This window comes from Xyrauchen texanus, chromosome 23, assembly GCF_025860055.1.
Source record: "Xyrauchen texanus isolate HMW12.3.18 chromosome 23, RBS_HiC_50CHRs, whole genome shotgun sequence".
In the NCBI taxonomy this organism is placed as follows: Eukaryota; Metazoa; Chordata; class Actinopteri; order Cypriniformes; family Catostomidae; genus Xyrauchen; species Xyrauchen texanus.
The window spans coordinates 9834093-9950169 of record NC_068298.1 but is presented as its reverse complement, the minus strand read 5'-3'; the positions used below and the strand labels follow the sequence as shown (position 1 = coordinate 9950169).

Genomic DNA, 116077 nt, shown 5'->3' with positions numbered 1-116077 from the left:
TTTATTTATTTTTTTTATGTATTTTTCTTCCTTCTGGGATAGTTTTTCTCATAGACTTATTTCTATACCACTCACTCGGATATCTCTAGTGATATTACGTAGGCTATCTAATAAAACATATTGTTTGGCTTTACACTCAAACAAATATTTTACCCTATTTTTAAGAATTACGCATTTCAATTTCATAACTCATATTGAGTTGTATTTAACTATATTAATTTAATTGAATATAGCATTAATATAAATATTAATTTAACTTAAAATATTTAGTTTTTATTGTTATTATTTTATTAAAGGTTACTCAATTCAACTTGATGGAATTTTTTTATGTAATTGAAATGCGTAAATCTTAAAATTATTTTCGGATGTAATGCTATTTGTATGATTTGTATGTTCTGGTGTTGCTGTTCATTTGTAAGCAATGTTTTTTTTATTGTAATAAATTACAAATCGTTCCGGAAAGGATGTTTGCGTAGTGTAGTTTGTGTGGTTTATCAGGTTTTCGTGTGTTATGTAATGTATTAAAAGCAGAAAACTTTTCTTTTTTCCTTTTTCTATTCAACCTTCTACTTTGTACATTTTGACTCCCAGTTTAGTCTTTTAAAGGTTTTACATTCTGTTAAAAGTATATTCTGTTTTCAGAGAGCATCCTTGAATCTTTTAATAATCAACCAATAATGTGTTTTCTGTGTTCATTTGTGTACGTTGATAGGGTTATAGTTCAATAAAAAAATCTTGCCAGTAATAGGCTGTCATGATGACCCGATTTTCACTCGACAGCTAACAAACTGCCCGTTAAAAGCAACAATCCGAACATTATTGGATCCCATATCATAATGAACGAAGAAGAGGCGTGAACGATTAAAAACCCTCCCTTTTGAGCGGCATCGCTTCGCTCCAATAAACGCCCATCTAATTTGAATTCCCGCTCACTCATTGGGTACTCCATTCAGGGGCGTGTCTAAGGAGTAGATCGTAGTGGTGTGTGTGTGTGTGTGTGTATCATGACAATCTGAAAATGGCGGATGAAAGCGGATTGATTTAACTTTATCGTACAAAAATAAGAATATCAAGTGAGGAGCGGCACCGTTGCAAAGGATGAATTTTCAGTTCAATAAGGATTTTTAAGTCTAATTCCTCACAGCGACGCGACCCTATCAGAAGAGAGCGAAAGTTTAAGCTTAGGTATTGTTTAAAGGTCTTTTTGTTTTGTTTCTAGCAGGCCAACGGGTTAGTGGTTGTCAATGGAAATGCTAATGTATTAGCAGGTTAGCCGCCACTGTCAGGGGCTTGTATTTTGTACTTTAAACCCCCTGAATTAGTTCTACTAAATGAAGAGTTCTTGTGGTGAATGTAAACCTAAATGTAAAATTAAATGCGTTAATTTGATTGGTTCACAGGCCCAAAGTAGCTCAGCGTTCACTCAGGCGAGCAGCATCAGACCATTGGAGCTTTAACTGCAGTAAATGTCACTTATCTGTCAGTTACGCACCCCTTCAGTGTTTATTTACTTAATCGGTAGTTAATTTTTATCAGGCAGAAATATGTTCGACTGTTTGGCATTTAAAATGTATATTTTGTTTCTGATTTATAGTCATAGGAATGGGATGAAATGAGCATTTAATCGGGCTCTGTTGTCTGATTTCATTCTACTAACGGTTGAAATTGATCGTGTTCCCAAACCACGTCAGCTGCCTTCATAGAAGGATTTTTTTTATTTTTCTATAACTCATTATACCCAGTGGGAAATGTAAACTTTATTAAGTTAAGATATTAATGGTTATCAAGTATTGGTGGTCCTTCAGTGGTCTCCCTTTCAAATAAAGCTGATTTCTGCTGTCTCATTAGTGCCGTTATCTCTCAACCTTATGTCAATAATAACAAGAATCTGCAAGAACCATTTATGTATTCCTTAATTTTTAGGGCATGGAAGAGGAGAGTTCCCGTTACAGCAAACGCCTGGTGAGTTTCTATTTTAAACAACAGGTATTTTAACCAAACTGGTGTGGAAGGATGATTTAATCGCCACAATGCCAACAGCTGGCGATCTAGGCATGACGTCACACCGCATCGGGTTGTTTGTTGACATTACAGCGAACACGGCTGTATGGGAAGAGGCTGTCTAAACTCAAAATCTTTTTCTCATGTATTTGTACATCGTTATCAGACTGGCTGTGCCACAGGAGCTGTAAAATAAGTTGACTTTTCATATTTACTTCAAAGGTGTTCTTTAACACCGCAATACTATAATTAATACTGTGGTTGTCTCTTTATATGGCGTGGAACCAGACATATAGTAGATTTAATACAGGTTGCCCATTTATATCAGTTAGGCTCTTCAAGCTCAAAAACAGTGCACATGGCATTTGTATTCTAAAGTATACTATTCTATGCCAATGTAGTTATTGTTCGTCTAGTTTCCCATTTGCTGAACCTGTCCTTTGCTTTCAGCGTACAGGCACAAGGCGACGTTACCAGGATGATGGCATTTCTGATGATGAGATCGAGGGAAAGAGGTCCTTTGACCTTGACGAGAAACTCCAAAGTGATCGATACAGTTCAGATCTGGTCAAAATTATGGATGGAAAAGGTTTGTGTGAAAACTGCTCTTCAGTTCCAACACTAACTTAATGGGATTTCTCATCATTTACTCACCCTCATGCCATCCCAGATGTGTATGACTTTCCTTCTTCTGCAGGACCCAAATTAAGATTTGTAGAAGAATATTTCAGCTCTGTTGGACCTCACAATGCTAGTGAATGGTGAACAAAGCTTTGAAGCTCCTAAAGGACATAAAGGCAGCATAAAAGTACTCTATTTTATTAGACCAATCATAAACCACCAGTGTTCTAATCCATGTCTTCAGAAGTGATATGATAGGTGTGGGTGAGAAAGAAATCAATATTTAAGTTAAATTCTCCTTGCCTAGTAGGTGGTGAAATGCTTGAAGAATGTGAAAATGGAGATTTACAATAAAAAAGGATGTTTTAGAAGACGGATTTAACCACTGGAGTCATATGGATTAGTTTTATGCTTCCTTTAAGTGCTTTTTGGAGCTTCAAAGTTCAGGCCTCCATTCACTTGCATTTTATTTAAGTTAATATTTGACATGGGCATTTATTTAAATGTGCCAGCCATAGGACTCCCATGCTGAGTTTTGGTTCCATCCAAGGTTTCTTCTTCATCCAAACTAAATATCTTGCAGAGTTTTTTTAGTTAGTGTCAGCCACTGTCACTTTAGCTTGCTTAATGTGGGTTACAACACAGTTTCTTTAAAACAATTTGCCTTGCAAAAAATAGTCCTGACTGATCTATTCAGAGATACAAGTTGACTGTGTATGGCATTATCTGCAGACTTTACCCTGGAGTACATTCAACGGGAGGGACTCCGGGACCCCATTATCTTTAAGAAAACAGATGGGCTTGGCATTAAGTATGGCTCCTTTCATTATGCCATTTCCTACTACTGTTTGTTCCCCTTTATCAGACTACATTTACCTTTACTAAAACCGTATCTTTGCATTATCTCTCTGTGTCTTTTAGAATGCCTGACCCAGACTTCAGTGTCAGTGATGTGAAATTGTTTGTGGGTAAGAAGATCAATTTCAGTTCCTCTGTCTCATTCTCACGCTTTCTACATTGCTGCCAATTCTCAGTTTCATGATCTGTGATGGCAACTAATATTCCTCTCTTTGACAGGCAGTCGCAGAATGATTGACGTGATGGATGTGAACACTCAAAAAGGGATCGAGATGTCAATGGGACAGTGGAGACGATACTACGAGACACCCGCATCGGAGAGGGAGAAGCTGTATAATGTCATTAGCCTTGAGTTCAGCCACACGAAACTAGAGCATCTAGTCAAGAGACCAGCCTCAGTACGTACAAACACATATAAGTATTTTTGTGTCTGAAAAGGAGAGATTATTTATGATTTGGTTTGCATTTGTGGTAGGTTGACATGATTGACTGGGTAGACAACATGTGGCCAAGGCATCTTAAAGAAAGACAGAGAGACTCCACCAATGCCATCATTGATATGAAGTACCCAAAAGTACAGAAGTGAGTTGCATTTCTTTTGTATGCATTTTTAAACTCATTTGCTTAAATGTACTTTTGTGATTTTTTTTTTTGTTTTTTTTTTGTTTTTGTTTGTGACAAATACTATGGCAATGTAAGCTTGGCCTATCAAGGTTGTTAAAACCAGTCATGTTTGTGTTTGTTTTTGTGTGTGTGTGTTCAGGTATTGTCTGATGAGTGTCGAGGGATGCTTCACAGATTTCCACATAGACTTTGGTGGCACATCGGTCTGGTATCACATCCTCAAGGGAGGAAAGGTGAGTGCTGTCTTAAAGATACAGAACTATGTAGCCTAGTGTGTGCTTACAATGTAGTTTGAGGCTTTGTTTGGAATGGAATACTAGTTTATTTCCTACTTAAAACTGTTAATAAAAATTGTAAATGAAACCGAATGCATTAGGCAGCAAAAACATTTCTAACGGCAGTAAGCTGTGAGCATAGCCAGAGATCTTTAAACTTCATATCAACATTCTCATTTTCATGATCTTTCACAAAACTGAACTGTAATTGCTGTAAGAGTGAGGTTTAGGATTAGCCACTCCCTCTCAAATCCTGTTGATATCTGTAATTGAGAGATTAATAGACGTTCTGAGCCTTTGTACTGATCTGTCCCTTTGGTATTTGATAATTACCTGTCTTTGTGCTGAATGTTCTAAGGTGTTCTGGCTGATCCCGCCCACTCCTCAGAACCTGGAGCTCTATGAGAACTGGGTGTTGTCAGGAAAACAGGGTGACATCTTTCTCGGTGATAAAGCCACCGCGTGCCAACGGATTGAATTGAAGGATGGCTACACATTCATGATCCCCTCAGGTATACATGTATTTGTCAGTAGTAATGATGCCATTTTTAGTGGTCAGCCAATATGGGTTTTGGTGCGGCGAAGACTGATATCTGGAGAGGAAGGTTATTTGTCATTATAATATGTTTATGCATCATACATAAATGCGGAATAAGACGTGCAGTACTGTGAATGTAGTCATAGTTAATGTCTGGTGTTAGTAATGATACGCAGCAAACAATTTAGCCATGACTGTACTCAATATAGCACAACCTCAAGTGCCTTATTGCTTCATAACTGAAACTACTTCAAAATATTAATACACAATTTTTTTTTTTAGTAAACTTTTTATTAAGTGGCATCCTTCTCCCAGAAAATATATTACCTGACATGTCAGTTAAGAATAATAGTTGGCCTGTTGGTTGGATGGTTGCTGGGCAGTCATGGTTATTGGCAGATAGGATGTTCCAAGCTTTTTGGAGAACTTGCCACTGTTCTTCTATCTTTTTAGGCTCATAGGCTTAATTGATTTCGTCTCTTCTTGAAATCCCAGACTGACTCAATGATGAGATCCTGTCTCTGTGTGGGGCCATACCATCTGTTGTAGGGCTCCTTGTTCTTCTATTCAATTCTATCTGCAAAGTGAATGTTGAAATATAAAATTTATATTTCCTACTGAGACACTTAAAGCAGAACATATTGGGTCTGTTCCAAAACCTAGTGAGCTTCCTCACTGTCTCCTCCCTACATAAGCAGCTGTCTTCTATGGCAGCATCCTTACTGAAATGATGCCTCATAAGAGAGCGATTTGGAATGCTGTATATAGGCGGCAGCTCCGTACATAATTAAAATAGCACTCCTCGTGCGCAGCACACAGGAGACTCGAGTCGCACCCGATTTCAATACAGGTGACGTGATAGGAAAGACGTGATATTCAGAGCATAAATACGCACGACACACACACATTTTGGTTAAAATAGCCAGTTTTGTATCATACTAACTTGTTATTTATCAATACTGTTCAGTATTGAATGGATTAGGTATATTTATCTTTTTTATGCTTGTTTTTTAAAATTAAATTAGTAATATACATTCCTAATGTAAAAACACTCCTTGCTAATGTAGACCGTATTAATACACAAAGCTGTAGAGTAAGAATTTGGTTGATTGTGTAGTGTTCTGGCATTAAAGAGCTGTGTGTGTGTGTAGGGTGGATCCATGCTGTGTACACACCACAGGATACTCTGGTGTTTGGAGGTAATTTTCTGCACAGCTTTAACATTCCCATGCAGCTCAACATTTACAACATTGAGGAGCGCACACGGGTGAGTTCACTTATACAAATACTGATTGTCCACTGCTGTCCATTTGTTACAAACGTTTTTTTCTCTCTGTGGTTTATCTGCAGGTCCCTGCGAAGTTCCGCTACCCTTTTTACTTTGAGATGTGCTGGTATGTTTTGGAGCGTTACCTGTACTGTCTGACCAACACTTCTCACCTCACACCGGAGTTCCAGAAGCACTCACTGGGCATCGGTCAGTGCACATGAACACTGTATTCACATATAACTGTGAATCTGTACGTGAACAATAACATCAATACATCCAAAATCACATCATCACTTCTGATTTGTTATTCACAGGGCTGAAGAAAGAGGATGTGATGAAACAAGAAGGATTCAATGGTAATGCAAGCAATGGAGAGGATGAAGAGGTGAAGGATGAGGCTGAGGAAGAGGCAGCACCCACCCCTCCTGCCCATCCAGGGGTGAAAGTTCACCTGACACCCTTTGAGCTGGAGGGACTTTGGGTATTAGTGTGGAAGTTGGAGGATCTGCCAGCTCACAAGAAATGTGTTCCTGCTGGAATCAGAAATGCTCCAGCTCTGCTCAGCGATATAAGGGTATACAAATTTAAATATGGTTATATAATTACATTATTTGGTTTGTGTGAGCTTATTGTATTACTTATATTTATGAAAAACTAATGATTTTAATTTTATTATGGAATGGGAATGTCATTTGCTAAATGTACCCATCATTGACATTAAAGGGATAATTCACCTAAAAATGAAAATTCTCATTTCTCAAAATGTTTATGACTTTCTTTTTTTCTGCAGAACACAAATTAAGATTTTTAGAAAAATATTTCAGCTCTGTAGGTCCTCACAATGCAAGTGAATGGGTGCCAAAATTTTGAAGCGCCAAAAGTCATTTTTATCATAAATTCTCCTACCTGCCTAGTAATGGCGATGTGCACTAAGAATGTGAATCACCAAAAACACAAGAACAACAATTAAAAAGTGACAGTGAAGTGGAGATTGACTGAGCAGGGAGGATCATTTATAGTAAAAAATGACTTTTTCTGGGATATTGATTTGTTTCTCATCCACACCTATCATATCGCTTCTGAAGACATGGATTTAACCACCAGTCGTCTGGAGTACTTTTATGTTGCCCTTGGTTGAATTTTGGAGCTTCAAAATGTTGGCACCCATTAACTTACATTGTATGGACCTACAAAGCTGAGAAAATCTTCTAAAAAAATCTTAATATGAGTTCAGAAGATGAAAGAAAGTCAAACACATCTTGGATGGCATGAGGGTGAGTAAGTGATGAGAGAGTTTTCATTTTTGGGTGAACTAACCCTTTAATGTCAATGCAAAATATTAGTGGTGCATGCTAAAAAAAAGCATCTCTTTTACTATTGCTTACACAAAGTGTAAAAAATGTCAGCGTGTAACTCTCTTTCAACACTTTGTGCTACAGACATGAATGAAACTTTACATTTTGAGGCTCGAGGACAGGATTGCTATTAAGTTTAATGATAGATCTTATGGTTTTCACCTGAAAAAAAAATCTAGGAAGTGCTCTTTTGACTTGCCAGTAAGCAAGCATCCAGAACACCATAGCAACCACAAAGCAACTTGTTAAATACACTTTGAACTCCATAGCAACATGGTGACCCGTTTGCACAGGCAAGCATAAATACAATTTTATTTGGACTTTTATTGCATTAGTGCAATGCTATATTTAGTGCATTTTGTTACAAGTAATCCTTAACTTGTAGTCAGTTGTAATGGAATAGAGAATGTTATTAGAAAATTTACCACCAGTCAATATTATGTAAGTGCTAATTTTCTCTTTCTTTCTCTGTGCCCCAATAGAATTTGCTAGAGGAACATGCCAACGATAACCCCAAATTGTCTTACACTGGAAAACCAATTGTCAAATGGCCTAAACGGGTATGCACACATGTTCTGTGACCTCCGTCCTTCCAGCTTTGATATTTAGCATGTAAACACACGTGCACTTCTCTCTGCAGCCCTCGTGGTATCAGCCACCACCTCCTTCCCCGTCCCTGCTGTACCGCCCCCGCAGTCCCAGCTCAACCCCCATTTTGCCGCTGGTCCCTCGGCCTGTGAAGCCTTCTTCCTCCATCTCAGCTCTGAGACGCAGGCGTGTGCGCTGCAAGCGCTGCGAGGCCTGTCTGCGTACTGAGTGTGGTGACTGCAACTACTGTAGGGACATGAGGAAGTTCGGAGGACCAGGCAGGCTCAAGAAGAGCTGTGTTCTCCGCCAGTGTCTTGCAGTAAGTGTCTTCAACTGTGTCTGTGCGCATTTACGTTTTTGTGCACAATGTATCTCAATCGCATATTCTGTCCCTAGCCGGCGCTACCTCTCACTGCAGTATGTGCCATATGCAAGGAAGGCTATCAGGAGTCCGAAGACTCTGAGACCATCCAAACGCTTATGGAGTGCTCTGAATGTGCTCAGATCACTCATCCAGAATGTATAAAGGTACATGTATGTGTCTAACTACCAATGGAATTAGCTGTTATTGTTCAGTTATTAATGCTATATGCTTATATTGTAGGTGCCAGGTGAAGGTGTTATCAATGAAGACCTTCCTAGTTGTTGGGAGTGTCCAAAATGTGTCCAGGGCAAGAAAAGCGAGGTATACACCCTTTTCACCCTACAACTGTCCATATAAAGACAACATGAAATCAGATGTGACCCTATTTTTTTTCTTAATGTGTTATTGTGCACCATTAATAAGTGCATTTATTCTTAAAAACTTTGTTTATAATTATTCATCAAAATGGGGACTTTCTGTGCCTATATTAAATGACCTATTTGTAGGTTTAACCAGTGCCTTGTGGCCAGGGTACAAATAATATTAGCCAATAATATTGTAGCCTACTTGTTAGCTAATGAAATTGAGTCTCGCCCTAAATTTTTTATAGCCGAGCGTTCAGTTTCACTTGAAAATGTCTCATTATGTATGTTAAATCCATTGTAAATAATTTGTAATGTTGTCTTTTAAAATCTATTACACTGTGTACCACTTGACGAGCCACCCTTCATCTTATTATTGGATCTGGTGATTAATAATTTGATGATTTTGTGCTTTTTCCTGAAGTCTTCCTGTAGTAGTGAGGAGGAGATAGAGAGCATCGTGTCCAACAGCAGTCTCTCTTCTGGCACTCCAGCTAAGCGCGTGCACAGAGAGGGGATTGGAGTAGGGGGCTTTCGTATACGGCGCAGAGGTCGGCCAGCACTTTCCCCCCGTTCCCCGCTTCTGACCCGCTCCAGACGCCAGCCACCTCCTTCCCAGAAACTCCTGCTGCAACACCAGCAGAACAGAAAGAGAGCAGGAGCACTGGAGTTACAGCTCAGGAAAAGGGTAAAGCATTTTAAAAGTTCCAATCTGATGAAGTCGAGGTTGGTAATAAAACGCTATTTATTGGCAAGGCTGATTGATCTGCTGAAATTTGGCCATTTTGAGATTAGCTGATAAACCGAAGTGGTCATTCTGCCATAGTGTCAGTTTCAAAATCTATTGACAGCCTTTGTCAGTTGATGACATATTTTTTGTTTTCAGGCATTAATGGTGTGATCTTCAAAAAAATTTGTAAAAGAAATGTTTGTTTAAATTTAGTAATTTTGTCTTCCTTTTATTCACCATCACTTTATCATACATATTGGCATTAAACATCTGCCACCCTGCATTGCTCATTAAATATTCCATATCAGTGATCCACTAATCAGGGTGCACATGTTAAACAGTTTGCCAGGAAACAAAATTGTTGTTCCTGGGCTCATTTGTTGCTGAACAAGTTTGAGAAGTTCAAATAATAAAAAAAAAAATATTCAAGAGCCTATAAAACTTGCATTGGAGAAGGTAAACTAATAGTTACTTGCTTTGTAGGCAGTAAACCAGATATTCTTTAGCACACCTGTATATTCTGCTTTGTTGTCGGATTCAGATGATTTCTTCCTGTCTTAAAGGAATAGTTCACCCAAAAATTTTAATTTCTCATCATTTATTCACCACCTTTCCACAGTTGTATGACTTTCTGCTTTGGAACACTAACAAAGAGTGATGTCGTGGGCCCAGTCGTGTGCTAATAGTATAGATTTGGGTTGAGATATTTTTTGGGGATACTTTTAAAATGTATAGCAGTCACCAAAAGGTTGATCGTAAACACTAGAAAACAAGAAAATGAAAATGCAAAAACGTTTTTTGCTTATTGATGTATTATGATTCCGGGATTGAGTACCTGGCAACTGCGTGCAGCATTAAAGCATTCCTTTCTTGAACAAAACAAAAAATTATTCAAAAAATCTCTTTCTTGGTCAGAATAAGCTGCAATGTGGAACAGACTTTATGCTGATAGTTTTGTTTCCAGATTGTTTTTTAATAATATAATGTTTCTTGCCAGGCTGATGTACTGTTATTTTCTGTTGCAGATAAAATTGGAGAGGAACAAAATCCTCCAGTCAGTGAGTGATTTCATATAACATCTGCTTCCTTGATCTCAGTGCTTTTGTAACCATGCTGTCATCATGCTCGCCTGTATTTTTGCTGCTGTCTATCTGTCTATTTCTGATTCTCAGACCTGTGCACCTGTCACTTTTTCTCCAAAGCTTCTGCGTTCTGGTCTGAAGAAGAGAGCAGAGCCCGACAGAAGCATCTTCCGTGGCAGAGGCACGTCCTCCTGTCGAGGAAGAGGAGTACGACTCCGAGGTGGTGGGAGAGGTGGAGGTCTAAGAGAAAGGATGGAGACTGAGGTAGAAAGGGGTGACTCCATGGAAGAAGAACAGGAGGAGAGGAAGGAGAACGGACAATGTGATGGCAAAGAGAACCGTCCACAGAGACGAGGGGGGAAAGCAGGGGAAGAAGAGAACAGTGATTGTCAGCAAAACGGGGAGAGTGAGGGCGGCAGTGAGTTTGGTGAGACGACTCCGTCGGAAAGTTCTGTGGTACTAAACAATGACATCAGAGGCCAGGGGTCATGCGTCACAGTGACTTTACAGCCATCGAGGGGTAGGCGCGACCCCAGTGCCATTGTACCTAAATTGGAAGCCAACTTGTCCTCTAGAACCCTTCCACAAACCCACAAATCCCTGCTCCGTCCCCCACTGCGAAACGGCGCCCCTCACACAGACAGTACTAATTCAAATGCAGAGAGATCACACTTGAACAAGTCACAGATACTGACAAGGAGTACTTCCAAACACTCAGACGTGGTTCAAACTCTGAGATCTAACTTAAAAGATTCCCCTCATCGCCTAACACAAGAGAGAATTGGGAAAAAGACTCGATCCGAGAGCAAGAAATCCTCAAACTCCTGCCCCAGTTCCACCTCACATACCTCAACTGAGCAGAATGGAGGGAACGAGCCAGGCTGGGAGAGAGAGGTGTGGGTGTCTGTTTTCCACTACTTGACTCGTTCAGAGCTATGCGTTTGCATGGCAGTTTGCAAGAGCTGGTACAAATGGTGAGTGTATGATAACCACACATTTGTTCCTTGGCTATGTCATACTGTGGCTCTGTTCTGAAATCTAGTGAGCTGTCTACTGCCTATGTAGGTGGCTGCCTTTTAAGGCAGCATCCTAACTGAAATGAAAGCTCATAAGCTATATAAAGGCAGCAACTCCCCACATAAATTTTGCTCCACACGTGAGCCTCGACTCATGGTTCCAAAGATTTTAGCATTGTACTCCAAGCATAAAGCTACATTGCACACACAATAATGGGCATAATAATTCATTTGAAATTGGTTTGAACTTTTCTTATCGCTTTCCTTTTAGTATTAAATGAATTATATGTATATCTAAATTACCATTTAGTATTGAATGATAGATAGATAGATAGATAGATAGATAGATAGATAGATAGATCAGCAAAAAATAAATGTCCTCTGACTTTCAACTGCTTTTATTTTCAGCAAACTTAATGTGAATATATTTGAATGAACATAAAAAGATTCAACAACTAAGACATAAACTGAACAAGTTTCACAGACTTGTGACTAACAGAAATTGAATAATGTGTCCCTGAACAAAGGGGGTTTCAAAAGTAACAGTCAGTATCTGGTGTGGCCACCAGCTGCATTAAGTACTGCAGTGCATCTCCTCCTCATGGACTGCAACAGATTTGCCAGTTCTTGCTGAGAGATGTTACCCCACACTTTCACCAAGGCACTTGCAATTTCCTGGACATTTCTGGGGGGAATGTCCCTAGTCCTCACCCTCCAATACAACAGGTCCCAGACGTGCTCAATGGGATTGAGATCCGGGCTCTTCACTGGCCATGGCAGAACACTGACATTTCCTGTCTTGTTGAAAATAATGCACAGAACAAGCAGTTTGGCTGGTGGCATTGTCATGCTGTAGGGTCATGTCAGGATGAGCCTGCAGGAAAGGGACCACATGAGGGAGGATGTCATCTTCCCTGTAACGCACAGCATTGAGATTGCCTGCGATGACAACAAGGTCAGTCCGATGATGCTGTGACAATGCCCCAGACCATGACTAACCCTCCACCTCCAAATCGATCCCACTCCAGAATACAGGCTTCAGTGTAATGCTCATTCCTTCTACGATAAACGCGAGTCTGACCATCACCCCTGGTGAGACAAAACTGTACCTCCTCAGTGGAGAGCACTTTTTGCCAGTTCTGTCTGGTCCAGCGAAGGTGGGTTTGTGCCCATAGGCGACGTTGTTGCCGGTGATGTCTGGTAAGGACCTGCCTTACAACAGGCCTACAAGCACTCAGTCCAGCCTATTGCGGACAGGAGCACTGATGGAGGGATTGTGCGTTCCTAGTGTAACTCGGGCAGTTGATGTTGCCATCTCCTTTTTCAGGTGTGATCATTCGGATGTACTGATCCTGTGCAGGCATTGTTACACGTGGTCTGCCACTGCGAGGACAATCAGCTGTTCTTTCTGTATTCCTGTAGCGCTGTCTCATAGTACGGCCATTGCAATTTATTGAGCTGGCCACATCTGCAGTCCTCATGTCTCCAGGGAGCATGCCTAAGAAACGTTCACACAGATGAGCAGGGACCCTGGGCATTTTTCTTTTGGTGATTTACAGAGTCAGTAGAAAGGTCTCTAAAGTCCTAAGTTTTTATAACTATGACCTTAATTGCCTACCGTCTGTAAGCTGTTCGTGTCTTAATGACCCTTCCACGGGTGCATGTTTATTAATTGTTTATGGTTCATTGAACAAGCATGGAAAACATTGTTTAAACCCTTTACAATAAAGATCTGTAAAGTTATTTGAATTTTTACAAAATTATCTTTAAAATACTGTGTCCTGAAAAAGGGACGTTCCTTTTTATTGCTGAGCTTATATGTATATATGTGTGTATATTACACTGTATAAATGTGATCTCAGGGATTTAAACTGTGGCATGATCGTTGGTGCCAGACGGGCTGGTTTGAGTATTTCTGTAACTGCTTATCTCCTGGGATTTTCCCACACAACAGTCTCTAGAGTAGCATGGTGCTAAAAACATCCAGTGAGCTGCAGTTCTGTGGATGGAAATTCTTTGTTCATGAGAGAGGTCAGATAATGAGAATGGCCAGACTGGTTCAAGCTGACAGAAAGGCTATGGGAGTTCAGATAAACCCTCTGTACAATTGTAGTGAGCAGAAAGAATAGCATCTCAGAATGCGAAATAGGTCGAACTTTGAGAAGAATGGGCTAGAACAGCAGAAGACCATGTTGAGTTCTGTCAGCTAAGAACAGAAAGCTGAGGCTACAGTGGGCACAGGCTCACCAAAACTGGACTTTTTTCATGAAAAATGTAGCCTGGTCTGATGAATTTTTATATCTACTGAGGCACACAGATGTCAGTATCAGAATTTGGCACCAACAGCATGAATCCATGGTCCAACCTGCCTTGTCAACAGTCCAGGCTGGTGGCGGTGGTGTAATGGTGTGGGGAATGTTTTCATGGCACACTTTGGGCCCGTTATTACCAATCAACCATCGCTTGAATGCCACAGCCTGTTTGAGGATTGTTGCTGACCATGTGCATCCCTTCATGGCCACAATTTACCCATCATCTAATAGGTACTTCCAACATGACAATGCACCATGTCACAAAGTACAAGTCATCTCAAACTGGTTTCATGAACATGATAATGAGTTTGCTTTTCTTCAGTGGCCTTCCCAGTCACCGGATCTGAATCTGATATAAACCCTTTTGGATGTGGTAGAATGGAAGATTTGCAGCATGAATGTGCAGCTGACAAATCTGCAGAAATTGCATGATGCAATCATGTCAACATGAACCAGAATCTCAAAGGAATGTGGCCAACATCTTAAAACAGCCTCAAATCTTTGTGACATGGATTCAAGTAGGAGTATAGTATTCCTAATAAAGTGCTCAGGGAGTGTATGTCACATCAATATATTATGGGATTGTCTTCACAAAGGATACATATGATATTTCCTCAGAATCATGCCTATGATGTTGTAAATTATGTCTATAGATATAGCACACTAGGTGTTGGAATGAAGAATGCGTGTTTATTGTAATTTGCTTGTGTTATAGGGGCTGCGACAAGCGTTTATGGACACGGATCTGTTTGAGCCGATGTCGTTCTATAAGTCCACAGGCCCTCACGGGCATCATCAAACGGCAGCCTGTCACATTGGACCTCTCCTGGGCCAAAATTTCTAAGAAACAGCTCAGCTGGCTCATCAACCGGCTACCAGGTGCGTCTTCTCACATTACCACTCTTTCTGTTTTTAATACAAAGTACAATACATGATATTACTTACTTTGGGTTCTCTGACAGGGCTTAAAGATCTGGTGCTATCAGGATGCAGTTGGTCATCAGTGTCAGCACTGAGCTCTCCCAGCTGTCCTTTACTGCGCTCTTTAGATCTGCGCTGGGCTGATGGCATCAAAGACTCACAAATCAGGGAGCTGCTGAATCCACCTGGTATTATGCACATCGTTGTGAACTGTGTCTTAAACTACTCTAAAGACTGATGTTAATCTGGTCTTTGATAGTAAATCTTTTCTCAGTATTATTTGTAACCATGTGTTTGTGTCTGTAGGCAGTGATAACCGTTCCCAGCTAAAGAACATGCAGTGTTTGTGGCTGTGTGGACTGGAGGTGACTGAAGCCACACTGAGGCTGATCATCAGACACATGCCTCTGCTAACACGTCTGGAGCTCTCGCATTGTCCCATCACTGATGGTGCTCTAAACCTCCTCAGTGCTGTGGGCTCCTCCACACGCAACACACTCACACACCTCAACTTGGCAGGTAAGCAAACGCAATCCTGGAAAGAAAATGTATGACTTGCTCCATCATTTAGAGTCACATTGACCCAGAATCACATTTTAAACTTCCATGAATTAGGTACAAATTATTGACAAAGTTATTCTCCTGTTCTATCCTACTCCTGTTTGGCTTCCGATATTCTAAATGTGATTGTAATAACTAGGCGTGTGTCCTGCTGAATGAATATAATCCTCGTTCAAATAAAACGTCCAAACAAATGCATGCAGTTACAGTCTCCATTTCCTTTTTTAAAATTTTTTATTATCAGCAGGTAATATTTTTAATATTTTTGGGGCAGGGAATTTTGGCTAGTGGCTAGTGACCTTGTAACACTACTTGCCACAGTGGCCGGTGAGCCAAAAAGTTAATTTCAAACCCTGCTTAAGACATAAATAAAAGATAAAAAATTATAATATTCTGAACATATTCTGTTCTGGTTTGGAACGGCCACTTTTCACAGTCCATTTAAATTCCCAATGGGTAAAAGCAAGTCCTGCCCTACTTTCTCATGTTGAAATGGCTTAATTTAGGATGTGAATGCTGTTTTGAAGTGACTTAAACACATACATATTCTCTTTTGTTCATGAATGTATTTTGTTCTTAAAAACGTTTTAAATACCCAATTCCTAAAATTGTTTACGTTTCATGTCTTCTTCAGGTTGCAGTCGCCTTTCAGACAAGTGTTTGGTGTATTTGCGGCGTTTGTCCTGTCTTTCCGTACTGGACCTCCGTGACTGCAAAGGGGTTTCGCGGCAGGCATGCGAAAGCTTTATCTCTGAGCTGTCTGTCAATGCCCTCTACTGCCTATCAGATGACAAGCTCATCCAGAGGATATCGTAAAACCCACCCTCCTCAGGGAGAGAAAGAGACTTTGTGAATATTATTGTGGCGTGTGTCCGAGAGAGAATGCAGAGTCCATATGTGTGTGATGGGTTCTGTCTGTAGTGAGATTCTTTGTTTGACTGAGAACCAAGTTTAATGTATAGAAGACTAGGAGGGAGGAGCTTAAAGCATACAGGTTGGGGCTTATGTATAAATAGGTCTGGGTGAGGAGTATCCTTTTTTTTTGTAGATAACCATTTCCCTTTTTTATGTACACCTAAATACACTGCAATTGGCAATCAGATCAGTTCTCAGGCTTGTAATGTCATTGTTTCTTCTTTTTTGAGATCAACGGGTGCTATTCCTCTACATTTGTTTTCTATTTTGGGGCAGCCTATTGTCTGCCTTTAAAAAAACCTTTACCCTCTCTGTGCTCCTACTCTTGTCCAATACTCTAATCCATTCTCCAAATCCTGACACAGATTAATTTATCTTCAGTATTTCAGATGTGTTGCATTGCATTTCATTCAAATTCACTCATCCCCTTCCCTAAAACATTGTTTAACAAGAGGAATACCTTTTTATTTTTGATTCCTCTCCCTCCTTAATATCTGAAGAATATAGATATATAAATATATAAACACCCTTGTGTAAAAGTATTCCTCTCCTGTAGTATGCCAGAAAAAAGATCTGTAGCATTATAATTATTTTCAGAACCTTTTTCACTTTTTATGTTGTTGTTTTTTTTCCAAGAAAATAAAAAAAATTATAACACAAATTTGAGCTTGAGATCGTTTTAATTGGGTTAGATTGTTTGTGAAGATGTTAAGATATGCAGTTGTTAAATTAGGGTCTCATCTATTAGATACAAATTCAGCACATGATACTCTCTGATCTCAGGTGAGTAGAAATTCAGCACATGCTGCTGTCTGATCTCAGGTGAGTTCATAAATTCAGCACATGATACTGTCTGATGTCAGGTGAGTTCATAAATTCAGCACATGATACTGTCTGATGTCAGGTGAGTTCATAAATGCAGCACATGATACTGTCTGATATCAGGTGAGTTCATAAATTCAGCACATGATACTGTCTGATCTCAGGTGAGTATAAATTCAGCACATGATACTCTCTGATCTCAGGTGAGTTCATAAATTCAGCACATGATTCTGTCTGATCTCAGGTGAGTATAAATTCAGCACATGATACTCTCTGATCTCAGGTGAGTTCATAAATTCAGCACATGATTCTGTCTGATCTCAGGTGAGTTCATAAATTCAGCACATGATTCTGTCTGATCTCAGGTGAGTTCATAAATTCAGCACATGATTCTGTCTGATCTCAGGTGAGTATAAATTCAGCACATGATACTGTCTGATCTCAGGTGAGTATAAATTCAGCACATGATACTGTCTGATCTCAGGTGAGTTCATAAATTCAGCACATGATTCTGTCTGATCTCAGGTGAGTATAAATTCAGCACATGATTCTGTCTGATCTCAGGTGAGTTCATAAATTCAGCACATGATTCTGTCTGATCTCAGGTGAGTATAAATTCAGCACATGATACTGTCTGATCTCAGGTGAGTATAAATTCAGCACATGATACTGTCTGATCTCAGATGAGTTCATAAAAACAGCACATGATACTGTCTGATCTCAGATGAGTTCATAAATTCAGCACATGATTCTGTCTGATCTCAGGTGAGTTCATAAATGCAGCACATGATACTGTCTGATCTCAGATGAGTTCATAAATTCAGCACATGATTCTGTCTGATCTCAGGTGAGTTCATAAATTCAACACATGATTCTGTCTGATCTCAGGTGAGTTCATAAATTCAGCACATGATTCTGTCTGATCTCAGGTCAGTTCATAAATTCAGCACATGATTCTGTCTGATCTCAGATGAGTTCATAAATTCAGCACATGATACTGTCTGATCTCAGATGAGTTCATAAATTCAGCACATGATTCTGTCTGATCTCAGGTGAGTTCATAAATTCAACACATGATTCTGTCTGATCTCAGGTGAGTTCATAAATTCAGCACATGATTCTGTCTGATCTCAGGTCAGTTCATAAATTCAGCACATGATTCTGTCTGATCTCAGATGAGTTCATAAATTCAGCACATGATACTGTCTGATCTCAGATGAGTTCATAAATTCAGCACATGATTCTGTCTGATCTCAGGTGAGTTCATAAATTCAACACATGATTCTGTCTGATCTCAGGTGAGTTCATAAATTCAGCACATGATTCTGTCTGATCTCAGGTCAGTTCATAAATTTAGCACATGATTCTGTCTGATCTCAGGTGAGTTCATAAATTCAGCACATGATTCTGTCTGATCTCAGGTGAGTTCATAAATTCAGCACATGATTCTGTCTGATCTCAGGTGAGTTCATAAATTCAACACATGATTCTGTCTGATCTCAGGTGAGTTCATAAATTAAGCACATTATACTCTGATCTCAGGTGAGTTCATAAATGCAGCACATGATACTCTCTGATCTCAGGTGAGTTCATAAATGCAGCACATGATACTGTCTGATCTCAGGTGAGTTCATAAATGCAGCACATGATTCTGTCTGATCTCAGGTGAGTTCATAAATGCAGCACATGACTCTGTCTGATCTCAGGCGAGTTCATAAATTCAACACATCATTCTGTCTGATCTCAGATGAGTTCATAAATTCAACACATGATTCTGTCTGATCTCAGGTGAGTTAATAATTTCAGCACATGACTCTCTGATCTCAGGTGAGTTCATATTTTCAACACATGATACTGTCTGATCTCAGGTGAGTTCATAAATTCAGCACTTGATACTGTCTGATCTCAGGCGAGTTAATAAATTCAGCACATGATACTCTCTGATCTCAGGTGAGTTAATAAATTCAGCACATGATATTGTCTGATCTCAGATGAGTTCATAAATTCAGCACATGATATTGTCTGATCTCAGGTGAGTTCATAAATTCAGCACATGATTCTGTCTGATCTCAGGTGAGTTCATTAATTCAGCACGATTCTGTCTGATGTCAGGTGAGTTAATTAATTCAGCACATGATTCTGTCTGATCTCAGGCGAGTTAATTAATTCAGCACATGATTCTGTCTGATCTCAGGTAAGTTCATAAATTCAGCACATGACTCTGTCTGATCTCAGATGAGTTTAGAAATTCAGCCACCATCAGGCGCATGTGGAGGGCAGCAGCACAGCCTGCATCCAATGCATTTTTCACATGGACATGGATGGGAATTAGGCCCCTGCTTGCTTTCTACGCTTGGTTGGTGTGCATTATCCCTTCTGATCATTACAGTCCGATTCAAATATGATGACAAGAAGTCATTTTCTATATCAGAGGCTTATTTTTGTTATTACATCATCTGCGGGCTCCTCCACCAGCAGCAGTAGCCTGATGATGAGTCTGATGGGATGGAAGCTATCTGCTAACTCAAAGATGCTTTGCAGTAAATAATTCTCTAAATCCTCCATGCTCTCGATTTTACATCATTTAACGGAACGCCGTTACAGTTTTACCGATCGATCTGCAATCGTTTCAGATTTAAATAAGGATATATATATACGCCTGGCAGATATATGAACCTAGCTTTGCTAGCTAAGCAGCTGTTGACAGCATATATTCAGCAAACAGAGTCAGGGCGGTAAAGAGTGTACATGAGACATCTGGAGTCCCGAGGGAATGATTTCACTGAGCAGATTAAACGACACCTCTCGACCGCTTTATTGAATCAAATGCTCTGTTCATAAATAAACTGTTCGTAAATAAACGCTCGTGCATCCGATTGTTTAGATGCAAAGTGACCACTGCTCAACAGACTTCTCCTTAAAAAAAAAAAATATCCAATGACCAAAAATACCCCTTAACCGCATAAAGCAAAAATAAAACAACAACTAAACACTTAAATCCAACATCATTGCAATGGCCGAAGAGGCGTTTCCCTTACATTATCTGGTGTGGAACAATCAGTTTCTAGAACTGGACCGAGAGCTTCTTAAAAAGCAGGTACATTGAGTATTTTAGTGTGTTTATGAATCTTAATTGGCGCGCTTTTCCTATATAAAGCTGAGTTTGTATGTCTTAATGTGTGTATTATAGCATGACATGGAGCGACTGGATCCGCGTGGGCGGACGCCGCTCGAGCTGTCCGTGTGTCTCGGGCACTTGGAGTCCACGGGCGTCTTGCTCAGACACAACGCAAATCCTACACACTGCAACACACAGGGATGGACAGGTACATTCCATCACTTAATATGTTAAATTATGACGAAAATACTGTCATCATTTACTCATCCCTATGTCGTTCCAAGCCAGTTTGTCTTTATTCCGTAGAGCACAAAATGAGAGAATTCACTACACTTTTCCATACAATAACATTAAATGGGCACGAAGCTCTGGAGCTCCAAAAATGACAAAAAAGCAGGACTTATTCCAAGTCTGCATCCATACAATAGCATTATTACATATACATTGTACATCAATGGTTCTAATGACTGAGAACGTTCCAATGTTCAGAAACGAATGGATTTTTTTGCAGAACGTAACCGAAAATGGTGTTTCGGAATGAAAACGTTATTTATAATTGTTGTTAACCATTTTATAATAGGTTTGTTTAGTTCAGATAATTTTATTTCATGGAACCAATGTCTAAATGGTTTATCATGGACCATTTTTGTAATTACAGTAACCACTTGCTGTTGCTCATATAATGGAGGCTTCTCTCTAGGGATGGGCGGATCGACACTAAAGTATTGATACTTCCGATACTGATGTGGTATCAAGAATATCTATCCTCGCATAAAAATATAGATTCTGAAGGTTTTTAAAAAACACTAGTGATCTTATTATTTAGATAACAACATGATATGAATGCATCTCATAAGCGTAGAAGTGGAAAATAATAATTATATGAGTGAATTGATGCATGACATCGGAACAATTTTTTCTTCCACTTATCATGACGTGCAGAAATGCTAAAATACACCAGCAGTCAGACAGCGCTCATCCTTTCAATAATAGTGCTTGTTCAAAGAGGGAGCAGTGCTTTCCTGAGGTAATGACAGAGAAAACAGCATCTGGAGTTATTCACACACGTCACATGTATTATAATGGACTTGTGTGACCATTTTTACTGGTTTATTTAAATTGAGGTGTTAAAACATTGATAATGATCTTTAATCCTCGTTAATAAATGATATCCTTATGAAATCTACCCATGCATTTACTGTAGTAATATTTTGTTAACCATGACTGTAGTGACCATGTTTTCTTTCTTTTTGGCTGTAACCAGGTTTTTTATATTATTAACCATGGTTTTACTATCGCACATCCCTACTTCTCTCTTTTTAGTTGAACATAAGCATGTGCTTTGATTCTAAAGGAAGCTGTTGCATCACACATTTCTTTGCCTTCATGCACATTGTGAATGAAGCCTTCTGTGACATGCTGAAGTCCTTTAAGACAACTATGTACATATAATAACTACGTATACATGCAGGTTAATCGAAATACAAGAAACATTTTGAGGTAAAAAGTAATTTCCTCAGTTGTTTCCAAGATTTCACTGAATTATTATTATTAGATACAGTTTGATGCATTTATACAGATTTGATTCTGCCGGGTTTTGACCGAGAAGCAGATTTGTAATGAATACAAATAATATATTTTTTTAATAATGATTAAATGTTTAAAATAAAATCATCTGGCCTGCATTAGATAACGTTTAGTCCAAACATGCACAAGTAGTATGTACATGCATGCAGGTGAGAGAGATTAATGGCTATTTTTTATATTTTATTATTTTGGGGTATATAATTAATGTTAAAGGTGCAGTATGTAACAATTTTTATTGGCTAATGTGTGAACAGCTTGTGATGCAACTTAAAAAACGTGCCCTTCCCGGACTTCCTAGGTTGCATATTAAAGCCTGTAGACTGATTTTCAGGCGAAGGGAGCAGGTCCATTTTGCCGGGAAAATCCAAAGGATGTGAAGTTTATGCGCGCTACCAAGAGCCTTGCCTCAGGCAGTAGCTTATCTTCCGCTATTCAACAGTGACAACAAACAGTTTGCAACACTAGGTAATGTTATCTTAGAATCCAGCAAATGTCCAGCTCCCAGCACAACACCGACTCCTACTCAAACTCAGAGTAAGCCAAAAAAATAATAATTATCTACTGAATCCCGTCTGGCTAAGTGCGAACGTGATTATGGTCGAGCGAAAACTAGAGTGAACATCGGCAGGGCATTTGATTCCTGGACGGACTTTCATTCGTTTTTGGGGATCAAAACCGACCCTGAATTGGCGTTCTTCTTATTGGACAGCTAAACTTGCATAACAGCAAAGCATGTGAAATATAGTGCCATAAGGATTGATCTGAAATTTTATCTAAACTACAACAACACATGAAATGCATGCTAGACAATGTTCAAGATAATGCAAAAAGACACATTCATTAGTGTAACATAACTTGGTTAAAATATATACATTCTATTATTATATAACAATAGCGCATCGATATCAAAATGACAGTTGTGATGGAATAGCATTAATACTGATTTGTCAACATATTTATAATATAGTCTATTTTATAAACAGCTACTGTCATCATCCACCAAATTTAGCTAACAGCTATTGATAAAGGTGGCTAGCTAAAGCCGACATGGCATTTAATTATGCTACCTCATCTGTCAGCATGATGGCGGTGAATCACATTCAGTCTCTTTGTACGTTACATTATTGTTTTGGTCGATGCTCGATCGCGTCCCTATGGAGTGCGTGCACGAGCATGAGCAACAGGTAGCTGGCTGCAGTTCACTTAATGGCCCTAGGTGTCATTAATAATGATTAAAAGGGTTTCTGAATCTTACTGTACATTTAAGAAAACAAAGACATTATTGTATATAGGCTACTATATACTTTCTTGTTATACTTATGTGGATTATTCCCCCACATTGGAAGAAAATTAAATAGCTTATTTACCCTTATTTTGGTTAATGCAAGTCCCTTATTTTGCACACACAGAGTACTGTCATTATTAATCGTTCTTTGATTTTGTTCTAACTGGTTACCAATTGGAAAGTAGGTGGCGGAAAGCTGGAAATGGAATGACTAAATACTGTTTCTGCTCATAACAAACCAAAATGAAAACAATACATTTTTTTAGTCCCTGCTCATGTGTCTCGTGACCAGTAATCATTTATGTTAAACCAGGCACTTTGTTTTTGTTTCACTTCATGTTTTTTGAGGCCAGGCTTGAATGCGCACAAGCACCGATACGATTTGAGAGCTGCGACAGAAGGCAAAATTTTAAGTGGCTTAAATTTCTGTCTTTTCCGTACCTAAAGCTATTGTATGGTTTGAGAAGACATGGAATATAGCAAACAAGTTGTATTGACTACATTTATGAAAATGTTATGATGCTTTTTTGGAGCTTGCAGCCCCAGTCCTCCTTTCACCTTCATTAAATGGAAAAAAAGCTGCCAGGACATTCTGCCAAATATCTGCTTTTATGTTCCACAGAAGGTAGAAAATCATACAAGTTTGGAACGACATGATGGTGAGTAGATGATGACAGAATATACATATTTGGGTGAACTTAAATTCTTTAACGTGAAGTTCATTCAGCGTGTGCATCTTCAGTATGCCATTTGGGTGCATGCAGGTGATGATGGCAGTGTTGAATTATGTGTGCAGTTTTGCAGGAGGCAGTGAGCACTGGAGACCCCGAGTTGGTGCAGCTGATCCTTCAATACAGAGACTTTAGAAGAGCCACAGAGAGATTGGCTGGTATTCCTGAGCTACTGAGCAAACTAAGACAGGTGATACAGATAAACACATTGCTTGACAGTATGCACTTGTATGAAGTCATCTTTGATCCATATGGCAGCAAAGGAGGCATTTTATATCCATTGGGTACATCGAAGGAGTTCTAATATCTCTAGAGAGAGAGAGAGAGAGAGAGAGAGATCTATTAGCATTCCCATTCATCTCAATGGCAATTGCTCAGCTGCCACATGCAGCCTTAGAAGTGTTAGATCTTGATGTTGCCATCTTTACTTCATGGGTAGTCAGAGGCACAAACATTTATTTAACCAATCACCTGAGCCATAAATGCCATGTGACTGATCACTCTATATTAAAACTTTTTGCCACAGACAGGGAAAAAAGTCTATTTCATGCTGTTATGAGGCCTCCAAAAATTTTAGATAAGTCCAAGTTAAGCTTAATCGATAGCATTTGTGGCATAATGTTGATTACTATAAAAAATTATTTGAACTCGTCCCTCCTTTTCATTAAAAAAGCAAAAACCGAGGTTACAGTGAGGCACTTACAATGGAAAAGAATGGGGCCAAGTGATTTCATCACACTAAAATCACACATTGTTTACATTGTGTGGCTGTACTTTTGAAACTTTTTGAAAGTATTTTAACATTTACGGATTGGCCCTATTCACTAAATACCTCACTTTAACCTCGATTTTCTTTTTTTATTAAAGAAAAAGAGGGATGAGTCAAAATTATGCCACAACATTATGCCAAAAATCCTGTCGATTGAGCTTAACTTGTATTGAACAAGTTTTTTTTTTTTTTTTTGTGATTTTTATGTTTGTTGCAAAAAACATGCTTGTCAGTATACCCAGCTTTTTTTGAATGGCCGTCAATAGAGAAACATGCTTTTTGCCTGCAAAATGTTGTCATTACGGTTTCTACCAGCAGGGGCTCGCTGTAGCAGCTATTCAGCCAAATTTTGGATAGATCCAAAAACCTCTCATGAACTTACAAGGGAGAACATTATTTAAAGCATTATTTAAGAAAATAATTCATCATCTTCCCTCCAAACACACTATTTAGTTTAGGCATTTATTCTGAAAGCATATTCATTTGTTGTCTGGCTTTGCAGGCACGTGATTTCTACGTTGAGATGAAATGGGAATTTACAAGCTGGGGTAAGTTTTGGACCACAAAGCCACAAATACTTTTCACTGTCACTGTAAATCACCCCTGTCTTACCATTGACAACCAGGGGCCGGTTGCATAAAACCTTTTTAGACTAGTCTTAGTAGTTTGTCGTCTAGAATTGTGGTCTTAACGTAATGTAAGACAGAGCATCCCTAGTTTAAACATTGTTTACATTCCATGTTTCCATGGAAAATAACTGTCAGCTGCCCCAGTGGGGGCTTCAGTTGAGGTCTTAATGGTGCTTGAGTTGAGACTCAGTAGAAGACTTTGACTGCTACGATGGTAACAAAATTTCTTGCGTTTTTTATTATTTGGGTTAAAATGACTAAATTTGTTCATTATAGTCAATTTTGAAGCATTGTATTCCTCTAATAAGCAAATATTTTTAGCGAATGAAAACTGTATTGAGTGTCCACAGTCAGCGATTTATTTTTAAATCGTTGGCTGCACCTGAAACCAAAGGTAGCAGTCTTGTTGCCTCGCTGCCCTATCAGTCAATGACTCAACAGACAGCGTTTGCGTATGAAGGTACCTCCAGAAACTGATTCCGGACAGGCTAATGAGGCAGCATGCAATGAGGCAACACGCCAGCAACTGATTAACGCCAATGTCCACTAAAGGTAACGTGTCTGGTTGATCTAAATGTTCTAATAATCTAGAACAAAATCAAGAGAGTTTTGCCGATAACCAAGTGTGTATTTAATTACCGCTATACTACTTTCTTGCTAGAAATGGAATCAGAAGTTAGAAAAGTTAATAAAAACATACATTTGTACACAAATTGACTATCAACTGCCTCTTCGGCCGCCATTTTTTTTCCTTCAGCTCAAACGTTGTGGAACGGCACGCACAGGATTGTGGAATTTCATAGGTTGCGGAGGATACATCTATGCTGCCTTTAAAAATCAATCCATTAAAATTATCTCAGTTGACAGGATAAGAACATTGGATTCAGAGATGCATTGGTTCCTTCCTACCTTTCGGATATATATATATATATATATTACGGTTTTGTACTGTTGAATAACAAATGAAGATAAAACTTATTTAGAATAACCACTTCAGATATATAAATAAATAAATACAAATGTCCAACATTCTTTTGAATGTCCATGTACTAAAATAAAATATTTGATGCCATGAATGTGTCTTCATTTACAATTGTTTTGAATGGCCATTGAAAATGAAGCAATGTGAAAGCAATTTTACCTGGTTGCACAAAGTAGTTCGTTAATTTACCTGATAAACTTTCACCTTTTGCTGACCCTTTATGCTTCGCAGAGCGAATGTGTGCTTCTAAATCACTGGCACCTTTATTAGCAACCATCTAAGTGCCATCTTTACATGTCATACATTCTGCTTCCCACGGATCTCCACCTGGACGAAAGCATGGGACTTTTTGTTGCAAATCTTCTGTCAATTTTCGTGAACTTTCGTTTGGACATTGTTTCCAATCAGCTTTAATTTGCTGCTGTCAAGCAACTGTTTGATGCTGAACACAACGCTTTGCAAGTTCCCGGAGAGATTGACAGGCAGGAATTTGGCCAATAGTTGCTAAAAGCCTCTTAAAATTGACTAATTGGTGTGCGAGAAGGCGGGACTTACAAAGAAGGGTTAAAGCAATGCACATATGCGTGCACACACAAAGAAGTATTAGACCAGATTCACACCATAATGCAAGTAAAGCCGAATCCCGGATATTTTCTCAAATTTAGAAATCCCGGCCGGATGCTTTTTAAGGTCCGAAACAGAGGACATATGGTCACCCTAAAGAACGGTAAATCTCAGACTGTTATTCGCGTACCCCAGTTTGGAAAACAGAAACACTGATATACAGAAAGCAAGCAACGAAGGTTCCCCATCACTGAAACGGAAGACTTCAGTCTAGCACGAGCTCACTATGCACTCTCGCGTAAACTCCCATTATAATCACTGAATCTAACTGCCTAAACTGCTAAATGAATCTCTTGTTTACATCGTATCTGCACTTTGTTGTTTATGATGAGAGAATTCACAAGGGTGCAGAATTCAGTCAATGAGCGCACGCACTGAATAAACTTTTTACATCCCTCCGTCTCCCAAAAATCGACTATCATTAGCATGCGAATTTGCCAACTAGCTTAAATAAACTTAATTGGCCTTATCTAAAATTTCCTACATCTTACCTTTCACATGGCTCGAAAGCGCAGACTCTCCCATGGTGAAAAGCTGCAGATTCTTTTTGCAGACTTTACAGGAGGCTACTCGAGGATTTGGTCCTCATATTTTTCGTTCTCAAGCCAACACTCATCGAAGCCGCAACCTCCCGGCATGTTGTCATCTCCCACTCTGTTCCATCAGAGGGCGCACACCATAAAAGACTGGCAGATCACACTATAGCCACACGCGCAAGCTCGTATGGAGTCATTTTCGTTTTACGCAAAAGCAATTAGGCTTATTTTATTTAAAAAGTGAACTATTCAGTAAGATAGCAAATTATTATGAAAGCAATGCAATTACAATTTCAAGCAGTTTCGAGCACTTTATCCAAAATCCAAGCACTTTTCAAACCTTGAAAGCACAACATTAAAATTTAAGCATTTTCAAGGATTTCCAGCACCCGTATGAACCCTGCTTTGTTTTATGCAACAGGCTTTCTCTGGCGGCTTGAGCTTGTCAGACTAATTGTTAGATGAAGTCTTTTTTTATGCAACTGGCTTCTGAATTGTAGCTTTAACAATTTCAGCACCACAGACATGGACAGCTCCTGCAGACAGCTGCTTCTGCCACTCATTTGTCTCTCTCTCTCCCAAGTGCCTCTCGTGTCTAAGGTCTGTCCAAGTGATGTGTATCGTGTATGGAAAAGTGGTTCATGTTTGAGGGTTGACACCACTTTACTGGGTTTTGAGCACATGACCTGGCTTAAGGGACGCCGCAGCTACATATTTAAAGGTGGAGGTGAGTCTGTAACCCACACACAGGTAGGATCTACTGATGAAACACTTGCATATATTTAATGGTTAACTTTTATTGTGTATCATGTAGAAAGTGGTGCCATGGTGATGGAGGTGGACCACGAGAAGCAGGTGGTGTATACGGAACCACTCTCTCTGTCCCCACACGACACTCCATCCCTTCTGGCTGCCATGCTGCCCTCACAGGAGAACACGGCTCAGAGACTCACCTCTCCTGTAGTGTCCACTCATCTGAACACACGCAACATTGCATTTGAGAGGTACGGACCTCAATGCAATCTGCATTGCATTTCAGAAATATACATTATGTAATACCTATTGCCTCTGAGAGGTGAGAAGTACACATTGTGAAATTATTTTCTTGAAGAGACAAACTCTCTTAGGTTCATCGACTGCATGCAATACAGACAGGCCCACATAGAAAAGCTTTTCAGAGATTTATTAATTACTCTGTAAGTCTGCATGGAACCACACATTAATTCCCTGTTCTTCATGACTGTAGAAATAAGTCTGGGATTTGGGGATGGCGCTCAGAGAAGACAGAGGTCGTCAGTGGATATGAGGCAAAGGTGAGTCTGCTGTCTAGAGTCTAGCTATTATGATGCTAGTGAAACTTTGTAGTATGGCACTTTTCGTACAAATGTCTCCTTAAGATGATTCGCTTATGTTTTCCTCTTTTGTAAGTCACTTTGCATAAAAGCGTCTGCCAAAAGAATAAATGTAAATGTACATTTAAATGTATTTTTCCTCAGAGAATGTCTAGTGCCCTAAGTCATGATGTAGGTCATTGTCAAATTATTAATATTTTTTGTTGTTGCTCCTCAAATGTCCAACATCTTGCCACCCAAGCCTTTATATGTATACTAGGTAAGACTTTACAATAAGGTTGTATTTTATAACATTAGCTAAGTACATTAGTTAACATGAACTAACAATGTACTTATTAATCTTGGGTAATGTTGATTTCAACATTCATGAATACATTGTTAAAATGAAAAGTTGTATGCTTTAACATTAGTTAATGAACTATGAACTAACAATGAACAGTTGAATTTCATAAATTAACAAACCAAGATTAATAGATCTAATAAGTATTGCAAATAAAATATTGTTCATTGTTGTTCATGCTACCTAATACATTAACTAATGTTAATAAATAGAACCTTACTGTAAAGTGTTACTGGATATTTGATCATTAGTAGCAAATTAGGAGTCACAAAATGTGTTAAATGTTTTATCACCATCATCACTAGTGCCCAAGCATTTCTGGTCCTAAGATCTCTTGCATAAAGGTTTTCTGTTAAAACACTCTTAAAGGGATAGTACACCCATATTAAGGGATTATGATGATTAATGGAAAGGCAAGAACCAGCCTGACAATATAAACAACATTTAATTAAATTAAAAGACAAACACACATGGGGCAGCTGCCCATAAATGCTCTCTCTCTCTCGCATCACCATCCGCAGTCGGCCTTTATCCCTCTCGGAGGCTTGATTAGCCTGATAAAGGGCCGGGTGTGTAGAATCACGACCTGGCCCCACCCTCTGCACTGTCACAACCCAAAAATAATTTACTCACCCTCATGATATTCCATCCTCATGAGCTTTTTGTTTCTGTTTCAATGCCTTGATTTGTATTGTGCTTTGTCTTGTGTCTTTGCTGTGTGGAAGTGTAGTTCTTATCGTCCTTCCCATCAGAAGTTAAGCAGGAGATGCACCATGTTCTAGAGGAGATGCTTTATAACTCAGAAGAGCTAGATATGGACCTGCATTGCTCTCTGATACCTTCGTGAGCATTTGTTTCACAATGTGTACTCCTTTTTCTGCTTACCCATTGGACTGTGGGTACAGTGGATTTGACGTCACATGCTTGAATTTAAAATGAGAAGCAAAATCTTGAAATTCTTTGGAGCTATAGCATGGGCCATTGTCACTCATCGCAACATTTGGTGTACCATGCCTGGCAAATATGGATTTAATGTGCTGCATGACACATTTCCTTGAAGCATTGGACAGCAGAGCTTTTTCTGGATTGCTGGAAAAGTAATCAACTACCAGCACATAATCCTTCCCATCGAGATAAAATAGGTCGGTAACCACTTTTTGCCATGGATACTTTGCTTGTTTATTTTATTGCTTAAGACAAATTTCACATGCACTGACTATTTTTTCAATGTCTGCATTCAATAAGTTTAATCTCTGGATATCCTTTGAAATTATCTATGCCAAGATGTCTTTCATGTATCCTTTTAGAGCATTTCTTTTCTTAGCACTCGTGGAATTACAATTCTATTCTGCCTCAGAAGACAATTTGCTATTCTGAGCTCAGCTCTGACATTGTAGAATTGCTTGCATGAGTCTCTAGCCCAGCCAATGTTCAGGTTTGAAATCACATTCTGCAACACTGCATCTTTTGCCTTTCCTGTATTATCTGTTTGGATTTTTGATCAGACATTGGAAGTTTTTCTGCAACCAGATTTACATGCATTTCCACATCAATTTCTGTAGAGCTCACATTGTTTGACTCACACATTGATAGTGCACTAGATGCATCTGGTAGGATGAGGTATTTCCCTAGAGTATACACTAACTCGTAGTCAAATCTCTGTAATCTCATCATCAAAAATGTATTGCACGGTGGCATATCATTAACATTTTCCGAATGATGGCAATTAAAGGCTTGTGGTCAGTTTCTGCTGTGTATGATGTTAGGCCATACATATAATCATGGAATCTTTCAAATTCAAAGACAAGTCCAAGACACTTTCTCATTCTGAGAATATGTACATTCATATCATTGTGGGCCATTGTCCTTGATGCATAGGTTACTGGTTTACAGTTTTCAGCACCTGCTTGGAGTAAGACACTGCCTAAACCATCTTTTAATGCATCTTTGGAGATTTAGATTTTCTTGAATGGATTGAAGTAGGTTAGAACAGGTTCTGTAGTCAAAATGGTCTTGAGCTGTTTCCACTCTTGTTCATGCTTGCTTGTCCATTTGAATTCACTTTTGTGATTCAACAGTTCTCTGAGATTTAGTATAAATTCCCCTATGAAATTCACCACTCCCATGATCTTCATGACACCTTTCTTGTCTGCAGGACTCTGCATGTGCAAGATTGCCTGGAGTTTGCCTCTGTTAGGCTCAACACCATGTGTGGACAGCTTGTCACCTAAAAATTAACCTCAGTGACACCAAACTGACATTTTGCTTTGTTTAGTTTCTGTCCATACTTTCTAATTCTCTGAAACAACTTCAAAGGTCTCTCATTATGCTGTTGCATGGATGATCCCCATACAACAATGCCCTCCACATAGACACAAACTCCATCCAGTTCTTTGATGATGTTCTCCATGGCAGGATGAAAGATTTCAGAAGCTGAAACTATGCCACAGGAGAGTTTCAAGAATGCATATCGTCCAAATGGCATATTAAATGTACAGTATATGATATTATCTTCATGCAGCTTCAACTGCCAGAACCCCTGAGAAGCATCAAGCTTACTGGTACTTGTTATCTCTTCACGCTTGTGAATCTGATAATGTTCTCTTTGTATGTTCGCATTTAAATCTCGAGGATCCATCCATACTCTCAGATCTCCATTTTTAGTTTTAAAATAGACCATGGAGTTTACCCAATCTGTTGGTTCCTCTACTTTCTTGATGACTACTAGAGTTGTCATGTTATCCAGCCCCTTTTTCAATTTGAATCTCAGCAGTGCAGAGATTCTTCTTGGTGCATGAATTACTGGCCGTGCATCATCTTTGAGTTGAAGCTTGTAGGTAAATGGAAGAGCTCCAAAACCTTTGAACGCATCATTAAATTTGAGCACAATGTCATTTGCAGTTTCTTGCTGTGCAATTTCCACATTATGACTGTTAATGCAGTAGAGACTCTTAACCAGTCCTAACTCTTCACAGGCGTTCCCTCACCAAGGAGAGAGTGAAGGTCATATGGTACTACAACAAAGAGCATGTGATGAATTGTATTTCTGACAGATACTTTGTGTCTGCATACACCTTGAGTTTCTATTTTTTGTCATTGTAAGCTTTCAGTGACACAGGATTCTGCTTTTATATCACTGATCAGGTTGGCTTTGGCTCCCGTATTAATTTTGAATGAGACAAAAGTTCCATTAATTTGTAAGGCTATAATCCACTTTGTCTTTTGATGCACTGTTCACATCGGAATCATTGAATATTTCTGCCTCTTTGTTTTGTTCAGTCTTTTTTGCATCACCACTGATCATGCCCACAAAAAAGTTTCAGACAAATCTGTCTCTTCTACAGGATGCTCATTTGTTGTTGATTTAAATGTATTCTTGGTGAAGCATTGATTGGTGAAATGATTCATACCTTTACATTTTGCACATCTCTTTCCATTTGCAGGACATTGCTTTGGTTGATGTTCTATGCCACATTGTTTAGAATTTAATTAATCCTTTTCTGTCCTCAGTGTAGCTCTTTGTTTTCTTTCATCATCTCGTGTTTGAGATCCACCTATGGGAAAAGCATACGCACCTGACCTCTGCAGAAGCATCCAATTGCACAAAGTCTGGCTTGACAGACATGAGCGCATGTCCAATGTTGCTGTAAGGCCCCACCCTTACCTGAGGGCATAAAAGGACCTGTACACGTTACTTTCCTCAGTTGACATTCGTTCTCGGGTCCTCTATGCAGAATATTCGCAGCTCGACTGGTTTTCACATTTTGCTCTCACTCAACAATTTATAGAAGGACGCATCTTTGGATCAGCCTTTGGCAGGTGTGACTGCCAAAGAAGTTCTGTTCAGTTTGCTGATTTAGTCAACGACGCTGCAACTCTGGGGGACTCCCAGACTTTGCCTTCTCTCAGTTGGGCTGACCAAACTGAGGCATTTTCTCAGAGAAACTTCCCATCTTGGTGTTTCTTCCTTTGAGCACGAGTCTCCTGGCTCTGGGGAGGATGTCGACGCTGTGCTGGAGTGCTCGGACGAGGAGGCGGCCATCCCTTTAGCCCAGGCTCAGCCAGTCAGTGGTTTGGCGGTGTTGTTGCACGCCATCCTCATCGAGGTGTGTGAGCGAGCAGCCACTTGGCTCAACATCGAATGGAGATGGCCCTCCAAAATGCCCCCGATCAGGAGAGAGAGGGATGTTTATGACTGGAAACTGTTGGGGCCACCGCCCGGCCCCAGGAAACAGCTCCTGTCCATCCTTCCAGTGAGTGTAAAGCACATTAAGCACTATTGGAGAGACCCGCTTGACCTTAAGCACGGTCTTGCCAGCTTGGAGGTGAAGGATATGCCCACCCCCACACACACACACCATCGAATTATCAATAGCCATACACCTTAATTCCTTGCAGGGAGGTTTGCTTGCCCACCCTCCCTAACAATATGGACGTCTTCTCCACCTCTATTTTTCAGGGCTCGTACAGAGCGTTTGTTCTCACCGTTCCAGCTCTGAATGTTTCCTTCCTTCTTTCGAACCTTGAGGCCATCTCAAGGAAGATATGGTTAAACATTTGGAGAAGGGCAAACATTTGTAGAAGGGCTCCCCTTCGTCAGGCTGTTCAAGCCTCCGGCTGTGCTTTGGCTCTATCGGTCACGGATGAATGCTCACTGTGGCTGAATCTCTCCGGTCTGTCCAACAGCAAGAAGAGGTGCATTGTGGGAGTCCCAGTGGAAACTGGACAAGCTCTTTTTGGTCTGGATGTCGCCATCATGCAGCAGCTCTGTGATGACAAAAAGGAGGAGGCTTTTAAATTGTCTTTCCAGAAATTCTGTGCCCCACCAAGCACCCACTGTACAGCCTGCCCAGGCCCCGAATATTGGTTGTTTTTACCACAATGCTGCCCGAACTAAACCCACCAACATGCAGCCTAGTCAGCAGCCTAACCCACCCCCCCAAGCCCTGGGGAAAAAAGTCCTCTGCTGCTGCTGCATCCAAGAAACCCCCCAACCTAACCTCGTCCGACTACAAAAGAACGTAGCCTGCCTGATGTACAGATTCAGGGGATTTTGAGTCCAGGCTCCCGGGTTGCCAGCCCCATGGACATGAGTTCGGACTTTCTAATCTTTACTCCCAAAAGGAGGAAACTCTCATTCATGCATCTACTGCTATCTAGGGTTTGTAACAGAAATGACTACTGATCACCACACATACAACTCCAGTTGTTAAATGAATGTCTTCTAAAGTGACACGATCACTTTTGGTGCAAAAAAGATCCATATTTAAGTTATTTTTTAACTCTAAATCATGCTTCTGGTCAGCTGTGGAATGCATGTGTGATGTAATCACATTGGCACGTGAAACACTTGAGATCTGAGGCATGTGCGACACACTTGGAAGAGCAGCGCTGTTTACAAGTGAGGAGGAACGCTGTACAAAAGCTTTGTTGGTTTTGGTTGAGATCTGTTATTATCGGTTTCTTTACTTGCAATGGTGCATTTTTGTGCTGACAGAGTGATAAGATAAAAAGTAGATAAATATTTATCTGTATTGCTTTAGAAGACATTAATTTAACCGCTAGAGTCATATTGATGACGTTTATACTGACTATCTGTGTTTTTTGGAGCTTCAGAAGTTTAATCACCATCCACTTGCATTTTAAGGACATTCTGAGCTAAGATATTTTTCAATTTTTCTTCAAATGTGTCCTGGTGAAGAAGGGCAGTCACACCTGGGATATCATGAGGATGAGTAAATAATGAGAGAAGTTTCATTTTTGGGTAAAAACCCTCTTTAATATAAAGTATAAATAGTCATATGATTCAGTCAATGCATTGTTGAGGAATGCCATTGTTGCATACTGAATAATTCACTGTGAACAGTTGCATTTGTTCTTTATTAATGTAGTTTTTATCTGTAGGTTTACAGTGCCAGTAATGTGGAGTTAGTAACACGTTCTCGGACAGAACACCTCTCTGATCAAGACAAATCTAGGAGTAAAGGTACAAACACACCCATACAGATAGCAAAATGTGCAGAGTTAGTGTCTATGCTAAATTTTCATTTAAGAATGCTATAGCAAGCTATTTGAAATCACTTGTAGCATATATATTAACATTTTTATTTCTCTCCTGTACTTTTTCAATTTAATTGCTACAAACTCCTGTCCTCTTATCCATTGTCAGGATCAAGAACTCCTCTTCAGTCTTTCCTCGGTATTGCTGAGCAGCACATCTCTAGTACTGGAGTGAGTAACATCTTGCTTACTACTAGAAGGTCTGGCTTGAATTGTCATGGAAAACCTGGGAAATGTCAGGGAATCTTAAAATATGTTTTCTAGGCTTGGAGAAGTCATGGAAATTAAGAAAATCTTAAAAGTCATGGCAATTTTTGTAGCAAATATATCTATTTTTCTAATTTTCCTCTTTTGTTAAATATTTCATGATCTAGGAAGGTATTGCTCACGTGTAGAGTACAACTGATGCCGCATTTCTCAGTGAATACTTCTTTTGAGTCATTTGCAAATCTGTCTCAATCCCAAAACATTTTTTTTTAATATATACAGTATTCACAAATGCCTGAAAAGGTCATGGGAAACGTCATGGAAATGAATTGGTTATGGTTGGTTGATTGACCTTAGTGATTCACTCTGTTTGGATGAAAATACTTGTATTGGATTCTTCATGTTTAACAGTGAACTTATTTTTCATTCATCATTAATGTACTCTTATATTTCACTTAAATAATTTTATTTGTGTGATCTCAAGGTGGCGTTTACAATACTGTGCTTACTGATGACAGAATTGGTTTGTGACTGTGTTGATACTTTATTTATATCTTGACAACACTGATTACTTTGTTTATTGTGTTTGTAGAGTCAGGTGTCTCAGTGCGCTAGTCCCCATAATCCAACAGCAATCACAGCAGAGGAGTACTTTGATGCAGAGTTTAATCTTAATGGCAGAGACATTGGGCGGCCCATTGATCTTACCAGCAAAGTGCAAAAGTACTGTCTCTATAGCAACCTTAAAGTGCCTTGATTTGAACACTTTTTGTCCAGGTTTCTGTACGGCCCAGAATATGTGTAACATGTTTCAGTAATTCTATCTACCTCTATTTTATTTTAGGTTTAAGGCCAATCTGTGGTTAAGTGAAGCTCACCCTCTCTCATTGGCTGAGCAGGTGACACCCATCATTGACCTCATGGCCATTTCTAATGCCCACTTTGCCAAGCTGCGTGACTTTATCACTCTACGCCTACCACCTGGCTTTCCTGTAAAGATAGGTGAAAAGAAAGGACATGTTACAGGGATAGTTTACCCAGAAATGGAAATTCTGTCATCATTTACTCGACCCCATGTTTTAACAACCCCGCATGACTGTCTTGCCTCCGTGGAACACAGAGGGGGAGCTGTTTGGCAAAATTATATACTCAGTCACCTTTTACCTTCATTGGATCCACCTTATTATTCAACATTTTCAAACTTAAATGTGGACCGCTTCTGGTATAAGCCACCTCTAGCCATTTCAGCATTACAAAAATAAACATTTATGTTGCTTTATATTGCAGACTGGCAATATACACTCACTGAGCACTTTATTAGGAACACTATGGTCCTAATCAAGTGCCCAATGAGGTCTTCTTCTGTTGTAGTCCATCTGCCTCAAGTTTCAACATGTTTTGTATTCTGAGATGCTATTCTGCTCACTACAATCATACAGAGGGGTTATCTGTGTTATTGTAGAGTTTTTGTCAGCTCAAACCAGTCTGACCATTCTCCATTGACCTCTCTCATCAACAAGGCATTTCTGTCCACAGAACTGCCACTCACTGGATGTTTTTGGCACCATTCTTTATAGATTTTAGAGCCTGTTGTGTGTGAAATCCCAGGAGATCAGCAGTTACAGAAATACTCAAACCAGTCCATCTGGCAGCAGCTATCATGCCATGGTCTAAAGAACTAAGATCAAATTTTTCCCCATTCTGATTGTTGATGTGAAAAATAGTTGAAGCTCCTGACCCGTTTCTGCATGATTTTATGTATTGTACTGCTGCCACATGTTTGGCTGATTACATAATCACATGAATAAGTAGGCGTACAGGTGTTCCTAATAAAATGCTCAGTGAGTGTATGTCAAAAAAATATCATTCATTAAAATTTTCATTTTCACACTGTTACATGTAGTTTTACAGTTTGTCACATTTTGCCATTGTTTCTATATGCACTGTTGCACAAGCAGAATGGATGGGAGATCAGGCACTGAAACAGTCAGTTCAGTCCACATGGCTACCATAAACTTTTAGAAAATTGTGAAAAAGAGGAGAGGGCAACGGGGGTAAAGAAGCTTGACTCAACAATACATCTTCAACTTTCATTACACCAAAATTGCATCTCGTTTTATCTTGGCAAAATAATACACATTATTCTCTCCTTTCTTGTCTGAAAACATTCTTTCTATTCGGTGTATAGTAAACAGACTCACAGGTCTTGCTTTCAGCAAATAAATAAAAGCATCATTGGAGGTTATGCAGGAACATATTTACATGGAGACAAGAAAGACTGCATTGTCGCCCTCTTGTTAAAGTAAGAAGCAGATTTTATTATTGTCTCCTCAATGCAATACACAGCAACAAGTGAATGATCTTCTTACTCTTTTACTGTAAATGCCAACGTTAGAAAATGATCCGACATTAGGATATTATTCTGCTGTACATCCTGATGTTGTGTGATAGTTTATAATCCTATATCTGTAAATTCTGGTCTTATTATCCTTCTTGTATTTACATTGCGGTCAGTTACAGCGGAACTTTGCCACACTTGCTGGAAATATAACCGCTTGGTTCCGCGTTGCAAAATAAGGTGAATAGAAAAAAGAGGGAATGAATGGTGACAGATGTTCCACAGAGGAAAGTCTTACTGGTTGGAACGACATGAGGTTGAGTAAGTTATGACAGAATTTTCATATTTGGGCAACTATCCCTTTCAGTATTTTCAAAGAGTTCTTAATAATGTTATTATCTTAACGCTTTTGTGCTTTTGTACTTCCTTAGAAATTCCTCTGTTCCATGTATTAAATGCTCGTGTAACATTCAGCAATCTTTGTGGATGTGATGAACCAGTTAGTTCTGTTACTGTACAATTGCCACAAGAAACCACAGAAGCTGGTATGGACTCCTCTTGTTCACTTGTTAAGTACTGATCACTGCAACTGTGCTGGTCATTCACTCTCACCCCACTGCTCTCAGGTGAGACACCTCCCCCCCTGCAGTGTGAAGTGGACCCATCTGTGTTTGAACCTCCCCCAGAATACACCACACTTGGCCCAGGCCGCAGCGAGCCAATGAGAGACGAGGATGATAATTTACTTCAGTTCGCCATACAACAGAGCCTCCTGGATGCAGGAACAGAGAGTGACCAGGTATTTTTAAACCCTTAAAGTATGTGTTGTATTAGCCCTGGTTTACATCAATCTGCGGCCACCATAAAGTCATATCATTAAATCTTGAATCATGTTTTCTCTCACTTACCTGCTATTTACTCCTCTATAACAGTCAGAGCTACAGTGTGGTTTACACCGTCAATATTAAAATATTAGCAGAGATCCACTTTGCATCATTTCCGCCACTGATTTCCACTCACTCTCATTTTCTTTCTTTCCTGTCCATCTCTGTAGGTGACTGTATGGGAGGCTCTCACTAACACTCGTCCAGTTTCTCAGCCTCCACTTTATGAGGAGGACTCTCAGCTTGAGAGGTGTGTTTATGTGCAGCGTTGAGTGTGAGGATGCGCATATTTGACGGTTATGAAATTTGAATGGTTGTTTTCTATGTCTCTCTGTGTCTTACAGGGCGATTCAGGAATCTCTGTCTTTGTCACTGACTGGAGGGGAGAGTGGAGAGTCATCTGGCCCACCACTTTCCCTGCCTGAGCCCACCCTCAACTCGCCTCCGTGTTACAGCTCATTGGCTGAGCCTCGAGCTCCAGGGGCATTTGCTATGGCCAGTAGTTTTGATGAACAGCTACGCATTGCAATGGAGCTTTCATGCAGAGAACAAGAGGAGTTAGATAGGTACTGGAGTCAGTTATCACATCTCTCGTGCACGTCACATAAAGAGAACTGTTTGTAAGCCGTGTAGACTTGCTGCCTATGTAGAGAATTCCAGATCATTAATTTTTTTTAAGTTTCATGACAAGATGTTGCCTTAGAACAGGGGTGCCCAATACGTCCATCGCAATCTACCAGTCGATCGCAAAGGCAACGCTGGTAGATCGCACAAAATTTTAATGTACTTTCGTTAAATTTTAATGAAAATAAATATAATGTATTTCCTTGACGAGTAAATATTGACCAGGCAAGGTTTTGTTTATTCAGTTGCCATGACAACTAGGTTTGCGCATACGCGCCTTCCAAGGACTTCTGAGAACAGAGCACGAAATTGCGATGCTTCTGCCCGGATTATGCAAAACTGTCTGATTCCATTCAGTGCAAGTCATCAGAATAAGGTAAATGCCCTGGCTATTGTAATCTATTGTGCTGTAGGTGTTTTGGGTTTTGTTTTAAAACTGAATGACATCAACATTGAACATTATTATATATTTTTTTATTAATTAGAAGATGAATTCCATGTAGGGATACATGCAGTAGTCCAAACAAGCATTTTCTTATTTTAAATGAAACCGTGTATTTTGTAGTTGGTAGATCTTATTGAGTTGGTCATTTAAAAGTAGATCATCACACAAAAAAGTGTGGGCACCCCTGCCTTTGAAGGTAGTTGCATATGTAGACAGTAAACAGCGAGGCGGCTCGCTAGGTTTGAAACAGAGCTTGTGTGTTTCCTTATTTGTCTCAGCTAATACTATTTCTTTATTTGTTCCCTAAAGGAAGAGGAGGGAAGAGGAGGATGAGCTGGAGAGGATACTGCAGCTGTCTCTTACAGAGAAGTAACTGTAGCAATGCTTGATGTGGGTTTAAAGGGATAAATTATCGGTTGTGTTTTTTTTTCTGCAATGTTAAATTATTCTTATTCTAGATGAATCGCTCTTTATTTATTAAAAAAAAATAATAAAGATAGAATAGAAAGAGGAATCGGGAGAGTGTGTGTGTGTGTGCTAAGACAGAAGCAATTCATGAGAGAAGAGAAACAGAAAGAATTTGAAACAAGGAACACGGCATGAAAATGTGATATTCTCTCAATTTTACTGTCTTTTGAGTGATAAAAGGTCTTCAGAATTTCAACTTCTTTGTATCATGATACTGAAGAAAATGTGAATATAAATGATGAGTATTGATGACTATGATAATGCATAAAGGGAAAGTACTGAATATATTATTGCAAAAAATAATGAGTTTACTTATGGTGGATGCTAAAAAATATGAAAGTATTAAATGTTGCTCAAACAGTTTCACAACAATGAGGGTCTCTTTTATGATTTTTCTTTTGTGTGCATGAGAAAGGGTCTGCCAAGATCTACAGAGGCTAAACAAACTATCAAACTTGCACAATTTAATGTCCAAGGAAACCATGTACGGTACCTTAAAGGTGCTGTAAGCGATTTTGTTTTCATGGAATAGTATGCAAAAATGTTCCTACTCCTTTAAAGATATTAATTAAATAAGTGTTTATAAGACTGAAATCTCCAAAACCGTTGGTCAAAATTATGATCAAAGAACATAAATTAAATCAGCAGTAACATTTGACAACAGTAGTATCAAAAATGGAGCTTCTCTAGCCCAGATAAAGCTAGAAATCCTTTTTTTTTTTTTTATTTCTGGCTAGTCCAGCTAATGCATATTCTTGAGTTGATTGACAGGCCATATTTGTCTCTAAAAGGTGATTAGCACTTTCACATGTAAGGTCAGAACTTCTGTTTCCACATCCACCATATTGGCTGTTCCAATTGCTCCCATTCATTTAAAAACAAGTGCTCCATCTTGGGCTTAATAATCATTGGCCATATCTAGGGAACAGAATGTCATGGCTGAGGATTTGAATGTTCCAATTAAGGAAATTGTAACAATAACTGTATGACGATGGTAACAATAGACTGAGGAAAGAAACTATATTCACCACAAAATGTTTGTACTTGTGCCTGAAGTGGATCATTTCTAAATGTGCCATATTTTTGTTTGGATTAAGAAAAATAATATTTCAAATAAGGTCTTTGCTACTTCACGGAAGACACCAGTGATCCCAAAGTATTTGTGTCATACCAAAAACACCATCTGTCCGTCCATCCATCCGTCTACAGTGCATTCAGTAAGGATTCAAATCCCACCCCTTTTTTCTTTTTTTTTTTCATTTTATGTTGCAGTCTTATGCTAAAATTATTTAAATGTTTTTTTATTCACATTAATCTACACTACATTCCCCATAATGACAAAGCAAAAAACATTTTTGATAACTTTGCAAATGTATAAAAAAACTGATATCACATTGAAACTGATATCAGCAGGAAACCGATGGAGTGCGTACTCTGGATAGGGAAGGAGGTATTGCCCCAAGTGAAGGAGTTCAAGTACCTCAGGGTCTTGTTCACGAGTGATGGGACAATGGAGCGGGAGGTTGGCCGGATAATTGGGGCAGCGGGGGTGGTATTGCACTCACTCTATCGCTCTGTTGTCATGAAAATTGAGCTGAGCCGGAAGGCAAAGGTCAGTTTTTGTTCCTACCCTCACCTATGGTCATGAAGGCTGGGTAATGACCGAAAGAACTAGGTCGTGATTACAAGCGTCCGAAATGGGTTTCCTGAGAAGGGTGGCGGGCTTCTCCTTTAGAGATAGGGTGAGAAGCTCAGTCATCCGTGAGGAGCTCGGAGTAGAGCCGCTGCTCCTTTGCGGCGAAAGGAGTCAGTTGAGGTGGTTTGGGCATCTGGTAAGGATGCCCCCTGGCCGCCTCCCTAGGGAGGTGTTTCAGGCACATCCAGCTGGGAGGAGACCTCAGGGAAGACCCAGGACTAGGTGGAGAGATTACATCTCCACACTGGCCTGGAAACACCTCGGGGTCCCCCAGTCAGAGCTGGTTAATGTGGCTCGGGATACGAAACTTTGGGGCCCATTACGGGATCTGCTACCCCTGTGACCTGACTTCGGATAAGCCATTGAAGATGGATGGATGGATGGATATCACATTGACATAAGTACTGCAATTATAGCCGCAAATCGTTTTGGGTATGATGTGACCAGCTTTGCACAACTGGATTTGGGTATTTTCAGCCAGTCTTCTGTGCAGATCCTCTCACACTCTTGTCAGGTTGGATGGGACCATCGGTGGACAGCCATTTTCAGGTCCCTTCAGAGATGTTTGATTGGGTACAATTCTGGGCTCTGGATGGGCCAGTCTATGGTCCTGAATGCACTGGACCAGGTTTTCTTTAAGGATATCTCTGTATTTTGCTGCATCCAGCTTTCCATCAACCCTGACCTGTCCCCCAGTGCCTGCCACTGAAAAACACCCCCACAGCATGATGCTACCACCACCATGCTTCACCATTGGGATGGTATTGCGCAAGTGATGAGCAGTGCCTGGTTTCCTTCAGACATGATGCTTGGAATTAAGGACAAACAGTTCAATTTACATTTCATCAGACCAGAGAATCTTGTTTCTCACTGTCTGAAAGTCCTTTAGGTGCTTTTTAATGTCTTTCACTGAGGAGAGTCTTCCATCTGGCCATTCTGCCATACGGCCCAGATCGGTGGAGTGTTGCAGTGATGGATGTCCTTCTGCAAGTTTCTCCTATCCCACACATGATCTCTGGAGCTCAACCAGTGACCTTGGGGTTCTTGGTCACCTCTCTTACCAAGGCCCTTCTCCCCTGATTGCTCAGTTTGGCTGGGCGGTCAGGTCTAGGAAGAATCCTGGTTGTTCCAAACTTCCATTTAAGAATTACGTAGGCCACTGTGCTCTTGGGAACCTTCAATGCAGCCAAAATTAAGTTGTGGCCTTCCCCAAATCTATGCCTCGACAGTCCTGTTTCTGGCTCTGCAGGCAGTTCCTTTGACCTCATGGCTTGGTTTTTGCTCTGATATGCATTTTCAGCTGTGAGACCTAATATAGACAGTTGTGTGCCTTTTCAAAATCATGTCCAATCAGTTGAATATGCCACTTGTGGAAGATGATCCAGAGAAATAGGATGCACCTGAACTAAATCTCAAGTGTCATAGCAAAATACTTGTCAATGTGATATTTCAGTTTTTTCTTTTTTGTACATTTTGCAAAGTTATCAAATATCTGTTTTTTGCTTTGACATTATGGGGTATGGAGTGTAGATAGAATGAAAGGTTCTGAATGCTGTCTGTCTGTGGGTCAATGTGGTCACTGTAGGTGAATCTCTATGTATATACAATTTAAAAATGCCTCATATCATGCTGTATACTCCAAGGGTTTCTCACAAACCTCAGTTTTATATGATGAATGTGTGTTATTATCTGATACCAGTAAAGATCAAGTAAATTGTCTTTAGTTATGCCATTTTAATCATAGACAAGGGGAATTGCCACACGTAACCTATTACATCCACCAGAATTATGCATGTACACTCAAGCTGCATCTGTATTTAAACGAATAAATCTGATGTAAGACGAAGAATGAATATCTCAACGGCCAGACCAATTGCTCATGTTCATCCCTGGAGAATATCACAGACTGGCCTTTAGGAGGCGCTCCTCTGTTCAGCGCTCATGTCTCTGGCTCTGAATACTCGCTCTTTCCACAGCACGTTGTCTATGCGGCCTCGACTTCCTTTTCTGTGCAAAAATTTTATGGCGAGTAATTACGGGGAAGAGTTGATTCGCTCACTGTGACCACACTGACCTGTACATCAACCTCCAGAGACGCTTTTCTCGGGTGAGTGGGACTGCATTGCGCTTATTTTGGACTGTCTTTGAAGCATTACTCACAACACACTCTTGATCTCAGGTGCTATGAGACTGCAGTGTGTTGTGATAACTGTATCTCTTTCTCACACCGTCTGTGTGTGTTTGTAATGTTTGGTAGCTCCGTTAGCAACAACAGTCAAAGCGCTTTTCTCAGTGTGTACATTAACACTCATTGGTACAACACTCCGGGAGACTATAAGAGCGATTAACAATTACGAATAGTTGTTTTTCCTCAATGGTTTTTGTGGTAATTGTGCTGGTAGATGCATTGTATCCTGCTGCATGTGCTAATTAGCTAGCGCTGTGCTAAAACTAAAGTACTTGCACACCGTTTGCGTCGCACGTGAGAGAGCGACGCGACAAAAATTAAACGTTCCGGTTTTAAACAACAAAACTTTCAAGTTTACACGGATGCACGCGAATGTTTTGAGCTCGAGCTCACTAACTGTCCGCGTAGTTTTACAGTCTCGTGTATGCTCCCATTATGATGAGCGAGTAGAGCTCGAGACACGGGGATGTGTCGCCTCACATAATTTATTAAGGTTTTTTTACTTAATACATTTGCAATGTAGTGGTTTTTCGTGAATGCAGCTACTCTACGCACTCTCAACTCACGTTCTTGTTGTTCATGAGCAACAGGAGTGTTATGGGTCTCTAAATAAGTAAAATAAATTAAGTTTAAGTCATACAGAGATCCTCATATGAACGCTCAAAACAACGATATTTCTGAAATTAAATGTCCATTCGTTTGTTTTACTTTTAAGTTGATTTTAAGTGTCAACTGTCACATAAATATTCTTTATATATTAAATATACTGGTGAGTTTGAAACGGCATTTGGGTAAACTTTCAAAAACGCCTCAACTGCCAAAATATTTAAAGTTATTGAAATATGTATTTGGTGCATTCACTGTTCTTGAACGTAAAGCAGCAAAAGTACTGTTAAAATAATTATTTCATTATGAATTTCTTATGAAAACTTCAGTAGCATTTTTTTAATAAGGATACGTTTGGTAATTAATAAATGCTTAAGGTATCATTAACTAACAATGAACAATGCTTTTCATTTACAACATTCATCAATATTTGTTAATGTTAGTTCACAAAAATACAATTGGTCATTGTTAGTTCATAGTGCATTAACTTATGTTAACATGCACCACCTTTGATTTTAAAAACGTGTTTGTATGTATTGAATTTAACGTTAAACCAAGGTTAATGAATGATGTAAATGCATTGTTCATTGTTAGTTCACGTTAACTAAAGTCAACAAATGTAACCTTATTTTGAAGTGTTACTAAAGTGTTACTATTTTTTTTTGACACACTGTTGATCTTTAGTCAATATGAACAAAGCTATTAAATGTTTATGCTTGTGCTCTCCCCCTCAGTTGTCAAGGACCGTGACATCCGAAGAGTAGTTGATTGGCTTTGATATCAGGTGAGTAATTTCTTTGTTTAACTTTTCCAGTACCATCTACAAGTATCAGTTATTTACACATATATTGTCATGAATTCATGCTAGAAGTCATTTTACGCCAAATGAGATGCATAAAGTGCATATTTTGCAATGTTAACATGTAAAATGTATCATTACAGGTATTTTGAGGATTTGTGTGGTTTGTGAACTGGACTTTGTGCTGTCCGTTCTCTTGTCGTGTTGTGGCCTTAGCTGGTCTTGCAGAAGATCTGCCAGCCGATGGCTCTAATGGACAAACACAAAGTGAAGCGGCAGAGATTGGACCGCATCTGTGAAGGTGAGAATCTCAAAACCTATTCCACGGAAAATAATAGATGCTGTGGACTTTTCAATAACCTAAAGTAAACAATGTGAAATGACTAGTGCAACCCATTTTATTAGTGTGATATGATTTATTAGTGAATCGATATTCAACAGGGAACAAATGTAGGCGTGAAAATGATTTGTCCTGCAGTAATGATTGGATTGTGAAAAGTGGGTGCTCCATTCCAAGAATTTGTATTTATGGCCCTGTTTACACCTGGTATTACAATGCATCTTAAATGAGTTTCCTGTGACCACTTGCGATTGGATTTCAAGGGAGGGTCTCAGATTTCATGATGACATATCAATCACTATTTTAGTGTGTTACTACATGATAATAAACCACAAAAAAATTAATAAGACAAAGAAAGCACAGATAAAAAAAACTGTGCACTGTTTCTCCCAGTTGCAGCTAATATTAGATCTAAGCACAAACCTAACATTTAAATGTGGAGTTTTTCCTTGGAATTAAATTTTGTTTGCAACTAGGTAGTCAGATTTCCGTTTGCTTAAATGATTAGACACTTATGGTTTGGCCTAAATTATTTTAGCTTCTAATGATTTCTGCTAGAGTAAATTACACAGCTAGAGTAAATTGTGTGGCACTGTCTGAATGATGAATGTTCCTCCTCAGTATGGCATGTTTGTGGTAAGACAGGTTAAGGAGCTTTAGACAGTTAGAGCTCTGTTCTCGATCTTTTCTGTCTGGTACATTAAGTGATGTGAGATCAAACACTCGCATAGCTGTTATTAAAAAAACAACTGACAATGTGTGGGTTAAAGCACTGCTCTTTAATACTGCCTTACTACAGAAATAAAACTTCACAGCTTAATTCCTCTCCATTTTCTCTGTCTTATAAAATCTAAGGAACATTTAGCCTTCCTAAGATTTCCATTTAGTCTCATATTGCAATCCAATTTATGCTTTTGGCAAATGTTCAATAAGTGTGGTGTAGCTACACATTACATCAAAGAAAAGTTGCTATGAGTCGTCTTGTGTTTTTAGACAATGCAGATATTAGATTTGCTGACTAAATTCACAAGATCCTTCTGTACTGACCCTGTGTTTGATGGAAATTGGTAGTTGTCGTGTGATATTTGATCAGTGAAATGGGAAGAATATTTCCATTACATTGTATAAAAATGCTTCCCCCAGAAATGACTGACATAACACAGCAGTATTTATTTAACATTACATCACGACATCAGCATGCTTGTTAGATGTTGTAAGAACACCTTATGTAATGCATCACAAACTTTATATTTAGATTGCATTTGACTGACAGAGCAATTTGGGAATACTCTCACTACCTTCATTTCACTATTTTTAGGTTTTGTCTTGTTAGCTTGATTTGTTCTAAGCATTTTATGTAAATGTCATGAAAGGTAACCTTTTATAAAAAGACCAAAATACAGGAACATCATTTTGGAAGCCGTATTATCCACAGTTGTTTAAGACTTTAATAATGTCAAGTTATTTTAGTAGTAAACCTAATTTATGCAGTTTAGAGGGCCAATGTATGTTTCATACATGTTATAAACAATAATATGTTTAATAATTAGCTGTTAAAGGTCCTGGATGTTAATTGGTCAATACAGAGTTCCAATTGTGCAAAAATACACTATAGTAACTGCAATGAAACAAAATACTACACCAAACTACTGTTTATATTGCTGCACATTACTCAAGGGACATAATGAATTTGCCATAGAAAAATTAACGCTTCAGTGAAGATTTTTCTTTATTTTTTAATCCCCTTTTCTCCCAATTTCGAATACCCAATTCCCACTACTTGGTAGGTCCTCTTAGTGGCCCGGTTACTTGCCTCAATCCGAGTGGTGGAGGACAAGTCTCAGTTGCTTCTGAGACCGTCAATCCGCGCATCTTATCACTTGGCTCGTTGTACATGACTCCGCATGTGGACGCTCATGCTACTCTCTGCCATCCACGCACAACATACCACGTGCCCCATTGAGAGCGAGAACCACTAATCGTGACCACAAGGAGGTTATCCCATGTGACTCTACCCTCCCTAGCAACCGAGCCAATTTGGTTGCTTAGGCGACCTGGCTGGAGTCACTCAGCGCACCCTGTATTCGAACTCGTGACTCCAGGGGTGGTAGTAAGCATCAATACTCGCTGAGCTCCCCAGGCCAAGGGGAAGATATTTGATAATGTTATAACTGTTTTATAAAAGCAATGGGCCTAAAAGAGGTTGTATTCCACAACACCACTCTTTGTAGGCTACTTTCACAAAGTGGCACAGCCTCTCATGCCTTATTGTGTAATTGTTGGAAAAATTAAAATGGTGGCATATTAAAGGAGTGTTCTAGGTTCAGTACAAGTTAAGATCAATTTACAGCATTTGTGGTGACAGCATCGCCACAAATAATGTCAACTTCTCCCTTACTTCCCTGGATGTTTAACAAAAAAGCCGACATATGAAGGGATTTAAAATGGAAGTTTATGGGTTCAGTCCATAAATACTAAAATACACATTGTTTAGCTACAAGATGTAAACATTATACCTGTTAGTGTTATTCTTTTTAGGGTGACAAAAGGCTTACTAACCTAATGTTTTTATGGGTACAGTGCTGTGGAAAAGTATTTGCCCCCCATCCTGATTTCTTCTGTTTTTGTATATTTTTCAATCAAAATATTTTTAGATTGACAAACGAAATATAATATAAAACAAAGGCAACCTGAGTAAACAACAAATACAGATTTATATATATATATATATATTATTATTTTTATTTTTTTTTATTCAAGCAAATAAGTTATCCAACACACATCACCCATGAGAAAAACTAATTGCCCCCTTAAACTTAATAGCTGGTTGTGCCACATTTAGCAGTAACAACTGCAACCAAACATTTCCGATAACTGGGTTCAGTCTTTCACAATGCTGTGGTGGAATTTTGGCCCAGTCTTCTTTGCAGAACTGCTATAGTTCAGTCACATTGGAGGGCTTTTGAGCTTGAAAAGCCTATTTTAAGGTCCTGCCTGACAGCATCTCAATCAGGTTCAAGTCAGGACTTTGACTAGGCCACTCCAAAACAAAACATTTTATGCTTTTGGGGAATTTAGAGGTGGACTTACGCCAATGCTTTGGATCATTGTCTTGCTGCATAATCCAGTTGTGCTTGCTTCATTTTACGGACTGATGACCGGACATTCTCCTTTAGGATTTTCTGGTAGAAAGCAGAATTCATGTTTCTCTCAATTATAGCAAGTCGCCCTGGCCCTGAAGCAGCAAAGCGTCACTATCACATTACCACCACCATACTTGGCCATAGGTGACAATTTTTTGTGGAATTCTGTGTTTGATTTACGGTAGATGTAACGGGACCCCTGTCATCCAAACAGTTCCACTTTTGACTCATCAGTCCACAGAACATTTTCCCAAAAGGTTGTGGATCGTCAAGGTGTGTTTTTGCAAAATTCAGACAAACCTTAATATTTTTCTGGGTTAGCTGTGTTTTTCGCCTCGCTGCTCTTCTATGAATGGCATATTTGGCCAGTGTCTTTCTGATAGTGGAGTCATGAACAGTGACCTTTATTGATGCAAGAGAGGCCTGCAGTCCCTTGGATAATATCCTTGGCTTTTTTTGTAACTTCCTGGATGAGCCGTCGCTGTGCACATGGAGGAATTTTGAAAGGTTGGCCACTTCTGGGAAGGTTCACTACTCTGCCAAGTTTTCTCCATTTGGAGAGAATGGCTTTCACTGTGGTTCTTTGGAGTCCCAGAGCCTTTGAAATAAATCAGACTGGGAAAGGTAACAAAGCTATTTCAGTCACCTTTTTCCTCATTTCTGGAATTTCTTTCAAACTTGCCATAGTGTGCTACTGGGTGAGACCTTGTAGCCAACTTGATGCTGCTGAAAAGGTTGTATTTAGTGTTGATTTAATTAAATAGGGCTGGCAGTAATGAGGTCTGGGTGTGTCTAGTCCAGCTGAACCCCATAATGAATGCAGTTTCATAGAATTGGGGATTTAGTAACAAACGGGGCAAATACTTTTTCACACAGGCCCAGTTGCTATTGTTTTTTTTTCTTCAATAAATACCATTATCATTTAAAAACTGTATTTTTTTTAAGATTGAGTTTTTGAAACAATTTAGTATGAGATGCACAAAAACAGAAGAAATCAGGATGAGGCAAATACTTTCCCACAGTACTGTATATCCAATATTGGGATTGCAGGGTTTTGTCATCATGGCATCTAAGTTGTAATATTAGATAAATTCAGATAAGCTTAGTAAGAGATTTTATCACACTAAAATCATGTTATATAATGTTTACATCTTGTGGCTGGGGGTGGAAAAAAATAGATTCTCTGCATCACGATTCTTTCTCCAATGATTCTGAATGGATTCTCAAATTAAGAATCGATCAGAGTTCAATTTAAATCACAGCACTGTTTTTGTGTGCGCCAAAGACCCTGCATCCGAAACTTTGTACTGTCACATGTTCTGTAGTTGATGGATGCACTTATCTGCCGCTAAAACATTGTTCTTTTAGATATGCATGCAAGTAGTATGAATAGATTTCGGTCAGACTACATCCATGGTCTAGGATATTGGCATGTGACCTGATTATATGACGTAAGGACAACCGTGAAAATTATCTGCTCTTGCTTTGTTAAATAAGCACCATTCAAGCACAAGGACAATTATCTTGGTATATATAGCACTTACAGTTGATAAGAGCCATCTGACTCACGGTCTAGTAGATGGATTCTTGGATGCACCAAGAGTGAGATGCTAGAAACTAATGGTCAGATGCGCATATGCTGAGCTATGAGCCCGAAATTCATTCACAAACTAAAGCACATGGCAATGGGAGAGTTTATTCGTAATAACACACAGCAACATGAAAGACGAGCATTCACCCTTTATTGCATTATTTTGCACAGAAAGGGAAATTATATTTGAAAATAATGATGAATCATTTAAAATCGTGAGGCCAGTGAAGATTTACACATCCACTTGTTACTTTACCTTTTGAAATTGTGTAATGTAGCGTTTATGGACTGGCCCCATGCACTTCCATTGTAAGTGTCTCACTTAACGAAAATATTCCCAGAACATTACTGTAAATGCCTAGACCTAGTTAGTGACTGCTTCACTAACTGCTGTGAGTAGTGAGATGACCTCAGTCCCCTCAGCATAAGTAATTTTTCTTTGTTTGTATCCCATGTGACTCTAATTTTTCTACTCTGGCCATTTGGCATTGGTAATGTGATTTTTATTTTTGATATATATATATATATATATATATATATATATATATATATATGGTACTGCCGAAGCGAGTGAGGACCAGGAGGAGGATGGATAAAGGAGGCATTTCTTCTGAAGAGCTGGGTCATGGTAGATCCGAGTCGAAGACGCTGTCCCTTTAAAAAACAACAACCACCTAACTGTCTCTAGTGCTGTTTGTCAATGCCGTTGAGGTATGTGCTGGTTGGCCGGTGCTCAAAGCCCAGGCCTCTGATTGGACCAGTGCCTTTGGGGGGAGAGTCTTAGTGTAGATGACATGGGAGATGGGTGTCTGCCAGGCAAAAACAGCCTGACACTGATTGTAAAGGGTGGAGAGAGAGAAAGAGACTGATAGGAGAGGAGGGGAAAGAAGACAGCCGCGTGGATTTCATGATGCAAGGTTTGGATGTACATTTACCTGTCATATTTTGTTGTGAATGTTAAGCTCGTAAAATACAGTGGGAGTAATGCAGTTGGGTGTGGTGGCGGAAGCGGGCAGAATTTTTTCCCCTTTTGGCTCGTCTAGTGCATGTCCTTGCTGCTTGAGCAAGAGTGTGTGTGTTGGCCAAGCAGGAGGCAGGGTGTGGTGCAGCTGTATTATCATCCCACCCACCCTTCCCCCCCACTTTAGTGAGTGTGTGTGTGTGTGTGTTAGGACCATGTGGGGGGTGAAACACAGAGGGAGGGAAAGCAAGAGAAGGTTTGCTGAGGGGTGAAAACGGAGGAGAAATGAGCGGTGAATGAATTGCATTGTTTGCATGGCCATGCTTGTGTTGCAGTCCTCTCTCTTTCTCATGCGCTCTGGTGCTGGCTCAACACGGCATCTGTGCTCTCAATGCCATTCTTGCCACGACCCTACAGGAATAAGTGTATGCCTTGTTTCTACGAAGGCGTCATGAATTGTTTTTTCCACTCAGCCATTTTGTTCTCCTGTATCCTACATTTTTATTATACATATATATCCTCAGCCTAGTATTTATTTTCCCAACTCCGGAACACACTGTACTGTGGTCTTGGTGTGTGCATTTCCATTGTGTTGATATGGAGTGTAAAAAGCACAAATATTTGTCTTAAGGCCTCATCATGGCACACTCCTTAATCAATAGCTCTGTCTCTGTGATAGCATGAGTGTGCATGCTAGTGCATGAGGCTTCTTACCCCATATCGCTGCCAGTGCAGCAACACCTGTCATGGATAGAGGGTGGCGTTCGGATCTTAAATTGTAGTATCCAACATGGCTGTTCAGATCACCATAGTAGATTTGGTTCTCACACAAGCATTGTTGTTACAAACAAGATTTTAGGGTAAGTGAATTATTGGATGAACGGTTATTAAAAGCATATTGTCTCTGATTTTCTTAGACAAATATGATGCAATCATAATTATTTGAAATGTGAAATACAGATATCGAGTACATCTGTCAGGTGTCACCCCTGATTTTGTGTGAAACTGTTTTTCCATTTTGGAATTTAATGTTTGTGGTGGTAAAAGTTAAATTTAAAAAACAATTAGCTGTCAAATTTATTTCCATCTTGAAAATACAGTATGAATACAGCAATATGAAAATGTGTTTATGAACTGCTACATGTGCAGTATGATTTGAATTATATTATTCTATTAATATATTATTAATATTATATATTTGTGTTTTTCTGTAAACACTTTTGTTTAGAGCATCCTGAAAATTAAATAATTGTATGTTAAAGGTGCAATATTTAACAATTTTCATGTAATATTCGCCTTTTTTTTTTTGGCCAATGTGTGATTGGCTTGTAACACAACTTAAAAAATGAGCCTTTCCTGGACTTCCTAGGTTGCCTATTATCAGCCTGTAGACTGATTTTCATGCGAAGGGAGCAGGGTTGCTTTCCCGAAATGTGCATAAACAAAGGATGTGACGTTTATGCCTGCTCTAGAGAGCCTTGCCTCAGACAGTAATAGATATTCTTCCGCAGCAGATACTATTCAACAGCAACAACAAACTGTAACAGTAGGTAACGTTATCTTAGAATCCATCAAAAGCCCGGCTCCCAGCACAACACCAACTCCTACACAAACTCTGAGTGAGCCAAAAAAATAAAAGCATTTATCTACTGAACCCCGTCTGGCTAAACGGAAACGTGATCCTGATCTAGCAAAAACTAGACTGAACATCGGCAGGGCATTTGATTCCTGGAGGGACCTTTGTTCGGTTTTGGGGATCAAAACCGACCCTGAATTGGCATTCTTATTGAACAGGTAAGCTTACATAACTGCAAAGCATGTGAGAGATAGTGCCATAAGGATTGATGTGTGTAATTTTAGGTAACTTGATCGTGCCTGCTAACGCTGACAAATTGCATACTACCTTACATCTTAACTTTCAAATAATTTCAACGATCTTCTCTTTATACTAAAAGTCAGGTTAATGTCAATGATATTCTATAAATATTCAGCAAGGTAAACTACAATAACACATGAAATGAATGCTAGACAATGTTCAAGATAATGCAAAAAGTCCCATTCATTAGTGTAACGTAACTTGGTTCTACAGAAAATATATACATTCTATTATTATAAAACAATAGCGCATCGATATATCAAAATTACAGTTTTGATGGATTCACATCAATACTGAATTGTCAACATATTTATAATGTAGTCTATTTTATAAACAGCTACTGTCATCATCCAGCAAATTTAGCTAACAGCTATTGATAATGCTGGCTAGATAGCTAACGCCGACATAGGATATCGTATAATTGCAGTCAATGTATCATGCAAAGAAAAGTGATTAACTCAAACTACAGTCTTGCATAGTCAGACCTATAGCCACACTTTGTTTTAGCCCTGTTCCAGCATATTAATATTAATATAATATGCAGTCTCAAAGTTTGTAATGAAACAATCAGAACTTTTGTAATTTTAATTATGCTACCTCATTTGTCAGCCTGATGCCGGTGAATCACATTCAGCCTCTTTGTATGTTATGTCATTGTTTTTTGTCAATGGTCGCTCACGTCCCTATTTAGTGTGTGCACGAGCAACAGGTAGCTGGCTGCAGTTCACTTAACAGCCACAGGTGTCATTAACAAGGGTTTCTGAATCTTACATACTGCACCTTTAAATATTATAAAATGTCTCTGGAAAACATTTTTGGCTATGAAACCTGTTTTTTGTTTTTTTTCCCAACCAAATACTTCCTAGAAACTGAGAATAGGGAATGTGATGTAGCATTAGGGAACATTTATAAAGGTGAATATCACAAGATTAAGTACACAAGCAAGAAGGGTTTGTACACTGTGTTTGGCTTATCAACACAAGAGTGTGAACTGCTTCTCAAAGCATGAAGTTCCCATGCCAAAATCATACTCAAGCACTACTTTGTTTTCACCATGAAAAGTTGTTCCACGGGAAATACACCTGCCTTCAGCTGTTGTGATCCACACAAGCTTCATGCTGGCAAGCCTCAGGGGAAATTACTTGGCCCCCTTTATGTCTTCAGCTGACAGAATATATGGAAACGGGGAGAAAGTTTTACCCAGGCCAGAAGCTCTGTATACATACAGTAAGCCACAGCAAGTCTTGTACTACCTCATCACGAGGAGGCCATGGAAGAACAGGAAGCCAGCCTCAAGGCTGCTGGCTTCTCACCATTTAAGTAAAAAGGATCTGTCAAAGAGAGAGACTTGATTATGACAAACGAAAGGCAGTAGACACTGGAGAGGTAACATCAAACAGCTTCCTACTTCAAGAGTTTCTTCAAGAACTGGCAAGTAGCGAGGAGTGCAAAAACTGTTCTGTATACATGACTTCTATAGCTGCACTTAAGGAGTTTAAGCTTCAAGAAAGTACAGCTCCAGAGTTTGACACAGGAGCAGACTTCCAAGGAATTTGGTATCTCTGTATGTCAACTGAAGATGTCAAGAGCCTTAAAGAAAACTGCCAGAATTTTGGGAGTGCCAGGCACAGAAAATGGTTGAGAACTTCCTCCTTCAGTGACCGATAAAGTTCTTGATGTTAAATATAAAGCTTAAGACGTTGACTAGCTTTTCAAATTAGCATGCTACATGCTACATTGTTTTGCTTTTTTTTACTGAATGAGGTCCTAATGCTAACATTATTACTAAACTTCATTATGAAACATTTAAGGTATATATTATTACAACTGATTCATCCTGTCTCACAAGGCAAATATCAATTGCTGACCCCACAAGGAGGTTTCTTCCTGTATATATGAAAGGAAAGATTTTACATCAGATTTTTTGTTTTTACCTCAAATAACAATTATTAGCTTTGTAATAATAAATGTCCATTTTACTGAATTTATTTTAATATAATTTCAATATTCCAACAGAAAAAGGAATTAGAAAATCAAACAAATGACCCAGGAATCTGATGATGTATGATCCTTTTAGATAATTATATCTAAATCCCCATCCATGTTCTCTTACATTGCACATGCCTGAGCTGTTGTAAGCTAAATTTATTTAACTTTTTTGTGCTCCTGTTTTTTCACAGAAATGTCCTTCCTTTTAGTCCTGTAGTTGGTCTAAGTTTGGCTGTGATATGAATAAGTTCCTCATTGTTTGACAGGTCAGCTTTTTACCCTACTGATAGAAAAACCGTTATTGTCAACTATGAGCAAAAGTGCTACAACTGCGCTTTCTTTTTTTCCTGTCAACTGTTTGAGCTAGATCTGTGACATTCTACTGAAATGCATTTATACACATTAACAGTTTGACTTTCTAAAATGCACCAAAGACTCCAGGAGAACATTAATCTTTCAAGCTTTTTTTGTGTGTATGCAGTTCATTTAGTAATGCATTGTGGAATGGTTCTTTAATTCGGAAGCTAAATGCTTTTGTGAGTAAGAAAATCCCATTTAGTTTGATATTTTGCTTAGTAATGATGCTAGATCTTTACTGTAAGAACACATTTGCTAATTAGACACACTTGGCTCCATTTAAGAATGTATATTTAATCTCCCACCTCTGCTCTCCATCAATATAAATCTTTCTGGATTTTAGCTGGATCAAGGGAAACATTACTAGACATTGAGTTGTCTGAACAACTAGTATGTCTAAGGAAGCCCTTTATAATTTGTCTGGTTTAAATTCACACTGATCAGACATTTTTCTTAGGGATATATGGGTGCTGTATTTGAAAACCTTCAAGGTAACTGATAGGTATGTAACTTGTAAAAATTCTAAAGACATTCTCACGTTCTGTTCCATTCTGTTGTGCTCAGTCTGTTTTAACAGCCTCTGGGCTCAGTATATCAGCTGCTTCAAGTTCAGCCTAATACCAGTACTATTTGGGAATATTACTCTTGCAAATACAACTGTAATAAATTAAAAACAAAGTGGCATCACTGATATTAGGAATCTTGATTCTGGGGTAGTACTGGGGCACCAGGTAAACATGTCAGTCTATTGATGCTTAACTATTTACTTAACATTTGAGTATATGAACTGGGAGTATTTTTTAATTCACTTTAGTTTAAAATGGAATGCTAGGTTTTAATTGCCACAGATGCTCTTTGTAATAACAAAACACGCTGCTGTTTAGTTTAAATGTATTTGTTGCACCCTCTTGTGAACTGTGGAAACTAAGTCAATTAAAATTTGTGACATTTGAATTTTAAAGTAATTTGAATTTTGATTTAAGGTCTAAATCAGAATTTAGTTTCTCAGCCCAATTGACAGCCCTAATTTGCATCCTAGCAACAACATGTTTCGTTTGGCTGATCTCTGCTTATGCCAGTTGTGTTATGAAATTGCTTGTTCTCATGATTTTTATTTTGTTAAATTATGTGTTAGGCCTGATGTAGTTAGTGATAGTTTTGTTGAATGAAGACAAAGATAATTTGGCTTCCAGTCTACTGAATGTAGGTCATTATGAGTTATGCGGAGACTCCCTGCCCCCTTTCCTTCTCTCCTTCCCTCCCCCTGTACCCTGCTCACACTTTCATTTGTCAGGTTAGGGGGGGTTGGCAGGGATGTCTGGTTTGTTGGGGGTTATTGGGTGGTGGTGCCTTTGAGTAAAAATTACTATTTTAGTTTTTCCTGGAATTTATCATGCCACTATTATTTAAATTTTTTATTAATTTTACAGCTTGTGCATTGTTCATTTTGCATCATATGGATATTTTGTTGAGAAGTCATCTTTTTGACTCAAAAACCGAAATCAGATGGGATTGAGAGAACTTTAATACTGTTGAAAAAAAAACATAATATTTAGAGTATTCAGTTAACATTTTGTTCTATTGCAGCCTTGTGCTAAAATGCGTGTATGTTTTCATATCAATCTACACTCCATAACCTATAATGACAAGGCAAAAAAACAGATTTTTGTTAACTGCAAATTTATAAAAAAACCAAACTGAAATTTCACATTGACCCTTTCAGACCCTTAACTCCGTACTTAGTTGAAGCACTTTTTGCAGCGATTACAGCCACAAGTCTTTTTGGGGATGCTGCAACAAGCTTTGCACACTGGGATTTGGGGATTTTTCTGTCATTCTTCTCTGCAGATCTTCTCAAGCTCAGTCAGGTTGGATGGGGACTGTTGGATGACAGCCATTTTCAGGTCTCTCCAGATATATTCAATTGGGTTCAAGTCCGGGCACTGGCTGGGCCACTCGAGGACATTCACAGAGTTGTCCCTAAGCCACTCTTGCATTGTCTTAGCTGTCTGCTTCAGGTCATTGTCCTGTTGGAAGGTGAACCTTCAGACCAGTCTGAGGTCATGAGATTTCTGGACATGGTTTTCATTAAGGATGTCTCTATTTTGCTGCGTTCAGCTTTCCTTCAACCCTGACCAGTCCTCTAGTCCCTGAAAAACACCTCCACAGCATGATGCTACCACCACCATCCTTCACCGTATTGGTACATGGTATTGCGCAGGTGATAAGCAGAGCCTGGTTTCCTTCAGACATGATGCTTGGAATTAAGGACTAACAGTTCAATTTACATTTCATCAGACCAGAGAATCTTGTTTCTCACAGTTTGTGAGTCCTTTAGTTGCTTTTTAATGTCTTGCACCTGGAGATGCTTCCGTCTGGCCATTCTTCCATAAAGCCTAGATCGGTGGAGTGTTGCAGTGATTGATGTCCTCCTGCAAGTTTCTCCTATCCCACACATGATCTCTGGAGCTCAACCAGAGTGACCTTAGGGTTCTTGGTCACCTCTCTAATCTAGGCCCTTCTCCCCCGATTGCTCAGTTTGGCTGGGCAGTCAGGTCTAGGAAGAATCCTGGTTGTTCCAAACTTCCATTTAAGAATTATGGAGGCCACTGTGCTCTTGGAAACCTTCAATGCAGCCAAAATACATTTTTGTAGCCTTCCTCAGATCTGTGCCTAAACACAGTACTGCCTCTGAGCTCTACAGGCAGTTCCTTTGACCTCATGGCTTTGTTTGTTCTATGATATGCATTTTCAGCTGTGAGACCTTATATAGGCAGTTGTGTGCTTTTCCAAATCATGTCCAATCTATTGAATTTGCCACAGATGGACTCCAGTGAAGGTTTAGAAATATCTTAAAGGTGTTCCAGAGAAATGGGAAAAGTGTCATAGCAAAGGGTCTGAATACTTGTCAATGTGATATTTTAGTTTTTTCCTTTTAATACATTCGTCAAAGTTATTAAAATGTTTTTTGCTTTGTCATTAAGGGGTATGGAGTGTAGATTGATATGAAAATAAATACATAATTTAAAGCATTTTAGCATAAGGCTGCAACATAAGGGTAGCAAAACTAGTGCATTCAGAAAGTATTCAGACCCATACATTTTTTCAAGGAAGATGGCTATTTGATTACAGGATGTAGTTGTTTGAATAAGCTTAATTTTTGGCCAGCATTGCAAGAGAAAATTTATTTTCCTAACAAACCAGTGAACCGATGATATGTCGCACCTAATCTGAGATAATGAACCTTGAAGTAAATTGCATCTTAGTAGCAGAAGATGGCCAATGTGGTTGTTTATTAGTAGGGCTAGTACACCAAATCTTTGGTGTTTGTCCCCACTGGCAAATGGACTACAAATATTTGTTGCTAATTACAATTTTGGTGGCATTTGGTTTCAAGTTAAGGTTCTTTTCATTTTGGTGTCAGCATAGTGCTTATATGGTTTTAAAATACTAATCATTTTAGGATTTTTCTTCTCTAATGGTACTGCCTTGTATTGGCACCATTGTTTTGAATTGGTTTTGACATAAATCTGATTCTTATTGATCCCAGTAGTTTGTTACCCCGAGATCACAAATACAATACTAGAAGACCTGTCATCACTGGTTAATTGATAGTCTGTACAGCTTTCAACTGAATCATTTAAGTTTTAACCAGTAATATTCGTTGTATGTCAATTTATTTTGGTTGTGGATCGTCCCTGTAAAATTGGCTGTTAAAGGGTCATTCTTTGTGCAATGTATGAAGGTTGTTTGGGTATCGTGCAAGTTCTCAGAGGACTGTTTAATGTCAAGTCCACAGTATCTGCTTGCTGGGCCACATCTGTAGTTACACACAAAGGCAAGAATAAGAATCCAAAAGGAAGTCTGCTTCTTTTGTTTAAAGATATCCATAAAGGATATCCTGTAAGGAAAGTTTCTCATTACCAAGTGGGGTTTCTATCAACATCAAATTAATGTTGAAAACGAGCAAGGCACTCAGCTGATTGAGTGTCTTGCTCGTTTTCATCATTTATTTGATAAATCATAAAGGCATTTTAAGATAGTTTATGAAACGGTTACATTTAAAAGCTATGGCTAAATGCCAAATAAAGTGATGCATGTGTCCTGCAGGCATTCGACCACCCATCCTCAATGGGCCCATGCACCCTCGTCCCCTGGTGGCACTGCTGGATGGGCGGGACTGCACAGTGGAGATGCCTATACTGAAGGACGTTGCCACTGTGGCCTTCTGTGATGCCCAGTCCACCCAAGAGATTCACGAGAAGGTATTGTCCCAGTTTATTCCCCTTTCTAAGCCTGCCTCTAATACAATCGGTTTCATGTCTGAGTTTTTACTCCGACCATTTGTGCTGCCGTAGGTTCTAAATGAGGCCGTTGGAGCTTTGCTCTACCACACCATTACGCTCTCACGAGACGACCTGGACAAATTCAAAGGTCTTCGTGTCATTGTGAGGATTGGCAGTGGATTTGACAATGTTGATATTAAAGCTGCAGCAGAGTTGGGTGAGTTTGAACCCAGTTGTATTTTGAATAATGACATTTTTGATTGGATGAGATTCAGAATCAACCATTTGAATCAAATCCATCCTGATCTCAATCATCAACAGGTATAGCAGTATGTAATGTGCCAGCGGCATCTGTGGAGGAAACGGCAGACACTTCCATGTGTTTAATTCTGAATCTATATCGCCGTGTCACCTGGATGCATCAGGCTCTACGTGAGGGCACTCGTGCCTCCAGCGTGGAGCAGATCAGGGAGGTGGCTGGAGGTGCTGCCCGCATTCGAGGAGAGACGCTGGGCATCATCGGGCTTGGTAAGTTTTCATCGTGCCTTACGGTCGGTATTAGCTATTATGATGTATTTTATTTTAGTGATTTGTTGTAGTGTTGTCAAAAGTACCGGTACTTCAGTACCAAGTCAGTACTAAAATTAAAAAGATGATTCTACAGTGATTCTACAGTACTGGTAGTACTGAGCACCGACTCTGTTCGGTACCCGCACACTGACTTACTGACACACACTCATAAACGTGAGCATTTGAAAGCAGTTGTATGCTCTTTTACACTGAAATGCACAATCAAATTAAAATCGTGATATGTCCTAGTGTGATTATTAAACTGTGAAATGCTGCAATCTTGGTCCATATGAGCTGCATGAGCTTTAAATGAATGTGTGAAGCAGACCGCTCATAAACTGGAAACTCCACAGACTATGAGAATCATTCGCGTTGTATGAGAGAATACAGAGCAGAGCACTAATCCACTGTGAAGCATTATTTTTATATAATTTATATAATTGAACCATGTAGCAAACTGTTTATCCGGGGAAGTTAATTTGTTCTATTTTTTACCTGTTTTTTTGTGATTAACAATTTATTGATGCACAGAAAAACAAAACATATATACAGGTGAAACTCGAAAAATTAGAATATCGTGCAAAAGTTCATTAATTTCAGTAATTCAACTTAAAAGGTGAAACTAATATATTATATAGACTCATTACAAGCAAAGTAAGATATTTCAAGCCTTTATTTGATATAATTTTGATGATTATGGCTTACAGCTTATGAAAACCCCAAATTCAGAATCTCAGAAAATTAGAATATTGTGAAAAGGTTCAGTATTGTAGGCTCAAAGTGTCACACTCTAATCAGCTAAACACCTGCAAAGGGTTCCTGAGCCTTTAAATGGTCTCTCAGTCTGGTTCAGTTGAATTCACAATCATGGGGAAGACTGCTGACCTGACAGTTGTGCAGAAAACTATCATTGACACCCTCCACAAGGAGGGAAAGCCTCAAAATGTAATTGCAAAAGAAGTTGGATGTTCTCAAAGTGCTGTATCAAAGCACATTAATAGAAAGTTAAGTGGAAGGGAAAAGTGTGGAAGAAAAAGGTGCACAAGCAGCAGGGATGACCGTAGCCTGGAGAGGATTGTCAGGAAAAGGCCATTCAAATGTGTGGGGAGCTTCACAAGGAGTGGACTGAGGCTGTAGTTACTGCATCAAGAGCCACCACACACAGATGGGTCCTGGACATGGGCTTCAAATGTCAAACGCCTTACCTGGGCTAAAGAAAAAAGAACTGGTCTGTTGCTCAGTGGTCCAAAGTCCTCTTTTCTGATGAGAGCAAATTTTGCATCTCATTTGGAAACCAAGGTCCCAGAGTCTGGAGGAAGAATGGAGAGGCACACAATCCAAGATGCTTGAAGTCCAGTGTGAAGTTTCCACAGTCTGTGTTGGTTTGGGGAGCCATGTCATCAGCTGGTGTTGGTCCACTGTGCTTTATTAAGTCCAGAGTCAATGCAGCCGTCTACCGGGACATTTTAGAGCACTTCATGCTTCCTTCAGCAGACAAGCTTTATGGAGATGCTGACTTCATTTTCCAGCAGGACTTGGCACCTGCCCACACTGCCAAAAGTACCAAAACCTGGTTCAATGACCATGGTATTACTGTGCTTGATTGGCCAGCAAACTCGCTTGACCTGAACCCCATAGAGAATCTATGGGGCATTGCCAAGAGAAAGATGAGAGACATGAGACCAAACAATGCAGAAGAGCTGAAGGCCGCTATTGAAGCATCTTGGTCTTCCATAACACCTCAGCAGTGCCACAGGCTGATAGCATCCATGCCACGCCGCATTGAGGCAGTAATTAATGCAAAAGGGGCCCAAACCAAGTACTGAGTACATATGCATGATTATACTTTTCAGAGGGCCGACATTTCTGTATTTAAAATCCTTTTTTTATTGATTTCATGTAATATTCTAATTTTCTGAGATTCTGAATTTGGGGTTTTCATAAGCTGTAAGCCATAATCATCAAAATTATATCAAATAAAGGCTTGAAATATCTTACTTTGCTTGTAATGAGTCTATATAATATATTAGTTTCACCTTTTAAGTTGAATTACTGAAATTAATGAACTTTTGCACGATATTCTAATTTTTCGAGTTTCACCTGTATGTATGTATGTATGTATGTATGTATGTATATATATATATATATATATATATATATATATATATATATATATATATATATATATATATATATATATATATACACACACTCACCTAAAGGATTATCAGGAACACCTGTTCAATTTCTCATTAATGCAATTATCTAATCAACCAATCACATGGCAGTTGCTTCAATGCATTTAGGGGTGTGGTCCTGGTCAAGACAATCTCCTGAACAACCAAACTGAATGTCAGAATGGGAAAGAAAGGTGATTTAAGCAATTTTGAGGATGGCATGGTTGTTGGTGCCAGACGGGCCGGTCTGAGTATTTCACAATCTGCTCAGTTACTGGGATTTTCACGCACAAACATTTCTAGGGTTTACAAAGAATGGTGTGAAAAGGGAAAAACATCCAGTATGCGGCAGTCCTGTGGGTGAAAATGCCTTGTTGATGCTAGAGGTCAGAGGAGAATGGGCCAACTGATTCAAGCTGATAGAAGAGCAACTTTGCCTGAAATAACCACTCGTTACAACCGAGGTATGCAGCAAAGCATTTGTGAAGCCACAACATGCACAACCTTGAGGCGGATGGGCTACAACAGCAGAAGACCCCACCGGGTACCACTCATCTCCACTACAAATAGGAAGCGCTCACCAAAATTGGACAGTTGAAGACTGGAAGAATGTTGCCTGATCTGATGAGTCTCGATTTCTGTTGAGACATTCAGATGTTAGAGTCAGAATTTCGCGTAAACAGAATGAGAACATGGATCCATCATACCTTGTTACCGCTGTGCAGGCTGGTGGTGGTGGTGTAATGGTGTGGGGGATGTTTTCTTGGCACACTTTAGGCCCCTTAGTGCCGATTGGGCATCGTTTACATGCCACAGCCTACCTGAGCATTGTTTCTGACCATGTCCATCCCTTTATGGCCACCATGTACCCATCCTCTGATGGCTACTTCCAGCAGGATAATGCACCATGTCACAAAGCTTGAATCATTTCAAATTGGTTTCTTGAACATGACAATGAGTTCACTGTACTAAAATGGCCCCCACAGTCACCAGATCTCAACCCAATAGAGCATCTTTGGGATGTGGTGGAACGGGAGCTTCGTGCCCTGGATGTGCATCCCACAAATCTCCATCAACTGCAAGATGCTATCCTATCAATATGGGCCAACATTTCTAAAGAATGCTTTCAGCACCTTGTTGAATCAATGCCACGTAGAATTAAGGCAGTTCTGAAGGCGAAAGGGGGTCAAACACAGTATTAGTATGGTGTTCCTAATAATCCTTTAGGTGAGTGTGTATATACATATATACAAACACACACAGAATCAACAATTCACCCTTACTATTACCTCTCACAATCCCCAACCCCATCCTTGCCCCCAACCACATCCCAGTGGTCATGCATGATTATAGACACACAAAAATAATAATCACAGATATTGACAACTACACCTATCTCCAATACCCCTCCCCGAGAGCCCTCCAGAAATGCCAGATATCCGCCCCATGCTATCAAATTGCTTGAAATAAGAGAGGGACAAATACAGTGAGAGATTGTAGCTTAATAACATTAACCTTCTCAATCATCGATAAATGGAATGAAGCCCACCTGCCCACATTGGTCAAACCTTTTTATTACAGGTTGAAAATGAACTCTAACTAAATCACACAAATTTGGTGGGGATGAAGTACCCAAATACTTAATGCCTTGTTTGGGCCACTGAAAGGTGCCTGGCTGAAAAGCAGTTAATCGGGCAGTATGCTGTCAGAGCCAAAGATTCTGATTTATACCAATTAAATCTGTATCACGAGAACTTAGAAAAGAAGTGAATAATTCTGTGGAGGCAAGGTATAGATCTAGTGGGGTCAGATATGAATAATAAAATATCATCTGCTTTAAAGCAAAATCTCTCCCATCACCCCTGGAAAATGATCCTCCTTTCTTATCGCGGCTGCTAATGGCTCAGCGGATTGTCGAGCCAGGACCCTGTGAGCTTATGGCCATTTATGTCAAGCAGATTCAGAAAGAGCCTGTCCTGAAATTCCACCATATTATGACCCTCTGGTCCTTCAGGAATTCCAACCATTTGGACATTATTCCGCCGGTTATGATTTTCCATATCGTCCAGCTTTTCCCAGATGCACTCCAGATCCACCTTGGTTGCTAGCTGATTAGCAGCTATTTCCTTCTACGATGACTCCAGATAATCGATCCGTTTCTCGATATCCCCCACTCTTGTAACCATCTCAGTGAATTTCATCTTTATTGCCATGATCGATCGACGTATTGCAGCAAGATCCTCCAAGTCAGCAATGACCTTAGTTGGCATTGCCGATACAGTTGTCGCCGAATCTCTTTCACCTCTCCGGCCAAATCTTCTCCCTGGATCGAGGCCTCCAGAGGGTTGCATGCTTGAGCATGTAAGTGTCTTTTAATGTCTCCAGAACCCAAGGATTTTGAGTTCTTTGATGTTGTCTTCCTAGAACAGATATGGATCAGGGTGAATTGACTCATTTAATTATGACACAAAAAGTAGAAAAACTAGCAAATTGCCCAGAGCTCGCCGTTCACACGTCCGAACTTGCCTGTTGACTAGGAGTCGTCATGTGACTACTATTTTTTTATTTATTAAAACTTTAAGGACATTTTTTTTTATTAGACACCTTTTTGATAATTAAATGAATTTAAACTTTAACATTAAAAAAATGATTGAAGGAAAAAAATTGATTTTAGTAGGGACCAGCTTGAAAACAAACAAGTGTTAGAAACACTTGAATGAAACACTCATATATCTTAATGTATTATTTATATTGAATTGTAACTTTTGGCTAAATGAGTGTTCAATATCATATTAGCAAAGGTTTTCTGTGGATAAAATTTATCAAACCATGAAATTTCACTGATATCGGTACTGACTACTGAAATTTTGGTACTGTGATAACACTAGTTTGTTGCATTGAATTTTGTCCATGGTATAATACAGAATCGTACAGTTTTAATGTAAATGATGAAAATGTAATAAGACTAGAGCTCAAATATTACCTTTTTTGTCAGGATGATGCTGTAAATTGGTTCCCAATTAGTTTGGTTTATTTAGAGGCTTCAGAACAAATTATTGCGCAGTCATCAGCATCTCCTTAAATTTGATTTTCTTTTCTAGTTGGGTAAAATTATATATGATGGAGAGCTGAACTTGTATGTAACGATTAGCTGCTTAGTTTGGTCTCAGTTACACCAGTTTTGTGTTCAATGGCCTGTTCAGACAAGTCAGATTTGACTAAATACAAAAATAAGGCATTTGTAAACAATTTCACACCTGACTGTCCTGAATCCAATGCTGAATTGTCATCATTCTTTGAAAAAAAAAAAAAAAAAAAAGTTAAAATACTTAAATTCATTGTTTTGTATCCAAAAAAGAAAATAATTAAACTGAAAAAATTCTGTGAATTTTAAAATAAATGTGTGATTTTAATTTTTTTGGTCTGATTAGGTCCCAAGTCAATTCAAAAGCTCATCTGATAGAATTTTGTTAATAATGGAATCAGTTTAATCAAGTTTGTATACAGACTTAAATTTAGTGATGTGCTTAAAATGGAACGGTAAACTGAAGACTAAAATGGTTTCTGATAATTTTTTTTATTTAGGACGTGTGGGCCAGGCTGTTGCTCTGAGGGCAAAAGCCTTTGGGTTTGGAGTGATTTTCTATGACCCATACCTGCCGGATGGTGTGGAGAGATCACTAGGGCTCCAACGCATGGCAACACTACAGGACCTGCTCATCCACTCGGACTGTGTCTCGCTACACTGCAGTCTGAATGAACATAACCATCACCTCATCAATGACTTCACCATTAAACAGGTACAAATGCAGCTTTTCAGCAACATTCTTGTACACCATATGGAGTGGTGTTTCACTTCTGCAGAAAAGAAATTCAAGTGTTCTGTCTGTTTAGGAACAAACCTGCCTTAACTTTTTAGAATTTAAGGCCATATAAAGTCTTAAATGTCAAGAAGTCGTACATTTTGTTTGCTTAGGTCTTACATTTTGGTCCGTGAATAGAGATGCTTAAAACAGCACAATCTGCTTGAGACAATCACCTCTCTCTCTCTCTCTCTCTCTCTCTTTCTCTCTCACACGTGCTGCCAGCATTTAGCAGCTGACGCTTGAGTTTAGTGAGTGTGCACAGGAAAGCGCAAGCCAACACATTTTTACTGAAGTTATGATATTACACATCTATAAACCTGGTTATCCGAAATGCAGATTGTGTTATTCTTCGTCTCTGTAAGCGGCGATGCGCCAACACTCTTGTTTATAATCAACAAAACTGTCAACATAGCAATTTGCAAGCACGCAAGGTTGGAGTGTTCTTTTGACACCTGTCAATCATAGCGCTTCCTTATTTTACATCACCTTTGACAAGAATTGTAAAGCTAACAGAACTACTCAGCTGCAAGAAATACACCTGTTATATCTCATCTCCACCTCTCTAGAGCTCCATCTGACACATACAGGTATTTTCTCTGCCATCTGAATCAGTCAATTTAAAAAAGATTTGTAAAAACATAATGCCATAAATGGTTTTCATTTATCAATTAACATCACACAAAGTCAATCAATATTTGGTGAGGCCACTTTTGCCTCTAAAACAGCCCCACTTCTCCTAGGTACACATGGACAAAGTATTTCTTGGTTCTTGGCAGATAGGATGTTCCAAGCTTCTTAGAAGATCTGTAGCAAATTCTCCATCTATTTAGGCTGTCTCAATTGCTTCTGTCTCCATGTAACCTCAGATTGACTCGATGTTCATTGGGGGGCAATGCCATCTCTTGCAGAGCACCCTGTTTTTCGATTTTAATCTTTTTTTATTTTCAAAAGTGATGTTTGGGAGTCTAAAATCAATTTTTCCTATTGACACACTAAAGCTGAAAATATAAATAACCATCTTAAGACAAATGTTTTTGTGAAACATCTAAAGTGCCTAAATCGTTTGCACAGTACTGTACATATGAAAATATATTATCTATATTTAATATTTAGTATAATATTAAAAGATGCAGTGACAGTGAATGGTGACAGACTTAACGGTTTGCTTAACATCTCCTTTTTTGTTCCACGACAGAGAAAAATTTATACATACTCAAGGGTGAGCAGTGATGACAATTATTTTTGGAATTTGGCAATTTGGAATTCTCAATGCGCTCCAAGTCCTCATAGTAGCATATTGACTTGCCACAATCCGGGTGGAAGAGGACTAATCTCATTTGCCTCATGAAAGAAATGCACGGTTTAACTGTCTCTGTGTTATGTTGAGCGATTTACCCCGGAGATGTAGTGCCGTGTATAGACTCACGCTACTCTCCGCGCCATACACATACAACTCGCCATGCGCCCCAGTCCAAGCAAGAACCACGTTAAAGCGACCACAAGGAGGTTAACCCAACATGACTCTACCCACCCTAGCAACCAGGTCAATTGGTTGCTTAGGAAGCCTGACTGGAGTCACTCAGCATGCCCTGGATTCAAACTTGCTACTCCAGGTGTGGTAGTCAGCATATTGCTGAGCTACCCAGAACACAGAAATTAAGTTTTTAAATGAACTGCCTTTTAACCCATTAAAGGTATCTGCCAAGTAAAATTAATTTTTTAAATGTTATTCAGCACATGCTAAACATTATTCACAGCAGCACCATATTAGATTTTTGACGAGAATATGATTAGCTTTTTACAGATTTATATTATGCGTGCCATTGAAGAGATGGTAAGTCTATCCCTTACAGCCATGTTTCATTCCCATTAAAAATCAAACATGGCAGTACAGTAAATAAGGTCTATTGCGTCATGTCTTTGTGGATGTCTGTCTAGTCTTGATGGCTACATACTTAAGGCTACATGTATTCATAATGTTAATTTGGAGTTTTAATATTGTATGTGTATATATATATATATATATATATATATATATATATATATATATCTATATATCATTATTAAAAGAAAACCCATAAATGCACAATAAAATATAAAACATTATGTCCAGGTACATCCAAGTAGCCTCAGTGGTTTGTATTTACCTGCAAATTAATTATTAAATGTTTTTTATTATTGTGAATGTGGTCTTAAATTTATCTTTTATTAGGCCTTGATTCTTAAATTTCATTGCTTTGAACCTGCATATACACTGACAAAAATGACCTAGCTTCAGTGGTTAACAGCTGCAATTATGTTGGCACTTTTACTTCTACCTGAGTTATATATATATATATATATATATATATATATATATATATATCACACACACTCACCTAAAGGATTATTAGGAACACCATACTAATACTGTGTTTGACCCCTTTAGCCTTCAGAACTGCCTTAATTCTACATGGCATTGATTCAACAAGGTGCTGAAAGCATTCTTTAGAAATGTTGGCCCATATTGATAGGACAGGATCTTGCAGTTGATGGAGATTTGTGGGATGCACATCCAGGGCACTAAGCTCCTGTTCCACCACATCCCAAAGATGCTCTATTGGGTTGAGATCTGGTGACTGTGGGGGCCATTTTAGTACAGTGAACTCATTGTCATGTTCAAGAAACCAATTTGAAATGATTCGAGCTTTGTGACATGGTGCATTATCCTGCTGGAAGTAGCCATCAGAGGATGGGTACATGGTGGCCATAAAGGGATGGACATGGTCAGAAACAATGCTCAGGTAGGCCGTGGCATGTAAACGATGCCCAATTGGCACTAAGGGGCCTAAAGTGTGCCAAGAAAACATCCCCCACACCATTACACCACCACCACCAGCCTGTACAGTGGTAACAAGGCATGATGGATCCATGTTCTCATTCTGTTTACGCCAAATTCTGACTCTACCATCTGAATGTCTCAACAGAAATCGAGACTCATCAGATCAGGCAACATTTTTCCAGTCTTCAACTGTCCAATTTTGGTGAACTCTTGCAAATTGTAGCCTCTTTTTCCTATTTGTAGTGGAGATGAGTGGTACCCAGTGGGGTCTTCTGCTGTTGTAGCCCATCCGCCTCAAGGTTGTGCGTGTTGTGGCTTCACAAATGCTTTGCTGCATACCTCGGTTGTAACGAGTGATTATTTCAGGCAAAGTTGCTCTTCTATCAGCTTGAATCAGTCAGCCCATTCTCCTCTGACCTGTAGCATCAACAAGGCATTTTTGCCCACAGGACTGCCGCATACTGGATGTTTTTCCCTTTTCACACCATTCTTTGTAAACCTTAGAAATGGCTGTGCGTGAAAATCCCAGTAACTGAGCAGATTGTGAAATACTCTTTTTGATTGTGAATGCCCGTCTGGCACCAACAACCATGCCACGCTCAATTGCTTAAATCACCTTTCTTTCCCATTCTGACATTCAGTTTGGAGTTCAGGAGATTGTCTTGACCAGGACCACACCCCTAAATGCATTGAAGCAACTGCCATGTGATTGGTTGATTAGATAATTGCATTGATGAGAAATTGAACAGGTGTTCCTAATAATCCTTTAGGTGAGTGTGTGTATATATTTATATATTTTTTTGTAAGTAATTGTACTTTTATTTGAGTACAGTTTTTGGCTACTCTACCCACCTCGGCTTGGCTCTAAATTGAGGTGTGCTTGGTCAACAACACGAGAGCTTGAGTAAGAAAGTATCCAATTAAAAGAGTACTCAAGTACTTTTCACAAATGACATTATGGATGTTAACTCCCTAGATTCCATTATGTAATACACATTTAACATGTATTACAGAATTATTAATGGAAATTGTCATTCACCATCATGTTGTTCCAAACCTGTATGACTTTCTTCCATGCAACACAATAAGGAGATTTCAGACCGAATGTTAGCCTGAGTCACTATTTACTTTCAGTGAATGTGTTTTTATATATATATATATATATATATATTGCAAGTGAATGGTGACCGAGTCTGTTAGTCCCTAACATTCTGTCTAACATATTTTGTGTTCCACAGAATACAAAGGGTCACACTGGTTTGGAACAACATGAGGGTAGGGAAATTATGACAGTATTAAATTATGGCTGAACTACTACTATAAAGTGGTAGCTCACCCAAAAATGAAAATTCTCATCAATTACTCACCCTCATGCCATCCCAAATGTGTATGACTTCCTTTCTTCTGCAGAACAAAAATTTATATTTAGAAGAATATTTCAGCTTTGTAGGTCAGTACAATTCACGTGAATGGGTGCCAAGTAGGGACTCCAGTAGTTAAATCCATATCTTCATAAGTGACGTGATAGCTGTGGCTTAGAAACAGATCAATATTTAAGTAATTTGTTATCGCCCAGCCCCCTGCTAAATGCGATATGCAGAGAAGAATGTGAATCACTAAAAACACATGAAGAATGTGAAAGTTATCTGTTTCTCATCCACACCCATCACATCGCTCCTGAAGATATTGATTTAACCACTGGAGTCTTATGGATTACTTTTATGCTGACTTGTGATTTTATGAGTATGCTGACTTGTGAGTAAATGTTGAGAGAATTTTCATTTTTAGGTGAACTTTCCCTTTAAGGGCGCTTGTCAGATCTGGATGAATTTTTCCATAAGAAGAGAGATTTGGAACACACTAGTAATTATTACAGTGAAAATGTGAACAATGTCCCTACAGGGACATTAAATATAATGCTGAAATATAAACCAAAGCAAGATCATGTTTTATGAATGCCTACTTTCACTATTTCATAGCTTTTAGTTGCTAGTTTAGTGTAGTTACAGTTTTCAGTGTCAAAATAGTTTCGATCATTAGTTCTGTACACAGTACTAGCACTCCCTAAATGCAGAGTACGCAGTCTGCGAAGGGCATTACTCACAGAAATGCTGCTTGTTCGCACTCCTGTTGACAATTACACGTTCGGCAGAGCAAAAGGCATTTACACTTAACTTGATTATTTACATGGATTTATACTGTTAATCAGCCCAAAGTAGCTGCGATAGTTTCCAGTACCCACGCAAGGGCACAGGTTAAATGCATAAATACTGCTTATGACATGAGGGACAAAGCACACTTATATTGCTGCTCAGATTTAAAATGTACTCTTAACTGATGTCACAAGACCATATTTACAGAATCACCCTTAAAATCACCATCACCATGTCACAGAAAAGCCTGTGTTATCATCAGAGCCGCAACTTACCTCAGTGTACTGTCTTAAGTTGGAGCTGCAATTTTCATCTTGAAATATCTGCTTGTCTTGGTGTTAAATGAAAGCATTGCATGACAAATCTATAATTTTTTTCACTGTGTGGAGTGAAGTGTTTCACTTAGTTAGAAGAGCTTGATGCTGCAGTAATAATGGACTCCACTTGAGTTCGCAGCTATGTTAAACCGCTGTCGTAAAAGTCCCATTCAATAATCTCTCAATAAATGATGCATTAATTAAAATTAAACCTAGTAATGTAATGACAGGAACACTGCCCATTGAAACGAAGTAAAAGTACAGTTTTTTCATTTGAAATTTACTTAAGTGTGAGTAAAAAGCACCCACTTTTAATTTTTCCAGAGTAAATGTAGCATGTTACTACCCATGTCTGGAGCCAAGTCGTACTATGTGTCAAGACCTGGTGAACTCTGGTTAGATTCCAGCAAACAAACCCAGTTTGAAAATGCCCTAACAATATAATGGCTGTCCACATAGTTTTGTGCAAAAACTGGAGCAGATTGAGTTTTTCACTCTTTAATTTTGTTCAATGTGTGTTGCAGATGCGTCAGGGCGCTTTCCTAGTGAACAGTGCGCGTGGAGGTCTGATAGATGAGAAAGCTCTGGCCCAGGCTCTGAAAGAGGGAAGAATACGGGGAGCAGCCCTGGACGTCCATGAGACAGAGCCCTTTAGGTAAGAGAAACGCTGTTTACTTTTATTATTCTAACATGTCTTAATTCTCTGAATTGTGTAGCTTGGTGAAACTGAACATCAAGTGAGAAGATTAAATAATTGTATTATGTAAATTTAGTAATTTTCTATGAAAGACTCATAGTTATTACTAGACCTGCATGATACTGAGGAAAACGGTGATATCTGATAAATTGTTGGATAATGCGACATGATGCAGTAATCCAGTGCTGACTTCATAGGAGTGTGTGACACAGCAGAACCATCACTGCCCAAATGTACTAAAGTTTGAGAAAAAAGAATGGTCTTTTCCAAATATCACAAACATACGGGGCTCCAAATAAAAAATAAAAAACCTAATTCAAATTAAGCGTTTTTTTGTTGTTGCCAAATTTCAGAACTGCTTGATTTAGATGGTTCTTCAAAAGCAAGACAGAAAACTGAAGAGAAAAAAGAAAGCTTTATATAGAGGCTACAAAGGTCAATTTAATGAAATCCTAGATGCAGTTTGTGCATCTGTAGAAAATAATTCTACAGATGCACCATTGAGAGTATCCTTATCAGCTGCATCACTGCTTGGTACGGAAACTGTATCAGACTGCAAGAACTTGCAGAGGGTAGTAAAGACAGCACAGTCCATTATTAGCCATGAACTACGGAGTATCCAGGACATCATCTATATTCAGACAGATGTCTTGGTAAGGCAAGGTCAATTCTGAAAGATCCCAGCCACCCCAGTTATTGCCTATTTTGCCTTTTACTATCTGGGAAACGGTTTAGAAGTATTTAGGCAAAAAACAACCAGCTATGGAATAGCTTCTAACCACAGACTCAAAGACTGCTAAATGCAACCTAAACATTGCTCAATGCTTATCACTACCCATTTGTATTATTAATAGCTTAAACAATTGATTGATATGAATGGTCTTTTATTTTATAGTTCTTTTGAAATCATGCTCTTTGTTCCTTTTATTATTTATGGCTTCTTTCAAACTATTTATAACTTTTTGCATAATTTATTGTATATTTTTTAAATGTGTACTTTTAAATTGGAGCTTCTAGGAAAACACTTTACATTGTCAAAAAATACTGCTATGTTTTTTGCACAGCAGTATTTTATTTTTATCAATTTTATTCCCTTTTCTCCCAATTTGGAATGCCCAATTCCCAGTACTTAGTAGGTCTAGGGTTGTGCCTATAGACGATGATATCAGGGATCGACGATAGTCAGAGATATTGCCAATAGCTGATGCCTTTGACGATATCAAGACGATATTTGGCTCGTTTTCCTATTAATTTATTATTATTAGGCTATTATTATTATCAAATTAATGTTTCAGTTAATTTGCCCTGATATATTTTCACATCGACATCACTGCATATAACCGACACTTGCGACACCAACACACGTGTCTGAGGATTATAAAAATGAAATCTTGAAACTGTTTTAAAAACCGACTACAAAACTACATCCCACATCAAAATTAAATTGCAAGGTGATAGACCTATATTCACAAATTATGTCAAGAGTGCTTGTTATAAAAAAGACACATCATTCTTATACAGTTGTTGTTTGAGCCATGGCGAAAACAGCATCATCATTCGTCAAAGTTGTTTTCTTTGCATAGCACATTAACATAAAATGGTAATGATACTACTAATAATAATACTAATAACAATGTAATAACAAATTGCTGTAATTATTATATGATTAAAAATTATATGATACCCCTCTGCAGTGTGGTTCTCTGGGATGAATGTCGTTTCGAGACATTTTGCCTCCATTTTCCAATCCTCCAAAATATAATGGACATGTCACAGACATGTATGGGGTCATGTTTATGCTTGACCATATGTCTGTGATCAAGCAACAAAGTCAGCCACTTTCAAATCTTAAGTGAGTAGTAACAATCTATAGCAGTGTTGGTGAAGTACTTGCGCCCCGGCAACTGGTACTGTTTGTCAAAGGTTTGGAGTAGTTCTCTAAAACTTGCCTTCTCAACTGTATGTTGACTTTGCGATATTCTTGGAGACAGCTGCTGTGCACTGGGCCCACATTCACTGTTTAGTTTGTACTTGGTGGTTTTTGCAAATGCTCCGATTATAGATGGCTGACTTCGATCTCTCTGACCACAGCTTCTCTTGGTGCTAGCTTAGCAGCATCAGCAGGGTAGTGGGCATGCAAATGTGTAGATTTATTATTTGAAACTCCTTTACCGGCACAACTCTCGGGCAAAGTTTGAAAATTGCCTGTGTGATATCCTCTGGCTCGCCTTTTGCGTCTGGTTTAAAATCGAAATATTGCCAAATAAGTGATGCAAGTACTTTTTACTTATTTGGACAGTTTCACTTAGGGGTGTACTCTCTTTTGTTGCCAGTGGTTTAGACATTAATGGCTGTGCGTTGAGTTATTTTGAGCGGAAAGCAAATTTACACTGTTATACAAGCTGTACACTCACTACTTATAGCCAAGTGTCATTTCTTCAGTGTTGTCACATGAAAAGATATAATCCAATATTTACAATATTGTGAGGGGTGTACTCACTTTTGTGAGATACTGTGTATGTGTGTGCATATATATATATATATATATCTGCATAAAATTTCAATAAAGATTTTGAAGGGAAACAAACAGACTTTTCCATTTAATTCTCTAGTAAAGAAAATTCAGTTGTGAATATTTACCTTCACGTGAATTGTATCGCCTTGCCCTGTTCGTTGTTACGTGCAGTGAGCTCATCTCAACAGAAAGGGTAAAAAGAAGTGGAAGACTCACTGGCGTGCGCGTATGCACACTGCATGCACACACACAGTGTCTATTCTGTTATCCGTGTTATCATAAATGGTATTTTATTAAAATCATTCCATTAATGCAAGCCCTTGCAATTATGTACATTTGTGATATTTCAATTCCATAAATCTTGCAGCCCCAGATATTTCTGTATATTATTTTGAAAAATAACATTATTTCTGCATCAGCTTCTCTCAGGGCCCTCTGAAGGATGCCCCAAATCTTATCTGTACCCCACACACATCCTGGTATAGTGAACAGGCCTCCATTGAGGCAAGAGAAGAGGCAGCAAGGGAGGTGCGCAGAGCCATTACAGGTCAGAAAATGCCCTGGTGTTGATTATCAGTCTGTGCCTGCTGAGTTCCTGCATATAAACATTACTGCTAAAAATCTGTTAGCTAAAATGCTCTAGTGCAGAATGTCATTGGATAAGCATTTTTTTTTTTTTTTTAGTTTATTGGTTATTCCGAAGTGTTGCCAACTATGTCTAAACAATTATATGTTGCATAAAATTAGAATGACAAAACATTGGAGATGGGCATTTGATTACTTTTAATATTGGGAAATAAAGAAGTCAATGTTAAAATGAAGCTTTGAATGCCAACAGATCATAGAAAATATTAGACACTTTATGGTCAAGATGACAGATTACTGCTGAAAGTATTACTTGCTCATCTTTATTATTTCTGATTAAAATAAAAATGTATTTAAACATATGTCTATTGGAGAAATTATTTGTCATATGTCTCTTATTTTTGTTTATTACTTTATTTGCTACCAGTTATCGCTGTAACACCTTAGGACTGTATGTGGCGTATTCATTTAAAAAAATCCTTAAGCTCTGAATTTTATTGTGGGATAATGGTTAGGGGTGTAACCATTTATTGTGGCATGATACAATGCAATTAAAAAATTTAACCATGCGCATCGTGGACCTGGGACGTTTAAAAAAACTAACATTTTATATTAATGTAGTGTCTGTTTTATCCAATACGTGCAACATCTTGAGCCCAAGTAATGTGGACATACAAATGGAAATCGCTTCATTGCACACAATGAGCTCTAAAATACAATTATTTTACAAGCAGACATAGGTGTTGTGCGATGAGTACGGCAGAAACTGAAACCAGGAGTGGTAGAGATGCGTCTTTTCAGTGCGAGTGATCGAATGTCAATTTGATCTGCTCTGACTCTGCTAGAGAAAATTTACGTTTCTATTCTATATACTGAATAATGCTGAATATTTTGATAATGCAATGGGGAGTATAATCCTAATGTTAAATGTCATGGATGGTTTTCATCAGTAAATGATCATTATTTAACTGGATAAGCACATGCTCTTCCATTTAAATGTTTTATTTAAAGAATATTTAGATGTTATCAGAGACGATATTATTTTAGCAAAATACAATTTTAATTACAAATATTTTAAATGTATTTTGTCAGTGTGTAAGCAGCATATGTATCTAAAATAATTATGTATTTCCATTAAGCAGAATTATTAGCTAATATTTCAATTTTGTGTCACAATTGCCCTGTTCTGGTCTGATTTTTAGTCGCAGTATATCTGATCATTTAGCACTTTTAAGAACAGTGCTTTTAGCTAAATTTTAAAGCATAGGAACTTTTCTGGATTTTTCTTTATAGTAATAATAATAATCAAAATAATAAGTTCAATCTTAATTTTTATTGATTCATGTTTAAAGTTATGCAAACCTAACCACGAGTTCAGTATCGAGATCTGAATCGTGAGATGAATGAATCGAAACACCCCCTAATAATTGTAAAATATTTGTGCATATACATGACATTGAATAGTTCTAATTAATAGGCTATGGTTGATCTACTATATTGTTTGTCTTCTGATGTTTTTGTAGTAATTGTAAGTGCTCTGTGTAATTGCAGGCCGTATCCCAGACAGTCTGAAGAATTGTGTTAATAAGGAGTATTTGATGTCGGCGTCTCAGTGGCCGTCTATGGAAGCTTCCACTGTGCACTCTGAACTTAACGGAGCTTCAGCCTATAGGTGATTATACCTCAAGCCTGTCACTATTCACAGCAAAATCTGCCGTTCTTTCTGTTTTTCCCTCAGTATTTCAGCTTATTTGATTAGTAAAACTGTGATCCTTGTTTTTTTTTATTTCATTTTTTATATATATATATATATACACACATACAGGTTCCCTGCAGGGCTGATTGGTGTTGCAGCGGGTGGTCTGCCTGGAGCCGGGGCTGGAGTAGAGGGCATTGTAGCTGGATCTCTGCCCCTGGCCCATGCCATTGCCCCTGTCTCTCACCCTCCTCATACCCCATCACCTGGGCAACCTTCCAAGGCAGAGGCTGACAGAGACATCCCTTCCGACCAATAGCATCCCAGCACATTCCAACATTGCCCTGATCGATGCCCTTTCACCTTACCTAGGGGTCGACCGAGGTTGACAGCCCTGCTTTTGGATGTGACCTCAGGCCACCACTGATCAGCAGAACCCAGGAGTGACCCACTCGAAACTCTACCCCTCAACTTACCCCCTCATTTCCACTCGCTGTATTCTGTTTCTCACTTTGGCAGTAAGCAATAACTTCTCTCAATGATTCAAGAATTGGGTTGATACTCTCTCTAAGCTACAAGTTTCTTTGCTTTTGTATCTACTCTGGACTAGTTGGAGTTTGTTTCTGAGTAGTGTTTCTTTAATTTTCATGGACCTTTTTTTTTTTTTCCTTCATCCCTCCCATTCTCCTATCAAGTATACATGTGTCAAACCTTCTCAACCTGTCCTGTTTTAGCAAAACGTTTGATCATTGAAACAAAGCAACAGCTGGCTTACGTCTTTGATTATATTCTTCTAGCCACGGTTACAACAGCCATCAGTGTTTATTTCCCAGCTGGGGTTCAATAATTGAGATCAAGGCCTAATGACTAGCCCGTGGCTAAGAGTTACTCAGTCCATGGGAAGGGCTGATGTTTTGCGTTCCTCTCACTCTTATTCCTTCATGTGGAAGGCGTCTTCTAGAATTGTCCTTACTCCATTTTTCTCAGAAAGATGTTTGCAGAAAACATGAGAGCTTCATCCCCCAACCATACCCCAGAGCTGTTTGGGGTTGGTCTGATCATGTGCTCGCTTTAAGTCACAAGATTTACAGCGACCATAAAGACTGAGGTCAGCATAAGTATCACTGAAACAGCATAAGTGAAATTCCATGGTCGTGTGATGGACAATTTACACTTTTTGTAGCCCCTTGTGTTGCTTTGTAAACAGCTTGATGATGTAGAATTGCTTTTAAGGGACCCAGCTCACATTTAGTTCATAAGTAAAACTTTCAAACAAAGCCATATTCAAAGTCACGTTGTGTAACATTGCTGGTGTTAAAAAAAAAGAATTCTGCAGTTCTGTTGGACAAAGATAAAGATTTGTTACATACCTTAACACCCCCCCCCCCCTCCAAAAAAATGCCCTTTTGCAATGTGTGTACAACATTGACTTCCGCTTGACTCATACTGAGATCCACCATAGCAAAGCTGAAAATATAGGCACCTTTTTTATTCTTAGCCATTTTAAGTCAAAGAATATTTGCCTTGTTTTCCATATCTTGTCTCTTGCTGTACTTTCTCCTTGTGCCTCCTTTCGATTAGGCCTTCTCTTTGTGACACAGCGAGGCGCCATCCTCCTCCACCCTTCATATCTCCACTCGTCCTTTCAACCCTCCATGTCTTCCCATGAAGACACTGTGTAGCACACCAGCCCTGTCCTTCCTCCTCAGTATCTTCCACAAGGCACTTAAATCTTTTTAACTCACTGTCTCAACCCACCAACACATTTTCATACAGGCCTAGTATACAAATGCAAAGATTTAGGCTAGGGCTTATTCTGCTGATTTTAAGCCTAAACTGTGATCTGGAGGCTGCGTTAATATGATTTAGCCAGCAGAAGGCGACGGCTTGCTTTCTCCACGTATATGTGGCCAGCTCACTGCCTATTAACTTTCTTCTTATAGTTTTGGCTAATTATTTAATCCCAGCTCACCATTAAATGGCCAATGGTTGCATGGACGGCCAACATTGTGTTTATAGCTGATGATTTAGCAGGAAATCTGACCGCTAGGGCTGCTCTATCCATGGCTCATAGTCTTGAGACTTGTATATTATCTGGATGGGTGATATGGCGATTCTATGCCACACTTTTCAGCAGACATACCCTATGGTCACCGAGAGGCATTTTCTTCTGTATCAGCATATGAAAGAGATGTTTGACCATTAGATGACTCTTAAGAGCACACAAGATAAGGTGGAAAGAATGTAATAAGCTAGGTCACATAAAAGCTGGTTGCTTTCCAAAGAAGGTAGGCCATCCCCAAGCTTGAGTGTGTCACGGGATACCGTTCTGCGTGAAGAGCAAGGCCTTTCTAGTACCTCAGTAACAGATATTGAATGTATGCTTAAATCTTTTTCTTTGTACAGCTTTTTTAGGCCATATGTTCTTATTTCTTAGGGGGTGTGTATGTGTCTGCATGTATGTGGCGGCGTGTGACTCCTTATCCTGTACATCAGTTATACACAAATTACATAAGCTTTTCCCCCCTCTCTCTAAGCTTAGGGTCTATATATTATTTCATTAGAAAAATCTCAGGCTTTAGCTTTTGAACGTTCTTGATCTGTGATTTGTTTTTACATTTTCTGTACAAAGGAGCACAGTTTCATGTCCTCATTGAGGGCTATGCTAATAAATGGAGAAGGGGGGGTGCAAAATTTGGTAAATGGTACACTAATAAACCAATATTTCAGTATAGATTTTGGGTGAATCTTCGCTGCCTACCAACAGTTCATTCTATGTACCTGATGTTGTTGTAAGTATCCCCAGATGGTCATCCTTGATAGTCAGTACTCACGAAATAATGCATGATAAGACCGAAAAATATTTCTACATAGTTGTACCTTTTAGGCCCCTCCCCTTGTTCCTGATTTGCCACATTTTGGTGTTGTTTTGAGTAACATGCAACTTTCCTAGACTTAAGTGACACCCCTTTAGAGCTGCTCTGTAAATTTCTGTGCTACGTTTTTTGATTGCCGTTGCATTTTTAAAAAAAGTTTCTTCTAGCATTATCGTTGCGTTTCTTTGCCGTCAACGTCATCCAGCTATGATATGAGATGTGCATTATGTGTTAAAACCAAGAAATTCTAATTCTGGCCTTGTTTGTGTCATTCAGTGTTCAACATGTTGTATTGAAACATTTCAAGATGAGTATTGTTCAATACCTTAGCCCTTTCTTGTGATTCAGCATCCAGGAATCCCTCTTGTTTGAAATCCCCTGCCATCTTAAGAGCGTAGTTGGCATGTAGTTCCCTCGCTGCCTTAATGTTATAGATTGTGGTGGGCTTGGTGAGTTTCTTCTATTCTTTCTCTTCCCCCTACACACATACCCCTCAACCTCTACTCTTACCCCCACAAACACGCATGCAAGAGAGAGGAAGCTGTTTTCTTTAGCCATATGTTTCTCTGTGTGCTTAATGCATATTTCTGGAGAACACAAATGGCTTTCACTTTAAGGTGTGAAATGCTCAGGCACTATGAAAGACCCTTTCAGAACATGCTAATCTTTGCAGTGGGACAAAGCTTTGGCTAAGTCTAGTCCATGAAGGAAGGCTGGAGAGGAAAGATATGGACTTGGAGCTTGTTAGTTTCTCTCTCAGGGTTTTAATATATACACATATCCTTCAGCCGTTAGTCATAACCTTCCTCCATCAGAATGAAGATCCTGTTCTAGCTCTCTCTGAAATGCTTCAACAGTGAGTGTCTTTCTCTGTGATATATTCCTTTCAATACCACTCTTTCTCCTCTGCTTTCTTTTTTGCGTGTTTGTCGCACTGACTCCTAACAACAAAAGAATGAATGTTTTAATAGATCTGCGTGTAACGTTGAAGTTGGGAAATGTATTTTTACAACATGTGAACTTTTTATTCCTTTCTCTTACCTTTTTGTTGTGAATTGATTTTCCCCTTTTCCCCCATCACCAGACTGCAAAAAGGTAAAAACAACAACAAAAAAATCCTGTTACCTAGGCTCTTAAGCTTTTACTTTTGTTTTTGTTTACTTTTTTATTAGAAAACAATCATGTTTGTGATGGTAACCTCTGATGGTAAATTCCACAAGTTATTTTAATAAAATCGTAAAGATTAAACCTTTGGTGGCTGTCTTTTTTCTGTTATAAACTAAGAATCTGAACTTAAAAATCATTATAAAATGACATTCACAACCCATTTTGTTTGTGTAATGTCACAATTCTGAGCAAAACAGGATATTCAATGAGGTAAAAATTTAGGATGGGACTTATTCCGGGTTCAATACAGCTCAATCAACAGCATTTGTGGCATAATGTTACCACAAAAATATATATATATATATGTATATTCTGTATAAATATTTTCAACTCGTGAGTCACTTACAGTGGAAGTGAGTTGAGCAATTTTTGGAGCTTATAATTTATTTTTAAAATAAAAATAAGTCCCCGTTTAAGGGTTTACACCATTTTATCATCATTGCAACAAAGTTGTCAAACTGGCTAGAACTACACAAAAGGGTTTGTAACAATTTTATCACAAAATTACCAAGCCTATTGTTTACATCTTGTGGTAATACTTTTGAAACGAAGTATTTTAACATTTATGGATTGGCCACATTCACTTCCCTTGTAAGTGCCTCACTGTAACTCAATTGTTTTTGGGGGTTTTTTTACGAAAAGGAGGGACAAGTCAAAATAATTTTTTGTGGTAATCAACATCATGCCATATGTCATTACCTGAAATATTCCTTTTAGGATGGGAATTTGAGTTTGCTAAAATGCTGAACTATTTGGCAAATGTAACAATGCAGGATTCATGACATTTTAAAATAATAAAATTATTCTCTGCATTTTGTCAAAAGCTAAACAGTCATGTGCACAAAATTGTGCACATCATGTAAGCTGGCAAGAATGCTGGTAACTTTCCGTGCAGTGCAAACTCTGGGTAACGGGCAAAAGTCTATGATTTTGCTTAAAACCATTTGTGAACTCACCCCAATAAAAGAACACATTTGTAATGCATTTACATGACTTTATGCATTGTCTTAATATGCATAATCTGAGAGCACACAAGATATTTTCCAGTCATTGCTCTTTCAGGTGTTTGTGGTTTCATGATGTGATTTGTATGTGTTGTTTCTACATTTTGCTCGCACATTGTACAAACTGATTTGCAACCTCTGTTTTGGATGTAGGTAAAAAGAACAGCACATTTGGGAGACAGAGGTGATTAAAGGAAAGGAAAAAAAAAGTGTTTTGTAGTGTATTTTTAGCAGGGTGCCCCCACTAAAAGTCCTGTTTATCAGCTAATGTCCCAGGGTGGTGATGTGTTGCTAATCAGGTTAATGATGTGTTCAGGGCATATACCCCTTACCACGTCTACCAGCTGAAATTGTTACCAAATGGCTCTGAGAAAACTTGCTCTGCCACATATTAAGTCTGATGTTGACATCATTTAGCTTAGCAAAAATTAGCTGACCCAATGTTTTGAAACCAGATAATATGTGCAGTATGTTTTTCATTGTGCAGTCTGGTGTCCCTGCCATTTAAAAGGTGTTTATTTTGGGTCAAGGAGCATAGGTTAGCCCTAAAGGTTTGCCAATAAACATTCTTTGTCTTGTTAAATCAAGGAAACCCCTCTAAATAGACTTGGAAAAACAGTATAGCTCTCCAAAAACAACATCAAAAAAGGTTTTCTTTCTATATAAATTCCTTGGACATACAGGCACTGATATCCTGTTGAGTGTGGTTGTTTGCCACATGTTGTTTGAATGCTATTGTATGATTTTTGTATATTAACGTTGATCCTTTCAGCTGACATCAAAAAAGTGAAGGAACACTTTAGAAAAATATTTTTTACTGGAGTGATTCACAATGAATGTTTTCATGGTGCCCGTAAAGAGGCGTGACGCATTCTAATGTTTACGGGATTGTAGAACCTTTCAAGATGGCTGATGAATTTAGCAAGTGTCTTGTTTCTTGACTTAGCATTTTTGAAACTTTTTTTTTTTTTTTTTTTTTTGGTGTTTTTAAATACATCCTTTCGTCATAAAGCTGGCCTACCACAGAATTTTTTAATTATGACTATATATATCTCTCAACTGACCCTTCGCTAAGCCCTGCCTTACAAGCGCTTCTGACCAATCCTGTCTTGGCATCTGTTGCCCTGCTGCCATTTCTCTGACACACGGTTGCTATTTTCCAATGACAGCCTATGGGCGTAATGTGTTTGCAGTGCTTGAAGTGGAAGACAAAAAAGTGCAGATACTCTTTGTATATAAGGAGATATATATATATATATATACATACACACTCACCTAAAGGATTATTAGGAACACCATACTAATACTGTGTTTGACCCCCTTTCACCTTCAGAACTGCCTTAATTCTACGTGGCATTGATTCAACAAGGTGCTGAAAGCATTCTTTAGAAATGTTGGCCCATTTTGATAGGATAGCATCTTGCAGTTGATGGAGATTTGTGGGATGCACATCCAGGGCACGAAGCTCCCGTTCCACCACATCCCAAAGATGCTCTATTGGGTTGAGATCTGGTGACTGTGGGGGCCATTTTAGTACAGTGAACTCATTGTCATGTTCAAGAAACCAATTTGAAATGATTCGAGCTTTGTGACATGGTGCATTATCCTGCTGGAAGTAGCCATCAGAGGATGGGTACATGGTGGCCATAAAGGGATGGACATGGTCAGAAACAATGCTCGGGTAGGCTGTGGCATTTAAACGATGCCCAATTGGCACTAAGGGGCCTAAAGTGTGCCAAGAAAACATCCCCCACACCATTACACCACCACCACCAGCCTGCACAGTGGTAACAAGGCATGATGGATCCATGTGCTCATTCTCTTTACGCCAAATTCTGACTCTACCATCTGAATGTCTCAACAGAAATCGAGACTCATCAGACCAGGCAACATTTTTCCAGTCTTCAACTGTCCAATTTTGGTGAGCTCTTGCAAATTGTAGCCTCTTTTTCCTATTTGTAGTGGAGATGAGTGGTACCCGGTGGGGTCTTCTGCTGTTGTAGCCCATCCGCCTCAAGGTTGTGCGTGTTGTGGCTTCACAAATGCTTTGCTGCATACCTCGGTTGTAACGAGTGGTTATTTCAGGCAAAGTTGCTCTTCTATCAGTTTGAATCAGTCGGCCCATTCTCCTCTGACCTCTAGCATCAACAAGGCATTTACGCCCACAGGACTGCCGCATACTGGATGTTTTTCCCTTTTCACACCATTCTTTGTAAACCCTAGAAATGGTTGTGCGTGAAAATCCCAGTAACTGAGCAGATTGTGAAATACTCAGACCGGCCCGTCTGGCACCAACAACCATGCCACGCTCAAAATTGCTTAAATCACCTTTCTTTCCCATTCTGACATTCAGTTTGGAGTTCAGGAGATTGTCTTGACCAGGACCACACCCCTAAATGCATTGAAGCAACTGCCATGTGATTGGAGTCAGAATTTGGCTTAAACAGAATGAGAACATGGATCCATCATGCCTTCTTACCACAGTGCAGGCTGGTGGTGGTGGTGTAATGGTGTGGGGGATGTTTTCTTGGCACACTTTAGGCCCCTTAGTGCCAATTGGGCATCGTTTAAATGCCACGGCCTACCTGAGCATTGTTTCTGACCATGTCCATCCCTTTATGGCCACCATGTACCCATCCTCTGATGGCTACTTCCAGCAGGATAATGCACCATGTCACAAAGCTCAAATCATTTCAAATTGGTTTCTTGAACATGACAATGAGTTCACTGTACTAAAATGGCCCCCACAGTCACCAGATCTCAACCCAATAGAGCATCTTTGGGATGTGGTGGAACGGAGCTTCGTGCCCTGGATGTGCATCCCACAAATCTCCATCAACTGCAAGATGCTATCCTATCAATATTGGCCAACATTTCTAAAGAATGCTTTCAGCACCTTGTTGAATCAATGTCACGTAGAATTAAGGCAGTTCTGAAGGCGAAAGGGGGTCAAACACAGTATTAGTATGGTGTTCCTAATAATCCTTTAGGTGAGTGTATATGTGTGTGTGTGTATATATGTGTATGTATGTATGTATGTATATATATATATATATATATATATATATATATATATATATATATATATATATATACATACATACATACATACATACATACATAGTGTGTGTGTAAAACAGTTAGTTCCGGTCCTCAAATCTGATTGGACGAGAGACGTTCCATGAGCACCGATGGTCTGACAGCATCAGCACTTGGATGCTTCACTGTGTGTGTGTATCACTCCGCTTTAGTTTAGAACAGCACGGACACAAGTGTAAAAGCAGTGCATATCTGTTAGGAGTTACTGTCTTTATTTTTGAAATTACATATGTTAACCAGCACTTGATAATTTGTGTAATATGAGCCAGTTGGTGACGTAAAGTGAATCTGTTAGTCATTGTTTAGATAGAACAGCGCTCCATGATCACCTGTATTACCACTACATTACTTAAGCTAGGACATTGTTTTAAACGCTTTAAATGAACAATTTCAGGATTAAGGCTCATCGCAGCTGAGAGACACAACGGACTGTTTGATTACAGAACTCGAGGCACTTACCGAGTTTCCACATTGGAAACACGCTGTTTAAAATGGCGGAGGACATTGCTGTTTCTATAGTGAATGACTTGCACTGAGAAAGCTTACCTTCAGAACGCTGACAGCATCTCTGCTTGGGAGTGGCAACAGGTGATCGCACACGCTCCGTCTCTTTCTCTCTCTCTCTCTAACACACACATAGACACGCAAACACCCATCAATCCAAACAGTAAACGCCATGATGCTATTTCTGAAGTGAACTTTCAAACGCATCATTTGTTTTGAACCACCAATGGCATATTCTGATCAGTAGCGTAATAAAGTAGTTCCATGCACAAATGCATTTTTATGACATTTTTATTTACTTGTTCATTGAACTGTTGTACATAAACAATATCACACTCGTAACCATGCTATATGGCCCTACATCAGCACTGCTGTAATTACCTTGGCCTGTGGCTGAATCACAGCAGTGCTGATGTAGGGCCATATCGCACTTTTGCTCGTATGATATTAAATAATGTATGTATACTCCACTGTGCGTCGTGACCGCATTACCACCTTGGGTGTGCATTATTTTTAAACTATTCAACGGTCCGTCATCAATTATTCCGCTTATACCATGGTTACCACACCTTATAACATATTAGTTAGTATTTAGTGCGTTTGTTCATGTGTGAGAGTTCGCATTTGACGGGTGGAAAGCGAGAAACTCAGAAAATGAGAGCGATTAACTCTGTGATTACCTTTTTTGTTGCAGCTCTCGTCAGAAGTAACATCGCTTCACAATCTGTATATTCCTGTTATAACTTAAATTTTTTCATCCTTATACTGAGATGCAGGAGAGTGATCTGATATGTCAACTCTGGTTTTTCTCTCAAGTATGTCTGGTTCTCAAGTGTGTGCGTTACGGGTATAATGTGAGTCCTCGAGTGTTTTCCCACAGATATCTCCGATAATATAGAACCTGTTGTATTGTCCAAGTGCTTGCTTTAATACAGCTCAAGACTTCGTTGCTAATTTGAAAACATCATGTTAGAACCAGCAACGGAGGCTTGTGGTGCTTGTAGTGCGGTGTTTTACACTATACAGCTATGTGATCTGATTAGCGCGAAATATATTGAAAATTAAGTTATTTAAAAAAAATTGCGACTGAAATCTTTGTGTGTTCGGCGCGTGCGTGTGTGTGTAAGTGCGGAGGAGACGAGGGAGCGCGAGGGCTCATTTTAACGAAATTGAAATAAATGTTGGATATTTTAGACATTGTTTCAGGTTCTTAACCGATTTACTTGAACCAATGACTTGTTGTTATTTTGTCTTGGTAGCTTGTAGGGCTCTTTGAAATAACTGAAATAATTTGGTAAAGTGATATGGAACCGTTATGTGGTCAAGATATGGAGCTACTTTATAGCCGTGCGTTTGCTTAAAAAATAAATGCACACCCTAGAATGTCTGTGAACCAATCAGAATCAAGCATCCAAAAGACCCGTGGTATAAGTACATTTAATTTGTGTCTGTGTGTGTACAGTGCATTCAGAAAGTATTCACAGCACTTCACTTTTTCTACATTTTGTTATGTAACAGCCTTATTCCAAAATTGATTAAATTATTTTCATAAAAATTCTACAAACAATACCCCATAATGACAATGTGACAGAAGTTTGTTTGAAATCTTTGGAAATTTATTAAAAATTAAAAACGAAAAAAATCACAAACATTGCCATGACACTCCAGATTGAGCTCAGGTGCATCCTGTTTCCACTGATCATCCTTGATGTTTATATAACTTCATTGAATTTACCACAGGTGAATTCACAGTTGACTGGACATGATTTGGAAAGGCACACACCCCTCTATATAAGGTCCCACAGTTAACAGTGTATGTCAGTGCACAAACCAAGCCATGAAGTCTGAGGAATTGTCTGTAGACCTCCGAGACAGGATTGTATCAAGTCACAGATCTGGGGAAGTGTACAGAAACATTTCTGCAGCATTGAATGTCCCCATGAGCACAGTGGCCTCCATCTATAAATGGAAGAATTTTGGAACCACCAGGACTCTAACTAGAGCTGGCAGCCTGGCCAAACTGAGCGATCGGGGGAGAAGGGCCTTAGTCAGGGAGATGACCAAGAACGTGATGGTCACTCTGACAGAGCTCCAGTGTTTCTCTGTGGAGAGAGGAGAACATTCCAGAAGAACAACCATCTCTGCAGCACTCCACCAATGGGCACATGACTGCCAACCTGGAGTTTGCCAAAAGGCACCTGAAGGACACTCAGACCATGAGAACCAAAATTCTCTGGTCTGATGAAACAAACATTTCAAACAAACATGGCCTGAATGGCAAGCATCATGTCTGGAGGAAACCAGGCACCACTCATCACCTGGCCAGTACCATCCCTACAGTGAAGCATGGTGGTGGCAGCATCATGCTGTGGGGATGTTTTTCAGCGGCAGGAACTGGGAGACTAGTCAGGATCGAGGGAAAGATGAATGCAGCAATGCACAGAGACATCCTTGATGACAACCTGCTCCAGACCACTCTGGACCTCAGACTGGGTTGAAGGTTCATCTTACAACAGGAAAACGACCCTAAGCACACAGCCAAGATAACAAAGGAGTTGCTACGGGACAACTCTGTGAATGTCCTTGAGTGGCCCAGACTTGAACCAGATTGAGCATCTCTGGAGAGATCTGTAAATGGCTGTGGACCGATGCTCCCAATCCAACCTGATGGAGCTTGAGAGGTCCTGCAAAGACGAATGGGAGAAACTGCCCAAAAATAGGTGTGCCAAGCTTGTAGCATCATACACAAAATGACTTAAGGCTGTAATTGGTGCCAAAGGTGCTTCAACAAAGTCTTGAGCAAAGGATGTGAATACATGTGATTTTTTTTTTTTTTTTTGTTTTGTTTTTTTTTTTTTTTTTTCTTCTTTTTAATAAATTAGCAAAGATTTCAAACAAACTTCTTTCACACTGTCATTATGGGGTATTGTTTGTAGAATTTTTAGGAAAATTGTGAATTTAATCAATTTTGGAATCAAAATGTGGGAAAAGTGAAGCACTGTGAATACTTTCCGGATGCACTTGGTGTGTGTGTGTATGTGTGTATATATATTTATAATGTGTATCAAACTCCACTTATGGACCTCTTTGTGCATACCGCCACCTATTATTCTCCCGAGGAGAATTTATTTGAATATAGGTCTTAAATATTGATCTGTTTCTCACCCACATTTATCATAGTGCCTATGAAAATATAGCTTAAACTACTGGAGTCTTATTGCTATATTATTTGTGCTGCCATCATGTGCATTTTGGAGCTTCAAAATGTTGGTACCCATTCACTTGCATTGTGAGGACCTACAGAGCTCAGATAGTCTTCTAAAAATCTTCATATGTGTTCTGTTGAAGTAAGTCATACACACCTGGGATGGCATGAGGGTGAGTAAATGATGAGAACATTTAAATTTTCGTGTGAAATATCTCTTTAAAGTCGAAAGTGCAAGATATTTGTCTATAAAACTTTGCAATTCCAACTTTGTCTTTCACAGTTGTAACTTTATTGATCCCATTTCAGAGATATAAAGTCAAAAAAACCTTGGCATTTTGACTCTTGCGTGATGAAAAAAATTTCATAATTTTGAGAAATAAAGTAGCAATTACAAGATATATAAAGTAGCAATTGAAAGAAATTAAATACATTTAAAGAGATTTCAACTTAAAATAGCCTTACTTTATTTCTGTTTATCTTATGAGGGACAATATTTCATGGCAGTTTAAGACCAAATAAGCCACTGTAGTGGTCAGACTTACTGTGACGGAGTTAGAATGATGTAGTTTTGGGTACTTTTCTGTAGAATTTTAATCCAGAGTTGGCTTTTGAAATTATTAAAAAAAAGTTTTGATACATTATAATATTTTTTTTGCTTGATAAAGTACATTACATTAGAACCTAAGTTAATAAATGTCATAGATTAGTTTAAGTAATGCAGGATCTACTGCCGACATGTTATCTGACTATGGTACATCTCCAGATGAAAAGGTGACCATGTATTATGTCTAAAATGACTTTCCTCAGACAAAGACGTAAAACTATATTCCACTGTTTATGGCAGTCAGTCAGCAGCGAAGGACTGTTTATGCTGGAGTCTGCCCCATGTTAATGTTTTTCTACAGATGGGTATCTCACAGTTTGCTTTGCTGGATGCTGTCAGTTTATTTGACATTGCTTCAATGCATCTCCACTTAATCCTATAAAATGAGGTCATGCGTTCCGTTGACAAGTTGTCAGGTGAAAGGATGGAGGAAAAAGGAGCTTGTAAAGGAACAGACAATCAGAATTGCAGAACAGACTTTCAGGTTGATACTAAAAAATTTTTATTGCAGTGAGACGACACCAGTGAGCTCATTTAGATTGTCATTTGTAACTAGTTTGTCCCAAAACAATCAATTCTGTGATCCAAAAACACTTTCTATTAGTTATGCTTTTATAATATAACCACAATTACAGTTGAATCGATTCATCATTGATTTCTGGATAAATTGGTCATAAAATTTGATTTGATCTTCAAATGAGTCAAATAGAGACAAACACAGAAAGAATGAGAAATGTGATCAATAAATACATGAAAATGTTGCACTGTGAGAAATTTGATTAAGCAGACTGTGTTTGTCAATTTTTTTGACCTAATTGAAGATCAGATCAGTTTTATGACAATTAATGCAGAAAACTTTGGTAAATTCAAGGGTTCACATTCTTTTTCCTGCTCCTGTATTGAACTGAAAAAATTCAGAAAATAAAATGGTAACACTTTACAATAAGGTTCTAATCTTTAAAATAATAGTTCACAGAAAAAAGGAAACGATCTTATCATTTGCTCACCCTCGTGCCGTCTCAGATATGTATGACTTCAGCAAAATCCAAGCGAACACAAACAAGGATTTTTAGAAAAATATCTCTGCTCTAGTTAATACAGTGCAAAGTGAATGAAGATTGTTCATTTATAAAAGTTGTTAATATTGTGTTCACAAACATATGCAATTGTAGAAATGTTAGATTTTACTACATCATCTTACATTTCCAATCTCTTGCGCTTTCTTGGCCATATCAAATTGTTCTGTCTCTCATTTCTCCTGCTTGCCCACTGGCAGATTTATCAAGGACTTTTGTCCAAGTGTGGTTCACGTTACGGTCAGTGTGGTCAGCGTGGACACTCAGACAGAAAGAAACTGATCACATACCCTTTACAGTGTCAGCTGAAGCTTGATCTGTGCAAACCTATCTGCGTCAATGCAAACTAATGACCATCCAGCCTGCACTCTGATGAAATACTTTGTTCCCCTGCTAGTCATCATTACCTTTGCCTGACACAGTAAACATTCCCAGATTTAATGAGTGGATGTTTCTAGATCTTACTTTTCCTGTAAATGACAATCTTGATTTATAGGGCCTGGTAAAACACTTGGGGTTTTAAGCTATGTTTCTACTAGTGTATTTTCTTGACAGGTAAATCAGTGACATGTGTCTAATGTTGAATGTCTAGTAGTGTAGCATTATGAAAGCCAATGTTCCTGTACTGAAACCTCTTATGCAAGTGTATAAGATGCAGTAGATCAGCCATATTGTCTTAATTTGTCTGGCACAGTTTATGCTATATACAAACATCAGTGATACTTCAAATAGTGCTTTGTTGTATAGGTATGTAGAGGTTCTGAGGGTTGGAGGAAGTGGGAGCTGGCATCGCAGTCCACGTGAGTGTTCTATATATTTTCTCAGGCTTTTTACTCAAAATATGCTTTTCAACAAGAACTTCAGTTTGCACACATCAGCTTCAATGATAACAGTCAACATAAACATAAACATGTGGTCCAAGCAGAGGATGAAGGCCCGCCCCAGCAGGTAATAACGGAGGGTTAGGATGGCCCATTTGATGACCAGACACACTTTCTCGATCATGATGTACTTGGTCTTCCTCAAAGAGAGCTTATAACAACACGGGCCACTCCACCCCCTCCACCTCCTGCAAGAGCATGGCCCCAACCACCTCTCTGATGCATCTGTCTACAAAATGTTGTGTCGAGAGAAGTTGAGAGCATGTAAAAGCGTCCTGCCAAAGAGTCCATATTTCACTCTCGCGAAAGCCTGTTGGCATGCTTCCTTCCACTGGACCGGATCTGGAACCCCTATTTAGTGAGAAGTCAAGGGGCTGGTGACATCAGTGAAACCAGGCAGAAACCTTTGGTAGTAGCCTTTGGTCCTTTTTTGTCTTGGGCCTTGAGCAGGCACTATCACTGCAGTCTTATCAACTTGGGGCCATACCTGCCCATGTCCCAAGTGGAAGCCCAGATACCATACTTCCACCAATCCAATTGCACACATTTTTCAGGGTTTACCTTGAGCCCCGCCCACCTCTGCGACCTCAGGACAACTCTTAGATGCTGCATATGCCACTGCCAATCGTTAGAGTAAATAAAATTGTCTAAAAAGGCAGCGGTGTACACCGCGTGCAGCCAGGGAATCTTCTCCATGAGATGCTGGAATGTGGCGGGAGCCCTGAATAAACTGAACGGAAGAGTGATGAATTGGTGTAAACCGAATGGTGTGGAATCATAGTTTTTTCTTGGGATAATGGAGTTAAGGGGATCTGCCAGTACTACTTTGTTAAATCCAGTGTCGAATAAAATTGAGCTTCACCCAACCGATCGAGCAGTTTGTTAATTAGGGGCATTGGGTATGTGTCAAGATTAGACACTGCATTGGCTTTACGAAAATCTTGAACTTCCCCTCTGGACCGGCTCCACCCTTTCTGGAACTACCATTGCCATGGACACAGGGACAGCCTCTCTCCATAATTTAAGGAGGTTGAGGTGGTAAATTTGATGTGCTCTGCCTCTATCCGTTCGTTTGACCTCATAATCGAGATTCACATCTCGCTGTGTGACCTCAAAGGGTCCTTGCCACTTGCCAAATAATTTAGAGCTCGAAGTGGGCAGTAATACAAGGACTTTGTCTCCTGGTGCAAATTCCCTTAGTTGGGCACCTCTATTATAGAGCTGGCTTTGTCTCTTGAGCTTGGAGCAAATATCCATGTGACAACCAACCCAGCGTGTGTAGCTTTGCTCGAAGATCAAGGACATAATGAATTTCATTTTTGCTTTGGGAAGGTCCCCACTCCTATGTCTCCCATATGACGTCAAGCACCCCACGGGGATGACGTCCATACAGGAGCTCGAAGGGGAAAAACCCCTTGGAGGATTCCGGGACCTCCCTGACTGCAAAATAATAGGGGTTCCAGCCATTTATCCCAGTTTTGTAGCGTCCTCGCGCATGAACTTACGAATCATATAATTTAGGGTTTGATTAAATTCTTTGACCAGCATATCAGTTTGTGGGTGATAAATGCTGATGCAAATCAATTTAATTCCTAGCAATTCCTAAAGTTTGCAATGTGTACGTTACAAATGGCGCTCTTGGGGTGGCCAGTGGATTAACCAACTGACATTCGCGGCATGCCGCACACTATCAGCGAACATCCCCGCGAATGCCCAGCCAATAAAAGTGGCCCATTGACCAGTGCAGTGTCTTGGATAGGATTATGGTGAGCCACCAGGAAAATGTTTCCTGACTGCTCTTCGGGAATAATATCTGGGTTGTACTTTCATGGGTTTGAGTGTCATGCGTAATACACCCGTCCCTAATAATAATAAAATATGTATATGTGAGTGCGACGTTAGGCTGGAGCTGCTGGTCATCGATCACACTGTCAAAGGCGTGCTTAAGGGTTTCGTCACGTGACTGCTCTAGAGGGAAATCCCCCTCTGGGAATTCCCTAAGGGCGGGAATGCTAGTGGATTCCCTGTCTTCTGCATCACTGATGCTGAGCAGCCACAGGCGGCCCCGGTTCCCCAGCCATGACGTCACACACAGAGATTTCGGTTTACAGGGCCTATCCACACACATAACTTTTAATAATCTTTTAAACCCCAGCCATTTGGTCCCCAAAATCAGTGGATTGATGAGACAGGAATTAACCGTGGCTTCCACTTATGCGTTTTCCCTGGGAATTGAATTATGGCTGTCACTACCGGATACTCATAAGCATCACCATCCACACATCTCACCATCATCTTGTGTTTTGCACCCAAAGCTCCATCATGAACCAAGCTGTGGTGAATCGGGGTTTGATTACAGCCAGAATCCACCAGGGTTTGGTATGTACTGTATGCCACTTTATTCTTATCGGTACACTGTACGTCCCGGCTTGATCCGTGTCGGGGACCCAGTCCCATATGCCCACCTCCATTACTGGACATGGTCTATGCCGTGTCCAGGCTCCCTGCAACTCCAACAGACCGACCCAGGCTTTCCGGCTGCACTCGTGGTAGCAGAGACATCATCCTGGGAGAGGGATGGAGGGTCCTGCGGATATTGCAACCCACAGAAGCGGAGCACCGGTTTGGATGGAAAAACAGGAGCTGGTACATGAGCTGGGCCTCCCCAGAAAGCAACGGGAGCAGGTGGAGTGCCCATTGTTTTCGTTGCCAGTCGGATTGTCCTGGGGCCCCATCTTCATGAGCACAAGGTGCGGCTTCATTGCTGCTTCTGGGGCCGTGACAGAGGACCCGACTTGAGCTAACCAGCTTCATTAGGCCTGCCAATTCTCAGCCTGTGCCTGAAGCAGTTCTTGGATGCAGTGCTCCTGGGTGAGGAGAGCTTGATGGTGAGTCTCCTGGATGCTACCCAAGGTGTGGATGACTTAGCCCAGTGGTGAGGTGTCCATGGCAGCCAGTCTTCTTCCCAAATCCCCGGTTTCAGCAATAGTGTAGAGGTTCTGAGGGTTGGAGGAAAGAAGGAAGGAGCCGACGTTGCAGTCCACGTCAGTGTTCTTTTTATTCTCAGGGGTTTTAACTCAAATTATTCTTTTCAGCAAGAACTTCAGTTAATGCGCATCAGATTCTAAACTCAGTAGATGCACAAATAGAAACTGCTTTTCAGTGTTCAGCTCCAGACTCTCTCTCGGTCTGGCATTCCGCCGGCCTTTTAAAGCCTATCTCTGCCATCACTGAAATGACACACAGGTGTTTAGTGTCAGTAATCACCAGGTGATGGCTCTTACTGCTTTCTGTCTCCCTACTGAAAAACACACAACCACGTTCCCATCTCCACAAGGTATGCTATTTCTTTTCTAAGCAATCTGATTTCAGATTTTTGCCTGAAAGAGTGTGGGAGTTTTTTGTTCATCTGACAAATGAACAGGGATTTGCACAGGCATGTACCACTTATATTTTATTTTCAGAAAATGTGAAAAATCTAGTTTAAAGATCAATCCCTTTCCTTTTCTTTGAGCCCTGCCAGTAGAGGATTTAGGGTTTAACCAAACATGGCAGGATGGTTCTGAATTGGACAGAGAGAGAGAAAAAAAGAAAAGTTGCCAACATTTCTGAGTAGCACTACATATCCTTCTTAAAATATCTATCAGTGTGTGATGAGGATGAGATTAGTAGTGAAAAGTTGTACTGTTACCTTATTTGTCCACATATATTAAGTATATCTTGAAGGAAGCTATTCCAAATTATTGAAAATATTTTAAATTATGGAAACCATTTCCAAAAGAAAAAATCAGATGTGAAGCTAATCATGTAGGCTTACTATTCTTTTGTGTTATGTGGTTCTGCTTCTAATCAGTGTTATGCCTTCCTTATTCAAGCATTGGCCTCATGCTGTCACGAACCCCGCTCCCTCGCTCCGCCCCTTCGAGCTTCCACGCTCGTTCCGCCCCCTCGAGCTCCCACACTCGTTCCGCCCCCTCGAGCTTGCACGCTCTTTTTGCTCGCTCGAGCCCTCACGCCCACTTTGCTCCTACTCGCTCACATGCTCGTAGGCAATCTCTCTTCCTCGAGTTTCTCACGCGTTTCCAATCCCCCAGAACATTATGACCACCTGCACTCGCGTCATCTGCACTCCTGCACATTAGTTTCACCTGCACTCGTCTCATCACCTGTCATGGTTTACACCTGCACTTGCCCCTATATATATCACTACCCTTTCGTCTCACGGTTGTTGGTTATTGTATTTAGTTTCCCGTGTCTTTGCCCCCCGCTAGTCTCGTCTAGTTTTGATCTCCTCTCGTTTACCCCTTAGCTTGCCAGCTCCTCTTGTTCCCCTGTCTTTTGCTCCCACTAGTTCCGTCTCGCTGATTCTGAATTCCCCGGCTTCGACCTCTCGCTCCCCTTGACTACTCTTCACTGGATTTGCCCCTTGATTTGTACTTTTGCCTGCCTGCAATAAAACGCAGTTTGACTTACATTGTGACTGTCTCTTCTTGTGCGGGTTACAGAATAACCAACCTCACTGAAGACAGTCACAATGCGTCGCGCTGAGGATTCGCGCAGCTCACTAGAGCGGAGGAACACATCACATTCAGCGCGAGGAGCTACGGTGTGGAAACTTGACCAAGCGCTTGCGGCCCAGGGGCAGCAGGTATGTTCTATGTCTGAAATTTTTCACCCTGTTTCACCTGTGTCTGCCCCTGAGCCCATTGATGCTTTCCACGCATCCGTGGCGCCGTATGCTCTCCATCCCGGAGAGGTTTTATGGCTCATCGGACGCGAACCAAGGGTTTTCCGTGCAAGGCAGTGGTTATGTAACTCATAACCCCGTCCTTGACATTATGGAGCCAGCGGCCCGACTCTTGGGTTTGCGCCAGGGGAGCCAACCCTTGGAGGCTTATATTATGGGTTTTTATGCCCTGGCGTACCAGGTTAATTTTGATGAGGTGGCTCTGAAAGACATTTTTCAATTTGGACTGAATGAGCCAGCCTCATCATTCATGCCTGGTGGTCGCTGCTCTCTCAACCTGGCTCAGTTTATTGACCTCGCCCTACTGTACGCTGGTTCCTCGTTTACTGTGGGGGAGGCAGAAACTGAACCAGCGTTCCATACCACGGCCCCTGTCTTGAAGCCTACCACGGCCCCGTCTTGAAGCCTACCACGGCCCCGTCTTGAAGCCTGACACGGCCCTAGCCCGAAGCCTTACGGCCCTAGCCCGAAGCCTGTCACGGCCCTAGTCCCGAAGCCTGACACGGCCCCAGTCCCGAGGTCTGTCACGGCCCCAGTCCCGAAGCCTGACACGGCCCCAGCCCCGAGGCCTGTCACGGCCCCAGTCCCGAAGCCTGTCACGGCCCCAGTCCCGAAGCCTGTCACGGCCCCAGTCCCGAAGCCTGTCACGGCCCCAGTCTTGAAGCCTGGCACGGCCAGCTAGTCAACGCCCATGCCTGGCACGGCCAGCTAGTCAACGCCCATGCCTGCCACGGCCAACGAGCCAGCGCCCATGCCCGCCACGGCCAACGAGCCAGCGCCCATGCCCGCCACGGTCGGCGAGCCAGCGCCCATGCCCGCCATGGTCGGCGAGCCAGCGCCTGTAGCCTCGACCGTCCCCATGGCCAAGTCCCCTGTTGGCCGAGGACGCAAGAGAAGGAAGAGGGCCCCTTCTACCCAGTCTCGTCTTGTGCTCAAGACCTCTGCTCCGCCCCCAGAGTCTTCCACGGCTCTGCCGGGTTCTGCTCCGCCCCCAGAGTCTTCCACGGCTCTGCCGGGTTCTGCTCCGCCCCCAGAGTCTTCCACGGCTCTGCCGGGTTCTGCTCCGCCCCCAGAGTCTTCCACGGCTCTGCGGGTTCTGCTCCGCCCCAGAGTCTTCCACGGCTCTGCCGGGTTCTGCTCCGCCCCAGAGTCTTCCACGGCTCTGCCGGGTTCTGCTCCGCCCCAGAGTCTTCCACGGCTCTGCCGGGTTCTGCTCCGCCCCCAGAGTCTTCCACGGCTCTGCCGGGTTCTGCTCCGCCCCCAGAGTCTTCCACGGCTCTGCCGGGTTCTGCTCTGCCCCCAGAGTCTTCCACGGCTCTGCCGGGTTCTGCTCTGCCCCCAGAGTCTTCCACGGCTCTGCGGGTTCTGCTCCGCCCCAGAGTCTTCCACGGCTCTGCCGGGTTCTCCTCCGCCCCCAGAGTCTTCCACGGCTCTGCCGGGTTCTGCTCCGCCCCAGAGTCTTCCACGGCTCTGCCAGGTTCTGCTCGCCCTCAGAGCCCTCGCGGCCTCCGCCTCTCGAGTCTCCCAAGGCTCCTCCTCCCAAGCCTCCCAGGGCTCCTCTCAAGCCTCCCAGGGCTCTTCCTCTCGAGCCTCCTAAGGCTCCTCCTCTCGAGCCTCCTAAGGCTCCTCCTCTCGAGCCTCCCAGAGCTCTACCTCCCAAGCCCCCCAGGGTTCTGCCTTTCAAGTCTCTCGAGCCTCCCAGAGCGGCGCCTCTCAGGGCTTCTCCTCCCGAGTCTTTCAAGGCTCCTCCTCCCAAGCCTCCCAGGGCTCCTCTTCTCGAGCCTTCCAAGGCTCCTCCTCCCAAGCCTCCCAGGGCTCCTCCTCTCGAGCCTCTCAGGGCTTCTCCTCTCGAGTCTTTCAGGGCTCCCCCTCCCAAGCCTCTCAGGGCTTCTCCTCTCGAGTCTTTCAGGGCTCCCCCTCTCAAGCCTCTCAGGGCTTCCCCTCTTGAGCCTCTCAGGGCTTCTCCTCTCGAGTCTTTCAGGGCTCCACCCCCTTCCAAGCCTCTCAGGGCTTCGTCTCTCGAGTCTTCCAGGGCCCCACCTCTAGAGCCTCTCGAGTCTTCCACGACCTTTTTCCCCGAGCCTCTCACGGCTCTACTCCCAGAGACTCCAGAGCTTCTAGGCTCGCCTCGAGCCTCCATGCCTCCCGAGCCTCCCACGGCTCCACCTCCCGAGCCCCTCACGGCTCTGCTCCCAAAGACTCCAGAGCTTTCTATGGCTCCGCCTCTCGGGCCTCCTACGGCTCTACCCCCGAGACTACAGAGCCTGCCAGGTCAGTCGCCTCGGGGACCTCCCACGGCGCCACCTCCATTGGCTCCACCTCCTGAGCCTTCCAGGCCTTCCCCCCTAAAGCCTCCGTCGGCTCCACCTCCAGAGCCTTTCAGGCCTTCGCCCCTAAAGCCTCCTTCGGCTCCACCTCCAGAGCCTTCCAGAACCCCACCTCCACAGCCGCCTACAGTGCCGCCTCTGACGGCACCGCCTTTCACGGCTCAGCCCGGATTTCCTGACCCTCTCCCTGTCCTGTGGCCTCTTCCCTGGCCTCCGGACCCTATTCCTGTCCGGTGGTCACCTTCCAGACTCCCCCAGACCTTGCCTTGATACTGCCCATTGACCCCATGGACTGTCTCATTTCCCTCTGTGCCCCTTGGACTGCCCTCAATTTTGTTTGTGTGTTTTGTGGGTTGTCTGTTCAGGGTTTTTTGTTTGTTGGGTTCGTCCAGCACCACTTCCTCGCAACCGAGCGGCCATCAGGAGCCGTCCGTTTTAGAGGGGAGTACTGTCACGAACCCGGCTCCTCGCCTCCGCCCCTCGAGCTTCCACGCTCGCTTCCAGCTCCCTCGAGCTCGCCGCGCTCTTTTTGCTCGCTCGAGCCCTCACGCCCACTTTTCTCCTACTGGCTCACATGCTCAGTAGGCAATCTCCCTTCCTCGAGGTTTCTCACGCGTTTCCAATCCCCCAGAACATTATGACCACCTGCACTCGCGTCATCTGCACTCCTGCACATTAGTTTCACCTGCACTCGTCTCATCACCTGTCATGGTTTACACCTGCACTTGCCCCTATATATATCACTACCCTTTCGTCTCACGGTTGTTGGTTATTGTATTTAGTTTCCCGTGTCTTTGCCCCCCGCTAGTCTCGTCTAGTTTTGATCTCCTCTCGTTTACCCCTTAGCTTGCCAGCTCCCCTTGTTCCCCTGTCTTTTGCTCCCACTAGTTCCGTCTCGCTGATTCTGAATTCCCCGGCTTCGACCTCTCGCTCCCCTTGACTACTCTTCACTGGATTTGCCCCTTGATTGTACTTTTGCCTGCCTGCAATAAAACGCAGTTTGACTTACATTGTGACTGTCTCTTCTTGTGCGGGTTACACATGCAATAGCTTGCTGAATGCAAAGAGAGCCATTCCTATATCAGTCATGGGAAATTGTGCGCCGTGATTTAAAAAAAAATATATATATATTTTACTGCTTGCGAAGTGGATGTGAAATTCAAATAGACAATGCTTTTATTGTACATAACCAGAAACACGATTCATTTGAATAGGTAACATGTAGCTTAATACAGTGGCCATTTATGGATGTGTTGTCATTCAGAGCTTGTGCAGCTGCTTTTGGGGCAACTGCAGTGGCTGAGCTAGCTGGCTGGTCCACTGTACTTTGATGGCATCTGTACTGTGATATGCCAACTAAAGTCGAGAAATAATTTCGACCCGACATGCACTACTCGTAAGTCAGGCGCCGATCGGTCTGCACAGCACTGCATGAAGGTGAACACACCCGTGAGCCATGATTTATTAAAAAAAAAAAAAAAAGAAAAGTCAAAGGCAGGTGACATTAAAGGGTGGGCACTCTCATTCCAGATTCTTCACATTTTATTGGACAAAAGTTTGAAAAAATCAATATTTTTGGTCTGTTTTCCCAAATGTGAAAGACTGTAAATTTTAAATGCAAATATCCACCTCAACGCTAAAAGACATGAACTAAATCCTTAAATTGTGTAATTTCATGGGTCTTAAACCAAAGAATTACATTGCAAATGTAGGGTACGATGGGACTTTAGCCCACCCCCGGTATAAAAAATACTTATTTTATTTTCTCCCTAAAGAGAAAATAGTAACAAAAATTACCACAGCACTTTCCAGGCTCCCAGCAGGCACTGCAAACTTTTCCTGATCCATGAGGTCATGGCGTGCAATGTCTAAAGGCTGATTTGAAGGTAAATTGATCTAATATTTAGTAACTATTAAATGTTGCGAATGAGAATCCCTGAAATAATATAATTTGAGACAAAATACTCATGTCATTTTCAGTTTTTTGATAACTTTCCAATAAGTAAAAGGGTGGCATTTATAGAGGAAAAAGCCCCCAATAAAAAAAGAGAGATTTTTATATGAAGATTGTTCAAATGAGAGCGTGTTGGACTCACATTGACCGTTCCAATCACAATGGAGATACATTTTTTTAATAGAACACTTGATCTTATGAAATGCCAAAATGTGATTGAAATTATTAGGAAATGGTGCATGCTTTCTGATGTGGTTATTTAGAATAATTATTGCCTTAAGTAACTAAGTATTTTGCTCAATGTCAAAAGTATTTGCAACAGACTTGACAAATTCTTCCCTAAAACTATTGCCCCTATATCTAAACTATAGCACTATAACCCTTCACCTGGCAAGGGGCATTTAACGGAACATTCCAGATTCAATGCCAGTTAAGCTCAATCTACAGATTTATGTGGCCACAAATTGACTTAAGGGGTGCCTTAAGCACCAGTGTACCCAATCATTTATTTCTACGTTGTCTAGGCTTAGAGTGCAATCTGATTTATGCCAGCACTTAAAGGGATAGTTAACCCAAAAATGAACATTTTCTTATTATTTACTCACCCTCATGCCATCCCAGATGTAGATGACTGACTTCAGTGAAACAATCGAAGGTTTTTAGAAAAATATCTCAGCTCTTGATACTCACAATGCAAGTGAATGGTGATTAGACCTTTGTAGCTCCAAAACATCACATAAAGGAAACATAAAAGTAATCCATAAGACTCCAGTGGTGAAATTAATATCTTCAGAAGCAATATAATGTATTAGGTGTGGGTGAGAAACAGATCAAAATCAGTAAAAAGAAAAAAAATTTTTTACTCAAAATCTCTACTTTAACTTTCAGATGTGAAAGTGAAACTAAACAGGTACCACGTGTGACTTTCAGATGTGAAAGTGAAAGTGGAGATTTAGAGTAAAAAGTACTTAAATTTTATCTGTTTCTCACCCACAACTAATATATTGCTTCTGAAGATATGGATTTAAACACAGGAGACTTATGGATTATATTGATGTTTCCTTTATGTGATTTTTGGAAGTACAAAGCATCACCATTCATTGGCATTGCAAGAACCAACAGAGTTGAAATATTCTTCTAAATATCTTTTTGTTTTCTTCTGAAGAAATAAGTCATACACATCTGGGATGGCATGAGGTTGAATAAATGATGAGAGGATTTAAAAGTTTGGGCAATCTAATCCTTTAATTCTAACGGAATGAACAGGATCCTGTGGTTATAGACAGCTATAAACCGCATATGATTAACTGCATGATGAGTGGTTACTTAAATTCATATCGGAGTACATAAAGTTAATATATTGCCCAAAGGAATGTGTCACTGAACATGTAAAAGAGATAGAAGAGGAGGAGAGCGTAAGAAAGAAAGCAACACTGTTAAAACACTGTGTGTGTGTGTATACCCAAACATGGAGAGGTGGGGGTAAAGAAAGGGAGGGGAGGAGAGAGAGAGGAGGGGAAAGAGAGCAAAAGAAAGCAAGAGAACAGAGAGGTGTCTAGATCCATAGAGCACATCTCCACAAACTCTGTCCTGCAATCTACTCGTCATAGGTAAGTGTGAGCTGCACACCAGGTTTATCAGCACTCCACTTCTGAGATTGCATACTTGTGTTCTTGTGGGAGTGCATCTCCTGTACCCATGGTGTCTGCTGTGGCAAAGGTTAAGGCAAGGCTTGCATTTCTGGATCTCTTCTTTCCTTCCTGCTGTCTCTCTGTACGCTAACGTTCCCACACTCTTTTTCTGTATGTCTGATGTCTCTTTGAGGGACAATGCCCCTCTCCTTAAGTGATTTAACACATGTGCCTCTCTTAATATTTATATAACTGTTTCCTTTTCCTTTTTTCCCACTTCTCATTAATTTCTCAATCTAAAGTCTAAAGCGTGGTTTCTTGTTTGCATGCGACTGAAATGCAAGATTTTGGACCCCTTTCTGCAGTGCAAGTGCACTGTGCCGCTTTGAGCTCACTCTAAATTTAATCTCTTTTTTTCCCCTTTAAGTGGCATGAAGCCGCAAGCTTTTTTCTTTGGCTCTTTTCCATCTCCCCTGGTTTTATTGTGTCTCGTTCGTGCTGTGAGCTGAGAATTGCAGTGTCTGTGGGATGTTTGAGAATATGTGTGCCTTATAAAACTGCTTTGGAGAGTGCAAATAGAAAGAGGTTTGCTTTAGGTCAGTGTCAGGCGGCATCTGCAACCGTTGACAAGTGCAGCTACTGTTTTCTTAAAGGGATAGTTCACCCAAAACTGAAAATTCTGTCATCGATTACTCACCCTCATGTTGTTCCAAACCCCAAAAAGGAGATGTTAAGCAGAATGACTACTTCAATCACCATTCACTTTCATTGTAGAGGAAAAAGATGCACTGAAAGTAGATGATAAATGAGACCTTTCGTGTTTCACGATAGAAAGAAATGATGATTTTCATTTTTGGTTGAAACCTTTTAATTGTGAAGATTTTATTAATACTATTGTCCAAGTTTCGAACAAGGGAATTTGTAAAACGTGTTCCTGCCAGTGTGGGACTTGTGTTTGAATGCTTGCACTATGCCAACCCTGACTGGTAATCAAAATATTTGTAGAGTCATAGTTATTGTCAAAAGATGACGTGCGGAATCATTGAATGCATCGGACACAGACATGGCATTGTTTCTGCAATGCATTGGTCACTTGCCTGCGAAGTACAGATATGTTTGTTTTGAGGACGAACAATGTGAAGGACAAACAGTATGTCTGTTCCTGGTATTCTACGATGAAATGCCACTTCAGATTTTCTAAAATATGCTGAAACTGGATCTGTCAAATATATAAGAAATAAGGAGTCTTAGAAATGAGGAAAGAGAATGAAACGCCAACCGCAAAGGAGTCCTCGCTCGGTGCTCTTGCTCATATATTTGATTTATGTCCTGTTGAACCTGTGGTTTAGTCTGTTTTTAAACAAGCAACTCAACCCTGAATTAAGTATTTTAGACATGAGGTAATTTCAGATGACTCAATCGCTCTCTTCTCATGGATCTTAATATATCTGGTCATTATGAGCACAGTTATAACCCCATCCACTGCGTTTTCTCAATATACAGTCATATACAGTCTCCCCATCATGGATTTCATACCATTTTGAACCCCACTGTATGTTTCTATATCAGTCCAGCCTAAACCTACATTAATGACTTCAAACTTTAACAAGCATACATACAAATTCCAGGAGCGAAGAGGCCGTAAGCCTGTGTCTTTGATCTGCAGGGTCTGTCATCTGATCATGGCTTGTTATAAACTATAGGGATCCAGCGTTTGGGCAAGAGCAATAGTCTGAGCCTGCGGTGATGTACTTGTGCCCTTTGTCGCTTGCAGATCCCTGTATCTCATGCAGTCATGCTCTAAAACCTTCCACCGTGATCTAAGCCGGCCTTGCGTCACTTGCAGTATGCAGTCATAGGCTACATGAGATGAACATAACTGTCATACCAGGATTGCTGAAGTAGTGTTATTTCAATTTAGTAGAGAATTAATCGTAAGCCAGAGAGAGAGAAAAAACAGGGTTGATGTTGTAAGAAAGGGTCGGCTGGGGTGTGTGGTTCTGCTCAACCTGTTCACCTCATCGCTGAGTTCTGTTCCTTTTTAATGCTCTATGGAAATTGCTTGATTGTGTCATTTTCTGTTGATTGGGCATTGTAGTGTAATTTCTCTGGTATAAGTCTTTAAATATCTCACCCAAAATGTAATATTCTGTCATTTAGTTATTTACCCTTATGTTGTTCCAAATCATTTATCAAATTAGTCCCTCAGGCTGACAGCAAAACAATCATCGATGCTTTCCCTAAACATGCCCCACCAAAGATCACATCCTAGTAGTGGCCCTGTTCCAAACCCAGATGACTTTCTTATGTAGAACACAAAAGATATTTTGCAGAACGTTCATGCTGCTCTTCCAGTTAAGCTGAATGGAAACTGGGGCTGTCGAGTTCCAAAAATGGCAACAAAAAAACCCCATTAAATCTTGAATGTTTGCATACATTCAAACATGGCATGTCAAGACGCGTTATGCCAGGTTTAGTGATATCAAACGTCTGCGTGTCCCATTATTGATGTTAAATCTGGTGCGATGCATCTTGATGCAACATTTTTGAATGTACGCAAACCAGAATGAGATTTGAGAGCTACGAAGGAGGGGAAGATTTTCAATAAATAACGACTTAAATGTTAATCTTGTCCTCACACAAAGCTATCATGTGGCTACAGAAGACTTTGAATAGAGCGCACAAGTAACATGGACTTTTATGGTGCTTTTCATTAATTTTGGAGCTTGAGAGCCTAAATGATGACATGTGTTAACTATTCCTTTAAGCTATTCTTCATGTGAGTTTTACTAAACTGATGTCACTTGGTTACATCAGTTTATTACAGTCTGAGTGTCTCTTTAAATGCACTCTGACCCCGAGCAAGCTGAAAATCTCTGACTCTTTCCTCCGACTACCCTGGATTAAGGTGTCTTGGTTCATGATCCACAGTTATGTAATATTCTCTTTCAAGACATATTTGCTGCATGAGTGGATCAGAGTTATTGTAGAATGAGGAACTGAAAAGTGATTGATTGATTAATTAATTGTATTTGCACATGGCAGTTTAGATAGTAAAATAGATAAGGGGAATAAACTAAACAAAAGTAAAAAAAAAAGATTTGTTCTAATGACTTTTCCTGCTCTTTTTTTTTTTTCTGACACAGATGATGTCATCAGAGATCCCTGTTCCTGGTTGGCTGCAGCAGCTGCTTGTGGTGCTCCTCAGGTTCACCCTTTCGTGTTCCGCCCCAGTGAACCTGACCAATGGTACGGAGTGTACCGCTCGAGGACCTGCCTCTTACATCCTGGTGTTCACTGGCCACTGGAGTCCTCAGACCTTCCCAAAACAGTATCCCTTATTCCGACCCCCTGCACAGTGGTCAAAATTAATGGGTAAGACCTCTGTGAAGTGTGAGAATGTAGGTTTGTGAGCATTGCAAGATGAGGTGACTGATTGACAACCCAGACGTAGGTTGCATCCATGACAAAATGTCTGGTCTATCCTGCACGTTATTCTGGCCAAGAGCGATTGTACAGAAAAATATGCAGCGACACTGAGATGCACACTTTTTGGTCAGGATTTATTAAGTTATTTACTAATACATTACAAATGTAATTCACACAAAACAATTGCTTGAATACACCTCTTCTATGATGGACATGTTTTCAATTTGTATGTTCACAGTCATGCTGATTTTTTTTTCTGGGGCTTAAAGAAAGAATGGTCTTTTGGTGTAACTGTTCAGAGACAGTAAGTCTCATTTAAAGCTGAAATTCTTTTGCAGAATTATATTTTTAATTTGTTTTTATTTAAAAAATATATATATATTTTTTAAATGTTATTAATATGAAAAAAAAATGCTGTTCACATAAGTCATTTTACATAACTGACATGTAGGTTGCAATTCTTTAAAGCATTAAAATGATGTGTGACATACAAAATAAAACTGAGAAAACCCCTTAAACCCTCAAGACTATGTGTTTAAAAAGTAAAAAAGGTTCAGGTCATGTGGAGTATTCCTGAGAAAAATTCTTGACTCAAAAGACCCACCCACCCAAAATCCACCCACCAACTTGCTACTTACAGCCTCAAGAAAATAAAAGTGTCACTAACCACACTATGGCACATCCAGCTTGATTTCTTCATCAAAGGTGCTCATTTTATCAACCGGTACCTTGTAAACAACTTGTTTCAAGGTAGACTAATACATATACAAAGAATTATTTGAAGTAGTTGTGTCAAACCAGCCAATCAAATTAGCATTAACTAAATCGAGAAAGTGTTTTCCAGTTTTGTACATTCAGACAGAAGGCGAGCGGACTGTGGACTGAACGTCTGGTTCCCTGAGTTTGACCACTGTTTCTCCAGTGATCATTCCATGTGCTTTAAGCTGCTGTCAGCGATGAGGACATTCAAACTTGTCTTTCCTCACCTTTCCATATGTCAGGACACTGAGTTCTCAAAGCTGGCCTGTTAACCCTGCAATCTGCCCTAACGATACCAAACACCCCCCAAATTACATGCGACACCACCCAGCGCTGTGCCATATGGGAGCAGGGCAGTCTGATTAGGAAAGCAGAGAGAAAGGGAGGTGGAAGAGAATAACTGTTGCCAGATGACATGAGCTGCCCTGTAGGTTCGCCCTTGTCTTTTATATTCCTTCCATAAATACTTAATACACGCAGCCAAAGTCCATTCGTCTGCGATGTCCATTGACTTTAATGCGATTCCTGTGTGCTCGCTTTTTCTGAGAATCTGCTCTCTGGGTGTCACCGCCACCGGTATGCCATCACACGCCACCGGACGCCAGCCAAGACTAGCAGCAGACGTGGACAACCTCAGCAAAAACATTTATAACCCAAAGCTCCTGAAAGTTCAGGCTGCGGGTTTGGAGCACTGAGATGATGACTGTGTGGTTTCTCCTGCCTCCTGGATGGCTTTCTGCCCCCTTTTTTCATCCATTTATCACTTTTGTAATGCAATTATGTTGAAAACTGCTCATTTTTGAATCGAAGCAAAAGTTTTTGATTGGATACATGAAAAAAAAATCTTTGGAAACCTAATAAAAGGATTGTTTGCCCAAAAATGAAAATTCTGTCATCGTTCCTTCACAATCATGTTGTCTTGAACCTGTCTGGCTCCATTTCTTCCATGGAACACAAAAGGAGATGTTAGGCAGAATGTTAGCATTCACTATCCACTTTCATTGCATGAAGCAAAAACTGCGATAGAGAGAAAGGGATGGAGATGATTGTGGTTTGTGGTTTAGCTGATTGTGGTAGAGTCTCTTCGATTTTTCAGGTCCACATTTGCGCCAAGCCGGTCAGACATGTAGTGTGGAGAGACTAGATGTGTCAGCATGCCAAATGTGCTGCTTACCTTCCTGTCATTCTCACTTGTATCTTTTCCTTTCTGTCGCACTCTCGCTCCCTGACTCAGAGGCCTGCCAGACCAAAATGGTTTGTAACTATGAAGAACGCATTAAAGGGACATTAAAGAGAAGCTTAAAGCATCATTTTAGCTCTATCCTCTTTCAAAGCTTCTGTTGTGATATCAAGCTCTTCAATTGCTTTAGGCATGCTTTCTTTAATTAGTTATTATTATTGCTCATACTTTGGGTAAGGAATTGAACAAACGCCCAAACGCAAGTATTAAACTTTGCCGTTTAATTCAACATGCACCATGCCACTGGTGTTAGACATACATGATACCTAAAATTACCTTATTAAGTACTAAGACTAAAAATGTTGCCAGGCGGATGGTAAAATTGCATAGAGCAAGTTTACATGCACATTCTTACACATTTATGGTTAATAAGCCTAAAATATGTGTGGCCATGTTAACGCATTACATTACTTTTCTTTATTGGTGTAAGGCCATAAACGCATCCGAAAAATCCATTTGACGCAGGTAGATTTCTGCCGTTAACCCCGATTTCTTTTTGCATGTATTAATTGATTAATTGGAAGACATTAATTGATCGACTGGAGTCATGTGGATTACTTTTATGCTGCCTAAATATGCCTTTTGGACCGTCAAACAGCCAGCAGACGAATGGTACCATTTGCATGCATTGTATGGACAAACCGAGCTGAATTCTGCTTATAAAAATCTTCACTTTTGGTTCTGCCGAAGAGTGAAAGTCATGCACAGCTGGAATGGCATAACGGTAAGTAAATCACTAGAAGATTTTCATTTTTGGGTGAACTAACCCTTTAACTTGTATACTACCGGCTTATCCAATGTGTGCAAGTGTTGTGTGAATGTATCTTCGTGGTTTAATGTCAAAAACATTATGAATATTGGTGTGCATGAAATCAGGCCCATAGACTTGGGAGTGGGCTCTTTTGGCATATTCCAGTAAGCAGAAAATGTATATTTTAAAAATGTATTCTGGTTTTCATCGACTCTTGAACTGATTTTAATTAAGGAACAGGTGAAGTGTCTTTTGCTTGATTATGTCGTCAGCTATAGACAGAGGTGTCAGTTTAGGCTATGAATCAGAGAAATCTACGTGCGAAGCAACCGAAAACAGTGTTGCAACACAATTGTTGTTTGTTTTTCCCTTTATTTAATATAAGCTATTGCACAACAGTCACCCCTGAACTTTAGCTGTGCACAAATCTTTTTTACAGCTCAAAGTCTTGATTTTCTTTTAGGCTAAAGTTGTTTTCAGGTATTCAATGTTTATTCTCTAGGCATCTGCACTTCTGCTTGGCTTTATTTGAACAGCTCAAGGTATGTTTAGCTGACACAAGTCGACAGAGGTGTATTTTGTGTATATTGATGAGCAATAAAAGGTCAATGGAGTTGTAGTAATGTTCAACAGGCCACTACGAAACCTGCCAACTTAAACGTTTCCTCTCAGTTTACCTTTTTATGCACTGGCTACTTTTTTGATTACTTGATACAATTTTCAGGGAAACGTTTGCTGAATTTCTTCTGTGCAGCTGTGACCCATAATGAGCAGTACCGACTATGGCAGGAGGGTGTGCCGGCGAGTGCTGGAATGCAGAGCTTTGCCGAGCTGGGTCTGACAGTGGAGCTGGTGAAGGGAGCAAAGGAGGCAAGAAAGAGGAGGGCGGTGGGGTCCATGTACCGCACAGCTGGAATCCCCACTGGCATCGGCCACAGCTCCACAGAACTGCTTTTGATGCCCAGGAGTCCACTGGTAAGATGGGTGTAGTCACTACAAACATGTGTGTTCAAAGGAAACAAAAAATTAACACTTGCCAAGTGTCAAATGAAAGTAATATTTTGCTTTGCCCAATTTTCTAACAGTTTACTTAAGTGGAAAATGTATCATCAGAGGTTTATCTAGGATGTCTAAAGTTTCTCAGTTCAGTCGCTAATGGCAGGCATGGCAATAAGTTAAATTTTAACCATGTTTGCTCAGATTATTTCTGAAAGAAAATCTAAAACATCTTAAAATACATAGAGGAAATATTTTTTATAAATCATCACAAATTCAGCCGTTTCAGGTCATTGAACTTTCTTCAATGCTTCACGTAAATGTTATCAAGACAAAAGTTGTTGTAAATAAAAACGAATGGCAACACTTGACTGTAATTAAAGGCAACTGGATAGAACTAACCAACAAAAATCTTCTATATAAGAAAGTATTTTTTACATGAAAGTAAATCTAAATCAGTGACCGGTAATCAGAGGAACAGGGAACTATGGGGAAAACCCCCTCTCTGCGTCCAAAATCACGTACTGTATTTGATGAGAAACACACTTCTAGACCGGTAAAACAGTGCACTCTTTAGATATGTGAGGGGCAGTATGAAAAGAATTCGGACATAATAATATCCGGGAACATTCACATGGTCCCGTGACCAGAATATATGACGTGACGACAACAACCGTGAAAATAAACCAAACAGGTTTGGTTAAACAAGCGCCATTTAAGCTCAATGAGCAATGTTTTTTGTGTATACAGCACGGTTGAAAAAAGCCTTCTGTCCTGTGGTTCTCCACCATTTCTTTTAAATCAAGTGTTTGAACTTGACATCTCCTCAGCTCCCAATGCATTGTGGGATAGGAAATGGTTCAACTGATCCACACTTTGTATTCCCGCTGGAAGTAGTGGGTCATCTGGGCATTTCTTGCTTTCTGTCTTATGAATACAATGGATTTGGACATACTACTCCACTGGCATACTGTTTTTGGCATACTATATAGTAGAGAAGTATGGATATTCGGACGCAGGGCCTTTGAGCAAAATAGATTGGTACCAGATCGGATGAGTGATTTGTCACATGGCATTTACGGCTCAGATGATTGGCTAAAAAAAAAAAAGTATGCTCAAAACTGAGTGCCAATTAACAAAGATGGCCGAAAGCAGGTTGTGTACTTCTGGAAGGTCATGCACCAGACAAGCAACTACCATTTAGATTCATTTGAACATTAATGGATAGCTTTCTCCAGTTATTATAAATCTGCTACTGTTAACGATGTTGACTTTACATTAGAATTTAAATGGAAACAGATAATTACAGGTTGTGATTTGTTTAGCTAGATATTTAGTTAACTACTGTGGCTCATCGCTATATTTTTTATTTTCATTAGATAAGTTCATGTTTTTTGTTTCTTGTTTTATTAGTTGTATTTAGTATCAATAATCTGTTTGAGTAAATGTTGTCACCCTACCTGATATTTATTCAGTATATATAGTATAAGTAGGCTAATACTAAATATTGTAAAATAAATAAATAATTATAGCATGTAAGAGTTATATTTTTGCAAAGCCATTTCCCCCTTCAATCTACTTTTTGTTAGTAGCCTGCAAGTGGAGGAGCTAACTACTGTTTCAAAGAATAGCTTGATTGTAGTTGGACCACTTTAAATTATGAGCAGCTTGTAACCTGCCAAACTACAGTTTTAAAGTAGCTTGCCTCACACTGATTTGGGCACTAGCTGCTCAAACTAATGTGGCAGAGAACAACCTGAATGAGTCAATTTCCAAGAAGACATCTTTAAAAATTCTATATATAATTTTTTTATAGTACAAAGACTGACAGAACCAGAGCAGGTCTCCAAAACCACACCCAGAGTTCAAGGTCCTCCAGACCACAACCCTCATTCCCTCCCTTCCGGCTCCTGTGCTGTTTCCTGCACCCACCAGATCTCTGTAGATATGAGAAGACTGAACCCTTCCTTCTCTGGCTCTGGAATAATTATTTCAGTGTTACCCATGAGTCAGTTTGTAATGGAGTCTACAGGCAGCACTGGTGCTGTTGGTGACCTACATATCTTTATAGCCAAAGCTGAGAATACAAAGGAGACAACAGCAATTACCCTCATATACTCCTGTCATTCACTCCTATTGGCAAATAAATACTACATGAGATACAAGTGAGAGCATCATGTGGCCTTTGGATTAGACTACGAACGTGTATTTGTGAGCTATGAGTGAGTGTCTGTTTAGGCACTGTGAAATCGGTGACAGTATGTCAGAAAGTTCTGCTGTTGAAATTGGTCTGTTCTTATAAAAATTCATACCACTGCCCCCAGTGGCCAAAACTGGACGTTTTTCTGAACGAATGGGCACATGTGAGCACTTGGTGAAATGTTCACAAATTGGTGCTAAAAGAGAGTCATAAAGTGAGTTGTTTTTAGTTGTAAATTATCTAAAACAGTTGACAGGAATGCATATTTTATTAACCATTTGTCCCGAACCCCAACCATAACCTAACTGTAAGTGGAGTAAAAAAGTAATGTTAGAGGGAAAATGCAATTTCAGAATCGCACTCATCAAAAAGGTCTACTTCCTGGTTTGCTCAGGACCAGCACCTGTGTCTCTGAGTCTGCTTAAAGGAATTGTTCCCTCAAAAATGAAACTTCTCTCATTTTTTACTCACCCTGACTTACTTTCTTCTGCAGAACACAAATGCAGATGTATCAGCTCTTTTGGTCCATACAATGCAAGGTACAAATGGGTGCAAAACTTTGAAGCTCCAAAAATCAGTCAGCATAAAAGTAATCCAGTGGTTAAATCAATGTCTCCAGAAGTGATTTGATAGGTGTGGGTAAAAACAGATATATTTTTTTGTCATTTTTTAAAATAAAAGATGATAAAAGTTGAACTTTGTAATAAACAAGACCACTATGAAATAAATACACCGGACATAAAGTGCTGCAGAGGAATCGGCTTGTCCGATAACATTGGCGGTACTACAGTTCAACTGGTTTTCAAGTTAAAGGTGGAGTAAGAGATTCCTGAGAAAGACTGTTGATATTTGAACTCAACAGCCAAACACACCCCTCCCTTCATTGCTTTGTCAGAAGCTCCGCCCCCCCAATTTAATGTACGCCCATTGCCAATGCTTTGTGTTTTGTGGATCGGTCTGATCCACTTTGTTAATTTTCCATTTACAGAGCCAGGGCTGTGCACAAGCATTGGTTTTTATTTCAGCGCGCACACCGAACGTACAGCTAGTGGACCGTGAAGAGATATTTGCGGAATTTGACAGTGTATTGGATTAAAATTACACACTCCACCTTTAAATATTGATGTGTTTCTCACCCACACCGATCATATCACTTCAGAAGACATGGATTTATCCACTAGAGTCATATGGTTTTGGCACTCATTCGCTTGTATTGTATGGACTTACAGAGCTGAAATATTGTCCTAATAAAATCTTAATTTCTGTTCTGCTGAATAAATTCATACACATCTGGGGTGGCATGAGGGGAAGTAAATGATGAGAGAATTGTAATTTTTGGGTGAACTATTCCTTTAAGCAACATGCTATCAATAGCGCCACAGGAAAAACACTTTTGAAGTGACGCAAAGATGTCTGATGGGAGATGGCACAAGTTGTCAGTAATTCAGCTAAATGCGGTCAAGGTTAGTTGGTTGCAAATGTTGAGTTCCATTGTGATCATGTTGGCTTAGCCATAAGCTATAGGGGTGTGAAGAAGCTTATGGATGTAATATACACTGATCAGACTGTTGAGACTGTTTGAGTATTTCTTAAACTGCTGATCTTCTAGGATTTTCACACACAACGGTCTCTAGATTTTAACTCCGAATGGTGCCAAAAGAAAAAAAAAACATCCAGTGAATGGTAGTTCTGCGGACAAAAATGCCTTGTTAATGAGAGATGTCTGACAACTGACAAAGCCTTGGTAACTCAGATAACCACTCTGTACAATTGTGGTGAGAAGAAAATCATCTCAGAATGCTATTCTGAGATGCGGGTCGGTGCTGTTTTGGCTGCACGAGGGGAACCTACACAATATAAGGCAGGTGGTTTTAATGATGTGGCTGATCGGTGTACACTAGCCTCCTGAGACCCAAGCGTTACTGCTGTGTGCATTTTATATGTCCCTTTTGATTTGTAACTAGTAACACCTAATAAACATGCATAATAATAAATAAAATAAATTCTAGAGAAAATTGTTTTTCTAAAAATGTATTTCCACATATGTGGACAGTGGGACTACGTTTTAAACAATTAAAAATTAATTTTAAATAATACCAAGCTATAGAATTAATTTTTTTATCAAATTGTTTGTTTCCAGGTGTGTTCGCTGTCCTATTCTGCATATCGCGGCGCCGTTTTGTGGTCCGTTCTGCATAACGCAGTGGCTCATTTTAGCTTATCGTGGCTGATTCGACCTGTTTCGTGAATGACCCACCGGCCCGCTCTGTTCTACCAATGGCCAGTCCACCCCTGATCGGCCCCAAATTGCGTTGGCTCACCGGGAAAATGCGCGGTATGCCAGATTACCAGTCCAGCCCTGGGCATGATGTAGCGGTGTAGCTTTTGTCAACGTTACACCTCTACATTTCCAAAAATATATCAAAGCTACCGTCTCGCTACTCAGAAATGTAGTTAATTAAATATAATTTGTAGCGAAGCTACTGCCCATCACTGCCCCTAACCCTAAGTATTTAACTTCATGGCATAAATCGTCTTGCATCATTTGTGCTACTAACATGAAATCATGCAGCTTGTTTAAGAAAAATTATTTTGCCTAGTGGACTATATATTGAATGGCTCTTTTTATTCTGGCCAATAAGCAATTACCTTGCAACCACTCAGAACACCATAGCAGCCACATAGCAATGCCACATACTGTGAGTTATTATGTGAAGTGTCAAGTGTGATGTGACATACTGTGAGTTTTTGCTTTTTGGTCTTGATTGAAACATGTCCGATTGTTTAACCCTTGTGTGACCTTCGGGACATTTTTGTCTTTTTCATTTGTTTTTTTTCAATCATTTTGGTTGTGTTAATGTCAATGGCATAACTTTCCAAAGGTGTGTATTTTTTTGTCAATTTTGACATTTCAACCTCAGTTCCTATAATACACTGTGTACACAAAATAGTTACACTCAGGGCCTTAAGGACAAAAATGTCCTCACTGAAACCTATTAAAATGGAAATATTTGATTCTAGGGCCATTAAAGCATAAAATCTTGAATTCTATTATATTATGCTTCAAAAGCCCAGGCTTCAAAATGTATTTGTTTTAATATTTTCCACTAGATGCCACAATTTTTCTGATATTTAGCCTATGGAGCAAATACATGCTTTTTTCCTATTTTATGTTTGCTGTATTATTGAGCACTGCAGGCCAATTGATAAAATTATTCTGCTAAAATTGTGTGGGTGTGTTGGTATGGATGTCAGAGTGTGTTTTGTATGCGTGTATTGACAAATTTGTGTGTGTGTGTGTGTGTGTGTGTAAAAAAACAGTGGCATTATATAAACAAACTGGCATTTAAAGGGTTAAAATCATGCAAATTAATGAATAATGAGTATTTATTTATTTTTTAATCTGACACTGCACAAAAAATAATAATGCATCAAAATCAATGTTTCTAATCATTGACATATCCCAGACTGTGATTAATACAAAAAAACAACTCCCCTTAGCATTTAGTATATGGAAAATAGTAAATTTTTTGTTTTCATAAATAACAACAGTGGCATTGTATAAACAAACTGGCATTTAAAGGGTTAAAATCCTGAAAATGAATGAATATTTGGTAGTTATGATCAGGACTGATATTGGTTAAAGAAATAACTAATTGAAAGTGGAAAATAAGTGGAAAACTTTTTTCAATTGATGCATAAGGGTTATAAACTCAGAATGGTCAGGTTTCAGATTCCTGCCCATACACATGATAACCAACACCCTCAAATCAACAGGAAAATAAGTAAATCAAAAACAGATAAATAACCCTCAACATTATTCATGAGGTCTCTTGCATTTAATAAGATCCAGACAGCAGGAGCGCTGTGGCTTTCTGCAAACCGAGAGCCATGCAAAAAAACCACAACACGTTCCAACAGCATATACAGACAGAGACAGAGGAAAAGATGCATTTTGTATTTATTTTCCTAACACACTGTTTTGGTAAATGAGAGGATTGGTTTGGGTAGGTGGGTGTCAGTTTTGTGTTATTGTGACTTTATGCCCTTAAGAGGGCATCAGCTCTATTAGCACAGAGCTTGAACAGACAGCAAAGAGATTAGGCACCGCTCGCCTCCAGTGCCAGAGAAATTGATATATCAGGAGGTAATTCTGGAAAAGCCACAGAACAAGAAGATCCGTAGGAGAGACGTGAGGGAG

At 39.9% G+C, this 116077-nt stretch overlaps 4 protein-coding genes across 5 annotated transcripts in view; all 4 read left to right on the top strand.

The window, feature by feature from the left end:
* The first annotated feature begins 1024 nt into the window (after window positions 1–1024).
* On the top strand, window positions 1025–17042 carry LOC127617213 (lysine-specific demethylase 2A-like). Its single transcript, XM_052089144.1, has 23 exons — window positions 1025–1185; window positions 1924–1962; window positions 2452–2590; window positions 3355–3433; window positions 3544–3590; window positions 3700–3878; window positions 3956–4062; window positions 4244–4337; window positions 4738–4891; window positions 6069–6184; window positions 6268–6394; window positions 6502–6761; window positions 8025–8102; window positions 8183–8449; window positions 8527–8658; window positions 8735–8815; window positions 9281–9544; window positions 10612–10644; window positions 10789–11642; window positions 14712–14875; window positions 14959–15105; window positions 15224–15436; window positions 16113–17042. The coding sequence occupies exons 2-23, from the start codon at window positions 1927–1929 to the stop codon at window positions 16292–16294; spliced, it is 3753 nt and encodes a 1250-aa protein (XP_051945104.1). The 5' UTR covers window positions 1025–1185; window positions 1924–1926; the 3' UTR covers window positions 16295–17042.
* Window positions 17043–19479: 2437 nt separating this feature from the next.
* Window positions 19480–40556, top strand: LOC127663496 (ankyrin repeat domain-containing protein 13D-like). Its single transcript, XM_052155096.1, has 16 exons — window positions 19480–20312; window positions 20406–20541; window positions 24002–24126; window positions 25208–25253; window positions 28060–28203; window positions 28291–28480; window positions 28723–28789; window positions 35073–35154; window positions 35338–35399; window positions 36028–36158; window positions 36280–36437; window positions 38205–38318; window positions 38400–38572; window positions 38828–38907; window positions 39002–39223; window positions 40036–40556. The coding sequence occupies exons 1-16, from the start codon at window positions 20229–20231 to the stop codon at window positions 40097–40099; spliced, it is 1878 nt and encodes a 625-aa protein (XP_052011056.1). The 5' UTR covers window positions 19480–20228; the 3' UTR covers window positions 40100–40556.
* Window positions 40557–43883: 3327 nt separating this feature from the next.
* Window positions 43884–81541, top strand: LOC127617032 (C-terminal-binding protein 1-like). Of its 2 annotated transcripts, XM_052088894.1 has the most exons (11): window positions 43884–43997; window positions 45419–45468; window positions 45627–45784; window positions 59851–60005; window positions 60099–60243; window positions 60348–60554; window positions 66359–66573; window positions 72455–72585; window positions 75562–75689; window positions 77279–77399; window positions 77553–81541. In XM_052088894.1, exons 3-11 carry the CDS (start codon window positions 45727–45729, stop codon window positions 77740–77742), a joined length of 1350 nt encoding a protein of 449 aa, XP_051944854.1. In that variant the 5' UTR covers window positions 43884–43997; window positions 45419–45468; window positions 45627–45726; the 3' UTR covers window positions 77743–81541. The 2 variants fall into 2 exon arrangements, with proteins under 2 accessions (XP_051944854.1, XP_051944855.1); XM_052088895.1 differs by lacking the exons at window positions 43884–43997; window positions 45419–45468; window positions 45627–45784 and adding an exon at window positions 51360–51474.
* A 20854-nt stretch (window positions 81542–102395) lies between these two features.
* LOC127617239 (spondin-2-like) overlaps window positions 102396–116077 on the top strand; it is an 18400-nt gene continuing 4718 nt past the window's right edge. The window contains exons 1-3 of the mRNA XM_052089178.1: window positions 102396–102480; window positions 105648–105876; window positions 109435–109655. Of these exons, the coding sequence (XP_051945138.1) occupies window positions 105648–105876; window positions 109435–109655 (450 nt within the window). The 5' untranslated portion in view covers window positions 102396–102480. The remainder of the gene's footprint in view (window positions 102481–105647; window positions 105877–109434; window positions 109656–116077) is intronic.

Bases quoted from the DNA above. Each gene is read 5' to 3' on its own strand.
- LOC127617213 (XM_052089144.1), top strand. From the start codon at position 1,927: ATGGAAGAGGAGAGTTCCCGTTACAGCAAACGCCTG. The intron at 8,659-8,734 runs GTACATGTATGT...CTTATATTGTAG, and splicing joins CTCATCCAGAATGTATAAAG to GTGCCAGGTGAAGGTGTTAT. The intron at 8,816-9,280 runs GTATACACCCTT...TTTTTCCTGAAG, and splicing joins TCCAGGGCAAGAAAAGCGAG to TCTTCCTGTAGTAGTGAGGA.
- LOC127663496 (XM_052155096.1), top strand. From the start codon at position 20,229: ATGGCCGAAGAGGCGTTTCCCTTACATTATCTGGTGTGGAACAATCAG. The intron at 25,254-28,059 runs GTAAGTTTTGGA...CTCTCTCCCAAG, and splicing joins ATGGGAATTTACAAGCTGGG to TGCCTCTCGTGTCTAAGGTC. The intron at 38,573-38,827 runs GTATTTTTAAAC...CCATCTCTGTAG, and splicing joins CAGGAACAGAGAGTGACCAG to GTGACTGTATGGGAGGCTCT.
- LOC127617032 (XM_052088894.1), top strand. From the start codon at position 45,727: ATGGCTCTAATGGACAAACACAAAGTGAAGCGGCAGAGATTGGACCGC. The intron at 45,785-59,850 runs GTGAGAATCTCA...TGTGTCCTGCAG, and splicing joins ATTGGACCGCATCTGTGAAG to GCATTCGACCACCCATCCTC. The intron at 77,400-77,552 runs GTGATTATACCT...ACACACATACAG, and splicing joins AACGGAGCTTCAGCCTATAG to GTTCCCTGCAGGGCTGATTG.